A 144,179-nucleotide genomic window follows, 5' to 3' on the forward strand; every position below is an offset into this window, starting at 1 on the left:
GTCTGCATTAAAACTTAGAAAATTTTCTAAGTGTGAAAGTAGCCTGAGCGGATCCGTTCAGACTTTACATTGAAAGTCAATGGGGAACGGATCCGCTTGAAGATTGAGCCATATTGTGTCATCTTCAAGCGGATCCGTCCCCATTGACTTACATTGTAAGTGTGGACGGATCCGCTCGCCTCCGCACGGCCAGGCGGACACCCGAACGCTGCAAGCAGCGTTCAGCTGTCCGCCTGGCCGTGCGGAGGCGAGCGGAGCGGAGGCTGAACGCCGCCAGACTGATGCAGTCTGAGCGGATCCGCATCCATTCAGACTGCATCAGGGCTGGACGGAAGCGTTCTGCTCCGCTCGTGAGCCCCTTCAAACGGAGCTCACGAGCGGACAGCAGAACGCTAGTGTGAAAGTAGCCTTAGGGCTATTACCATTTTTTGGTTATATGGATTTGTATGAGTTTGTAGTTTGCTCTATGCAGAATGTAATGTTCCTGTAAAATGTGTGGCTTTATACTGTATCTAGCAGGCAGGCTCACATTACTCATATGTAGTACAGTTAAGTTTTGTTTCTTTGCTTTCTAATGCCCTTTGCTTACCCACATCCTCCCTATGCCAGGAAGAAGCTATCTTGTTTATAAGCCTTTAGCTACTGACTGTAGCAGTATCACTGTGGTTGAAAAGAAATTCAGACATATAGGGAAAAGAGTCGGGGCTTCCATGCAATGATCCTATAAAAGAAGCATTTAATGCATTTCATTGCAACTTTAACTGTAAAGTGTGTGCTGTCCTTTCACACTCAGATCTGCTTTGTCTGTATGAATTTCCGATAATGCTATGTTTATAAGTCCATGTGTCCATACTTTACAGTCCACAGTTAAAGGAGTTGCCCGAGATGTGTTTTTTTTTCATTTCATCCACCATGACGGCTACGGATGAGATTGACCCCTTGACCTCTGCAGAGGCAGGAATACACAGAGATAGAGACTTTAAAAGCCCCCACCCACTCTCTCCCTTCAGCGTTTCCTGTCTCTAAGGCCCCATGCAGATGAGCGTGAGCGGATTAGGTCTGGATGCGCGTTCAGTTTTTATCGCGTGGGTGCAATGCGATTTAATGCGTTTTGCACGTGCATGATAAAAAATGGAATGTTTACAAACAACATCTCTTAGCAACCATCAGTGAAAAACGCATCGCTTCCGCACTTGCTTGCAGGGGCGTTTTTCACTCAGCCCCATTTACTTCTATGGGGCCAGTGTTGCGTGAAAAATCGCAGAATATAGAACATGCTGCGATTTTCACGCAGTGCAAAAGTGATGCGTGAAAACCAATGCTCATGTACACAGTCCCATTGAAATGAATAGGTCCGGATTCTGTGCGGGCGCAATGCGTTCGCATCACACATTGCACCCGCACAGAATACTCGCTTGTGTGAAAGGGGCCTAAAGGAGGCATTAAACAGAGAGGCCTCCCAAAAAGGGAGGTGAAGAGTTTTATTTTATTTTATCGGGGGCCTGCTCTGACACCTTGTAGCACAGTCTTCCTTCCCTTTGGTGAGGAAGTAGACCTGCGAGAGCGGGATGCCGCACGCCAAATGGGGGCAGAGCCAAGTCTAGCTCTTGGATTCCTGGCGAGGTACGGAGGGGGCGGGGCTTTGAGTCATGCGGGGAGACGCGTCAACTCGCCGAGGTGCGGGCTGATGACGTCAGACGCCGCTCCAGATGAAAAAGAGTAGGGCAGTTCTGAAAATGCCGTCTCCTCTGACTCCAGCAGCATGTCAGCTCTTGAGACTCCTGGGACCCACACGGACAGCGCAGACCCATCTTCGGCTGCTCCTTCAGTGAGTTCCCCTGTGGGGAATTTGCAAATGTTTTCTGTTTTACTTTTATGAAGCTTTCTGATACCTGGTTGCTCTTCTCTTTCTCAGGGTGTGAAATAAATTAAAATTAAAACTAAATATATTAAAGGATAACTGTCATATTTTTTTATTTATTTTTTTGCTAAAGTGTAGGGCACGTGATAGGTAACAATTTTGCAATAGACTTTATTTATCTAAAACGTTTATTTTTGGTAGAAAACTGGGGCTGAAATGGCCCTTAGCAGCACTCTTCAAAAGAGCGTTGCTAAGGGCCATCCGTCCATTAGAAAAGACGGGCTGTGCAGACGCTATGCTTCTGAAGCGTGCTTCCCTGGGAGACAGAAGGCTGGGCACAGGAGTCTTAGGAGTTAAAATGACATTTATATTCCCCCTTTCTATGCAATCTAATGCTCCGTTACATTCACTGACCTGCGATCCCTGTGATAATAATTGATGTAGCAGCCGCAGGAAGTATAAGCACTGTGCGCAGTGAGCCGGCGGTTGCTACATGAATTATTATCACAGGGATCGCAGGTCAGTGAATGTAACGGAGCATTAGATTGCATAGAAAGGGGGAATATAAATGTACTTTTAACTCCTAAGACTCCTATGCCCAGCGTTCTGTCTCCCAGGGAAGCACGGGAGGCTGAAGCACAGCGTCTGCACAGCCCGTCTTTTCTAATGGACTGATGGCCCTTAGCATGCTCTTTTGAAGAGTGCTGCTAAGGGCCATTTCAGCCCCAGTTTTCTACCAAAAATAAATGTTTTGGCTAAATAAAGTCTATTGCAAAATTGTTACCTATCACTTGCCCTACACTTTAGCAAAAAAATAAATAAATATGACAGTTATCCTTTAAGTTTGCCACTTGTACTAAAAAGCTCCATGAAGGATACAAAAAGAAACTATGCAAATCCTGCATTAGTGATCTGTTAAAGGAAGAGCAGCCATCTATCCTTATGGAAGTAAAGTCCATGATTCAGAATGAAATTAAATCCTCCCTGGCCTCTCTTACGCGGGTTCAGCCTATGCCTCCCTCCAAAAAAACAAGGTTATCAGGAAAAGGAAAAACATGGCACTGAAGCTATCAGAAGGGAGGCAAAGGTAGAGGATTCCTCCTTAACCCCCAAAATAAGCAGAACGAAAAACAATGACGCCAGAGTAGGGGAGAGGTTGAGGAATTTTATGACTCAGTGGGAATCTGTAACATCAAACCCTTGGGCATTAGACATCGTTAAGAACGGTTCCAAAATAGAATTTGCCTCAAACCCTCGAGAAGATTTCAGACTAGGGATCGACCGATTATCGGAAGTACCGATATTATCGGCCGATATTAAGGATTTTGCACAATCGGTATATGCCGATAATGCGTATAAATGTTGATATGCCGATAATGCGTATAAAGCGAATACTAGTGAGCGCTTATGGAAGCGCTCACTAGTATGCATCGGGTTCCGGGAGCAGGGAAGAAGCGCAGCAAGCGCTTCCGATACTCACCCTCCCTGGTCTTCTTTGATGGGGCCCTCGCACTATGACCTGGCGCTGCACACTGTCAGGTGACAGTGCAGCGCGCGCCGGAGAACACAGGGGAGCGCGACACCGGATCCAGAGATGAAGAGGAGCCGCGGCGCAGGAGTGGTGAGGAGTTTTTTTATTTTATTCATCTGAGGTCTGATAGGGGTTAAATAAAGTCTGATCTGAGGTTTGATAGGGGTTAATAAAGTCAGTGAGAAGGGCGGATGGTGTGGAAATTGGCATTTGGCACTAGTATATTATAAATGTAAATCATAAATTGACTACCAAGGGCTTTATTAATTTATAATTTACCGTACATTTATAATAAACTAGTGCCAAATGCAAATTTCCACCACCTCAGTGACTACTAACTAATATAATATATATATTATAATATATAAAATATCAGTATAAATTATCGGCTATTGGCCTGAAAGTTCACCGATTTATCGGTATCGGCTCTAAAAAATCAATATCGGTCGATCCCTGTTTCAGACCACTTCCCACAGTTCCATCATTCTATCAAAAATATGGCAGGTAATTCAAGAATTAAAAAATTTTGGTGTAGTAAAAAATGTACCCGAGACAAAAAAAGGGAAAGGGTTCTATTCAAGGCTATTCCTAGTCCAAAAAGCAGACTGATCCTTCCGTACCATCATAAATAACAAATCAATAACATACAAAAAGTTCAAGATGGAATCAATTTCGTCCATTGTCCCCCCAATCAAAAAGGGAGCCTACATGACATCTATCGATCTCAAAGACACCTACTATCATATTCCTATCCATCTAAACTCACAAAAGTATCTCCGATTTGCACTAAAAGGCCCTGGGGGCATATTGCACCATTTTCAATTCTCCGCCCTTCCATTCGGAATTTCCTCAGCACCAGGAATCTTCACAAAGTTGGTAGTAGAAATTATACCTGCCCTCAGACAATAAGGTCTGTTAATCTTTCCATACTTGAACGATTTTCTCATAGTATGAAATTCCAAAGGAGAAACAGTCAGACAAACAGACTATTTTTTGCCAACAATATCGGACTTAGGTTGGTTAATAAATGATAAAAGTCCTATTTAATCCCGTCACCCAAAAGGAAGTTTCTAGGAGTAAGGTTGGACTCGGTATCACAAACATCATCTCTTCCACAAGAGAAGATAGAAGCCATCATAGAAAAAATAAAACATTTCCAATCTCAAAACCGGTGCTCGTTCAGGAAGTCTATGAGCATTCTAGGTCTTATGACATCTTGAATATCAGCGGTAGCCTGGTGTCAGGCCCACACCAGAACTATGCAAACCTGGATCTTAGGGAGTTGGAACAAAAATCAATCGTCCCCAGACAAAAAAATTGTCATTCCATATCCAGTAAAATCGGATCTGAATTGGTGGAAGAAAAATATAAATTTATCAAAGGGCGTCATCTGGCTAAGAGAACCAGAGATACGGATCGTGACGGATGCAAGCAGTGTGGGTTGGGGAGCAAAGGTAGCCTCCTCAACCTGGCAAGGAAGGTGGCCAGAGGAGATAAAAAACAAATCCTCAAATTACAGAGAGTTGCGTGCGTTCTGGGAGACTCTAAAAGTAACTCAAAGTCTGTTAAGCAAAAAACATCGAAAAAAAAATTCGGACAATACAACAGCGGTCGCTTATTTAAAGCATCAGGGTGATACGAGGTCCCTAAGTTTGAAGTTTCTAGTGGATTATTTTTTTTTCCAGGGCAGAAGAAAATTTCCTATCCATTACAGTGGTTCATCTCAGAGGATCAGAGAATTTAGAGGCAGATTTCCTGAGCAGAAAGACCCTAGACCCGGGTAATGGTGTTTAAATCCAGGAATCTTTCAAGAAATATCCGCCAAATGGGGCTTGCCGCAAATAGACCTGTTCGCCTCAAAAAGAAATGCAAAGGTCAAGTGTAGTGTTGATCAAGCACCAAAGTGCTCGGGTGCTCAAGAAGAACACCTCGGGATGCTCGGATGCTCTACCGAACACCCAAGCAAAAGTCAATGGGGGAACCCGAGCATCAAACCAGGCACCCCCTGCTCTGAAGAGGGTGTCTAGTTCACATGAAAAGGTCAGAAATTGATGGAAACACCACTGAAATGGTTCGGGAACAGCATGGAGAGGATGTCTTGGACTCCCAGGTCGCTGCTGGGAACAATGTTATGCGAGTCGTACGCCAATTTTACAGACTGACAATAATACGCACAAAACCGAAGATAAAATCGATTTTAGAGAAAAAATTGTTAGGAAACATTCTTTCCTGTATATTTACTTGTATATAAAGTGCAAGTGCTGCCAAAAATTACAAGGAAAAGGCACTCCGATACAACCTGTATATCACATAAAGGAGGGCCTTATTCACATTGTGGTACAATTGTTCAGGTAGTAGGACTCCTACACTCATAAAGCCTATGCACTAAGTGAAAGGGCTGCCAAAAATTACAAGGAACCGGCACTCTAATACACCCTTTATTACACTCGAAGGAGGGTATCATACACACCCTTGAAAAATTATGATTGATGGCCTGCTGATGACCCTCAAAAACATTAGGAGCAAGGGCCTGCTGGTGACCCTCTAAAACATTAGGGGCGAGGGCCTTCTGCTGATCCTACCATCTAAAACATTAGGGTTGAGTGTCTGCTGCTGAGCTGACCATCTAAAACATTAGAGGTGAGGGCCTGCTGCTGATCTGACCATGGAGAAAATTATGGACGAGGGCCTGCTGCTGAGCTGCCCATCTAAAACATTATGGGCGAGGGCCTGGTTCCGAGCTGACCATCTAAAACATTATGGGCGAGGGCCTGCTGCCAAGATGACCATCTAAAACATTGTGGGTGACGGCCTGCTGCCGAGCTGACCATCTAAAACATTATGGGCGAGGGCCTGCTGCTGAGCTGACAATCTAAAACATTATCGGCGAAGGCCTGCTGCTGAGCTGACCATCTAAAACATTAGGGGTGAGGGTCTGCTGCCGAGCTGACTCTCTAAAACATTAGGGGCGAGTGCCTGTTGCTGAGCTGACCATCGAAAAAATTATGGTTGAGGGTCTGCTGGTGAGCTGACTCTCTAATACATTAGGGGCGAGGGCCTGCTGCTGATCTGACCATGGAAAAAATTATGGGCGAGTGCCTGCTGCTGAGCTGACCATCGAAAAAATTATGGTTTAGGGTCTGCTGGTGAGCTGACTCTCTAATACATTAGGGGCGAGGGCCTGCTGCTGATCTGACCATAGAATAAATTATGGGCAAGGGCCTGCTGCTGAGCTGACCATCGAAAAAATTATGGTTGAGGGCCTGCTGCTGAGCTGACCCTCTAAAACACTAGGAGTGAGGGCAGCCTAATAAGCATGTTGATATGATGGAGGAGGAGGACAAGAAAAGGAAGATTTAACCATATACCCTTTTTTGTGGTGGAAGGGGTGCATGGGAATACAGTGTATTCAATACACCATAAAAGCCACATTTAAAGTGCCTTTATGTTTAGCCGCTTTCCTCTGGTGGAGTAGAGAACTCAGGGGAAATCCAGGCCTTGTTTATTTTGATAAGAGTCTAGCTGTCAGCATTTTCAGTTGACAGGCGGATGCGCTTATCAGTTATTATGCGACCAGCAGCACTAAATACCCGCTCTGACAAAACGCTGGCGACAGGGCAGGCCAGCACCTCCAAGGTGTAGAGCACCAGTTTGTGCCACATGTCGAGCTTGGACACCCAATAGTTGTAAGGCACAGAGGGATCATTGAGGACGCTGACACAGTCTGCTAAGTACTCCTTCATCATCTTCCAAAACTTTTCTCTCCTTGTGACACTAGGCCGCGCATCAGGGTGAAGTTGCTGGCGGGGTGTCATGAAACTGTCCAAGGCCTTGGAGAGTGTTGCCCTGCCTCTGTTGGAACTGCTGTGTGTTCCCCTTGTCTCCCCTCCTCGGTTACCCAAGGAACTACGTACTCTGCTGCCAGCGTTGTCAGCTGAAAATTTTTGGAGCAATATTTCCACAAGGACCTTCTGGTATTGCACCATTTTGCTAGTCCTCTCCACCACAGGAATGAGAGATGAGAAGTTCTATTTGTAGCGGGGGTCGAGAAGGGTGAACAACCAGTAATCGGTGTTGTCCAAAATGCATATAACGAAATGGTCATGGGAAAGGCAGCATAACATAAAGTCAGCCATGTGTGCCAGAGTCCCAACAGACAAGACTTCGCTGTCCTCATCAGGAGGATGACTCTCAATCTCCTCATCTTCTTCCTCCTCCTCGGCCCATCCACGCTGAACAGATGGAATAAACCTGCTGTGGGTACTACCCTCTGTAGCGGAGGCAACCGTCTGCTGCTCCTCCTCCTCCTCATCATCCAAAATGCGCTGAGAAGACGAACGGAGGGTGGTCTGGCTTTCACCCTGTGTACTGTCTTCCCCCATTTCCACCTCTTCCACATGCAAAGCGTCCGCCTTCATTGAGAGCAGCGAGCATTTCAGTAGACACAAAAGTGGGATGGTTACGCTGATAATAGCGGCATCGCCGCTCACCATCTGTGTTGATTCCTCAAAGTTGCGTAAAACCTCACAGAGGTCAGACATACATGCCCACTCGTCGCTTGTGAAGAGCGGAAGCTGACTGGAAAGGCAACAACCATGTTGCAGCTGGTATTCCTCTACTGCCCTCTGCTACTCACAAAGCCTGGCCAACATGTGGAACGTGGAGTTCCAACACATGCTCACGTCGCACAACAGTCGGTGAGCTGGCAATTGCAAGCGCTGCTGCAGCGTTGCCAGACAGGCGGCAGCTGTAGATGACTGGTTGTAGGTTGAGTGGCGAGAGCTACAGCTCAGTCTGGTCCTTTATATCCTGCCACAGCTCTGCAGCTGTTTGTCACCTAAGCAAATTAGTTTCAGCGCGGCCTGTTGCCGCCTCCCCACTGCATTGCTACACTGCTTCCAGCTACTGACTGATGGCTGACTGTTGCTGCAAGATGAGAATTCAGAGGTGGAAGTGGAGAAGGAGGTAGAGAAGGAGGAGGGGGGGAGGTTGCAGCCACTAATGTAGGTGGTGGCATAAATCCTGATGGAAGTAGGGCCCGCAATCCTTGGCGTCGGTAGCACCTGTGCCATCCCAGGGTACGACTCGCTCCCGGCCTCCACAACGTTCACGCAGTGTGCCGTCAGGGAAATGTAGTGTCTCTGGCCAAAAGCACTTGTCCATGTGTTGGTTGTTAAGTGGACCTTCCCAATAACTGCGTTGGTCAGGGCATGTGTAGTGTCCCACTAGGTAGGCGTGGGCACTACACAAGGGTCAATTGGTTCACGTGTTACTTCTGCTCACAAGGGACAGTAATATTATATTTGTCTATGCATTTAATGTATTTTTCTATGTGTTTTTACATGCAATGTTTCCCCTGTGTCACTAGAGGGAGATAGGGAGCCCCTAGAATAAATGTTCAGGCCCAGACAGGGAGGAGTTAGGTCATAGTCAGGAGTCTGTGGAGACAGAAGTGAGAAGGCACCAGCCCAAGATATGCTGAGAGCCTCCTCCTGACATGCAGCTAGATAGTCCTGGTTTCTAGTTGCACTAGGAGGCTAGGAAGAGTACAGCCTGCCTGGAGACCAGTCATCCAGCCAACACAGATGAGATACCCCAGTAGTAGGACAGCACCTCCTGGGAGAAACCTGCAGCCACCTTTCAAATCCAGCAGTGAAGACACCTAGGAAAAGAAGGTATTGTAACCTTAAGCAAGTGCCAATACTGGAGGAAGGATTTTATACCAAGGATTTAAGCCAGCACTTAGGCATCCGGGCCTTGGGATCCAGCCAGCTAGAATATCTGTGGGGATAGAGCAGCATTGCACTGCAAAGCATTAACTGTTTGCCCTCCAAGTATCTTGCAAGATTGAAACCTGCTGTTAAGTAAACCTGCTGTGCATTTAGTATTGTAAAGGACTGCATTATCATCTACTGCAACTGTATGTATAAAGTTGGACTGTAAAGCAACGTTTGGTTTACCAACTGCGTATTCTATTAATCCTCCTATAAATCGGTGTGCCACCGTTACAGGCACTGGCGTCACGAATCTTAAAGGGACCTTACCTAAGGCACACAAAACACCTACAACATCCAGGGTACCTCACATACCATCAGGTCTGGTCCCTATCTACAGAGTGTGCCCCAGAGGAACTAGTGTCTGCCTCTCCTTTCACTGTTGCATGCCTGCCCAGGGTTCTCCTCATAAAAGTGAGTAACCCTCGATTGCCCATACCGTGACCTCACTGTCGCTATACCCTGCAGGTCTGGCGTGCTGCATAAATTGGCGTCACAAACAGGATACGATCATTCCTGCGCCATTGCGGATACAAAAACTGTGTGCCGTTATTTGCCTTAAAGTGACCAAGCCCTAATTGCTTTATTAAAAATTGCTGGGCCAAAGAGAACTGTAATAATTTGCGGTGTGAAGATTATATCGTATGGACTGTTTTTGCTGTTGTAAAGCCACCGCTTGCTGTCAGTGAATAGACAGCGTTTTGCTTAAAGATGGCCGCTTAGCTTGCTTGGATTTACTGCTGCATCATCTTCATACTTTGTTTGGCGGGAAAAGTTGGCGCCTTCTGCTGAAATGTGCGGGAAAGGCTATATGTCAGCGCCACCGCCCTGTCTGGACATTTGCATGTCTGCAATTATGGACTCCGCCTCCCCCATACTGGAGTACCTGGGGGGCGGCCTCCCAGAGCAATGGGAGGATCTGTCTACAATTATTGGTGCCGCCCTGTCGCTCTCCAGAGAAGGATCGAGCGTGTTGGAAAAATGGGCGAGTCCGCAACCCTCACCTGAACTGCCCCACCGGGAGAAGACGATCCAGGAGATTAAGAACCTGGAAAGGTTCCATACAGCCCTGGACAATATTCGCAAAGGAAGGAGTGCGGATGCGGCACCCGAACCTGCAGCGGCCGAGCAAGACAAGCCGGATCCCTTACCTGCACCTGCGGTGACGACAGAGGATCCCTGCAGCAACGCAGTGTCCGAGAGCCTGGAGGACCAGATCGTGCGGCTGGAGCAACAGTTACGTGAACTGCGCGGGATTGCCTCCGCCAGGATCCAGACTCCACCTAAGCAGAAGTGTAGTGTACGGGGACTGTAATACCGTCACTACAAAAGTGTCACTTGGTGTGCTGTCGTCCCCCCTTATTTATGGGGAAGTTGGTATATGTCATCTTTATAAAATGTCATGTAATGTAATGCTATGTGTTTCCCTGTTACTATGACACTTGCATGTACAGGCCTGCTAGGGGTGTCATTCCAGCTTCTAGTCACTAGAGGGAGCTAGAGAGCCCTAGTTTATATAAGGCCCAGTCAGGGAAAGGAAAGTTAGTCTAGTCTAAGTGTCTGTCTAAAGCTGCAGCCTGTAGTCTGAAGCTGGAGCTTAGACTATGTCAGAGACAAGTCCAGGCCTGAAGCCTGCGGACCAGGAGAGGGTATTGCAGTCCCTGTAACCGGGTTCCGAATCCAAGGAGAAGGTTCCCCTCCTGAATATATATATATGCAGAAGCAGGAAGACCACTGTTCAGAAGCTTCTAGAGTCTGAGGAAAGAGGGAGAGAGACAGAGGCAAAACTCAGGAAAGCAAGAGGTACTCAAGATAACAGAGGAGGTACTTTATAAAGCTAAAACCAAGGATATACGCCAGAGTTAAAGTATTGGGCCTTGGAGAAGATTTGCTATGTTCCAGGATCAGTCAGAGATAGAGTGCAAGCTCCTGTACTGCAAGTCCTGTGTGTTTAACACTCTGTAGTCACCTTGCTCAATCTGTATTGCCTGCATCGACCGTATTGAAAAATCAACTGTATGCAAAGGAACTGTGCTTCTGTTAATGTCTCGTTGAAAACTACTAAAGTTGGAGTTCTGTTTTAACATCACGGTGTTCCTCATTTATTCCTGCTATCAGCAAACGGCGTGCCACCGTTTAATTGGCACTGGCGTCACGAACATTTTCCTACCATCACCTGCCTATGCAGAGAGTCAGCCGTCTCAGGTTAGTGTCTATTGCACTACTACACCCAGGAACACATTTCTACACACAACTTGAGTACGCTGCACTTCTCTTTTGGCGTCACGAACCGGATACGCACGCTTTATAGTGCAAGAAGCGTGAACTTTGTGCCTTATACAGTTGCCCTGTGACCAAAGTGACAAATTGCCTGTTTATTTAAAGTGGACTTTGTGAACTGAAAATCCTACCCAAAGTGTCCCTAAAACTTCTAAAAAGCGCTGTGCAGTGTTGCGCTACCAAGAGGAAGAAAATCGCCACATCGGAGTGTGGTTTTGTGGACTTTTTACAATCCTGCTTGCTGTCAGTGAATAGACAGCGTTTATACCCAAAGATGGCCGCTGAGGCTGCTGAAATAGCTGCTGCGTCATCTTCATCCCGAAAAGGCGGGAAAAATTGGCGCCTTTCTGAGGAAAAAGCGGGAAGGAGTTCAAGGTCAGGCGCCACTGCTTATCTGGACATTTGCATGTCTGCCAGCATGGACACCGCCTTCCATATACTGGAATACCTGGGGGGCGGCCTCCCAGTGCAGTGGGAGGAGCTGGCTGATTTAATTGACGCGACCCTATCGCTCTCCAGAGAAGGATCGAGCATGTTGGAAGGTGAACAGAGCGTTGCTGCAGCGTCCGCGCCTGACATACCAGAGATGACTGATATTGGTGTAGAGCCAGAGGAGGCTCCACCGGCCTACTCTCCGGGACCGGAGAAACCCACCTGCCGCCCAAGGGAGAAAGAACCAGAGCCCTGCTATGGCTCGTGGAGAGACTTCTTTCAGCCCTCTTTCAAATGGTCCTCACTAATGGCGGAGATCCGGGAGGCCGCAATAAAGCGGAATACCAAGACCAAGATCTACTATGAAGAGTTGACCAAGACAATTCATGAACGACACACCAACACCCAACCCCGCCTGGAAAGGAGAAAGGGAGTGGTGGTGTCCTTTGACAAGACCCGTGGCTACGGGTTCATCCAAGATTACCTGACTGGTAGAGACCTATATGTGAATAGAAGGTCTGTCAAGAGAGACTACCTCCCTTCCTATCAGCACAGCCTCCGCGAGGAAGAGGAAGTGGAGTTCACCCCTGCCGAGAGCCTGAGAGGCCCTTATGCCACTGCCGTGACCCGTCCCAAGCGAATACCTGAGGACTGGGAGGCAGAAGAAGAAGACTACTCTGGCTGCGAGCGGGAAACGGAACGCTCTCCAGAGCCGGCCCATCACGCCTTCCAGGAGCGGAGCTCCTTCATTGGGCCTAACGTCTTCTGGCAGCCAACCGTGTTGGAAAAATGGGTGAGCCCTTACCCTTCCCCCGAGCTGCCTCGTCGGGAGAAGACCATGCAAGAGATGGAAAATCTAAAGGGACTTCGAAATACCTTTGAGAACATCCGGAGGGGTCGGAGACCCGATGCATCACCAGAACCTGCAGAGGCCGAGTCCGCGCCATCGGTGACTGTACCTGCGCCGGCGGCCCCAGCAGATGACCGCGACTCTGACACGGAGAGCATCGGTGAGCAGATTGTCCGGCTGGAGGAGAAGTTGCGGGAGCTGCGCAAGATCGCGACCGCCAGGATCCAGACGCCGCCGAAGAAGGACGAGGTAAGGGTGCCTGTCACCACCCGTAGACTACCTTCTGCTGCCACCGCTCCACCAGTGCCCCAAAGAAGACCCCCTGTTGCTGTGAATTGCTGCACAGAGCCCACCGGACCGCTTGAGGCGGCGGTATCCACTCCACTTCATCCCACAATTATCATGCCGGGACCGGTACGGTCCACCCAAGGGTTTACCTCTAGGCCCATGGGGCCAATACCTATTAGGGGTCCCTTCACCTTGCAGCTTCCCCCTAACACTGTTATGTGGGCACATCCTCCTGTAGAGGACTACTACAGGCCATACTTGCCAGCAGAGCCGGGTAATGATGACATACCCCTGTGAATCAGCCTGCTAGGCCTTTGATTTATTTCACCAACGAAATATGCTGTTAACCCTTCCAGGACAGGGGTCCTACGTTTCCTGGTCCTTTGTTGCTGCTGCCAGTTCATCCACGGCTCAGTGGTTGGTGTTGACCACTGAAATCACGAAGTCAACAAAGCCACGTTTGTTTCCAGGACCTCCTGCCTGCTTTTGCTATCCCACGCCAAGTTGTGCCTGTTCCTTTGTTGCACCTTTTACCTTAACCCCCTTTTCAGGTTGATCAGGGGTATTACAGCACTTGTTTTATATTCTACAATTTTATTGTGCAACTTCATACTAAGGAACCGTGCCCGGAGACAGACTCAAAAGGACCTGAGCCTCTGAGATTTTTGCTCTTTTAAAAGGAAATGTGCCCAGAGATGGACTCCACCGCATGAGAGCCTCTGTGATTTATAGGAAAATAACCTGGGTACGGACTCATGTTTGTTCTTTGAGCCTCCAAGAACTTGTATACTGTTTTATCTATTGTGCTGTTCTATTATGGACTTATTCATTGTCATGGACTATCCTGGTTATAATGCTACGCTGTGCCAGGTCAGCGCCCCAGTTCCATTCACTATCCTGAGAGAAGAGAACGACGCCCCTTGTCACCATCCTTCATCTTTGCCAATTGGACCTGATATGAACGTAAATGCAGATGAATTACATGTATGTATGCCTGCATGTCTCTTTTTTCTGTTTCAGGTAGAGATTCCAGTTGGGCGAGCCCTGATGGAGTACGAGGTCGTACTCAGCTTAAAGCAGTGGGGTATGTAGTGTACGGGGACTGTAATACCCGTCACTACAAAAGTGTCACTTGGTGTGCTGTCGTCCCCCCTTATTTATGGGGAAGTTGGTATATGTCATCTTTATAAAATGTCATGTAATGTAATGCTATGTGTTTCCCTGTTACTATGACACTTGCATGTACAGGCCTGCTAGGGGTGTCATTCCAGTTTCTAGTCACTAGAGGGAGCTAGAGAGCCCTAGTTTATATAAGGCCCAGTCAGGGAAAGGAAAGTTAGTCTAGTCTAAGTGTCTGTCTAAAGCTGCAGCCTGTAGTCTGAAGCAGGAGCTTAGACTATGTCAGAGACAAGTCCAGGCCTGAAGCCTGCGGACCAGGAGAGGGTATTGCAGTCCCTGTAACCGGGTTCCGAATCCAAGGAGAAGGTTCCCCTCCTGAATATATATATATGCAGAAGCAGGAAGACCACTGTTCAGAAGCTTCTAGAGTCTGAGGAAAGAGGGAGAGAGACAGAGGCAAAACTCAGGAAAGCAAGAGGTACTCAAGATAACAGAGGAGGTACTTTATAAAGCTAAAACCAAGGATATACGCCAGAGTTAAGGTATTGGGCCTTGGAGAAGATTTGCTATGTTCCAGGATCAGTCAGAGATAGAGTGCAAGCTCCTGTACTGCAAGTCCTGTGTGTTTAACACTCTGTAGTCACCTTGCTCAATCTGTATTGCCTGCATCGACCGTATTGAAAAATCAACTGTATGCAAAGGAACTGTGCTTCCGTTAATGTCTCTATGAAAACTACTAAAGTTGGAGTTCTGTTTTAACATCACGGTGTTCCTCATTTATTCCTGCTATCAGCAAACGGCGTGCCACCGTTTAATTGGCACTGGCGTCACGAACATTTTCCTACCATCACCTGCCTATGCAGAGAGTCAGCCGTCTCAGGTTAGTGTCTATTGCACTACTACACCCAGGAACACATTTCTACACACAACTTGAGTACGCTGCAGAAGGAAAGTGGACTTGAGGACTCGGACGTCTCCGGGTCTGAGGTGAGAGTGCCTGTCCCTACCAGCCGGCCACCTACTGCGGCTGCGGCTGCGTTGAGGCCCCCAGGGAGGCCCTCTTACACTGTATCCCGCTGTGCAGAGCCAGTTGTCCCGGAACCCACCGGACCGCTTGCAGCAGCGGTACCCAGGCCAGTGCAGCAGCCCACAATTGTCATGCCTGCACCAGTGCGGTCAGCAACCGTGATCACCCCTAGGCCTATGGGCCCAATACCAATTAGGGGTCCTTTCATGCTGCAGTTGCCCCCCAATACTGTGTTGTGGGCACATCCGCCTGTTGACTCTCACTACAGGCCCAATCTACAAATGGAGCCAGGGAGCACCACTGTGATGCCAAGTGGATATGACATGCCCCTGTGAATTGGCCTGCTAGGCCATTGATTTGTTTTCTTTTGTCAAAGGGACCTTATTGCTGAGGATTTAACCCTTCCAGGACAGGAGTCCTTTGTTTTGGCCCCTTGTTGCTGCTGCCAGTTACCCACGGCTCAGTGGTAGTGTCGCCCACTGAAATACCAAACTTATCAAGGCCATATTGTTTACAGGACCTCCTGCCTGCTTCAAGTATTCTGCAAGCCAAGTTGTGCCTATTTTTGTTTGCACCTTTAACCCTTTTTAACCCCCTTTTCAGGTTGATTAAGGGATCTTGCAGCACTTATTTTTATATGCCATTGTGAATAAGGTGGAGTATTTTTATTGTGCTGTAACTTTTATTGTGCAACCTAAGTCCAAGGAAATGCGCCCAGGGATAGACTCAAATGCACATGAGCCTCTGAAATATTGCTACTTTAAAGAAATGTGCCCAGAGATGGACTCCACTGTATGCGAGCCTCTGTGAGCTTATACATTCGCCTCTGCTGGATTGAAACACTTGCTATGAATAAGAAAGGAAACCTGGGTACGGACTCATGTTTGTTCTTTGAGCCTCCAAGAACTTTTAATTGTTTTGCATTTTTCTACTGTTCTATTATGGACACTTTGCACTTAAAATATTATTATGGACTATCCTGGTATTATTGATACGCTGCACCAGGTCAGCGCCCCTGTTCCCTTATATTATCCTGAGAGAAGAGAACGACGCCCCTTTTCACCGTACTTGCTCCTAAGCCAGTGGAACTGCCTGATGTATACATATAATGTATTTTGCAAATGTAGATGTATTTTCCTGCTTTGCATTATTTTTGTCTTTCAGGTGCAGTATCCAGCTGGGCAGGGCCCCTTCATGTTGCGCTGAGGACGGGCAACGTCATAGCGTGGGGGTTTATAGTGTCCCACTAGGTAGGCGTGGGCACTACACAAGGGTCAATTGGTTCACGTGTTACTTCTGCTCACAAGGGACAGTAATATTATATTTGTCTATGCATTTAATGTATTTTCTATGTGTTTTTACATGCAATGTTTCCCCTGTGTCATGCATAGCAGGCCTTTTTGGGTGTAGTTAGGCATCCTAGACACTAGAGGGAGATAGGGAGCCCCTAGTATAAATGTTCAGGCCCAGACAGGGAGGAGTTAGGTCATAGTCAGGAGTCTGTGGAGACAGAAATGAGAAGGCACCAGCCCGAGATATGCTGAGAGCCTCCGCCTGACATGCAGCTAGATAGTCCTGGTTTCTAGTTGCACTAGGAGGCTAGGAAGAGTACAGCCTGCCTGGAGACCAGTCATCCAGCCAACACAGATGAGATACCCCAGTAGTAGGACAGCACCTCCTGGGAGAAACCTGCAGCCACCTTTCAAATCCAGCAGTGAAGACAGCTAGGAAAAGAAGGTATTGTAACCTTAAGCAAGTGCCAATACTGGAGGAAGGATTTTATACCAAGGATTTAAGCCAGCACTTAGGCATCTGGGCCTTGGGATCCAGCCAGCTAGAATAGCTGTGGGGATAGAGCAGCATTGCACTGCAAAGCATTAACTGTTTGCCCTCCAAGTATCTTGCAAGATTGAAACCTGCTGTGAAGTAAACCTGCTGTGCATTTAGTATTGTAATGGACTGCATTATCATCTACTGCAACTGTATGTATAAAGTTGGACTGTTTCCTGAAGTAAAGCAATGTTTGGTTTACCAACTGCGTATTCTATTAATCCTCCTACAAATCGGTGTGCCACCGTTACAGGCACTGGCGTCACGAATCTTAAAGGGACCTTACCTAAGGCACTCAAAACACCTACAACATCCAGGGCACCTCACATACCATCAGGTCTGGTCCCTATCTACAGAGTGTGCCCCAGAGGAAATAGTGTCTGCCTCTCCTTTCACTGTTGCATGCCTGCCCAGGGTTCTCCTCAGAAAAGTGAGTAACCCTCGATTGCCCATACCGTGACCTCACTGTCGCTATACCCTGCAGGTCTGGCGTGCTGCACATGGGTGATGTTACGGGACACATGCTGGTGTAAGGTGGGGATGGCACACCGGGAAAAATAGTGGCGGCTGCAGAAAGCCTCAGTGTCCACAAGCCTAAATGGCAACATTTCCAGCAATTGCCAGCAATTTGGAAAGATGCGCATTTAGTGCTATAGCCTGTGGGTGGGTGGCTGGCTATTAGGGTGCTTTGATGACATGTGGCGGATCATGCTGGTGGTGGTGAGGTTGGTAGTATTCACGCCCCTGCTCATTTTGGTACGGCACAGGTTGCAAATGACAATTCTTTGATCGTCCGCACTTTCCTCAAAAAAGCGCCAGACTGCGGAATACCTACCCCTTGGCAAGGGAGATTGCTGCAAGGGGGTGCTATGGGGGAACAGTTGCGGGCCTGTTTGGTGTGGCCCGCCTTCTCCCTTTTGCCACCCCACTGCCTCTCCCAGCCTGTTGCGGTGCTGCAGATCCCTCCCCCTCTGTACTGCTGTCCTCGCTCGGCTTGCCACATTCCCAGGTTAGGTCAGTGATTTAATCGTCCACCACCTCCTCTTACACTTCCTCACTCTGGTCATCCTCCTGACTTGTTGACCTAATAACAACCTCACTTATTGACATCTGTGTCTCATTCTCATCATCAACCTCTTGAGACACTAATTGCGGTTGACTTATTGGCAACTGTGTCTCATCATCATCATCCACCTCGTGCAGGGCCGGCGTTAGGGGGGGTAAACTGGGAAATTGCCCAGGGCCCCCATGGTCTAACGGGCCTCCTGCTTCAGTGCTGCTGTTCAGCTGAACGTCCGTGGAAGCAAACGGGCAGACAGCTGAACAGCTGCACTTTACAATGCAGTGTAAGGTCCCCTCCCTGTACATGTAAGAGAAATCATTACCACAGTGCTTCTCTGCAAACTGACAACTCCGGACACCAGCAATACTCTTCTACTGGAGCTGTAGGAGCTGCCATGATGTCACCTGCAGGAGGCGGAGCTAAGCAGAGAAGAGGGGGATGAAGGACCTGCGATGACCTCTCCATCATGTGACCAGAACAGGAGGTGGAGCTATGCAGTAAAGTAATGAAGATAAAGACCAGTAATGCATAGGAAGAAGTGAAGGATTAAATGTAAGTGCCTGGACAGTTCTGGGAGTTGTAGTCCTCTCCTCTTATACCTCCTGTTATGTAATATCAGAGTACATTACAAGATGAGGTATGAGGAGAGGACTAAAACTCCCAGCATGTCCAACTTGTTATGTAATATCAGAGTACATTACAAGAGGAGGTATAACAGGAGAGGACTACAACTCTCAGCATGTCCAGGCCAGTAATATGTAATATCAGGGTACATTACAACACCCGGGATATGTTGGGAGTTGTAGTCCTCTCCTCTTATACCTCCTCTTATAATGTACTCTGATATTACATAATAACGACTTGGATATGCTGGAAGTTGTAGTCCCATCCTCTTATGAGTCCCCCTGTATTGTGCTATGATATTAAATAATAATGGCTTAGACATGCTGGGAGTTATAGTCCTCTCCTGGTATACCTCCTGCGGTAATGTGCTCTGCATTAGGGCCGGGACAATGGATAGGGCAGGGTAGTCATCCGCCTAGGGCACCACTTCGCTACCCATAAAGGGGGGCGCACTCATGGCCGTCCAACTTCACAAGTCTGTGAGGCATTAGAACAGTGCAAGAAGCTGCAATAACATCAACGCAACCTCCTGCTCTGGGTCTTGCATGATGACATCATCACGTGAGACCCGGCACAGGAGTGGTGATGTCATTGGGACCGCATGCATCAGGACGCAGCAACACAAGCCACAGATAAAACTGTGATCTGCATCGCAGACAGGGGCGGGGGGATGGGAGGGAGGTGTTTTTTTGTGTATTTTTTTTTAATACTAAATGTCCGCACTGCTGGGGGCACCAGGAAAGGGGGGAAGGGGATCATTATATATACCTGGCACTACTGGGGAGGAATGGAGGAGCATTATATACTGGCGCTACAGGGGAACATTATATATATATATATACTGGCACTATGGGGGGCAGCATTATATATTGGAACTAGTGGGGGGCACCACAGGGGGACATTATGGTTATATTATTACTACTAGGGTACTGTATGGGCACCCGGAACCCCATGCCGATAAGCTGTTTGAGGAGACGGTGTGCATTGTGCGCATGTGCCGTCTCCCTTCTCTCTTCCTGCTCACCGCTGAATGTCTATAGGACAGCAACAGTGAATAGCACGCTCCGTTTGCTCAAACAGCTGATCGGCGGGGGTGTTTTTAGCACATTATTACAAGATTTGGGGCCCCAATTTTGATTTTGCCCAGGGCCACATTTTGTCTAAAACCGGCCCTGACCTCATGAAACACTAATTGCCATTCCCCACCGTCATCTTTTTGTAACTGTGGATGCTCAAGAGTTTGGGCATCAGTGCACACGATCTCCTCATGTCCCTCTTCAAGCAGGCTTGACGAGAGGCCCAAATCAAGGAATGACGATAAAAAGAGCTCCTCGGAATATCCGAGTGTGGGATCACTTGTTTGACAAGACTCTCCATGGTGGGAGGAAGGAAGATCAGGGTGGGTATTCTGTTGACCAGACTCTTGGCTACTGAGACTGGACTTTGTTAAGACAGGGTGGTGCTTAACCAACTGGAAGCATTATCTGCTGCAATCCAACTGACCACCTGGTCGCACTGGTCTGACTTCGATTGTGGTGTCCTGTGCCGCCCTGCAAACTGGGACATGAAGCTAGGTATCATGGATGAGTCTGTTTCTTGTGCTCTGGCAGCAGATACAATTCCACCGCGCCCAGGGCCACGGCCTCTGCGTGCATCAGCAGCAACACGGTCACTCCCCCGTCCCTTACTGCTCGCCTTCTGCATATTAAATGGTATATACAGTATATCCCTTTCTGTGTGTTCAAAATCTGCAAAGTGCTTTGAGACCGGCAAATCTAGTAGTTTTTTTCTAATAGTGTATCGATGATTATTGAATCGCGTCTTGAAGTCGGTGGTGGTCTCACCGACGTACAGTAAATTACATGGGCATGGTTTGCTATATATACTGAGCACTTTGTGTGCACACATTGCTTGAGGAAGGCTTCAGCATGGAGCCGAAACGTCCTGCATGGGTGAATAAACTTTTTTCCAAATTTATTTTATGGAGTGCTGCCCGTTTTTCGACTTTTATATATTGGGTTTGCTTAATCCCAACTGGGCCAGGTGCAACCCCCTGTTTTCTCAATAGACGGTGCTGCCACTTTTTTTCTTTTTTATATATACAGTACAGACCAAAAGTTTGGACACACCTTCTCATTCAAAGAGTTTTCTTTATTTTCATGACTATGAAAATTGTAGATTCACACTGAAGGCATCAAAACTATGAATTAACACATGTGGAATTATATACATAACAAACACGTGTGAAACAACTGAAAATATGTCATATTCTAGGTTCTTCAAGGTAGCCACCTTTTGCTTTGATTACTGCTTTGCACACTCTTGGCATTCTCTTGATGAGCTTCAAGAGGTAGTCCCCTGAAATGGTTTTCACTTCATAAATGTGCCCTGTCAGGTTAAATAAATGGGATTTCTTGCCTTATAAATGGGGTTGGGACCATCAGTTGCGTTGAGGAGAAGTCAGGTGGATACACAGCTGATAGTCCTACTGAATAGACTGTTAGAATTTGTATTATGGCAAGAAAAAAGCAGCTACAGTAAGTAAAGAAAAACGAGTGGCCATCATTACTTTAAGAAATTAAGGTCAGTCAGTCAGCCGAAAAATTGGGAAAACTTTGAAAGTAAGGACTATTTGACCATGAAGGAGAGTGATGGGGTGCTGCGCCAGATGACTTGGCCTCCACAGTCACCGGACCTGAACCCAATCGAGATGGTTTGGGGTGAGCTGGACCGCAGAGTGAAGGCAAAAGGGCCAACAAGTGCTAAGCATCTCTGGGAACTCCTTCAAGACTGTTGGAAGACCATTTCAGGGGACTACCTCTTGAAGCTCATCAAGAGAATGCGAAGAGTGTGCAAAGCAGTAATCAAAGCAAAAGGTGGCTACTTTGAAGAACCTAGAATAAGACATATTATCAGTTGTTTCACACTTGTTTGTTATGTATATAATTCCACATGTGTTAATTCATAGTTTTGATGCCTTCATAGTCATGAAAATAAAGAAAACTCTTTGAATGAAAAGGTGTGTCCAAACTTTTGGTCTGTACTGTATATATAGCTAAGGCTGACTTGTCAGCCTGTATTTGTGGGAGGGGGCGAAGGGCCTTCAAATACGGCGGAAGGCTCTTCCCAGCTGCACGCACGTCTCGCAGTGCTGGGGGGCGTGTTTCATCCCAGCAAGCACTCGTTAGCAGTAGCCACGCCGGAGGACGCTCGCCAAATCGTAAGTTCGTACAGGCCGCGGCGCCCTTAAGCCGGCCAAAGTTCTATACCAGGTACATCCCGCTCTCATCACTACCGCCCCTCTGCCTCATTCGCCGGCCGAGCTCGCGGTCAGGCAACGTTCCCTCAGCTTGCACACCAGTAGTGGCGTCGCTACAGGGGGGTGAGGGGGGGCAATTGCCCCCCCTATGTTATTCTTTGCCCCCCAAGTTCCCCCCCGCTGATTCCCCCCAAAGCAGGCCAGGGAATACTAATGAGCGCTTCCATTATGGAAGCGCTCATTAGTACCGAAGGACCAGGAAGCGGTAAACGCTCTGTACTTACCACTTCCTGGTCCTCGGCTGTCGGCTGTGCAGGGCTGCGCACAGCGTGAGGGCGCTCTGTGACCTCACGCTGTGCGTGCCAGTTCAGAGCACAGTCGACTGAGGAGAGAGAAAATTGCAGGCGGCGTCCAGGAGCAGGAGAGGTAAGTGTTTTTTTATTTTATAAAAAATGTGGCTGCTGGGGGCATAATAGGGGCTAATCATGAGAGGCATAATGGGGGCTAATTGGAGGCATATGGGGGCTAATTGGAGGCATATGGGGGCTAATTAGAGGCCTATGGGGGCTAATTGAAGGCATATGGGGGCTAATTAGAGGCATATGGGGGCTAATGAGGTATATGGGGGCTAATGAGGCATATGGAGGCTAATGATGCATAATGGGGGCTAATGAGAGGCATCATGGGGGCTAATTAGAGACACAATGGGGGCTAATTAGACTATTTGAGGCATATGGGGGCTAATGAGGCATATGGGCGCTAATAAGAGGCATAATGGGGGCTAATTAGAGACATAATGGGGGCTAATTAGGCATATGGGAGCTAATTAGGCATATGGGAGCTAAAAAGAGGCATAATGTGGGCTAATAAGAGGCATAATGGGGGCTAATGAGGCATATGGGAGCTAATTAGGCATATGGGGGCTAATAAGAGGCATAATGTGGGCTAATGAGGCATAATGGCTTATAATGGGGGGTAATGAGGCATAAGGGCTGATATGGGGGCTAATGAGAGGCATAATGGGTGGTCACTAAGGACCTAGTTAAGTTTTTGGATCAGGTACTGTTTTTTTCTTTTAAAACTTTGCTTTTATTTCTGTATTTAATATACGTTTCACTTATATCTACTAATATTCTATAGACTCTTTTTAAAACTATCAGTGGTGCGGACCTTCTTAATCTTAGTACTTATATTCTTTTCTATTTGCTATATGTATACATATATCACAGTTTCTGCAGCCTTATTTGTGTATGGGAATTGCTACTTTCATCCCTTCTGTTTTTATAAACGGAGGAATAATTTGGGGGGAGGGGGGGGGGATGGGGCGGGGGAAACAGGGGAGGGAGCAATGCGCTCCTCTGTTTTCAATCGTTCCCCTGGTCTCTAAGGTCAGTGGTATACTCCTTCCCTAGTTTCCACTTGTTACTACTACAGCCTCTGTTGCTTGTATACACCTCCTCTTTCTTCCTAACAGTTGCTCTTCGTGGCCTATATTATTCCTATAGCTGCTGCTTACTGTGGCACTTTGTTTGTCTGCTCGTATATATTTGAGCTTTGTCTACAACTCACTGCCTAAAACCTAACCCTCAAGCACCCTGCATCCCGACATGTTTAGCTGTGTAACCAGCGTCTTCAGGGGATAATGTAGGTGCAGGTTCTTAATGGGATGACAAGATCACCTTTTGCTCCCATTTCAGATACCTCACCTTTAAGTTTGCTTTCTTAATAGCCATAACATCTGCTAGACACCTGGGAGAGATTCAGGCCCTCTCATGTAGAGAACCTTATCTTTAGTTTTTTTCCGACAGGAAAGTATTAAAATTGGACCCGGGGTTCCTTCCTAAGGTGGTTTCAAACTTCCATAGGGACCAGAAAATTGTCTAACCATCATTCTGTAGTGACCCAAAAAAACCCACAGAAGAACAATTTCATCTTTAACCTTTCGGGGACACATGACGTACCGGTACGTCATGATGTCCCGCTACTTAAGGACCCATGACGTACCGGTACATCATGTGTAGTTCCGATCACTGCCGAATGGCGGACGGTGATCGGAACTGGGTGCCTGCTGAAAACAATCAGCAGGCACCCTGGTACAATGCACGGGGGAGTCCTGTGAATTCTGTCAATTCAGACCTGCGGTTTGCGGCGTTTACGGGTCGTTCCGGCGGGCGGTCGGCGGTGCCATCAGGTCTCGTGCTGCTGTAATGGGCACCCGATGGCATGGAAGGCAGCGCGATGCCTTCCTTAGGCATCGGCGCTGCCTTCCGGTGAAGAGCCTGTGAGATTCAGCCCCCTGGATCTCACAGGCAGGAAGCTGTATGAGTAATACACACTGTATTACTCATACAGCCAATGCATTCCAATACAGAAGTATTGGAATGTACTGTAAAGGAGATTAGACCCCCAAAAGTTGAATTCCCAAAGTGGGACAAAGAATAAAGTGCAAAGAAAGTTGAAAAAATAAAGTTTCCCCCCCCCAAAAAATTTAAAGTTTCAAGTCAAAACTGTGCTAAATAAACAATTTTTTTGTCACCTTACATCACTAAAAGTACAACAGCAAGCGATCAAAAAGGCATATGCCCACCAACATAGTACCAATATAACCGTCACCTCATCCCACAAAAAATGAGCCCTTACCTAAGACAATCGCCCAAAAAATAAAAAAAATATGTCTCAGAATATGGAGACACTAAAACATCATTTTTATTTGTTTAAAAAAGCTGTTATTGTGTAAAACTTTAGTAAATTAAAGAAAGTATACATATTAGGTATCGCTCTATAAAAATATCACATGACCTAACTCCTTAAGGACACAGCCTTATTTCACCTTAAGGACCAGGCCATTTTTTGCAAATCTGACCAGTGTCACTTTATGTGGTGATAACTTTAAAACGCTTTTACTTATCCAGGCCATTCTTTTTTGTCGAATATTGTACTTCATGACACTGGTAAAATGGAGTAAAAAAAAATTCATTTTTATTTATAAAAAAAATGCTAAATTTGCTCTAAATTTGAAAACATTTTCAAATTTCCAAGTTTCAATTTCTCTACTTCTATAATACATAGTAATACCTACAAAAATGGTTATTACTTTACATTCCCCATATGTCTACTTCATGTTAGGATCATTTTGGGAATGACATTTTATTTTTGGGGGACGTTACAAGGCTTAGAAGTTTAGAAGTAAATCTTGAAATTTTAGAAACTACGGGATAGGGTGGATGTTTTGTTGGTACTAGTTTAGGGTACATATGATTTTTGGTTGCTCTATATTACACTTTTTGTGAGGCAAGGTAACAAGAAATAGCTGTTTTGGCACCGTTTTTTTTTTTTATTTACAAAATTTATCTGACAGGTTAGATCATGTGGTATTTTTATAGAGAAGGTTGTCACGGACGCGGCGATACCTAATATGTATACAATTTTTTTATTTATGTAAGTTTTACACAATGATTTCATTTTTGAAACAAAAAAAATCATGTTTTAGTGTCTCCATAGTCTGAGAGCCGGTTTGATTGGCACTATTTTGGGGTGCGTATGTCTTTTTGATCGCTTGCTATCACACTTTTTGTGATGTAAGATGACAAAAAATTGCTTTTTTTTACACCGTTTTTTTTTACGGTGTTTCCCTGAGGGGTTAGGTCATGTGATATTTTTATAGAGCAGGTTATTACGGACGCGGCGATACCTAATATGTATACTTTTTTTTATTTATGTAAGCTTTACACAATAATATCATTTTTGAAACAAAAAAAATATTATGTTTTAGTGTCTCCATAGTCGGAGAGCCATAGTTTTTTCAGTTTTTGGGAGATTATCTTATGTAGGGTCTAATTTTTTGCGGGATGAGATGACGGTTTGATTGGCACTATTTTGGGGTGCATATGACTTTTTGATCGCTTGCTATTACACTTTTTGTGATGTAAGATGACAAAAAATGGCTTTTTTTACACCTTTTTTTTTTTTCTACGGTGTTCACCTGAGGGGTTAGGTCATGTGATCATTTTTATAGAGCCGGTCGATACGGACGCGGAAATACCTAATATGTATACTTTTTTAAATTAACTTAAGCTTTACACAAAAAAAATTATATTTTAGTGTCTCCATATTCTGAGCCATAGTTTTTTTTTTTTTTGGGCGATTGTCTTAGGTAGGGTCTCATTTTTTGCGGGATTAGGTGACGGTTAGATTGGTACTAATTTGGGGGGCATACGCCTTTTTGATCGCTTACTGTTGTACTTTTTGTGATGTAAGGTGACAAAAAAATGGTTAATTTAGCACAGTTTTTATTTTTTATTTTTACGGTGTTTATTTGAGGGGTTAGTTCATGTGATATGTTTATAGAGCCAGTCGATACGGACGCAGCGATACCTAATATGTCTACTTTTATGCGGCGATACCTAATATGTCCCCCCTATTTTTTACCAATTTTTTTTAACTTTATTTGGGGAAAATGACGTTTTTGTTTATTTTTACTTGAAACTTTAAATTTTTTGGGGGGAAAACTGAATTTTTTCAATTTTTTTTTTACTTTATTTTTTGTACCACTTTGGGACTTCAACTTTTGGGGGTCTAATCCCTGAAAGTGTTTGAGGACAACCCTGGGGACATTGATGGATTCCTCCAGGACTTCGAGAGGCAATGTAAACTACACAACATTGCCGACTCTGAGTGGGTCCCCATCCTGGCCGGCAAACTAACAGTCCGAGCAGCGGAAGCATACCGGGCCATTCCAGATGAGCAAAGCAGAGACTATGCAGAGGTCAAAAAACACCTCCTAGCCCTGTATGCCATTATCGCCAAAACATACCGGCGACGCTTCCGAGAGGCAAGGATGGGACCAAGAGACACTCACACGGAATGGGCGCACAGGATGAATCGTGCCGCCCGCAGCTGGTTACAAGGGTGTAAGGCCAACACCTTTGAAACCGCACTACAGCAAGTACTAATGGAGCAATTTTTTCTCAACATTGCTGGGGACATCAAAGACTGGGTCAGGGACCACAACCCAAAGACACTCGAAGAAGCAGCAGAAATGTTCGACAAGTTTATGGACATCAGGAGGCCCCCCACCAGGATCAGCAACACCTTCGGGACCCACTTTTCCTCATTCCCGAGCACAGCCACTCGCACCCCAGAGACATGTTCCAGTCCCCTCACAACGCCAGTACCCGGCCCCAGCCCGCAACAATACCCCTGCAGATGGGTGCTTCCACTGCAACCAGCCTGGGCACTTAAAGAGGAACTGTCCCCACCTCTGGCCAAGGCCCAATCACAACCCACACCAAGCTTCACCGACACCGAGACAAGCTTATTGCCTCCAGGAATCAACTAGAGACCAGGACACCTACCCTGAGGAAACCTACGACACCTACCCAATGCCTCAATATACATACGACGAATGGGGCTATCCGCATGAAGTCTCCCTTGTCCAACAACCAGCACTAGACAACAGGGGGTACCACTACCAGCCCGTCTGGGTTAATGGGCAACAGAAGGAAGGACTCAGAGACTCTGGGGCTACCCTGACCCTGGTACAACCCAGCACACTGCTGCCAGACCAGACTCTAGGACACAGGGTGGATGTAAAGGTAGCTGGCAGGCAGGTCCACCAAATTGATATGGCCCTGGTCCACCTATACTTGGGTGCAGACAAAGGGTACAGAAAGGTCGGAGTCATGCCAGGGCTCCCCACGGATGTGTTATTGGGCAATGATCTGGGGCGGCTGGAAAGCCCCCGAGGAGGACAACACCAACCCTGAGTGCCTAGCAGTGACCCAGAGCCAAGCCCTTCGCACTAGGACCCAGGTACGCTCTGACCCAGACCCCCCTCCCATGACTGATCCCACACCATGGCCAGACCCCAACCTATTCCAGACCCGTACTGACCCAACCTTAAAGCGGTACAGGGAACGATCAGAATCAGGAGGGGTAGGCACGTATGCTGACCAGATAGTCTGGAATGGAGGCCTACTCTACCGATCCACCCCTGGTGATGCTAAGGGCCACACAGCTGTCCCTAAACTCCAACTAGTAGTCCCAGCCGCCCACCATCTCGCACTTCTAGCCTTAGCGCACGAAGCTCCACTGGCCGGCCACCTAGGGATTGCTAAAACCACTGACCGCCTATCTAAGACATTTTTCTGGCCCGGGCTGTCCCAAGATGTGGCCAAGTATTGCCGCTCGTGCGATCTGTGCCAGCGGGTAGGAAAGCATGACGACTCCTCCAAGGTCCCCCTTCAAACCCAACTCCTCATAGGCGAACCCTTTCAGAGGGTAGCAGTAGACATTGTTGGCCCCCTTAAAAAACGCAGCAAGTTAGGGAAACAATACATCCTTACCGTGGTAGACTTTGCTACCCGATACCCCGAAGCCATTGTGCTCCCAAACATTATGGCCACCACTGTAGCAGATGCACTACTCAAGGTATTCTCCCGAGTAGGGTTCCCCCAAGAGGTCCTCTCCGACTGGGGCATTTAGTTTACGCCCGAAATACTACAGCAGGTATGGGCACTCTGCAGGGTCAAAGCCATTTATACAACCCCCTACCATCCTCAGGCCAACGGACTCTGCGAAAGGTTCAATGGAACCTTGAAACAGATGCTCCGAATGTTTGTAGCCCAGCACGCTGACTGGGAGCAGTTCTTACCCCATTTCCTATTTGCGAACCGAGAGGTCCCCCAGGAATCGACCAGGTTCTCTCCATTTAAATTGTTATATGGCCAGCGGGTCCGAGGACCCCTAAATATATTACGAGAGTTCTGGGAGAAAAAGGGAAACCCTGAGGAAACGCCAGCCATTACTTATGTAGTCGAACTCCGGGCGAAACATGCCCGACTCATGGAACTAGCCCAGGGCAACCTGAAGGCCATCCAAGCCAAACAAAAAGAGCAGTATGATGCCCACACCAGACCCCGGGAATTCATCCCGGGGCAGAGGGTACTGATGCTCAGACCCACGCGCCAAAATAAGCTACAAGCGGCATGGGAGGGACCCTATGAGGTATTAGAAAGGAAGCGAGAGACTACCTACGTTATTGCCAAGGGGGCACAACAACAGGTCAAACGCATCAGCCATGTGAACGCGCTCAAGGCATATATAGATCGCGCTGCGGATGTAGCGGCAATTTGCACCCCTTACCATACCAAAGCAGGTGATAGGGCAATCCCAGATCTGCTAGCTAAAACACGAAATGCTAGCAGCCTAGAGCAGATTAAACTGGGCGACCGTCTGAGCCCAAGCGAGCAGAACCAGTTACATGCAATACTGCACGCCAGGGCCCCCCTCTTCTCAGCCCACCCCGGGGCTACAACCCTGACCAGTCACAAAGTAGAGACCCCAGGCCAAGCTGCCCTACACCAACCTGCCTACCGAGTCCCCGAAGCCGCGCAAAGGCACATTCGAGCTGAACTTGACGAGATAAGAGCCCTAGGAGTAATAGAGCCCTCCAAAAGCCCCTGGGCGTCCCCGGTAGTTTTAGTCCCCAAAAAAGATGGGACTACGAAATTCTGTGTAGACTACAGAAAACTCAATGATAGAACCACGACTGACGCCTACCCCATGCCCCGAGTAGATGAGCTCCTAGACCGATTAGCAGGTGCCACTTGGGTCACCACCCTTTATCTCAGCCGCGGTTACTGGCAGATCCCCTTGTCCCCCGACGCCATCCCCAAATCGGCCTTCATCAACCCGTTCGGCTTATTTCAATTTAAAGTTATGCCGTTCGGGATGAAGAATGCCCCAGCCACATTCCAGCGGCTAGTAGATGAGCTGCTGGAAGGCCAACAGGAATTTTCCTGTGCTTACCTGGATGACATAGCCATCTTTAGTGGCTCTTGGGGAGAGCATCTGCAACACCTAGATGCAGTCCTGGGTAAGATACAGCAGGCAGGGATGACCGTACGCCCCAACAAGTGTCAGAACGGGATGGCAAAGGTCCAGTATCTCAGCCATATAGTGGGAGGGGGAACCCAACCAAGATAGAGGCCAGCCAAGATAGAGGCCATTCTCAATTGGCCGGTCCCCAAAACCAAGAAACAGGTGTTAGCTTTCCTGGGGACAGCTGGATACTATAGAAAATTTGTACCCCATTACAGCACAACGGCCAAGCCCCTGACCGACCAAACCAAAAAGTCCCTTCCCCGAACTTTCCTGTGGTCCCTCGAGTGCAACAAGGCTTTTGAAAAACTGAAGACTGACCTAGATGGCGGCCCTGTACTGGCTGCACCTGATTTTAACCCTTTAAATTTCTGGTCCATACAGACGCCTCCATCTACGGACTCGAGGCGGTGCTGAGCCAAGTCAACGACCAGGGGGAAGAACATCCCATGGCCTACCAAAGTCAGAAGCTGCTGGACCGAGAGGTGGGGTACGCTGCCATAGAGAAAGAGTGCCTAGCCCTCGTATGGGCCCTCAAGCACTTCCAGCCTTACCTCTATGGGCGAGAGTTTACCGTCCTAACAGACCACAACCCCCTGGTCTGGCTCAATCGGGTGGCTGGAGATAATGGACGTTTGCTACGCTGGAGCCTTGCCCTCCAACCTTTTAACTTTTCAGTACAGTACCGGCCTGGGAGAGACAATTAGAAGGCCGATGGCCTGTCCCGGCAATTGGATGTATAAGTAACCCTGCACCCCTGGCACAAGACCACTTAGTGACCAGTCACAAGGTTACCCGTCAAGGCAACCCCGGGCAGGCACTCCAAGAAAGGGGGAGTTATGTCACGGAGCGCCATGACTTTAAGACTTTGTTGGTTGCCCTTTGCCACCCCCCATTGACTTGCCCTGTGTGCTCCTATGTGTCCCCCTGTCCCAGGACCATGTTACTTGTCCACCTAAAGGGAAATGTGTTGTATTTCTGTGTATTCCCCACCCCCAGCGGCCTCACATATCTGAGAGATAGGGAAGCTTCAGATTTCTGACTTCCTTATCTATCAGACTCAGAGGCACCTGGGAGTGGCTACAATGTTCTATCTGTTTGTGCCCTGCTGTGTCCAGGGGTATATAAGATGTGTGGTTTTTAATTAAAAAAAATAGAACATTCTGTCTGATTCAAAGAACAAGGGAAGTCGTGTGCACTTATTTGAATCTTCAGAGCAGGGATCCAGACTGGCTCATCCTAAGAGAGCTAACCAAGAAAGAAGAAATACAGAGAGCCATCCAGGTTGGAGGAGAATTTTTAAAGGCCCAGTGCAAGCACTGTACCCGGACAAGTGAACCCATCACAATGGCCACTAGAGGTTTCAATACACCTAATTTGCAGTCCATCTATACCTACTAACAGCATACTTCCCAACCATCTCGGATCCGGCGGGACAGTCCCAGATTTCAGTGGCTGCCTGTGGTCCCGTTACGGGGAGGTATGTCCCGCCCTCAGGCAGCTGTCCCTACCAGGGCTGGGACAAGGTCCACCAGCAACAGAGGCTGAGCTGCCCAAGTGCGCCCCCCCCCGCCGCCGCCGCCATTTAGATATGTATGTTTGTTATTAATCATCATCCAGATCCCCCTCCTCCAAACAGTGCCATCCACAGATCCCCCTCCCCTAAACAGTGCCATCCACAGATCCCCCTCCCATAAACAGTGCCATCCACAGATCCCCCTCCCCTAAACAGTGCCATCCACAGATCCCCCTCCCCTAAACATTGCCATCCACAGATCCCCTCCCCTAAATAGTGCCATCCACAGATCCTCCTCCCCTAAAAAGTGCCATCCACATATCCCCCTCCCCTAAACAGTGCCATCCACAGATCCCCCTCCCCTAAACAGTGCCATCCACAGATCCCCCTCCCCTAAACAGTGCCACCCACAGATCCCCCTCCCATAAACAGTGCCATCCACAGATCCCCTTCCCCTAAACAGTGCCATCCACAGATCCCCCTCCCCTAAATAGTGCCATCCACAGATCCCCCTCCCCTAAATAGTGCCATCCACAGATCCCCCTCCCCTAAATAGTGCCATCCACAGATCCCCCTCCCCTAAACAGTGCCATCCACATATCCCCCTCCCCTAAACAGTGCCATCCACAGATCCCTCCTCCCCTAAATAGTGCCATCCACAGATCCCCCTCCCCTAAACAGTGCCATCCACAGATCCCCCTCCCCTAAACAGTGCCATCCACAGATCCCCCTCCCCTAAACAGTGCCATCCACAGATCCCCCTCCCCTAAATAGTACCATCCACAGATCCCCCTCCCCTAAACAGTGCCATCCACAGATCCCCCTCCCCTAAACAGTGCCATCCACAGATCCCCCTCCCCTTAGCAGTGCCATTCACAGATCCCCCTCCCCATAGCAGTGCCATACATAGAAACATAGAAACATAGAATGTGTCGGCAGATAAGAACCATTTGGCCCATCCAGTCTGCCCAATATACTAAATACTATGGATAGCCCCTGGCCCTATCTTATATGAAGGATGGCCTTATGCCTATCCCATGCATGCTTAAACTCCTCCACTGTATTTGCAGCTACCACTTCTGCAGGAAGGCTATTCCATGCATCCACTACTCTCTCAGTAAAGTAATACTTCCTGATATTACTTTTAAACCTTTGCCCCTCTAATTTAAAACTATGTCCTCTTGTAGCAGTTTTTCTTCTTTTAAATATTCTCTCCTCTTTTACTTTGTTGATTCCCTTTATGTATTTAAAAGTTTCTATCATATCCCCTCTGTCTCGTCTTTCTTCCAAGCTATACATGTTAAGGTCCTTTAATCTTTCCTGGTAAGTTTTATCCTGCAATCCATGTACCAGTTTAGTAGCTCTTCTCTGAACTCTCTCCAAAGTATCAATATCCTTCTGGAGATATGGTCTCCAGTACTGAGCACAATACTCCAAATGAGGTCTCACTAGTGCTCTGTAGAGCGGCATGAGCACCTCCCTCTTTCTACTAGTAATGCCTCTCCCTATACACCCAAGCATTCTGCTAGCATTTCCTGCTGCTCTATGACATTGTCTGCCTGCCTTTAAGTCTTCTGAAATAATGACCCCTAAATCCCTTTCCTCAGATACTGAGGTTAGGACTGTATCACTGATTTTATATTCTGCTCTTGGGTTTTTACGGCCCAGGTGCATTATCTTGCACTTATCAACATTAAATTTTAGTTGCCATATTTTTGACCATTCCTCTAGTTTTCCTAAGTCCTTTTCCATTTGGTGTATCCCTCCAGGAACATCAACCCTGTTACAAATCTTTGTGTCATCAGCAAAAAGAGATCCCCCTCCCCGACGCCCCCAGGAGTACATTTATAAACGAATCAGTAACTTTAACTTTAATCATTGCTGATCTCTTTACTTGGATATCTTACTCTGTCTTAGCTCCGGTAACAGCAGTAAGTGCGGGCGGGCGGCGCTCACTCACTGACGTCACGCGCCTGCGCCGCCTAGTGGGAGGAGCAGGCGCGTGACGTCAGTGAGTGAGCGCCGCCCGCACGTACTTACTGCTGTTACCGGAGCTAAGACAGAGTAAGATATTCAAGTAAAGAGATCAGCAATGATTAAAGTTAAAGTTACTGATTAGTTTATAAATGTGCTCCTGTGGGCGGCGTGGCCCTGTATATTCTAACCCCCAGGCAAGCGTCCCTGTCACCATGGGAACGCCTGGGGGTTAGAATATACCATCGGATCTTCTGACTCAGTGGCCTGCCTGCCGCCCAGAGGCTGGGGAGCTGGCCTGCTCCCTGAGGCTGGAGCCTCCCCAGCCTCTGTGTCAGCCCGGCCCTAGTCCCTACTTCCATAGCACACAGAGACAGTTGCCTGTATTGATGTAGTAGAAAGCCGTCCGCTCGCTGCTTCATCATTCCTCCTCCTGTTGGCGTCTCCACACTGCTGGTCTGTGCAGGGTGCGGGGCTGGCCAGGAGTCAGCTGTGCTCCTCCTCCTCCTACACAGACCAGCATCTCCGTGTGTATCCTGCTTCTGCAGAAATCAGAGGAACCAGGTGAGTATGTATTTTTAATTTTTTTTTATTGATGTCAAGGGGGCATATACCTGTGCATAATACTGTGTGGGGGCACATAACTCGGCATATTACTGTGAGGGGCATATAACTGGGCATATTACTGTGAGGGGGCATATATATGGGCAAAACTACTGTGGGGGCTCATTTTAGGGCAAAACCACTGTGAGGGGTCACATAACTGGGCATATTACTGTGAGGGGACACATAGCTGGTCATAACTACTGTGAGGGGGCACATATCTTAACATAACTACTGTGAGGGGACAGATATCAGGGCATAACTACTGTGAGGGGCACATATCTTTGCATAACTACTGTGAGGGCACATATCTGGACAAAACTACTGTGAAGGGCACAAATCTGGGCATAACTACTGTTTATTAGGGGGCACATATCTTAACATAACTACTGTTAGGGGGCACATAGCTGGTCATAACTACTGTGAGGGGCACATATCTTTGCCTAACTACTGTGAGGGCACATATCGCGACAAAACTACTGTGAGGGGCACATATCTGGGCAACACTACTGTGAGGGGCACATATGTGGGCATAATGCTGTGAAAGGGGTACATATCCGGACATAACTTCTGTGAGGCAGCACATATCTGTGCATAATACCGTGTGATGGCATAAAGGGGGAATAATTACTGTGGGGTCATTTAGGGCAGTGGTCCCCAACCTTTTTTGCACCAAGGACCAGTTTTGTGCAAGACAATTTTCCAAGGGACCAGGTGGTAAAGGGGGCGGGGATTCTGGGGCGGGGCTTAGGGGTGCTAGTCGGCACTAACTGATTCACGCGCATAACAAAACACAAGGTGCATATTAAAATATATAACACTATATAACAACTATATAAACTGACTAAGGTCTCTGCTGCGATGGTCTCTGCTGCGCTGTACCGTATTTTTCACCCTATAAGATGCACCTAGGTTTTAGAGGAGAACAATAAGAAAACAATTTTTTTTATTACACCTCAGGTCAGACCAGCAATCAGACCTCTGCTGACAGCCCTAATCAGACCCCAAGGTCAATCAGACTCCCAATGCCTCAGATCAATCCCCCAACCTTTAGCCATCTATCAGCCCCCATTTCAGCCATAAGCCCCCATGTCAGCCTCCAGCCCTTATCTCAGCCCCCAGCCCTTATGTCCGCCCCCAGCCCTTATGTCAGCCATAAGCCACCCATGTCAGCCATCAGCCACCCATGTCAGCCATCAGCCCCCCATGTCAGCCCCCAGCCCTTATGTCAGCCATATGTCAGCCAATCAGCCCCCCATGTCAGCCATAAGCCCCCCATGTCAGCCATCAGCCCCCCATGTCAGCCATCAGCCCCCATTTCAGCCATCAGCCCCTTATGTCAGCCATCAGCTATATGTCAGCCCCCAGCCCTTATGTCAGCTCTAAGCCCCCCATGTCAGCCCCCAGCCCTCATGTCGGCCATCAGCCCCTTATATCAGCCATATGTCAGCCACCAGCCATATGTCAGCCCCCAGCCCTTATGTCAGCCATAAGCCCCCCAAGTCAGCCTCCAGCCCTTATGTCAGCCCCCAGCCCTTATGTGAGCCCCCAGCACAAATAAAATAAATTCAAAAAAACACCTCTCCTGCTCCTGGACGCCACCGCTCCTCACCATCACAATCCTCTTCATCCTGCTGTTGGCTGTGTATTGCGGTGCACAGTGTGAGGTCACAGAGCGCCCTCACGCTGTACGCAGCCCTGCACAGCCGATAGCCGAGCCGAGGACCAGGAAGCGGTGAGTACAGATCCTTCACCGCTTCCTGGTCCTCCTGTACTAATGAAGCGCTTCCATAATGGAAGCACTTCATTAGTACCGCGTTAAAGACAGTCCTGATTGCCACGGCCCGGCAAACAATCTTCCAGGGCCCGGTCCTGGGCCGCGGCCCGGCGGTTGGGGACCGCTGATTTAGGGGACTGGGTGGTATTGGATGTGTAAAGTAATGTATAGTAATGTTTTGCGTGGAGTGAGAGGTGTGGCCTAGTGTGGAAAAATTTGCTGTCCCTCTTCCTTCTTTTCAAATGTTGGGAGGTATGGTAACAGAGACACGGAAGACAGCAGGGAGGAAGTGGGTGGGGGTGGGGTCAGAGCTAACTGAGATCCTGAGACACATAAAATAATTGCTTTTAGGCTACATTCACACGTCCGTTGTGTGTTACGGACCCACAAATTGAGGGTCCCCAACATACCAGCCCGTCACCCCCATATAAATGCCTATTCTTGTCCGCAAGCTGCGGACAAGAATAAGACATGCTCTATCTTTTTGCGGAGCTGCGGACCCAAAATCGGGGCCGCGCTCCGCAATTGCGGCTGCAGACAGCATGGTGTCACAATCGACAACTAACAAAGCCCTATAAATAATACCTATAATAATAATAAAAGACTGACAACCAATTGTGGATAAATAAGGCCGCGGTCTTTATTAAATCTGGGGGTTAACCAATAAATATTACCACAATAAATTAATCATACTGATTTTAAATGAAATAAATACCAAAAAATCCCTTAAGTTAATATCCGTCCACCCAAAAGACTGGGCGACTAACCCCCCCCCCCCAAATTTATCAAGACCGCGACAAAGAACAGGGAGGGCGGGCGGGGGATGCTTCCTTCTTGATTGAAGATTCCGACAGCCAAGACCCAGGTGAGTGACCGACCTTAAATACAGGTCCAGTTCCCGCCACAGAACCTCCAGGCCAATCCTTGATTCTGGCTAAAAATAGCCTAAGCCCAGCAACCGGACAGCAACCGTTCTGGACCAATCACCTAAGCCCAGCAACCGGACAGCAACCGTCCCGGACCAATCACCTGCCGTCCAGTTGCCGGCTTAACCTGAGGAGAAAAACCAGGGAGAGAGAACAGGGGGGGGGGGGGGGGGGGAAGAAAACATGGCAAAAAACATATAATGTGTCTCAATGACACCATGAGGGGCAAGCGCCAATTTCGGCCTTGCCCCTATCATGGTGTCACAATCGACAACTAACAAAGCCCTATAAATAATACCTATAATAATAATAAAAGACTGACAACCAATTGTGGATAAATAAGGCCGCGGTCTTTATTAAATCTGGGGGTTAACCAATAAATATTACCACAATAAATTAATCATACTGATTTTAAATGAAATAAATACCAAAAAATCCCTTAAGTTAATATCCGTCCACCCAAAAGACTGGGCGACTAACCCCACCAGCCAAGACCGGCATCAGCCGGACTTGGCCCCCCCCCAACAAAACCGCGGCCCTTTCCATTATTGACTGTAAACCTGTATTAAAAATATCAAGACCAATGTCCGATAAATGTACAAGATCATTTCTATAAAGGCCAACAACAGAACCATCCAGCTCCATATGCCGAAAGGTCCAACCATTCACAGCTGGAAGGAACTTCTCCAAACCCCTGTTTACCCTTTTACGAATTTTATCCAGAAAACGAAGTTGTGGTTTATTCCATAACAAACGGGGAATAATTTCAGAAAAAACCAAAATAGTTCCTGGTAATAACTGACTGATATAAACTAAATCATTTTTAATATCTGCTAATAAATCCAAGGTTCTCACTTTCCCCAAATCATTTCCCCCCACATGAAAAATAATTACCTGAGGAGGGGGGAGAGACTGTAACTCACCTTCAATAAGGGGGACTACCTGCTTCCACTTTAACCCCCTAAAACCCAACCAATAAATATAAACAAAAGGCAGATCAAAAAACAATTGCTGAGCATAGTTACGCAGACAGGCCCTCTTCTCAGCCCAGAAAATAAAGGAATGCCCGCAAATCCACACATTGATCTGCCCAGAACCTGAAAAAGAAAATAATTAAAACAAAACTAAATTAGGTCTGATATAAAGTTTATATCTATCCGAACTCCATCTTCCAATCTCTTTAATCAAAACCTTATCCAATCCCATTCTAGCCGCCTCAGTAGCGGCCCCGATGCGAAAAGAATGAGATGAATAAGGCTCAGACTCCAATCCCAGGCTGTACAAACATTTTTTAAAAACCGCATTGAACTGATATTTAGACAAAACTGAACTATCAGCATGAATTAAAAAGGAATCAAAACCGGGGGGCCTCACCTCAAGAAAATCCCTTACCGCCAGGACCGGACAAATATCAGAACCAGCCAACTGACCCAAACTAATAACAGAACCCCTTCCAAACTGATCCGACTTAGACTTCCGTACTGTGATAAAAATGCCAGCAGGCACTAACTGAATATCTGACAACAACAAAGGAGAGGCTGACCGAATATTCGGGGCGACCAATTCACTAACCCTAAAGGCTCCAAAAAATGCTAAAACAAATGCACACCTAAATAATTTAAACTCGTAACCCGAAGCAGCACACAGCTGCAAGGATGACAACAATCTGCCTAAAAGATCAATAGAAATCGGACGACGAACGTCCGGAAAAACCCTACCTTTCTTGAAACCCTTCAAAAACTGTCTAACCGCAAATGAACTATTCACAGGAGGGAAACCAGACAACTTAAAAAAGAATGATACCCCAGCTAATGTCTTCTGAACTGCGGACCCACCCAACCCTGATTTAACCAAACTACAAATAAAGTTCAATACATGACCAGCCTTACCTTCAAAAACATTCACTCCATTACCTTCACAAAACACTTCCCATTTATTCCATGCTAACGCATAACTATTCCATGTATTGGGAGCCACCGAATGTCGAATCTGTTCACTTATTAGAGCCAAATCAGACTCCAGAGGTAAGGTGGACACGGGATGCCTTCCTTTGCTGCATTGGGGACCAAGGCGAAGAATTTCTCCCACTGTGCACGAGAGAGAGAGTCTGCTATTACATTTGACTTACTGTTAATATATTTAGCTTTAAGCCAAATATTCCTAGACAAACAACAACGAACTAAAAATCGCAACAGCTTCACCACAAGCTCATTATTAGAAGACAAGCAATTTACTGCAAATAAGACTCCCATATTATCGGTATATACCAACACCCTTTTATCTGCTAACTCCTGCCCCCAAATCACTAAAGACACCACTAGTGGGAAAAGTTCTAATAACACTAAATTCTTTAAAACCGTATCAACTTTCCAAGATTCATCCCATTTCTCCGCTGACCACTGACCTCGAAAATAAGCCCCATAACCACAAGACCCGGCTGCATCCGTGACTAGGCCTAAAGCCTCAGACTCGACAAAATCCTGCTGCCATAAGCTACATCCGTTAAAATGCACTAAAAACTCCTCCCAAACCCTCAAATCATCTTTCAAAGACTTTGATAACCTAATATGGGCAGATGGAGATTTAAGACCCCTGGTTGCCATGTACAACCTCCTAGAGAATACCCTACCCACAGGAATTACCTTAGATGCAAAAACAAAAAGACCCAGTAAACTCTGTAACTCACGTAATGTCGTCTTCTTCACCGCTAACATTTTCCTGATTGACTCCAACAATTTAAATACCTTATCCATAGGAAGCCTAAATTCCATAGCTACTGAATCAATTGTTATCCCCAAAAACTCAATTTCACAACAAGGAAGAACCGTTTTTTCCTCCGCTAATGGAATGCCAAAAAACCGACAAACCTCATGAAAACGATTTAATAAAGCTAAACAGACCTCAGAATCAGGGGGACCAACAAACAGAAAATCGTCTAAATAGTGTAAACAACCACCAACACTAACTGAATACATAGTAACCCAATGAACAAAAGATGAAAACGACTCAAAATAAGAACACGATAAAGAAAAACCCATAGGCAGACACATATCAAAATAATAATTCCCCTCAAACTGAAAACCCAGTGAATTGAAACCACTCGGGCAAATTGGCAATAAACGAAAGGCAGACTTTATATCAGCCTTAGCCAATAAACAACCCCTACCAAAAGAACCTAGCAAACTAACAGCCTCATCAAAAGAACTATAAGACACTGAACACGACCCCTTATCTAACTCGTCATTGAGAGACTGTTTTTCCGGAAAAGATAGGTGATGAATTAATCTAAACTCATTGGCAGCTTTTTTAGGGACCAAACCCAGGGGGGATAAACGGAAGTCCTGAAAAGGGGGGTGAACAAAAGGCCCAGCCACTCTCCCTGCATCTATCTCTTTCTGAATTTTCTCCCGTACTATATCCATATTAGAACTAACTGAACTCAAATTATCTAACCAAACACACCCTGGGCCTTTAAACTGTGGAACGAAAAAACCTTCACTAAAACCCTTGTTAATTAGCTCCGCCTTCTCCTGGTTTGGATAAATGTTTAACCAAGGAACCATGTTTTGCCACTTCACTGGTGTCAGAGCTTTTCTGAAATTCTCGACTAACAACGGCATGCTGGGCCCCTGAAACCCTTTTAAAACAGCGAAACATAGGGTGGGGGCCCGAACAAACCGAGCACTCATGCCTATATTTACAGGAATTTAACCATTTACAAGATGACTCGTTGAAGGCAAAACATAGTCCCTTCCTCAATACATTCTGACTGATGCTCTGCTGCCTTGGAGGCCCCACAGATCTCTGCGGAAGCATCAAAGACAGCCATAAACCTACATCTTTACTACCCCACTGTAAACCTGGGTGAACAGCTAATTTTTGACGAAATGTTTCATCATAGTGAAACCATGAGAAACCTCCGAAATTACGGTAGGCCTCTAAAATGATGTCAATATGCTGAAACAATCCACTGCACAATTGGGGATACTTAGATCCTAAAATTGATGAATAAATACAAAAGGCTTGCAGCCAATTGTTAAAGGACTTTGGTGCTGTCCTTTTCCTGTCCTCCTCTGATTTCTCATCCGCCCTTTTTTCCGTTTTAATAATCTCTCTGGAAGAAGGGAGCAATGATAATAAATCAATATACTCCCTCCTCCAAATTTTCTCTTTCACCGTATTAGGCAGATGAAAACCCAGAGGAGACAATTCACATGACATTGCCTCCTTTAAACATGACTCCGTCACACCAGCTGCATTGGCCAGCACTGGTCCACCCGCACCAGAAGCATTCACAGCGACAGATGCAGGACGATCAGTCCAGGCCGCAGCAGGTGACGGACAGGTAGTGCTAGAACTAGCAACAACACCTTGCGCCAGATCCGAAAAAACCCTGGCTAAACCCTGTAAAAAGGAAAAACTTTGGTTATCATTAACAGGAAAACACTCAGGCAGATTAACCTGCCTATCATTGATCTCACCAAAACTTGGATCCATGGTATCTTCAGCAGGCTGCCTAGCTATCTCCTCAGAACCAGGCTGCGAGACCGCCGACCTGGGAGGAGACCGCTGACGCCCAGCCGCTTCTTGACTCCTGGACGGGGAGTAGGAGATCCTGGGCTTCTTCTTCCGGCTTGAAGACCGCACAGGAACACCAACACTCTTGTATCCTCCATGGGTAGAAGCTGCAGCTGTAGTGCAGGGAGAAACCACAGCGCCTTGACGGGAACTGCTTCTTCTACTGTGGGGCTGAACATCACTGCTCCTCTGCCTGGATTTCCTAAAAGGAGGCAGTAATACATCGCTGGAGCCACAAGGTGGCGCTGTCTCCGGCACAGGACGAAAGGAGGGCACACTGCTCAGCTGTCCCCTGCACTCACTGGTTACCGGCACTTCTCCCCCGATCATGTGACCTCCGCTGCCTTCCACTTCCTCCACAAGCACAGCAGGTCCACTCATTGCAGATACCGGCGCTACCTCAGCCAGACACCTGCGCAGCCATTCCTCGCCGCCGCAGGTGAGAGCTCTTTTGTGAATCTGGCTGAGGAGCGCATCGAGCGGGCCGAACTCCATCCTGCAGCGCCGGTCACTTTATTAAAAGAGGGGAGGAAAAATTCAAATGCTGGAGGCTTTCGTTCACCCCGCAGGCAGCCGACTGGAAACGCCGACCGCAGCTTCACACAGCAGATGCCGAACTTGAACCGCCGCTCCGGCCGCTTCTTGAAACACTGCTCCGCCGCTGACACAGGAAATCTCCAGGGACTTTAGCTCTTTTGCCACTGCTGCTGCCGCCGCCGTCACCGCTACGATGTCTTCACACGGGATGCTTCCTTCTTGATTGAAGATTCCGACAGCCAAGACCCAGGTGAGTGACCGACCTTAAATACAGGTCCAGTTCCCGCCACAGAACCTCCAGGCCAATCCTTGATTCTGGCTAAAAATAGCCTAAGCCCAGCAACCGGACAGCAACCGTTCTGGACCAATCACCTAAGCCCAGCAACCGGACAGCAACCGTCCCGGACCAATCACCTGCCGTCCAGTTGCCGGCTTAACCTGAGGAGAAAAACCAGGGAGAGAGAACAGGGGGGGGGGGGGGGGGGGGGGGGAAGAAAACATGGCAAAAAACATATAATGTGTCTCAATGACACCATGAGGGGCAAGCGCCAATTTCGACCTTGCCCCTATCACACTGTGTGCTGTCCGCATCCATTCCGTCCCATAGAGAATAAATGGGTCCGCACCTGCGGAACGGATGCGGACACATTTTGCGGACGTGTGAATGGAGCCTTACCCTACTTCTGAAGATCATCTTGCCTTTCTGTAAGTGTGATTTCCCCCTCCTTATCTGTTCTGTGAGCTCTGGAGCTGAAAACAAACTTAGTGGGAAGTAAGGGAAAAGACGTCACAGCAGTACAATGCTGGCAGATTCCACAGACACGAGAAGCCCCATCCTTGTGAGAGAAATGCATCTAGCTGTGCAGCTGAAGACGGGAATAATTAGGCTGAAAAAGACATTAGGGAATCCCCAAAAAGAACTATTCCTTCACAGATATGACTGTACAAAGAAGCATATCCATAATGCAAACTTTTTTTTGGTTTTTGTCTTTTTAATTCAGTTCTACTTTAAGGGCAACCCCATTTTAGATTACAAATCTCAGTTGTTCTCTGCCACACCATTTGCAACTAAGCAGAAGCCTGCAATGATTTGTGCACTTACAATGTTATGCTAATTTACCAAGTCCACAGGATAATAACTGGATTTCTAGTGAAATAACTAAAATATCATCATTCCATATACTTTAATTTCCTATTAACTTTGGCTAATTTTAGGATGTTCTTTTGCAAGGGTTTATAATGAACTATCTGTTATGAATGTATAAATATAACATCATGGGAAATTATAATTCCTAAATACTCATATGGTAGATAAATTAGGCAAACAATCTGAGACCTTAAAACCCCTTAAAGTATTTTTTTTTAAATCTGACCCATGTTCCATCTTGTGCAATAACTGGTCTCCATCTTGCTAGTTTCTGTCATATCATGGGTAACACAAGTGAGTACACTGCACCCACTGGAAGTCATTGGCAGTTGAAGAAAAGGGCTCCATGCTGCTACTTCCTGGCTGTATCATGAACAATGTGTGTGTATGCGCAGTATGGTGGTCACCACAATTGATTGACTGTATATCAACTCAATTGCTGCTTGTTTAAAGAGCCATCACACTGTCTGATGGATACTTTGTGGGAAATCAAAAATTTTAACTACTATGATTCCTTCCTCATATGTTTTAGATTACCTCAGCAACACATCCCTATTTACAAAGGAATATGTGCGGCCAACCACACGTTTGCATGTTTATCATCTGAATTTTATTTCTATTTATTGCTTTTAGATTATATAATAATTATGCTCATTGGCAAAAAAAAATGTGCGCCATGAAGTAGTGGTTGGAATGAAATGGAACTTTCCATGTGTAAATGTAACGATGATATATGTAAGAAATTACAATATTAGGATAACTTTATTGAGGAAAAACTGTACAATTGAGAGGAGGCTCTAGTACCCTGTTGGGCTGCCTCTAGCCTGAAAACAAGATGCAGTTTAGCATGGAGACATACAGGTTCCATATAATATCCTGCAGCACATTTGCCCGCAGATGTTGCAGCTGGTCCTGTAGATCCTGCACACTTGTAGGTTGCAGAAGCTATAAGACGCAGCTAGGATTTGAAGGAGGAAAATAAAAAAATATATATATTTTCTGTACACCTCCCCAACAGCACTAAACAGGAGGATATCCCGCCTCCCAGGGACAGGAAACAACATGGAGAACAAAGATTTAAAAGCCTCCTCCTCTACCTTCTCCAGTTGTTTCCTGTCCCTAGGGATGAAGTGGAGAACTAACAGGGGTTCCTTCCTGCTTAGATACCACTCAGCCTTTGGGTAAGTTGTCTCTGATGTTTTCAGGAGGGCTGATGAGAGCAGCGGGATCCGGGACAAGATACTGCTCCCTCCGTTTGCTTCAGCATAATCCCTGCGCTGCAGGCAGCCCCGGGCGATTACGCTCCAATGGAGGCTAGGAGAGGAAGACATGCCGGTGGCACGGTTGTCCTAGAGGGCCGGAGTCCCGCGAGATCTAGTCACGTGGGTGCAGTTTGGAGAACGCGCGTCTGCGTGGCGTTTGGCCGCATACCGCGTGTCCCGGATGTTCGGGCTTTTAAGATGCCGGCATGGTATCAGGATGGCGTTCACAGAAACAGACGCATCCTGGATCCAGAAGGAAGCATGTCGCTACCTCTAGAGAAGTCTTCCGACCCTCCTAAGGTCCTCAGCCCGGTAAGCCTCCCGGGAGAAAATATTAAAATGTTATATGCACAAGGGGGTGATATGTCACCTTTTTACCTGGTGGAGGTTCCCCATATAATAAGTTGCTCCTTACTAAGGTGTTCTGTTCCAGTATCTTGCATTGTGTATTGGTATGCTCCTCTCCCCCCCCCCCCCTATTTTCACTTCTAGTTAGTTTAGCCCAGCCACTTCCTGTTTTCCCAGTGATGCCTTGCTCAAAGTTTTCTCAGCTTTCTGAGTAGCAGCATCCATCTTCTGAGTTAGGAGTTATTGTTGGCAGTGGCATACCTACAATAGCGGCAGACCACGCGGCTGCTATGGGGCCCGTGAAGGGGGGGGGGCTAGAGTGGATGGAAGGCCCCGTCCCTAATTACACTAACATAGCTGCTGTGGCTCCACTATCACTTTTCCCTATCTGGGGCTCAGACGGGCCCTGCTTCCCCTGTGCTCAGGCCCCCCCCCCCCCCTTACATATTTTATTAATCTTCCTGCCGGCTCCTGCAGTGACAGACAGTCCCCAGCCAGCCTATGCCAGTGCGCTTTCCTCTGTCTGTCTGCTGGGTGTTGAACCGGCCGATCAGCATTTAGCAGCGTTAATAGCCTGCTGCTGATTGGCTAGCCTAGCTCAGTAGACAGAGACAGGACTGAGCGGGCGGGATGCTAGACTTGTCTTCCACTGCGCTACCTGCCCGGCTCAGTGATTTATAACCACCCAGAGAAGAACTCCAATCCCCAGAGACTGGTGATGTGTCCAGAGAGCGTGCCCTGCACAGCTACGGACAAAGTAAGTAGTGTGCAGCTGTAAACTGTCAAAAGTAAAAAAAAAAAAAAGGTTAATGGGGAAGTGTGTGTGTGGGTGGGGGGGGGGGGTTAGTGTGAGGGGGCAGCAGCAAGCAGAGTCCGAGGGGAGGGGGGCACACTACATAATCTTATCATATACAGAACAATGTGCCTCAAGCAGCCTCCCCCCCCCCATTAACACTGCTTGCTGTTGATGCTTATATAGACAACGATGCCCTAGCAGCTCCCCCCCCCCCACAGTGAACTCTGTCACATTAGCATTAAGAAGAGTTCATGGGGGGGGGGGTGTTGTGCAGAGTGGGCACAAGCGGGAGGAACGATGCTATGCAAGCTCCTGCCTTGCCCTCCTTCAGCTCTACTCGCATATAAATCGCTCTTCCTGCCTGTGCCCACTGTGCCAGGCTTTAGCAGACAGGCAGGAAGAGTGATGTGTGCTGTACATCGCTCGCTGCAGCCCTAGTGAAATCTGTACTTCTGTACACCACTGTCATATCAGCGGTGTATGAAAGTATGGATTATTAAGCACTATAGGCACTTGAATTTCAGGTGCCTGTTTCTCATACAAAAAAAAATAAAAAAATCTTAGAAAAAGTCATCTTATGGCACTTAAAATAGTTTCTAATAAACTTCATTTAGTTTACATGTACTTTAAGTTAGGGATGTCCAACCTGCGTTCCTACAGCTGTTGCATGATGGAAGTTGCAGTTGCTGGACGGCTGCAGGTTGGACATCCCTACTTTAAAGGGTTATTCAGGTTCTTTCAAGTTATCCCCTATCCACGAGAATGGAGGCCCTGTATCCCCTGAAGCCTGAAATGATCAGAGGGGCCAGTCGCACATGTGCACGGCCGTTCTATTAATTTCTATGGATATTCCGGAGATATTTGAGCAGTGTACACATCCTGTGGATAGGGAATAGTTTGAAACGAGAATACCCTTTTAAGGCTTTATATTGTCAGTAGTAGGCTACATACGCATGGAACCATGTCTACTTAAATATGCGTTAATAATTTCCAGAGCAAAACCTTATGGGAACATATAATTTTTTTGTTAGTTTTTTAGTTATTTATCCCTAACGGTTTAACTAGTAGTAGAATGGGCCACGGGTGGGTAGTGGGTGGGGTTAGGGGCCCAATTCAGATTTTTGCTATGGGGCCCAATGATTTCTATGTACGCCACTGATTGTTGGCATAATTCTTTTACTATCTGGATTACCCTGCAACATCTTGTAATACAATCTCCGGATTAAAAGGCTACTCCCGTGCGCATAGAGGTTGCTCTACACAGGTGCGTGATTGTATATAGCTGACTTTTGAAATGCCACAGTTATAGAATTGCCTTAGTACTCTCCTTCTCTTGCTAAGGATACAATATTTCCCTCCTTCAAGTAATAAGACATCATCATTAGTCTCCTGCTTGCTGCAGTGGAGGTTAATTGCATCGCTTGTGTTAGACTTTTTCATCATATCCTGCTCTGCACTGCATTCACTGAGGATCGCAGAAGCTTCTAGCAATTGCAGTTTTCATACAGGCAAGGAACTGCATTCTGCCCTGTTTTCTGAAGCAAATATCATCTGCCTGCTATGAAGTTACTGGGCAGAGCCCATCATATTGATACATTGCAAGGCTTAAAGGGTTTCTATCACTTCATGTCACATATTTAGGTGTCAGACACTAGCGATCCGCTAGTGTCTGCTCTACCGAACCATCCTAATATAATAGGTTTTGGGGCAGCCGTTTTGCTAAAATAACAACTTATATCTATATGCTAATGAGCCTCTAGGTGCTATGGGGGCGTCATTAGCACCTAGAGGCTTCGTCTACCTTCCTAAACTGTCGCCGCCCAGCGCGTCCCTCCAGCCCGCCCATCTCCTGCTGAATGCGATCCTCTCCGTGCGCGTCTCTGTTCTGCGCATGCGCAGTGAATGTCTGACCGCTTCCCTGCTCAGACATCTCCACTGCACCTGCGCCGATGACATCATAGTGCTCCGAGGAACAGGCGCAGTGGAGCTGTCTGAGCAGGGAAGCGGTCAGGCATTCACTGCGCATGCGCAGAACAGAGACGCGCACGGAGAGGATCGCATTCAGCAGGAGATGGGCAGGCTGGAGGGACGCGCTGGGCGGCGGCAGTTTAGGAAGGTAGACGGAGCCTCTAGGTGCTAATGACGCCCCCATAGCACCTAGAGGCTCATTAGCATATAGATATAAGTTGTTATTTTAGCAAAACGGCTGCCCCAAAACCTATCATATTAGGATGGTTTGTTAGAGCAGACACTAGCGGATCGCTAGTGTCTGACACCTAAATATGTGATATGAAGTGATAGAAACCCTTTAACTCAAAACAACACCTGCAGTAGGAGGTCATGTGACTGCCTCTCTGGCACCCGGCCAACATTGTAAGCTACTAAAAGACTGAACTAACCACTAGAGGTAGCTGCTGTGTAACAAATGGAAATGGAAGACACAGCTAAAAGGATTTCCAGGCCCTCATTAAAAATGAAAGAGGCCATCCTAACTAAAATTGAGATATGTAACAACTTATCCAGTGTGTGGGAAAAGACTGAACAATGTATGGATGCAGCATATGGATCAGGCTATAATGAAGATCAATTAAAGGCCATGTGTACAAAATTGAATAAGACCTATGAAAGTTATAAGAGACTGAAAAATATTCTTCTCTGTTATCAAGTCTCGACTCAATTCATCCTAGAATTAACCGCTTAAGGACCGGGCTCATTTTCACCTTAAGGACCAGGCCATTTTTTGCACATCTGACCAGTGTCACTTTATGTGTGAATAACTTTAAAACGCTTTTACTTATCCAGGCCAATCTGAGATCGTTTTTTCGTCACATATTGTACTTCATGACACTGGTAAAATGGAGTAAAAAAAAAAACATTTTTATTTATAAAAAAATACCAAATTTACCCAAAAATTTGAAAAATTAGCAAATTTACAAGTTTCAATTTCTCTACTTCTATAATACATAGTAATACAGCCAAAAATAGTTATTACTTTACATTCCCCATATGTCTACTTCATGTTTGGATCATTTTGGGAATGACATTTTATTTTTTGGGGACGTTACAAGGCTTAGAAGTTTAGAAGCAAATCTTGAAATTTTTCAGAAATTTTCAAAAACTTACTTTTTAAGGACCAGTTCAGGTCTGAAGTCGATTTGTGAGGCTTACATAATAGAACCCCATTCTAGAAACTACACCCCTCAAGGTATTCAAAACTGGTTTTACAAACTTTGTTAACCCTTTAGGTGTTCCACAAGAGTTATTGGCAAATGGAGATGAAATTTGCGAATTTCAATTTTTTTTGCAAATTTTCCATTTTAATCAATTTTTTCCACTAACAAAGCAAGGGTTAACAGCCAAACAAAACTCTATATTTATTGCCCTGATTCTGTAGTTTGCAGAAACACCCCATATGTGGCCGTAAACTACTGTACGGGCACACAGTAGGGCGTAGAGGGAAAGGTGCGCAGTGTGGTTTTTGAAAGGCAGATTTTGCTGGACTGGTTTATTTACACCATGTCCCATTTGAAGCCCCCCTGATGCACCCCTAGAGTAGAAACTCCATAAAAGTAACCCCATCTAAGAAACTACACCCCTTAAGGTATTCAAAACTGGTTTTACAAACTTCGTTAACCCTTTAGGTGTTCCACAAGAATTAATGGAAAATAGAGATAAAATTTCAAAATTTCATTTTTTGGCAGATTTTCCATTTTAAGAATTTTTTTCCAGTTACAAAGCAAGGGTTAACAGCCAAACAAAACTCAATATTTATGGCTCTGATTCAGTAGTTTACAGAAACACCCCATATGTGGTCGTAAACTGCTGTACGGGCACACGGCAGGGCGCAGAAGGAAAGGAATGCCATGTGGTTTTTGGAAGGCAGATTTTGCTGGACTGGTTTTTTGACACCATGTCCCATTTGAAGCCCCCCTGATGCACCCCTAGAGTAGAAACTCCAAAAAAGTGACCCCATTTTAGAAACTACGGGATAGGGAGGCAGTTTTGTTGGTACTATTTTAGGGTACATATGATTTTTGGTTGCTCTATATTACACTTTTTATGAGGAAAGGTAACAAGAAATAGCTGTTTTGGCACCGTTTTTATTTTTTGTTATTTACAACATTTTTCTGACAGGTTAGATCATGTGGTATTTTTATAGAGCAGGTTGTCACGATTTTTTTGGTTGTTTGTTTCAGTTTTAGATAACAAAGCATTAAAAAAATAAAATTTTTTTTAGTGTCTTCACATTCTGAAAGCCATAGTTTTATTTATTTTTTGGGCGACTGTCTTGTGTAGGGGCCCATTTTTTGGGGATGAGATGATGGTTTGATTGGCACTATTTTGGGGTGCGTATTACTTTTTGATCGCTTGCTATTACACTTTTTGTGATCTAAGGTGGCAAAAAATTGCTTTTTTTACACAGTTTTTTTTTTTTTTTTTACGGTGTTCATCTGAGGGGTTAGGTCATGTGATATTTTTATAGAGCAGGTTATTATGGACGCGGCGATACCTAATATATATACCTTTTTTTTATTTATATAAGTTTTTCACAATGATTTCATTTTTGAAACCAAAAAAATCATGTTTTAGTGTCTCCATAGTCTGAGAGCCATAGTTTTTTCAGTTTTTGGGCGATTATCTTGGGTAGGGTACGATTTTTGCGGGATGAGATGACGGTTTGATTGGCACTATTTTGGGGTGCGTATGACTTTTTGATCGCTTGCTATTACACTTTTTCCGAATGCCTCCCACAACGGCACTTCAGCAGGAGGGTACCCCGCCCCCTTGGACAGGAAACGATGTAGAAAGCAGAAGTTTAAATGCCTCCTCCCCATTTCCTTCTCCAGTCGTTTCCTGTCCCTTGGGATGAGTGGAAAGCGGGCAGGCTCCCTCCTGCCGAAGTTCCATGCGCCCAGCCTGCCGTGAGTATTCCCTGCTTTGCAGGAGGGCTGTGGCAGAGCGGCGGATGCTGGGGGCGAGATACGGCTCCCACCGCATGCTTGTGGTGTAAGTCCTGACTTCAGGCAGCCCCCGGACGGTGCACCGGCTCATGAGAAGCCAGTTGCAGGGCCAGAAGGCGCGCGGGATCTCTGGGCCGAGATCTCACGATATCCTGTCACGTGACCTCGGCCGGGCCATGTGACGCGCCGGCAGGTCATGTGACCAGGAAATGATTCAAATTTGGCGGCGGGAAGCTGAAATACGCTGCAGAGTGTCTCCAGCAGGGCAGCAGTTGATTCCTCATCATGTCTCTGCAGCAGGAGAAGCCTTCTGATGCTCCTAAGGCCCCCAGTCCGGTAAGCCTCCTCCTCTGGAGTAGTTTTATTTTATGCTATCACCTGTGGGATTTTGTTTTCTTGTTAATCCTGGTGACGGTTACCCCACTCCTTCCCCTACACTAAAGAAGAGCCCCGGCTCTTTTTTTGTACTTTCTGAATAGAGAAGCTGGAAGGAGTGGGGAATCTGCACAGAAGAAAAAATGTGCTATTTGCAAAAAGCATCTGGCAGCACATAGCAAAAAACCTATCTGCCAAAGGACAAAATAATGGCTGAAGATTCCCCTTCTCTAGTGGAAAATTTACGATTCATTATAAGAGAAGAAGTGAGTTCAGCAGTGGAAGCAAAAATGGCGTCCTTTTACCAAAAACCTTCCACTTCTAAAATGGTCATGGAGCTCCAAATAGAATGGGATATGGAGGACGACGATTTTAATGATTAGTCTGACTCAGGATCCTCCTCTGATGAGGAGGTCAGTGGTCCGTTATGCTCAGTAGAAGACACTGACGGTCTCTTGAAAGCGATAAGATTAACTTTGAATATTGAGGAATGTAGACAGTCACAGTCAGTTCAGGATCAGATCTTCAAAGGGCTGGGTGATAGGAAGAGGAAAGTGTTCCCCATCCATGACAGAATCCGAAAGCTTATACGGCACGAGTGGAAGGACCCAGAAAAAAGGGCCGGTACTTCAAAAATCTTTAAAAGGAAATATCCCTTTAGCGAGGAAGATTCGGCTCTTTGGGATAAAACACCAAAGGTTGACGCCCCTGTTGCGCGAATTTCTAAAAAGGCAGCCTTACCTTTTGAAGATGTCGGCTTATTAAAAGATGCTATGGATAAAAAGTGTGAATCCGTACTTAAAAAAGCTTGGGAATCCAATACCGCTATGTTGAGACCTAGCATAGCTGCCACCTATACGGCTAGATCTCTGTCTCTCTGGCTCTCTCAGCTGGAGGAGCACCTGGTCTCTGACACCCCCAGAGAGGATATCCTGGCCTCCTTGCCGGTTTTGAAACAGGCCTCTAACTTCCTGGCAGACGCGTCTGCCGATCTTGTAAAGTTATCAGCTAGGTCAGCGGCTCTTTCAAATACGGCAAGCAGGTCAGTCTGGTTACGCTCTTGGTCAGGCGATACCGCTTCAAAAAATAAACTCTGCAGTATCCCTTGCGAAGGAGATCGTCTTTTCGGTTCTGTCCTAGACGACATTCTGGAAAAGGCCTCTGATAGAAAAAAGGGGTTTCCGCCAGAGTCCAGGTTCTTCCAACAGCGTTGTTCCTTTCGCCCCCAAATAAAGGGTAGACAGGACCGTAGAAAAAAGGATCCCTCTAATTCTTGGCAGTCCTCAAAGGGGAGAGGTAGGAATTTCCTCTTTAGCCAGGATAAGTCTACAAAACAGTCCTCCCAATGACGCCATGAGCCCGGTGGGGGGGAGATTGAAAGAGTTTGTCCCTTCCTGGGAAAAGATCTCAAACTCAGCCTGGGTCCTAGACGTAATCCATCAGGGATACCAGCTGGAATTTTGCACTCTCCCTCCAGACAGATTTGTATTAAACAAAAGATTGAAGTCAGATCACAATCTCCTAGAGTCTCAGATTTCTCTTTTGTTAGAAAAAAGAGCGGTGGTTCCAGCAGACCAGGAAGGAAGGGGATTCTACTCCCCAATTTTTCTCGTAAAAAAACCCCATTGGCTCCTTCAGAGCAATAATCAATCTAAAGCTCCTCAACAAGTATATAAAATACAACAGGTTCAAAATGGAGACGGTAAGATCTACAGTGAACCTTTTAACACAGGACTGCTCCATGGTAACACTCGACCTGGCGGACACATATTACCATGTTCCGATCCATCAGAAACATCAAAAATATCTACGTTTCACCATTTTCAGGGGAGAGCGTCTTCTCCGTCTCCAGTTTCAGGTGTTACCTTTTGGCCTGGCCTCAGCACCCAGAGTGTTCACAAAGTTTATTGCAGAAATCTCAGCCTTTTTCCACCAGAAGGGGATAAACTTCATACCCTATTTGGAAGATTTTCTCATTACAGCAGCCTCCCAGACTCAGCTGCAGTTACAAGTGAAGTTCATGCTGGAGACCTTTAGATCCCTAGGTTGGAAACTAAATCAAGAAAAATCTAATCTATCCCCCAGCCGAAAGATGATCTTTCTAGGTATTCTTCTGGATTCCAGCCAAATGACCTCTTTTCTTCCAGAACAAAAGATCCGGGACATCTAGTCAAAGATTTCTGTCTTTTCACGCCAGAGAAAGGTCACGTTCCGAAGGATTATGAAAATTCTGGGACTCATGACTTGCGGTGAGATGGGACCAGGCTCACGGGAGACCACTATAAGAATTCCTGCTACAACAGTGGAACAAAAGCATCTTCTCCCTGGAAAAGGCAGTTACCTTACCTCCAGGGGTCAAGCTCTCCTTGCAGTGGTGGCTGAACAAAAGAAACTTAGTCAAGGGGGTCCCTTGGAGGCTCTCCAATCAGATAGTGTAACAACAGACGCAAGCGGGGCAGGCTGGGGAGCCCTTTGTCAGGGTCAGCTGTTACAGGGGTCATGGGATGCAGAGACCCTTCCCCTTTCTTCAAACACCAAAGAGCTTCTGACCGTGTTTTTGGCCCTAAAAGCCCTGGCTCCAGTCATCCGAGGACAAAAAGTAAAAATCCTCTCCGACAACTCCACCACGGTGGTATATCTCAACAAGCAAGGGGGCACAAGAAGCAGCTCCCTTTGTCAGATAGCATCTCGGATCTTTTCTTGGGCAGAGTCAAACATCCAGTCCATAACCGCGGTCCATCTAAAGGGGGGCGAGAACACACTGGCAGACTTCCTGAGCAGGAAGAGAATTTGGCCAGGGGAGTGTAGCCTCAAAAAAGCGGTGCTCCAGAACATCTACAGCAAATGGGGAGTCCCAAGAATAGACCTCTTTGCTTCCCAAAAGAACAAACAGGTGGACCTTTTCTATTCTCTCTCGGCGAAGGAACATCCGGTGAGAGTGGATGCCTTGGCGGGTCCATGGCCATTGGGTCTGCTCTATGCTTTTCCTCCTTTCCAGCTCATACCAAAGGTTCTGGCAAAGATAATAGAGGAACGAGCCCATGTCATCCTAGTGGCTCCATACTGGCCCAAAAGGCCTTGGTTCTCCCTCCTTCTGAACCTCTCCAAGGGGGACTTCTGGACCCTTCCTCAGTCTCCGGACCTCCTCCATCAGGGCCCAGCCTGGCATCCGGCAATCAGCCAACTAAAATTGACAGCATGGAATTTAAGCGCTCCATTTTGAAGTCCAAGGGCTTCTCGGATGCAGTTATCTCCACCCTGCTCTCTAGCAGAAAGCAAGTAACTTCCAATATCTACTGGAGAACTTGGAAAACCTTCCTTTCGTTTGCCAAGGAATCCTGGAATCCCACTCTTCCCCCAGATATGAGGGTAATTCTAGACTTCCTTCAGAAGGGGCTAGATAGAGGTCTTCGTGTCAGTACAATTAAGGTCCAGATTTCAGCCCTTAGTGCCTTCTTGGATATGAGATTGGCGGATTTGGATGTGGTCAAGAGGTTCATAAAGGGAGCCAGCAGACTTCACCCAGTTATTAGATCTACGGTTCCGCCTTGGGACCTTAATTTGGTCCTTTCCGTCCTTATGGACCATCCCTTTGAACCTCTTGAGTCAACCCCCCTCAGGTTGCTGCCCTCTAAATTAGCTTTTCTCATAGCTATCACCTCAGCCAGGAGAGTGGGGGAGATCCACGCTCTTTCATGCAGACCTCCATACCTAACCATCCTTGACGACAGGATTATATTGAGACATGAACCCTCCTTCTTACCAAAGGTTTTCTCAAAATTCCACTGCCAACAGGAGATTTCCTTACCCACCTTCTGCGCACGGGTAAAATCTTCTAAAGAAAGACGTTTCCACCATCTGGATGTACGCAGATGTATACTTGGCTATCTGGAAGCCACAAAAGGACTGCGAAAATCAGACCGTCTTCTGGTCCAGTATGCAGGCCAAAATAGGGGGCAGGCAGCATCAAAAATTACTATAGCCCGCTGGATAAGAATGACCATTGCAATGGCCTATACAGTTAAGGGTCTTACTCCTCCAGAGGGTTTAAAAGCCCATTCAACCAGAGCGATTTCCACCTCCTGGGCAGAATCTGCCTCCGCCTACTTGTCTCAGATCTGCCAGGCCGCTACATGGTCAAATCCTTCCACCTTTTTCAACCACTATAGGTTGGACGTTCAGTCCAATTCGGATTTGCGTTCGGACGTAAAGTCCTGTCAGCGGCAGTTCCCCCCTAATGGATTCCTTTGTTATTCCTCCTGCTGAAGTGCCGTTGTGGGAGGCATACGGAAAAGATGATAATTACTCTTACCGGTAATTTGTATTTTCCATATAGCCTCCACAACGGCACTGGGTTTTTCCCACCCATTAATTGCTTGTATTCTTTTGTCTATTATAACTTGAGTCATATCTCCCTACAAATAAAAAGGTTACTTCTTCAGCATCATCCTGGTTCCTTTGGTACTTACTGGAGAAGGTAATGGGGAGGAGGCATTTAAACTTCTGCTTTCTACGTCGTTTCCTGTCCCTGGGGGCGGGGTACCCTCCTGCTGAAGTGCCGTTGTGGAGGCTATATGGAAAATCCAATTACCGGTAAGAGTAATTATCATCTTTTGTGATGTAAGGTCACAAAATATGGCTTTTTTTTACACATTTATTTTTATTTTTTTACGGTGTTCATCTGAGGGGTTAGGTCATGTGATATTTTTATAGAGCAGGTTATTACGAACGTGGCGATACCTAATATGTATACTTTTTATTAATGGTACATACTCAGATTGGGTCACTGTCACTAGTGGAGTACCTCAGGGGTCAGTATTGGGCCCTATTCTCTTCAATATATTTATTAATGATCTTGTAGAAGGCTTGCATAGTAAAATATCAATTTTCGCAGATGACACTAAACTGTGTAAAGTAATTAACACTGAAGCGGACAGTATACTGCTACAGAGGGATCTGGATAGATTGCAGGCTTGGGCAGATAAGTGGCAGATGAGGTTTAACACTGACAAATGTAAAGTTATGCACATGGGAAGGAATAATGCAAGTCACCCGTACATACTAAATGGTAAAACACTCGGTAACACTGACATGGAAAAGGATCTAGGAATTTTAATAAACAGCAAACTAAGCTGCAAAAAACAGGGTCAGGCAGCTGCTGCCAAGGCCAATAAGATAATGGGTTGCATCAAAAGGGGCATAGATGCCCGTGATGAGAACATATTCCTACTACTTTACAAATCATTAGTCAGACCACACATGGAGTACTGTGTACAGTTCTGGGCTCCAGTGAACAAGGCAGACATAGCAGAGCTGGAGAGGGTCCAGAGGAGGGCAACTAAAGTAATAACTGGAATGGGGCAACTACAGTACCCTGAAAGATTATCAAAATTAGGGTTATTCACGTTAGAAAAAAGACGACTGAGGAAAGATCTAATTACGATGTATAAATATATCAGGGGTCAGTACAGAGATCTCTCCCATCATCTATTTATCCCCAGGACTGTAACTGTGATGAGGGGACATCCTCTGCGTCTGGAGGAAAGAAGGTTTGTACACAAACATAGAAGAGGATTCTTTACGGTAAGAGCAGTGAGACTATGGAACTCTCTGCCTGAGGAGGTGGTGATGGTGAGTACAATAAAGGAATTCAAGAGGGGCCTGGATGTATTTCTGTAGTGTAATAATATTACAGGATATAGCTACTAGAGAGGGGTCGTTGATCCATGGAGATATTCTGATTGCCTGTTTGGAGTCGGGAAGGAATTTTTTATTCCCCTAAAGTGAGGAAAATTGGCTTCTACCTCACAGGGTTTTTTTTTGCCTTCCTCTGGATCAACTTGCAGGATAACAGGCAGAACTGGATGGACAAATGTCTTTTTTCGGCCTTATGTACTATGTTACTATGTTACAAAGATTTCATTTTTGAAACCAAAAAAATCATGTTTTAGTGTCTCCATAGTCTGAGAGCCATAGTTTTTTCAGTTTTTGGGCGATTATCTTGGGTAATGTACGATTTTTGCGGGATGAGATGACGGTTTGATTGGCACTAATTTGGGGTGCGTATGACTTTTTGATCGCTTGCTATTACACTTTTTGTGATCTAAGGTGACAAAAAATGGTTTTTTTTACACCGTTTTTATTTTTTATTTTTTACCGTGTTCACCTGAGGGGTTAGGTCATATGATATTTTTATAGAGCAGGTTATTACGGACGCGGCGATACCTAATATATATAAAAAAAAAATATTTATGTAAGTTTTACACAATGATTTCATTTTTTAAACCAAAAAAAATCATGTTTTAGTGTCTCCATAGTCTGAGAGCCACAGTTTTTTCAGTTTTTGGGCGATTATCTTGGGTAGGGTACGATTTTTGCGAGATGAGATGACGGTTTGATTGGCACTATTTTGGGGTGCGTATGACTTTTTGATCGCTTGCTATTACACTTTTTGTGATGTAAGGGGACAAAAAAAAATAATTTTTTACACTTTTTTTTTTTTTTTACAGTATTCACCTGAGGGGTTAGGTCATGTGTGACTTTTTGATCGCTTGCTATTACACTTTTTCCGTACGCCTCCCACAACGGCACTTCAGCAGGAGGGTACCCCGCCCCCAGGGACAGGAAACGACGTAGAAAGCAGAAGTTTAAATGCCTCCTCCCGATCTCCTTCTCCAGTCGTTTCCTGTCCCTTGGGATGAGTGGAAAGCGGGCAGGCTCCCTCCTGCCGAAGTTCCATGCGCCCAGCCTGCGGTGAGTATTCCCTGCTTTGCAGGAGGGCTGTGGCAGAGTGGCGGACGCTGGGGGTGAGATACGGCTCCCACCGCATGCTTGTGGTGTAAGTCCTGACTTCAGGCAGCCCCCGGACGGTGCACCGGCTCAGGAGAAGCCAGTTGCAGGGCCAGAAGGCGCGCGGGATCTCTGGGCCGAGATCTCGCGATATCCGGTCACGTGACCTCGGCCGGGCCATGTGACGCGCCGGCAGGTCATGTGACCAGGAAATGATTCAAATTTGGCGGCGGGAAGCTGAAAAACGCCGCAGAGTGTCTCCAGCAGGGCAGCAGTTGATTCCTCATCATGTCTCTGCAGCAGGAGAAGCCTTCTGATGCCCCTAAGGCCCCCAGTCCGGTAAGCCTCCTCCTCTGGAGTAGTTTTATTTTATGCTATCACCTGTGGGATTTTGTTTTCTTGTTAATCCTGGTGACGGTTACCCCACTCCTTCCCCTACACTAAAGAAGAGCCCCGGCTCTTTTTTTGTACTTTCAGAATAGAGAAGCTGGAAGGAGTGGGGAATCTGCACAGAAGAAAAAATGTGCTATTTGCAAAAAGCATCTGGCAGCACATAGCAAAAAACCTATCTGCCAAAAATGTACGGACAAAATAATGGCTGAAGATTCCCCTTCTCTAGTGGAAAATTTACGATCCATTATAAGAGAAGAAGTGAGTTCAGCAGTGGAAGCAAAAATGGCGTCCTTTTACCAAAAACCTTCCACTTCTAAAATGGTCATGGAGCCCCAGATAGAATGGGATATGGAGGACGACGATTTTAATGATTCGTCTGACTCAGGATCCTCCTCTGATGAGGAGGTCAGTGGTCAGTTATGCTCAGTAGAAGACACTGACGGTCTCTTTAAAGCGATAAGATTAACTTTGAATATTGAGGAATCTAGACAGTCACAGTCAGTTCAGGATCAGATCTTCAAAGGGCTGGGTGATAGGAAGAGGAGAGTGTTCCCCATCCATAATAGAATCCAAAAGCTTATACGGAACGAGTGGAAGGACCCAGAAAAAAGGGCCATTACTTCAAAAATCTTTAAAAAAAGGAAATATCCCTTTAGCGAGGAAGATTCGGCTCTTTGGGATAAAACACCAAAGGTTGACGCCCCTGTTGCGCGAATTTCTAAAAAGGCAGTCTTACCTTTTGAAGATGTCGACTTATTAAAAGATGCTATGGATAAAAAGTGTGAATCCGTACTTAAAAAAGCTTGGGGGGGGGGGGGTCGTGGTTTGCCGGCCGAGCAAGATGGCTGCGTGAGTTGAATGCACCAGTGCTACTTCAGCAACAGCGGAATTGTATACCCCACAACTAAGCTCTCCACCACAGCCGAGAGAACGCAGACAGCCCGGATGATGACTAGAGGCAAGTGGTCCATGAAAAACCAGGGGAAGCTGGACTTTTACCTGGGGAAAGGCGGCCCTCCAGGGGATACTTCTCCACCTCCGCCATCCCGCCAGCAAGGCTTTGATGATCCATTTACTACTGCTCTACGGCGTAATACTATCCCATACAGATGGGGATTCCCGACCAAAGTCTTGATCCACCACCAGGGAGCTGTTCATGTTATCACCTCCTTAGAATCCGGGAAGAAGCTTCTGGACTCTTGGAACATCACGATGGAGGTCCCGGACCAAGGCCATAGCCCATTTGCTCCCCTGGACTCTGGTTGGCAACTAGTGTCCCAGAAGAGGTAAACCCACCGTTGATAGGAGATTGTGGGATCCACAGGTGCACTGTTGGTCATAGTAGTGCTGTGCAGTCCTTCCCGGCCAAGAGCCGTGATTTTTGCCCTAACGAATGATTTGCGGCACCTCATGCCGATTTACTGTTCGTCCTTTGTTAGTTTCTTTATCTGAGTTATGCAGATTTGTTTTCTTTGTATGTTCTGTTACTCAGTACACTTACAGGATAGGCCGTCGGCAGGCTTTATTGTTAAGAAGTCCCCCTACTCGCAATGCTTTATGTCTTAATGGTACGTTATTCCTCCACAGCGTAGATCTTTCTTCCTATGGTCTTTAAAGTCGTCGCTCTAAATACTAAGGGCTTGAACAGCCCATTCAAGAGGTCTATGCTGTGGAAGGAGACAAGGGCTCTGAGAGGGGATATCATCTGCGCAACTGAGACACACCTGTTGAAAGAAGATGCCCATAGACTCAAAAATGCTCACTTCCCCCATATTTTCCACTCCCATTATACAAAAAAACAGAGGGGTGTAATGGTCGCAATCAAAGATTCAGTAGTGTTTCAGTTGTCCAGATCTATAGAAGACCAAAATGGTCGATATATTATCCTGATAGCGTCCATAAATAATGTGACCTACACGATGGTATTTGTATATGTTCCAAATAAGCACCAATTGCACTTTTTACGTAAGTTAATGAACAAGGTGAACGCAGTTAAGAAGGGCTTGGTCCTCTGGGGGGAAATTTTAACTCTGTATCAGATCCTTATATGGACTCGACATCTAAAACCAGAGCTCACCCTCAGAGTCTCAACCCCCTTTTACTGAAAGAAGACCTCTATGATGTCTGGAGGCTCCATCATGATAGAGAGAAGGACTATTCATTCTTTTCAAATGCCCACCAAACCTACTCCAGAATAGATATTTTTCTGGTTAACCGACACCTCCTGCGGAATGCCACATATTCTTTCATAGAACTAATCACATAGTCTGACCATGCGCCCATCACTTTGACCATTAGTGAAACTATCTATAACTTGAAGCCACAGACAGACCAACCTTCTCAAACAGCGGCAGCTATAGACCAATTTTTAGGCTCCCTTGAGCTCCCTAATCTCACCAAGGCCCAATTAGAGAATCTAAACTCCCCTGTGACGGAACAAGAAATCCTTGGAGTCATTACAAAACTACCTAATAACAAAGCCCCCGGCCCAGATGGGTTCTCGAATGCATACTACAAAACATTCCAAAAGGAACTTTCCCAATATTTATGCCAAATTTTCCGTCAAATAGTGAACACAATCTGTCCCCCGAAAGAGATGTTAGAAGCGACAATAGTCACTATACCTAAAACTGACCCCCCTTCGGACGATACAAAGAAATATCGCCGATATCGCTCCTAAACACCGATACAAAAATATACGCGAAAATCCTGGCGAATCGTCTGGCCCCCTATATCTCAACCCTCACCCATGCAGACCAGGTGGGATTTGTAAGAGGCAGACAATTACAGGACAATTCCAGGCGTACTTTAAATATACTGGACTACGTGCAGAGATCGAAAATCCCTGATCTGCTGGTCACCTTAGACGCCGAGAAGGCGTTCGACTGCATTAATTGGTCATTTGCCTTCGCGGTCCTATCGAAGATGGGATTCTCTGGGGCCATCCTGGCGGCTATCAAAGAGTTATATACCCAACCCAGTGCGAGGGTATGGGTTAATGGGGCGCTCTCAGACCCATTTGACATTTCCAATGGTACCCGCCAGGGTTGCCCTCTGTCCCCTTTGATATTCATTTTGACAATTGAGCCACTAGCTCAAGCCTTGCGACAGTGCTCGGAGATAACAGGCATTAGTATAGGAGATAAAGAACACACGGTTAGCTTATATGCCGACGACATTATTTTGACGTTGACGAACCCCCAGACATCTCTTACAGCCGCTATCAACATTATATCTCGATTTGGAGATCTCTCCTTCTATAAACTTAATGCTGCTAAATCCCAGGCCCTTCCAATAAATATCCCTCCTGATCGGGTAAAAACACTTAAAGATGTCTTTGACCTAGACTGGCAGGATAGCCAAATTGATTATTTAGGGATAAAGTTGACAGCATCATTCACGAACCTATATGCCATGAATTATGTCCCATTCCTAGGAACATTAGAGAAAGACCTCTCCAACTTAGCCAAATATGAGACGTCTTGGGTGGGTCGCATTGCATCGTTCCAGATGTTTATACTTCCCAAACTTTTGTACTTATTTAAGACGTTGCCTATTACCCCACCAACCACTTTCTTTAAGAAATGCACTATGCTGATCAATAAGCTAGTCTGGAAGGAACACAGACCTAGGATAGCAACTACGATAATACAGAGGGACAGGCGTAGAGGAGGGCTAGGCCTCCCGCATATTTATGAGTACTTTCTGGCCTCGCAGATCTCTCAGCTGAGAGAATGGTGGATGGACAACCACTCCAAACAATGGTTACATATGGAAGCAACACTATCCTCGGTAAGCAGCCTCAAGTCTCTTTTGTTGGCGGCTCTCCATCCAACATTCCACCGACCCTCCTCCCCGACACTGGTATCCATGGCATTAGAAAATTGGTCCCAATTTCACAAATTGTGCCCTCAGGTGTCCAGACCCTTCCCACCCTCTACTCCTATAACGGTATTTAACCACCTAATCCCCAACATTACAGTTTCGCCTGGGTGACAAACGGATTAGACCTCCTCTCCAAGCTATTTACATCAAACACCCTTTGTTCCTTTGATTTCCTGCACAAGAAATTCCAGATACCAAACACAGATTTCTATAAATACTTGTGTATTAGACACTTCCTCATAGCTAACTCTCCCTTCAAACTATTGTGCAACCAAGAAGTGTTCAAGTTCTGGTCACTTGCCCCGCCATATTGCACACGCCTTCGTCCCTTGTACATGATGCTCAGAGACAAAGGATCCTTTACTAAAACGACACCTCTGCACACCTGGGAAAAAGACCTGGGACTAACGTTTTCAGATGAGCAGTGGTCCTCAGCTTTTACCTTTATCTCCAAAAACCTTAGATGTGCTTTGCATTATGAATCACTGATGAAAACTACATTGAGATGGTATCATACTCCTGACCGCTTATGCCACATTTTCCCAGGATCCTCGCACCTTTGTTGGAGGGGCTGTGGTCAGAGAGGCACACTATACCATATTCTGTGGTCTTGTCCACTGTTACAGGGTATATGGGGCACCACTTTCTCTCTCGCTTCGGACCTACTGGGTAGCCAGCTCTCGCCTTCTCCCTCACAGGCCCTTCTTTACATTGATCTGGATAAAATACCTTGCGATGTTAGGGTGGTGTTGGGGCATCTTTTCCTTTCAACCAAACTGGCTATCACTCAAAACTGGAAATCCCAGAATGTCCCCAGCTTAACAGATATTACCCGCAAGCTTAATTCCACTTATATACATAAAAAAATGTTAGCGAGAGCTGGACACTCATCCGCAGTGTTTGAGAGGGAATGGAGTTCCTGGAGTTTCTCCCCGCTTGCATTGCAATCCCCTGACTGATCTTGCTATATTTGTTTAATAAATGCCTGACGCACAAGGCAATCTCTATATATGTACCTATCCCATGTATGTACTGAATGTTATTTGTTTATTATTTGTCTGTTTTCTGACTATTCATTGATATACCTGTGACACGGTTGAGTGGGCGCTGCCAATGTGGCTATGTAAAGCACTGACTATGTAACTGTTCATTGATGATCATTCGTATGTATAAAAGTCAATAAAAACACATTGATTGAAAAAAAAAAAGCTTGGGAATTCAATACCGCTATGTTGAGACCTAGCATAGCTGCCACCTATACGGCTAGATCTCTGTCTTTCTGGCTCTCTCAGCTGGAGGAGCACCTGGTCTCTGACACCCCCAGAGAGGATATCCTGGCCTCCTTGCCGGTTTTGAAACAGGCCTCTAACTTCCTGGCAGACGCGTCTGCCGATTTTGTAAAGTTATCAGCTAGGTCAGCGGCTCTTTCAAATACGGCAAGGAGGTCAGTCTGGTTACGCTCTTGGTCAGGCGATACCGCTTCAAAAAATAAACTCTGCAGTATCCCTTGCGAAGGAGATCGTCTTTTCGTTTCTGTCCTAGACGACATTCTGGAAAAGGCCTCTGATAGAAAAAAGGGGTTTCCGCCAGAGTCCAGGTTCTTCCAACAGCGTTGTTCCTTTCGCCTCCAAATAAAGGGTAGACAGGACCGTAGAAAAAAGGATCCCTCTAGTTCTTGGCAGTCCTCAAAGGGGAGAGGTAGGAATTTCCTCTTTAGCCAGGATAAGTCTACAAAACAGTCCTCCCAATGACGACATGAGCCCGGTGGGGGGGGGAGATTGAAAGAGTTTGTCCCTTCCTGGGAAAAGATCTCAAACTCAGCCTGGGTCCTAGACGTAATCCGTCAGGGATACCAGCTGGAATTTTGCACTCTCCCTCCAGACAGATTTGTATTAAACAAAAGATTGAAGTCAGATCACAATCTCCTAGAGTCTCAGATTTCTCTTTTGTTAGAAAAAAGAGCGGTGGTTCCAGCAGACCAGGAAGGAAGGGGATTCTACTCCCCAATTTTTCTCGTAACAAAAACCATTGGCTCCTTCAGAGCAATAATCAATCTAAAGCTCCTCAACAAGTATATAAAATACAAAAGGTTCAAAATGGAGACGGTAAGATCTACAGTGAACCTTTTAACACAGGACTGCTCCATGGTAACACTCGACCTGGCGGATGCATATTACCATGTTCCGATCCATCAGAAACATCAAAAATATCTACGTTTCACCATTTTCAGGGGAGAGCGTCTTCTCTATCTCCAGTTTCAGGTGTTACCTTTTGGCCTGGCCTCAGCACCCAGAGTGTTCAAAAAGATTATTGCAGAAATCTCAGACTTTTTCCACCAGAAGGGGATAAACTTCATACCCTATTTGGATGATTTTCTCATTACAGCAGCCTCCCAGACTCAGCTGCAGTTACAGGTGAAGTTCGTCCTGGAGACCTTAAGATCCCTAGGTTGGAAACTAAATCTAGAAAAATCTAATCTATCACCCAGCCGAAAGATGATCTTTCTAGGTATTCTTCTGGATTCCAGCAAAATGAAAATTCTGGGACTCATGACTTTGACGATTCCTGCGGTGAGATGGGCCCAGGCTCACGGGAGACCACTTCAAGAATTCCTGCTAAAACAGTGGAACAAAAGCATCTTCTCCCTGGAAAAGGCAGTTACCTTACCTCCAGGGGTCAAGCTCTCCTTGCGGTGGTGGCTGAATGAAAGAAACTTAGTCAAGGGGGTCCCTTGAAGGCTCTCCAATCAGATAGTGGTAACAACAGACGCAAGCGGGGCAGGCTGGGAAGCCCTTTGTCAGGCTCAGCTGTTACAGGGGTCCTGGGATGCAGAGACCCTTCCCCTTTCTTCAAACGTCAAAGAGCTTCTGACCGTGTTTTTGGCCCTAAAAGCCCTGGCTCCAGTCATCCGAGGACAAAAAGTAAAAATCCTCTCCGACAACTCCACCACGGTGGTATATCTCAACAAGCAAGGGGGCACAAGAAGCAGCTCCCTTTGTCAGATAGCATCTCGGATCTTTTCTTGGGCAGAGTAAAAAATCCAGTCCATAACCGCGGTCCATCTAAAGGGGGCGAGAACACACTGGCAGACTTCCTGAGCAGGAAGAGAATTTGGCCAGGGGAGTGGAGCCTCAAAAAAGCGGTGTTCCAGAACATCTTCAGCAAATGGGGAGTCCCAAGAATAGACCTCTTTGCTTCCCAAAAGAACAAACAGGTGGACCTTTTCTATTCCCTCTCGGCGAAGGAACATCCGGTGAGAGTGGATGCCTTAGCGGGTCCATGGCCATTGGGTCTGCTCTATGCATTTCCTCCTTTCCAGCTTATACCAAAGGTTCTGGCAAAGATAATAGAGGAACGAGCCCATGTCATCCTAGTGGCTCCATACTGGCCCAAAAGGACTTGGTTCTCCCTCCTTCTGAACCTCTCCAAGGGGGACTTCTGGACCCTTCCTCAGTCTCCGGACCTCCTCCATCAGGGCCCAGCCTGGCATCCAGCAATCAGCCAACTAAAATTGACAGCATGGAATTTGAGCGCTCCATTTTGAAGTCCAAGGGCTTCTCGGATGCAATTATCTCCACCCTGCTCTCTAGCAGAAAGCAAGCAACTTCCAATATCTACTGGAGAACTTGGAAAACCTTCCTTTCATTTGCCAAGGAATCCTGGAATCCCACTCTTCCCCCAGATATGAGGGTAATTCTAGACTTCCTTCAGAAGGGGCTAGATAGAGGTCTTCGTGTCAGTACAATTAAGGTCCAGATTTCAGCCCTTAGTGCCTTCTTGGATATGAGATTGGCGGATTTGGATGTGGTCAAGAGGTTCATAAAGGGAGCCAGCAGACTTCACCCAGTTATTAGATCTACGGTACCGCCTTGGGACCTTAATTTGGTCCTTTCCGTCCTTATGGACCATCCCTTTGAACCTCTTGAGCCAATCCCCCTCAGGTTGCTGTCCTTTAAATACGCTTTTCTCATAGCTATCACCTCAGCCAGGAGAGTGGGGGAGATCCACGCTCTTTCATGCAGACCTCCATACCTAACCATCCTTGACAACAGGATTATATTGAGACATGAACCCTCCTTATTACCCCTGAGGGGTTAGGTCATGTGATATTTTTATACAGCAGGTTATTACGGACGCGGCGATACCTAATATATATACTTTTTTTTATTTATGTAAGTTTTACACAATGATTTCATTTTTGAAACCAAAAAAATCATGTTTTAGTGTCTCCATAGTCTGAGAGCCATAGTTTTTTCAGTTTTTGGGGCGATTATCTTGGGTAGGGTACGATTTTTGCGGGATGAGATGACGGTTATATTTGCACTATTTTGGGGTGCGTATGACTTTTTGACCGCTTGCTATTACACTTTTTGTGATCTAAGGTGACAAAAAATGGCTTTTTTTACACTGTTTTTATTTTTTATTTTTTACCGTGTTCACCTGAGGGGTTAGGTCATGTGATATTTTTATAGAGCAGGTTATTACGGACGCGGCGATACCTAATATACAGTCAGGTCCATAAATATTGGGACATCGACACAATTCTAACATTTTTGGCTCTATACACCACCACATTGGATTTGAAATGAAACGAACAAGATGTGCTTTAACTGCAGACTGTCAGCTTTAATTTGAGGGTATTTACATCCAAATCAGGTGAATGGTGCAGGAATTACAACAGTTTGCATATGTGCCTCCCACTTGTTAAGGGACCAAAAGTAATGGGACAAAATAATAATAAATCAAACTTTCACTTTTTAATATCTTTTGCAGTAAATTACAGCCTGAAGTCTGGAACGCATAGACATCACCAGGTCAGGGGATTGACTTGGCCATTGCATAACATTCCACTTCTTTCCCTTAAAAAACTCTTTGGTTGCTTTTTGCAGTATGCTTTGAGTCATTGTCCATCTGCACTGTAAAGCACCGTCCAATGAGTTCTGAAGCATTTGGCTGAATATGAGCAGATAATATTGCCCGAAACACTTCAGAATTCAGATAACCAGTTCCATTGGTAGCAATTCATGCCCACGCCATGACACTACCACCACCATGCTTCACTGATGAGTTGGTATGCTTAGGATCATGAGCAGTTCCTTTCCTTTTCCATACTCTTCTCTTCCCATCACTCTGGTACAAGTTGATCTTGGTCTCATCTGTCCATAGGATGTTGTTCCAGAACTGTGAAGGCTTTTTTAGATATCGTATGGCAAACTCTAATCTGGCCTTCCTGTTTTTGAGGCTCACCAATGGTTTACATCTTGTGGTGAACCCTCTCTATTCACTCTGGTGAAGTCTTCTCTTGATTGTTGACTTTGACACACATACACCTACCTCCTGGAGAGTGTTCTTGATCTGGCCAACTGTTGTGAAGGGTGTTTTCTTTACCAGGGAAAGAATTCTTCGGTCATCCACCACAGTTGTTTTCCGTTGTCTTCCGGGTCTTTTGGTATTGCTGAGCTCACCGGTGCGTTCCTTCTTTTTAAGAATGTTCCAAACAGTTGTTTTGGCCATGCCTAATGTTTTTGATATCTCTCTGATGGGTTTGTTTTGTTTTTTCAGCCTAATGATGGCTTGCTTCACTGATAGTGACAGCTCTTTGGATCTCATCTTGAGAGTTGACAGAAACAGATTCCAAATGCAAATAGCACACTTGAAATGAAATCTGGACATTTTATCTGCTCATTGTAATTGGAATAATGAGGGAATGACACACACTTGGCCATGAAACAGCTGAGAAGCCAATTGTCCCATTACTTTTGGTCCCTTAACAAATGGGAGGCACATATGCAAACTGTTGTAATTCCTACAACGTTCACCTGATTTGGATGTAAATACCATCAACTTGAAGCTGACAGTCTGCAGTTAAAGCACATATTGTTAGTTTCATTTGAAATCCATTGTGGTGGTGCATAGAGACAAAAATGTTACAACTGTGTCGATGTCCCAATATTTATGGACCTGACTGTATATACTTTTTTTTTATTTATGTAAGTTTTACACAATAAGTTCATTTTTTAAACCAAAAAAATCATGTTTTAGTGTCTCCATAGTCTGAGAGCCATAGTTTTTTCAGTTTTTGGGCGGGTATCTTGGGTAGGGTACGATTTTTGCAGGATGAGATGACGGTTTGATTGGCACTATTTTGGGGTGCGTATGACTTTTTGATCGCTTGCTATTGCACTTTTTGTGATGTAAGGGGACAAAAAATAGCTTTTTTTACACTTTTTTTTTATTTTTTACAGTATTCACCTCAGGGGTTAGGTCATGTGATATTTTTATAGAGCAGGTTAATACGGACGCGGCCATACCTAATATATATACTTTCTTTTATTTATGTAAGTTTTACACAATAATATCATTTTTGAAACAAAAAAAAAATCATGTTTTAGTGTCTCCATATTCTGAGAGCTATCGTTTTTACAGTTTTTGGGCGATTGTCCTATGTAGGGGCTCATTTTTTGCGGGATGAGGTGACGGTTAGATCGGTACTATTTTTGGGGGCATATGCCTTTTTGATCGCTTGGTGTTGCACTTTTAGTGATGTAAGTTGACAAAAATTGCTTTTTTTTTACACAGTTTTTATTTTTTATTTTTTGTGCTGTCTATCGGATGGGGTCGATCATGTGATATATTTATAGAGCCGTTCGTTACAGACGCGGTGATACCTAATATGTGCGGTTTTTCTTTTTTTTTCAATTTTTTATTAGAAAATCAGGGGAATGGGGCGTGTTTTTTTTTTTTTTAACTTGAAACTTTATTTTTTTATTCAAAACACTTTTTTTTTTACTTAACTTTATTTCTGTCCCACTCTTTTGGGGGTCTGATCCCCTCTGCAATGCATTACAATACATCTGTATTGTAATGCATTGCCTGCTATTGTATGACACTGAGTCATACACTAACAGGTTGCCTAGGAGACCCAGGGCATTGGGCAGCCTCTGCACGGCATCTGGCTGCCTTGTCACGCATCGGGTCCCCACCACAGCAGTGCGGGGACTCGATGTGATCACTCACCTGCCACAAACCACTTTTATGTCACGGTCAGCGCGGACCGCGGCATAGAAGGGGCTAATCCGCCGGCATCGCTGTAAACAGCGATGCCGGCGGATACAGCAGGGGCCTGGCTACCAAGGACTGCCAGACCCCTGCAGGGATCAGGCGCGCACCGCTCCAGTGCCCGCCCGATCATCCCGCCGTGCATGTACTGCGGAATGCATTCTGGCAATGCATCCCCCGCCGTACATGTACGGCTTTCTGCGCTAACGCGTTGAAGACACACACTGCACTTAATGATGAAAGATATAGCAGATTTGTGGCAGTCAAGTCAATGCTAGAGGACAAGATATCACAACAATATGAAACTGCATCCCGCCATTCTAACTTTTCAAGGCACTCCAAGGCTTCATCCCGTTCCTCGAAATCTATTGCTCAGTCCTTATCACTAAGGTTTCACTCACAGCACTCTTTGCTGAGTAACTCACTGGTGTTAGCACGCACAAAAGTGGAAGCAGCGAAGGTATAAGCTCACTGCATTAGAAAGAAAGCAGCCATTAAGGGACAAGTCGCAGAGACACAAGACCAATCTCAAGCTAATCAGGCAGTTATACAGGCTCAAGCGCAAGCGACCAAAGCCAAGGCCGAAGCTGAGTTGGAGGTCCTTCAGAAGGAAAGGGAAGAAGCAGTAGCCATGGCTGAACTCAGAGTTCTAGAAGAAGCTGCTGAAGAAGCTTATCATCCTATGTCCAACATATCTAATGACTCAGAAAGGCGTAGCTTGCAATTCGTTCTAAACCAAAGCAAAGTCAATGCATGTGCACCAGAAGATTCGGCCTCTGCACGCCAGCCTACTGAACTCATGCGAGTAGAAAAAGAGGCAGCCGATAACTATACAGTTGACTCCAGTCGGTTGACCTCAGATGGTGCCAATAACACCAGCGAGAGAGAAGTTCCCGTCGCCATGATGCAGGAAAGAAATGACGCATCAGAAATCGCTAAGTACCTCACCCTCAGGGACCTCATCAGTACTAGCCTTACGAACTTTGATGTTCGCCCAGAGAATTATAGAAGTTGGAAGGCCACCGGTGTTCCGCCTATGAACTTGACTTACTAATTAGATGGCTAGGTCCCTGGTCGTCAAACTGTTAAGAGACTCAAAACCGTTCATATCTACGAACCAGTCAAAGGCCTTCGTCTCGCATGGGAAATATTAGAGCAGAATAGGGCGGCTCGGAAGTATTTGAACATGCCTTATTTAAACGACTATGCGACTTTCCTGAATTATTCAATACAGACCGCCGAGGGTTCCAGGAAATAAGCGACCTTCTTCTTGAGTTTGAAATTGTCAAGGGAGACCCGCAGCTACCAGGTCTCAGCTTTCTTGATACCTCCCATGGTGTGGGCCTGATCGTGGAGAAATTACCCCTCAATGTTCAAGATCAATGGGAAACAGCAGGTTCAAAATACAATGAGCAACATCGCGTTCCCTTTCCACCACTTTCATTCTTCTGTAAGTTCATCAAGGACTTAGCTAGAGCCAAAAATGATCTGAGCTTTAACACCTTGGGGACCAACATCTTTGGCTATACTAAACAGAGACACGAGTCTTTCAGTCCCAGACAGAGAAACCCTAAAGGTTTAATTTCCGTAAAAAAGACAGGGGTTGTGCCCACTATTAATACAGCCGCTTTCATTGGAAACGAAAGCCCTAAGGAACCCGATTATCATTGCCCTATCCATGATAAACCACATCCTTTAAGGAAGTGCCGTGTCTTCATAGGAAAACCCTTTGAGGAACGTAAGGAGTTCCTAAGGAGTCGTAATATTTGCTTCAGATGCTGTGCATCCACTGAGCATTTCGCCAGAGACTGTGAGGTTCCATTCAAGTGTTCTGAATGTAATAGTGATCTACATGTGTCCGCCGTTCACCTGGGACCATTTAGGCGGAACCTAGAACCAGTTAGCGGGCGCAAGCCCCATTCCGGTCAAGGCAGGGAGAGTCATGGCGGGGAGAGTGCCGACCAACCAACCACTACCGTCACGCCCAGATGCACAGAGGTATGCGGAGAAGGACTTGTGTGTGGTAAGTCTTGTTCCAAGATTTGCCTGGTGGATGTGTTTCCTACTGCACAACCAGAGAAGACCATAAGAACGTATGCTATTCTAGATGACCAAAATAATCATTCCCGGGGGCGGAGCCAGCAAGCCATGGTGTAGGACGTGTCTGCCGGAGCTCCTCACCGCTATCCCAGCTTCATTAGCTTGTAAATCGAGTGGACACAGATCCAACATGGGAAAAACCTCTAGAGACAAAGATGGTGCATCAGGGAACACCCTGAAGGCTAAAAAGACGCAGGGTGACCTGACAAAGTACCTCAATAGAAGATCATCCTCGCACCCGGACGGAGGCAAGATGGCGCGGGAAGCGCGAATCAACTCCGAGAGAGAAGGAGCCGACTCAGAGGCCGACAGCTCAGACGCTGAAACCTACGTTGGAGGTGAGGTTGATTCCCTCCCTCTCACCCGCGGCTTTTTGCAACAATCCCTGGCCCAGGCCCTCTCACCGGTCATGAAAGAACTCTCAGACATTAAGACGGAGTTCTTGCAGTTAGGGCACCGGGTTGAGCGCCTGGAAGACAGCCAGGATCTTCTTCTCCAACATGAGAGAGGGGTTCACGGCCACTTATCAGCCATGTCAAAAATGATAAACACGGCCTTCTTTAACCTGGAAGACCAGGAAAATAGGGGCCGGAGGAAAAATGTTCGGCTAAGGGGCATACCCGAATCAATACAGGCTGAAGACCTGATGGACACAGTCCGCCGCTTATTTGCTACCCTAGTAGGCGAGGAACAGGCTGCCGCCATTACCATTGAAAGGGCTCACAGAGCTCTTAGGCCCAAACCTGCCGCAGGAGAACCCCCTAGAGACGTGGTATGCGCCCTGATGAACTTTTTGGATACAGCGGCCGTCCTGAAAGCGGCTAGAGAAAAAGGGGACGCCACTCTGGATGGGAATAAGGTTCTTCTATTTCAAGATCTGGCGGCTAGTACATTAGCCAAGCGAAGAAACCTGCGCCCGCTAACCTCACTATTAAGAGAAAAGAAGCTGCCGGTCAGATGGCTCTTTCCGTTCGGCCTATTTACTACGATCGGTGGGAAACAATTCACGGTCAGAACACCGGAGGACTTACCGTCTGTGTGGGAGGCTTTAGGAATCGAGGCCCTGGACATTCCGTCTTGGCTCCCCTGCAACCCATCCCTGGACCTGCCGGGCCTTCCACAGCCAGAGGAATGGCGTCTGGCACAGAAGAAAAAGTCGCCGAAAAAGAGGGCCTTTTGATCTTCCTTTATCCGAAGTTGAGAAAACAGTCTTCGATATGAATAGAAATTCTGAGATCCAGAGTCATTGAGATCGTACGACCGCATCGCCACCTGGCAGGACTCAGGTTCTATGCAAACCATGCAACCCGGCGCCTTATTCCGGGGGTTACCTTCCTTAGCTCTTCTGTTATCCACATTAGCAGCCTGCTTGTGGTTCTCCTTTTTCTTTACTACTTTGACCCTCACCTACCTCTCCTATATAGCTTATTTACCTTTCGTTTTGTATCTCTCCTTTTCTCATTTTCATAAGGGCAGCAGCTCAGTAGACTGCCCCATCCAGATGGGGTTGGTTTTAAAAAAAAAAAAAAAAAAAAAAAAATAAGGCTGTGGGATAGGTAGTATGCTCTTCTAAGGGCCTCATGTTTAAGCATATGGTTGCTCCATACATCTCCACTCTATGCACTCTTTCTTTACATGTTGGGTTTAGTGTGTGAGGCCTGGGTATCCTGATACGTCCACACTACTTCCCCCCCCTACTGGGGTTTCTTCTTAACCTCATAGATAGACACCGCAAGATGTCTCTCTACAATGTACAATGTTTATATTTCTTTTTATGTATTTTTGTTTGTGTTTTTATGTGTCACCTCCTAGCTAGTCCTACAGATCAGATCCACAAACTATCACCATGACTGATATAAAAATTGTGTCATTTAATGTAAACGGCATGAACACACCGCAAAAAAGGAGTCAAGTCTATCACTTGCTCCGCAAAGAAAGGGCTGACTTGGTTCTTCTACAAGAAACCCATTTCAGACACCTGCACGTCCCTAATGTTATTAGCAAAAATTTTCCTGTATGGTATCATGCTGCATATTCCTCGGCAGCTAGAGGAGTCTCAATAGGCATAGGACGAAACTTCCCATTCACTTTGGTATCCAGGCTAGTAGACCCTGAGGGCCGTTATCTGTTCTTAAAAGGCAAGGTAGCGAACTCTATGTTTACTTTAGTCAACCTCTACGCCCCAAACAAAGGCCAGTTCACATGGCTGCTCCACACTCTTAAAGCTCTAAAGACCTTTGGAGAGGGTCACCTTATCATAGGTGGAGACCTTAATCTTACCCTTGACCCCTCTAAGGACTCGACCTCTGTGGGCCGCCCTCCCTCTAAAAAGCAAATGAGAAGACTTCTTCTCGCATTCTCAGACCTCGGGATCTCGGATGTTTGGCGCATTCTACATCCAGAAGACAAGGATTACACCTTCCACTCGCGGACGCATGATACCTATCAGCGCCTCGATTATCTTTTTATAACTAACCAATTATTGCCCTCAGTTACTGAGGCCAGTATTGGAAATATAGTTGTCTCCGACCATGCGCTGGTGAGTGTGAGGGTGAGATTGCAAGACGTTCCTCCGAGATCCTGGGTCTGGAGATTAAATGAGACGCTCCTGGAGGACGAGTCACATAAGAAAGAGATAGAACAACGTCTCAAAAATTACTTTTTGGAAAATGCTAGAGGTTTAACTAATGGGACGACCTTATGGGAAGCCCACAAGGTAGTAATTAGAGGGGAGCTCATTAGCTTGGGTTCTAGAGTTAAAAGAAATAGGCAGAGACAACTAGACTCACTCCTCCAGCAGATTTCCACTCTGGAAATCTTACACAAGAAAGGGAGATCAGTTGAGGTTCTAGACTCTCTTAAACGGCTGAGATACGAGGTCACTGACCTGCTGAATGTGAGAGCAGCTAGAGCACTGAAAACATTGCGCTTCAAGCAATATCTGCATGGAAATAGGGGCTCCAAACTAGTCTCTAACCTTTTAAAAGGCCAAAGGAACAGATCCTTTATCTCAGCGATTAAATCAGCCACAGGCTCCCGACTCATCAACACCCCCGCGATAGCACGAGAGTTTTGCTCTTTTTATTCATCTCTGTATAACCTCCCGGCACCCCTCAGAAGCCAGCAGTTAGCTGGTCATATTGCAGAATTCCTAAGCTCTATTGACATACCTAAAATTTCCGCAAGTGACATAAGTGGCCTACTCCAGCCTTTTACAATGGAAGAAGTAGACCAAGTCTTATCCTCTATTCCCTCGGGCAAAAGTCCCGGACCCGATGGGTTCCCCATCTACTACTACAAAAGGTTTAGAGAAACACTCACACCCCACTTTGTAGATGTTTGCAACTCCCTTCTGAAGGGGGGCTCTCTGACCCCACAGGCCCAGGAGGCACATATAACAATTATCCATAAAGAAGGAAAGGATAGAGAAGCGTGTGGTAACTATAGGCCAATTTCACTGCTTAACACCGATTTGAAATGGTGGGCCAAACTACTTAACAACAGAATATCGAAGTTGCTTCCTGGGCTTGTGGGGGAAGAACAGGTGGGATTTGTGGCGGGTAGGGAGGGCAGACACAATATAAGTAGAGTGATACATGTGATCACGCACGCTATCAAAACCAAGTCCCCTTTGGTCCTTCTGGGCACGGATGCTGAGAAGGCGTTCGATAGGGTCAGTTGGAGCTATATGGATAGAGCCTTGGATGCATTCGGCTTTCCAGAAGATTTTATTAAAACCATATTCACTCTATATTCGGCACCTTCTGCAAGAGTAATGGTGAATGGGACCCTATCGGACGCCTTCCAAATTAAAAATGGCACCCGACAAGGTTGCCCGCTATCTCCCACCCTGTTTATCCTCGTCCTAGAGACCTTGTTATTAAAGTTCCGCCAATCCCCGGTGATTAAAGGTGTGAGGTTGGGGAAGTACAGTCACAAGATGGCAGCTTTTGCGGACGATCTTTTGCTCTTTATGTCTAACCCTGAGGAGGCTTTGCCGGAGGTTATGCAGATATTTGAATCTTTCAGTCAACTCTCGAACTTTAAGATAAACTTTGATAAGTCGGAAGCCTTAGGTATTTCTTTATCACCTGCCCTACGTAGTAGAGTTAAAACCCTTACCCCATTTAAGTGGCCTCCGCAGGCAATCAAATATCTAGGTGTCATGATCCCAATAGACCCCAAACTCTTATTTAAGCTTAATTTTCCTCCTTTACTCTCAAAAGTGACGTCCATCCTCTCAAAAAGCTCCTCGCCGTTTCTCACCTGGCTAGGAAGGAAAAATGTCCTGACCACCTATATTCTTCCATTGCTTATGTATACCCTCAGAGCCCTTCCTATATTTATCCCTAATAGCTATATAAATAAAGTTCAATCAATCATGAGTAAATACCTCTGGAATGGAGGCCACCCTAGAATGTCCTTCCGCTTGCTCTCACGTAGGAAAAAGCAGGGAGGCATTTCCCTTCCGGATCTTCCAACCTATGTACAAGCTATTAATCTAGAAAGATGGCTTTCACTGGCTAGGTGTGAATCTCAATATTTGCACATAGATATAGAGTTGGCCCTCTTAGGCAAAGGCTCGTTCCATGGAATATGGCTACCTAAGAGACCCGGGAGAGAGACCAAAATTGACAGTGTGCTCACCAGAGGTATGCTACACACCTGCCATAGGTCAAAGGAACTTAACTCAGGGCAAAACAGGACCTCCCCTATAGCCCCCATCTCAGTTCTACCCACCCTTTTGTGCCCCCAAATTGAACATCCCTCTGACATATGGCTTTCACTGTCAAACCATAGATTAGGAGAGTTAGGGAAATTGGATGACTCTATTGATTATTTCAGCACCCTTTCAGGCGATATAGACCTGGGGAAAAACTTTGTACAGAGAAATGATTTTGAATCTATGTGTAGACAGTTCAAGTCTTCCGAGCTAGTCCCCTTAGCAGACCCAACGTGGCTGGAAAACTTTGTCTTACTTCCACGTATGCCCCATAAATGCACTACTCTCATTTACAGACAAATCCTTAATGCCAGAGACTCCAAGGCCCCGCCATGGTTAGCTGACTGGGAGAAGGAACTGCAACTTACTTTAAATGAAGCGGATAGGAAATGGATCCTAAAATGTTCGCATGGCTTCTCTAAATGTATAAAAATACAAGAAAACTCAGTTAAAGTAGCATTCAGATGGTATAGGACACCTGAATTTTTGTATAAAATCCAGTTGCTTCCCACAGATTTGTGCTGGCGATGTAATACTGCCACTGGTTCCATTTCTCATATCTGGTGGACGTGTAAGGGCATCCGTAAGTTTTGGAGGGAGGTCGAGAGTACTATGAATTCAATTTGTAGCACGTCTTTGAAGCTTACAGCCCAATTGGTTCTGCTCTGGCTGCCTACCCCAACTTTTCGCCCTGGAAAACACAGCCTGATCACACACTTGTTGATGGCTGCTAAACTCCTGATTCCTATGAAATGGAGATCAGTGGATTCCCCTACCCTAGATATGTGGAGAGATAGAGTCCACCAGATATGTCAAATGGAGGAACTGATTGGTTGGACGTACCACAACAGGGCCCGCTTTCTACAGGTCTGGCAGCCTTGGCTGCACTATAGAGCAGAATACCTAAACTCATTACAACTTGGCACTACTTAACTTATAAGAGGCAAGATATACATGCTGACCCCTTTTCGCTTTTACGTTAAGCTAAAAAATTTTAATCCCAAATATTATACGGACTATAGCTTGATATGTGAGGTGACACAGTGTTAGAGCCGTTGCTCTGTTCACTTGTTTTGTACACATTATGATATTATACCTGTTAGATCACTTGTCTAATGAGATTGGTGGTCTCAGATGAGTGGTTACCTCGTACTTACGTGTATTGTATGGCTTTGCCCTTGATGATGTCCATCTGCCTTCATAATGAGGTGACTCACTCAACTTTGAATTGAGTTATTGTACTATGATCTTTGTTTATTAATAAAAAGAGATTTCAAACAAAATAATCATTCCCTAGCTAGCCCTGTTCTTTGATCTGTTCAGGATAGAGGGAGAAACTACACCGTACACCCTAGGAACATGCTCTGGTCTTGTGACAACCTCAGGAAGAAGAGCTTATGGTTTCACCTTGAAGACCATCAAAGGAGATAAGAAACTCTCTCTTCCAACCCTTATTGAGTGTGACGAATTGCCGGATGCAAGGGATGAGATTCCCACACCTGAAGCCGCACAGCATCACCCTCATCTCAGGAACATAGCCAGAGAGATTCCTCCCCTTGATAACCATGCCGAGATCTTACTCCTGCTAGGTAGAGACATTCTCAAGGCTCAAAAGGTCCTTGAACTTCGCAATGGCCCTTTTAACGCTCCATATGCCCAGAAACTTACAGTGGGTTGGGTCATCGTGGGGGATCTATGTCTGGACAGAACCCGCAGACCCTGCCAAGTACACTCCTTCAGAACCTACGTATTAAGAGGGGGACAAACTTCTTACTTCAGGCAGTGTCCCAACCACTACTATGTGCAAGAGGGCCCCAGTGTGTGTGAATATGACCCGGGGTGTTTGTGTAGCAGAGCCTCATATTACAGCATGACCCCCCTGGAGAAACCAGCAAAGCCCTGCAAATATACCTTAGACCATGCAAGACATGATGGACGGAAGAGACGGCATCTGGAGTATATTCCCACAGTCCCGGCTCCTGGACACAGGTCCCACAAATACGCCATTGATCATTCCAAACCTTCCACAGACATGGAGTATGACCCCATTGTAATCTACTCCGCCAGGCTCCTCAGCAAGGAGAAACCTGACAAGGCGACCAAAAGAAGCCGGGCCCATAGTCAAGGTGAAGGCCAAACAGCTTCTACTGAAATAAGTAGGACCTATAGTACGGGTGAAGGCCATACAGCCTCTTCTAAAAGGAGTAGAACATCTAAGATAATGGTGCAAGCTAAATGTTCTTCTGACTCGGATTCTCCATCTCCAGATGTAAATGAAGGAGGAGACATTGTTGCACAGTACAATGTTGACAATGCTGGAAACTCCTTGAAGTCCTTTAAAAAACTAGACAAAGATCTAAAGCCAAAATTCGGGAAGAGCAAGCGTATAAAAGAGCACAACCTTTACAAGTTTCAGTAGAAGCAGGTACAACATCTCGCCAGTCAGTTCTGGAAAAGGTGGAGAAGAGAGTACCTCTGCCTCTTGTAAGAATGCAGAAGGTGGCAAGAACCAAGGCCTAATTTAAAGGAAGGAGATTTGTTCTGTTAAGAGACAAACAAGTTGATCGTCTCGACTGGCCTACTGGACTTATTACTAAAGTCGTTTCCAGTTCGGATGAGAAGGTTCGTAAGGTGGAAGTAAGAACTGCGAGAGGTGGAGTAATCAAGACCTTCTTCCGCCCTGTTACAGAAGTTGTGTTACTCATGCCTGCAGAACTTCCATGTTGAGATCCCTTCTACCAAAGATGCTCAACATCTTCTAAGACTGTTTCCAGTATGGCCCGAACTGAACACTTATCCTTTTTTGATTTGAATAATGTTCATTGCATGTTTCCTTTTCAGGTAGATGGACATTATTTGCATCTGCAAGCTATTGGTATTTTATACAATTCCATTGTATGCATATATCTATAGTGGTATCTACCGATACCAGACGGGGAGTGTTCCGTTCCAGTATCTTGCATTGTGTATTGGTATGCTCCCTTCCCCCCCGTTTTCAGGCTTATAGTTAGTTTATCCTAGCCACTCCCTGTTTTCCCAGTGATGCATTTCTCATAGTGTTCTTAGCTTTCTGAGTAGCAGCATCCATCTTCTGAGTTAGGAGTTATTGTTGGCATAATTATTTTACCATCTGGATTACCCTGCAACATCTTGTAATACAATATCCGGATAAAAAGGCTACTTCATTAACGCCTGGGTGTCAGATGTGTAAGCTGTAAGTGGAGAAAGTCAAATTCAACAAGTCACTCCCGTGCGCATAGAGGTTGCTCTACACAGGTGCGTGATTGTATATAGCTGGCTTTTGAAATGCCACATAAGGAGTTATTTTTAAATTTCGGGAAAGAGATGCCAGTAAAAGTGGGGAAGCTGCACTAAAGAATAAGTGCGTTATCTGCAAGAAACAGTTAGCGGGTCACAGTAAAAAAAACACTCTGTCAGCAGTGCACAGAAAAAATCATGTCAGAAGAGGCCCCTTTGCTGGTGGAAAGCTTGAAAAATCTGATTAAAGAGGAGGTTAGCTCGGCCATAGAAGATAAAATGGCCACTATATAACAGAAAGCCTCTACAGCCAGACCAAATCCGGAATTACATATGGATTTTGATTAGGAAAGAAATTCTTTAGGTTCTGACTCCGCCTCTTCTGAAGATGAGTCAGGAAGGCCCCTATGTTCCATTGAGGAGACGGAATCTCTTCTCAAGACTATTAGGGCTACTATTAATCTTGAAGAATCTAAGGAAACTCATACAATTCAAGATCAGATGTTTAGGGGACTAGGGGATAAGAAAAAGCTCCCGGTCCATGATAACATAAAAAAAAACTCATTTTGGAAGAATGGAAAGACCTGGAAAAAAGATCGGGAATCTAAAATTTAAAAAAAAAAAGGAAATATCTTTTTAATGAAGCCGACTCATCCCACTGGGACAAAACCCGAGAGTACAGTCGTGGCCAAAAGTTTTGAGAATGACACAAATATTAGTTTTCACAAAGTTTGCTGCTAAACTGCTTTTAGATCTTTGTTTCAGTTGTTTCTGTGATGTAGTGAAATATAATTACACGCACTTCATACGTTTCAAAGGCTTTTATCGACAATTACATGACATTTATGCAAAGAGTCAGTATTTGCAGCGTTGGCCCTTCTTTTTCAGGACCTCTGCAATTCGACTGGGCATGCTCTCAATCAACTTCTGGGCCAATTCCTGACTGATAGCAACCCATTCTTTCATAATCACTTCTTGGAGTTTGTCAGAATTAGTGGGTTTTTGTTTGTCCACCCGCCTCTTGAGGATTGACCACAAGTTCTCAATGGGATTAAGATCTGGGGAGTTTCCAGGCCATGGACCCAAAATGTCAAAGTTTTGGTCCCCGAGCCACTTAGTTATCACTTTTGCCTTATGGCACGGTGCTCCATCGTGCTGGAAAATGCATTGTTCTTCACCAAACTGTTGTTGGATTTTTGGAAGAAGTTGCTGTTGGAGGGTGTTTTGGTACCATTCTTTATTCATGGCTGTGTTTTTGGGCAAAATTGTGAGTGAGCCCACTCCCTTGGATGAGAAGCAACCCCACACATGAATGGTCTCAGGATGCTTTACTGTTGGCATGACACAGGACTGATGGTAGTGCTCACCTTTTCTTCTCCGGACAAGCCTTTTTCCAGATGCCCCAAACATTTGGAAAGAGGCTTCATCGGAGAATATGACTTTGCCCCAGTCCTCAGCAGTCCATTCACCAAACTTTCTGCAAAAGATCAATCTGTCCCTGATGTTTTTTTTGGAGAGAAGTGGCTTCTTTGCTGCCCTTCTTGACACCAGGCCATCTTCCAAAAGTCTTCGCCTCACTGTGCGTGCAGATGCGCTCACACCTGCCTGCTGCCATTCCTGAGCAAGCTCTGCACTGGTGGAACTCCGATCCTGCAGCTGAATCCTCTTTAGGAGACGATCCTGGCGCTTGCTGGACTTTCTTGGAGGCCCTGAAGCCTTCTTAACAAAAATTGAACCTCTTTCCTTGAAGTTCTTGATGATCCTATAAATTGTTGATTGAGGTGCAATCTTAGTAGCCACAATATCCTTGCCTGTGAAGCCATTTTTATGCAACGCAATGATGGCTGCACGCGTTTCTTTGCAGGTCACCATGGTTAACAATGGAAGAACAATGATTTCAAGCATCACCCTCTTTTTAACATGTCAAGTCTGCCATTTTAACCCAATCAGCCTGACATAATGATCTCCAGCCTTGTGCTCGTCAACATTCTCACCTGAGTTAGCAAGACGATTACTGAAATGATCTCAGCAGGTCCTTTAATGACAGCAATGAAATGCAGTGGAAAGGTCTTTTGGGGATTAAGTTAATTTTCATGGCAAAGAAGGACTATGCAATTCATCTGATCACTCTTCATAACATTCTGGAGTATATGCAAATTGCTATTATAAAAACTTAAGCAGCAACTTTTCCAATTTCCAATATTTATCTAATTCTCAAAAATTTTGGCCACGACTGTAGACGCCCCTATAGCCAGGATTTCAAAAAATCCTCTTTACGATTCAAAGACGTGGGATTATTGAGAGATGCCATGGATAAAAAATGTGAATCCGTTCTCAAGAGATCTTGGGAGACGAATACATCTATGTTGAGATCCAGTATAGCAGTCACATACACGGCTAGTACCCTGTCCTTATGGTTGTCCCAGCTGGAAGAACATTTGGTTTCTGGCACCTCTAGGGAAGATATTTTATCTTCCCTGCCGGTATTGAAACAGGCCTAAAATTTTCTAGCCGACGCCTCTGCGAAGTTAAAATGTCCGCTAAGTCTGCGGCTCTTTCCAATATTGCTAGAAGGTATGTATGGTTAAGATCCTGGTCAGGGGATGTCACTTCTAAGAGTAAACTATGTGGCATTCCCTGTGAAGAAGACAGACTCTTCGGCTCAGTATTGGATGATATTTTAGAAAAAGCATCCGATAGAAAAAAGTTGTTCCCTACTGAATCCAATTTTTTTTAATCAGCGACCTTCCTTTCGGAGTCAAAAAAGGAGCAGACCAGAACAAAAGAAAAGGATAATTCAGGTCCTTGGCAGCCCTCAAGAGGTAGAGGTAGGGGTTTACTCTTTAACCCAGATAAATCTGCAAAGCAGTCCAATTTATGACGGCAGAGAATCGGTAGGAGGAAGATTAAAAAGATCCATCAGAGCCTGGGAAAATATCACAAAGTCCCCCTGGATTCTGTATATAATTTGTCAGGGTACAGCCTAGAGTTCTCCTCTACCCCTCCAGAAATTATCCTAATAAACAAGAAGCTAAAAGTAAAAGATCATCTTCTAGAAACCCAGATCCTGCTATTGTTGGAAAAGGAAGTCGTTATCCCAGTTCCACAGGACCAAGTAGTACTTGGTTTGGTCCCCTTTTGCATTAATTACTGCCTCAATGCGGCGTGGCATGGATGAGGTGTTATGGAAGAACAGGATGCTTCAATAGCAGCCTTCAGCTCTTCTGCAGTGTTCGATCTCATGTCTCTCATCTTTCTCTTGGCAATGCCCCATAGATTCTCTATAGGGTTCAGGTCAGGCAAGTTTGCTGGTCAATCAAGCACAATAATTCCATGGTCATTGAACCAGATTTTGGTACTTTTGGCAGTGTGGGCAGGTGCCAAATCCTGCTGGAAAATGAAGTCACCATCTCCATAAAGCTTGTCTGCGGAAAGAAGCATGAAGTGCTCCAAAATCTCCTGGTAGACGGCTGCGTTGACTCTGGACTTAATGAAGCACAGTGGACCAACACCAGCTGATGACATGGCTCCCCAAATCAACACAGACTGTGGAAACTTCACACTGGACTTCAAGCATGTTGCATTGTGTGCCTCTCCATTCTTCCTCCAGACTCTGGGTCCTTGGTTTCCAAATGAGATGCAAAAGTTGCTCTTATCAGAAAAGAGGACTTTGGACCACTGAGGAACAGACCAGTTCTTTTTTTCTTTAACCCAGGTAAGACGCTTCTGACGCTGTTTGTTGTTCAGGAGAGGCTTGATCCTGTAATCCTTTTTAAATATCGCAAACACTGTATGCGGGTAGTGGTGGGTAGTTGCGATCTCTGATTATGCCAAACACGTTTTGAGGTCTTCAAACACGTTCCACCACATCCCAAAGATGCTCTATTGGGTTGAGATCTGGTGACTGTGGGGCCATTTTAGTACAGTAAACTCATTGTCATGTTCAAGAAACCAATTTGAAATGATTCGAGCTTTGTGATATGGTGCATTATCCTGCTGGAAGTAGCCATCAGAGGATGGATACATGTTCTCATTCTGTTTATGCCAAATTCGGACTCTACCATTTGAATGTCTCAACAGAAATCGAGACTCATCAGACCAGGCAACATTTTTCCAGTCTTCAACAGTCCAATTTTGGTGAGCTCGTGCAAATTGTAGCCTCTTTTTCCTATTTGTAGTGAAGATGAGTGGTACCCGGTGGGGTCTTCTGCTGTTGTAGCCCACCCGCCTCAAGGTTGTGCGTGTTGTGGCTTTACAAATGCTTTGCTGCATACCTCGGTTGTAACGAGTAGTTATTTCAGTCAACGTTGCTCTTCTATCAGCTTGAATCAGTCGGCCCATTCTCCTCTGACCTCTAGCATCCACAAGGCATTTTCGCCCACAGGACTGCCGCATACTGGATGTTTTTCCCTTTTCACACCATTATTTGTAAACCCTAGAAATGGTTGTACGTGAAAATCCCAGTAACTGAGTAGATTGTGAAATACTCAGACCGGCCTGTCTGGCACGAACAACCATGCCACGCTCAAAATTGCTTAAATCACCTTTCTTTCCCATTCTGACATTCAGTTTGGAGTTCAGGAGATTGTCTTGCCCAGGACCACACCCCTAAATGCATTGAAGCAACTGCCATGTGATTGGTTGACTAGATAATTGCATTAATGAGAAATAGAACAGGTGTTCCTAATAATTCTTTAGGTGCGTGTATATTCCTAATGATGAACTAAGTGACATTATCTATCCGATACTAGAGCATTCGCACTGGTTTCAATTTATGAACTATTATACCATATGGATCGGCTTTGAACCTCTTGTTTATATATGCACGAATGTCATCACTTATTTAATAGCTCGAATTTCTGGACGTTTTATGCATTATAGCAAGATCAAGTTTTAAGTGGCTGTTGATTGGACATTTTTTCATTATATCATTCATTACATTTATTTTTTCGATTTTAATTATCCTTATATATGGTGAACTTATTCGATTTGATATGGTCAACTTATCGATTTTAGCATTTATTCGAATTAAACAATCTTTATTTACCTACCATATATCTTTTGTTTTAGATGTGTTTTGGATGGTGAGTGCTTGTTTATATTTATTGAATTCTCTCAGTAAATATTAACCCTTTCCACAGTGCTGTGCAAATACAGTGCAAATGAACAAGATATATATCACAACAAACATATAAAATGCAGTTACACAATATTAAACAGTATAAGTAAGTGATAGTTATCCCTTTAATGTTAAATAAAATAAGGAGTTGATGACTTTGCATAAAAGGAAAAAGGAGCAAATGTTCAGACTTCAAAGTACCCCTGCTCCAGGGCACTACATAGACTGTACTAAAAAAAGGAATAATAGAGCAGATGTAAAATGTCCAGAAAATATTTTTGTTACCTTAATGTGAAGCTTCACAATTTGATATACATTTTTATGTAAAATGTAAATCTTACACATATTGTAATTTGAAATAGATTCATATTGCATGTTTTATTTCTATCAGCTCATGCTTATCTCTTCACATGAACTAGGGACTGTTCACAAAAAAGCTATGATCTGAAGGATTTCCAATTCTGTTTCCATACTCTTGTTAACAATGGCCACAATAGTTTTATTTTTTAACCTTTTTCACCCCAAAAAATGTGTAGCAATAACAACATTACAAAACCCAAACAATGAATGGTAAAACATGTAGTTTTGGTGTACAGTAATTGACCACTTGCCACTCTACCACAATGTTTGAACCCAGTCTCAATGGATTTTACAGTATTGGAAAATAGAACTATATTTTTTTTTTAAAGAAGTAGCAACATACTTGGCCATGGTCCTTATAGCACCTCATTCCCATTCACTTCAATGCTACTTAAAGAGGACCTTTCACTAGTGTACAAACTAAAAACTAACTATGTCTGTGGGCAGAGCGGCACCCAGGGGTCCCCCTGCACTTACTAGTATGTCTGGGTGCCGCTCCGTTCGCCCGGTATAGGCTCCGGTGTCTGCACTCCGTCTGTTGTACTGGACTGATTTTTTGTAGTAAGTGCAGGGGGACCCCTGGGTGCCGCTCTGCCCACAGATATAGTTAGTTTTTAGTTTTTACACTAGTGAAAGGTCCTCTTTAACTGCAATACCAGACTTTGCCAAGAATGACACTGTTGCTGCATAGTTTCTTTAACCTGTTTGGGACACATAACGTACCAGTTTGGCATGATGTCCCGGTACTTAAGCACACATGACGTACTGGTACGTCATGTGTAGTTCCGATCACCGCCGTGCGGCGGGCGGTGATCGGAACTGGATGCCTGCTCAAATCATTGAGCAGGCACCCTGGGATAATGCGCAGGGAGGTCCTGTGAAGCCCCCCCCCCCCCCCATTTCGGCGATTGCAGCAAACTGCAGGTCAATTCAGACCTGCGGTTTGCTGCGTTTCCGGGTTATTCGGGTCTCTGGGGACCCGATAACCCGGAACAGGATGGTGATCGGTGGTGTGATAATACACCACCAATCACCATCCTGCGATTCTGAGAGGTGATGGTGACCTCACCTCTCAGGATCGGCTCTCATTGGCTGAAGGGGCGGGCGGGCCATTCAAATTATTGAAGCGCTCCTCTCCTCCTCCTTTTGTGTCCAGGAGCCGAGGAGAGAGGAGCGCTGCATCGGATCTCCAGAGCCAGCACCCCAGCACCCCCATCTGTGCCCAGCACCCCCTTCACCTTCACCAAGGTATTTAGGGAAAGGTTAGGGACAGGTTAGGATAGGCAGGGATATTCAGGGAAAGTTTAGTTAAAAAAAAAAAAAAAGTTTTTGTTTGCATCACCCTAAATAGGGTGTCTGGGGTCCACAGCACAGCTGTGTGACCCTAGACCCCCCCAGGGGTGCTGCAGCTTGCCCCCCTGCCCTCCCCCCCCCACAATTTTCTTGGGGCGCAAGCAGTTTTTTTTTTTTCTGCGTACGCTGACTGTGGCCGTCACTCTTAGCGTCCGGCCACTGTTAGCGCATCGCACACCCCACCGCTAATCAACTTCGGACAGTTGATCAGCGAGTTTGATTTATTTTTTTTTATTTCAATTTTTTTGGCCTTTTTTTATTGAGTTTTTTTTTTTTTTGTCTGTTAAGTTTAGGGTAAGTCCGCAAACACCCATGTCCCCACACACACGCACACCAAATAAAGATTTCCACGCACGCACACACACACTCCCCTATGGCCCGCCGGATGTTCTCGGCCGAGGAGGCATGCGCCCAGCTTGCCTCCGAGTCCGAGAGCCCCAGTGAGGACGAGGATGACCCCACTTTCCTTTTGTCATCCGCGTCCTCCTCATCATCTAGCAATGATGATGAGCCCCCAAGGCGGCGGAGACGCTGCCAGGCGAAGCAAGGGGACCGCCATGCTAGGGACCCTGTGGCCCACACTAGTACGAGCAGCTCTGGGGCTCGTACTAGTTTTCTGGACCACCAGTTAAGTCCACCGGAGCCCCCTACCGGTGAACTTGCATGGTGTACCCCAGAGCATTTTGAGCCCGCGATTCCTGATTTTGTTGGCCAACCAGGAATCCAGATTTCCACAGTGGGCTTCACTGAATACGACTACTTTAGTATTTTTTTCAGTGACCACTTTGCAAATCTGATGGTGGAGCAAACAAGCCTGTACGCCCAACAGTTCGTTGCTTAACACCTGGGGTCCTTTTTGGCTAGGGCTGGTGGCTGGACTCCGGTCAGTGCAGCCGAGATGAGGACGTTTTGGGGGCTCTAGCTCTCGTATTCAACCCCCAGAATGTCCCCTCACTCTGGGTGTTAGCAGTTAACTTGTGTGGGACCTTATGCACCCACTGCTAGATAAGGTTTACCACCTGTACGTGGATAACTTTTATACTAGTATCCCCTTGTTCCAGTCCCTCGCTGCCAGATCCATGTTGATCAAGTCCTCAAGCCATATAATGCCATGCGCAAAACCTGGGCATGGTACAAAAAAGTTGCGGTCTACTTGGTACAGGTTGCCTAGTACAACTCTTTTGTGCTGTCCCGGAGCGCTGGCAACACAGGGAAATTCCTTCAGTTCTATGAGGCAGTCCTCAAGGACCTGATCTTTTCTGACCGGAAAAGAGCAGACCGGAGTACCTCGGGAACTGGAGCCGCCCGGATCGTCCCTGGCCAACACTTTCCAGGTGTGGTCCCCCATACTGGAAAGAAGGGACGGACCCAAAAAAGGTGCAGAGTGTGTCACGGGAGGGGGATACGGAAGGACACCCCCACTCAGTGTGACACGTGCCCCGATCATCCAGGCCTCTGCATTATTGGTTGCTTCAGGGAGTACCACACTTCCATGGAGTACTAAATTTAAATTCCCCTTCCCCAATTTAGCCACTGACAATCGGAAAAAAAAAACTCAGACTTGAGACACTAAAACCCAAAAAAAATATTTTTTTCAAAAATATTATTTTGTAAAACTAAAATAAATAACAAAAGTAGACATATTAGGTATCGCTGTGTCCGTAAGAATCTGCTCTATAAAAATACCCCATAACCTAACCCCTCAGATGAACACGGTAAAAAAATAAAACGGTGCAAAAAAAGTTTTTTTTTGTCACCTTACTTCACAAATAGTGTAATAGCAAGTGATCAAAAAGCGATCAAAAAGTCATATGCCCCCCAAAATAGTGCCAAGATTGCATTCCATTGTTCAGTTTTTATTGCGCGTGTGCAATGTGTTTTGCACGCGCGTGATAAAAAACTGACTGTGGTACCCAGACCCGAACTTCTTCACAGAAGTTCAGGTTTGGGTTCAAGGTTGTGTAGATTGTATTATTTTCCCTTATAACATGGTTATAAGGGAAAATAATAGCATTCTGAATACAGAATGCATAGTAAAATAGGGCTGGAGGGGTTAAAAAATAAATAAAAATAATTTAACTCACCTTAACCCACTTGTTTGCGCAGCCGGCATCTCTTCTGTCTTCATCTGTGAGGAAAAGGACCTTTGATGATGTCACTACGCTCATCACATGGTCAGTCACATGATCCATCACCATGGTAATGGATCATGTGACGGACCATGTGATGAACGTAGTGACGTCATCAAAAGTCCCATTCCTCACAGAACAAGACAGAAGAGATGCCGACTGCGCGAACAAGTGGATTAAGGTGAGTTAAAAAAAAATGTACATTTTTTTTAACCCCTCCAGCCCTATTGTACTATGCATTCTGTATTCAGAATGATATTATTTTCCCTTATAACCATGTTATAAGGGAAAATAATAATGATCGGGTCCCCATCCCGATCGTCACCTAGCAACCGTGCGTGAAAATCGCACCGCATCCGCACTTGCTTGCTGATGCTTGCGATTTTCACGCAACCCCATTCATTTCTATGGGGCCTGCGTTACGTGAAAAACGCACAAAGAGGAGCATGCTACGATTTTCACGCAACGCACAAGTGTTGCGTGAAAATCACCGCTCATGTGCACAGCCCCATAGAAATGAATGGGTCTGGATTCAGTGCGGGTGCAATCCGTTCACCTCACGCATTGCACCCGCGTGGAAATCTCGCCCGTGTGAAAAGGGGCTTAGACTATGGAGATACTAAAATGTTTTTTTTTTGTTGTTTTTTTTATAAAAGGATAATATAGTGTAAAACCTAAATAAATAAATAAAAAAGTAGACATATAAGGTAATGCGGCGTCCGTAAGAATCTTCTATATAAAAATACCCCATGAGCTAACCCCTCAGATGAACACGGTCAAAAAAAGAAAATAAAAATGGTGCCAAAACAGCTATTTTTTGGCAAATTTTCCATTTTAAACCGTTTCTTCCAGTAACAAAGCAAGAGTTAACAGCCAAACAAAACTTAATATTTATTACCCTGATTCTGCAGTTTACAGAAACACCCCATATGTGGTGGTAAACTGCTGTATGACCAAACGGCAGGGGGCAGAAGGAAAGGAACGCTGTATGGTTTCTGGAAGGCAGATTTTGATGGCCTTTTTTTTTGGGCACCATGTCCCATTTGAAGCACCCCTGATGCACCCCTAGAGTAGAAACTCCATAATAGTGACCTCATCTAAGAAACTACACCCCTTAAGGTGTTCAAAACTGATTTTACAAACTTTATTAACCCTTTAGGTGTTCCTCAACAGTTTATGGCAAATGGAATTGCTATTTTTGGTAACCTTGCCTCACAAAAATGTAATATAGAGAAACCAAAAATCATATGTACCCTAAAAATATAGTCCCAACAAAACTGCCACCTTATCCCGTAGTTTCCAAAATGGGGTCACTTTTATGGAATTTCTACTCTTGGGGTGCATCAGGGGGACTTCAAATGGGACATGGTGTAAATAAACCAGTCCAGCAAAATCTGCCTTCCAAAAACCACACAGTGCACCTTTCCCTCTACGCCCTACCGTGTGCCGTACAATACTTTACAGGCACATATGGGGTGTTTCTGCAAACTACAGAATCGGGGCAATAAATATTGAGTTTTGCTTGGCTGTTAACCCTTGCTTTGCTACTGGAAAAAAGGGATTAAAATGGAAAATTAGCCAAAAAATTTAAATTCCTAAATTTCATCTCCATTTGCCAATAACTCTTGTGGAACACCTAAAGGGTTAATGAAGTTTGTAAAATCAGTTTTGAATACCTTGAGGGGTGTAGTTTCTTAGATGGTGTCACTTTTTTGGAGTTTCTACTCTAGGGGTGTATCAGGGGGGCTTCAAATGGGACATGGTGTAATTAAACCAGTCCAGCAAAATCTGCCTTCCAAAAACCACACGGCGCACCTTTCCCTCTACGCTCTACCGTGTGCCCGTACAGTAGTTTACGGACACGTAAGGGGTGTTTCTGCAATTTACAGAATCAGGGCAATATATATTGAGTTTTGTTTGGCTGTTAACTCTTGCTTTGTTACTGGAAAAAATGGATTAAAATGGAAAATTAACCCAAAAATTTAATTTCTTAAATTTCATCTCCATTTGCCAATAACTCTTGTAGAACACCTAAAGGGTTAACGACACTTGTAAAATCAGTAATTTTGGGGTGGTTTCTATTATGTAAGCCTCACAAAGTGACTTCAGACCTGAACTGGTCCTTAAAAAGTGGGTTTTTGAAAATTTCTGAAAAATTTCAAGATTTGCTTCTAAACTTCTAAGCCTTGTAACATCCCAAAAAATGTAATGTCATTCCCAAAATGATCCAAACATGAAGTAGACATATGGAGAATGTAAAATAATAACTATTTTTGGAGGTATTACTATCTATTATAAAAGTAGAGAAATTGAAATTTGCAAATTTACTCCATTTTACCAGTGTCATGAAGTACAATATGTGACGGAAAAAAAATCTCTGAATGGCCTGGATAAGTCAAAGCATTTTAAAGTTATCACCACTTAAAGTGCCACTGGTCAGATTTGCAAAAAATGGCCTGGTCCTTAAGGTGAAAATGAGCACGGTCCCTAAGGTGTTAAAGGGACACTTCCATCAGAAAGGGGTATTTTTTAACTCAATAATCATAGATACAGTACAGACCAAAAGTTTGGACACACCTTCTCATTCAAAGAGTTTTCTTTATTTTCATGACTATGAAAATTGTAGATTCACACTGAAGGCATCAAAATTATAAATTAACACATGTGGAATTATATACATAACAAACAAGTGTGAAACAACTGAAAATATGTCATATTCTAGGTTCTTCAAAGTAGCCACCTTTTGCTTTGATTACTGCTTTGCACACTCTTGGCATTCTCTTGATGAGCTTCAAGAGGTAGTCCCCTGAAATGGTTTTCACTTCACAGGTGTGCCCAGTCAGGTTTAATAAGTGGGATTTCTTGTCTTATAAATGGGGTTGGGACCATCAGTTGCGTTGAGGAGAAGTCAGGTGGATACACAGCTGATAGTCCTACTGAATAGACTGTTAGAATTTGTATTATGGCAACAAAAAAGCAGCTAAGTAAAGAAAAACGAGTGGCCATCATTACTTTTAGAAATGAAGGTCAGTCATTCAGCCGAAAAATTGGGAAAACGTTGAAAGTAAGGGCTATTTGACCATGAAGGAGAGTGATGGGGTGCAGCGCCAGATGACCTGGCCTCCACAGTCACCGGACCTGAACCCAATCGAGATGGTTTGGGGTGAGCTAGACCTCAGAGTGAAGGCAAAAGGGCCAACAAGTGCTAAGCATCTCTGGGAACTCATTCAAGACTGTTGGAATACCATTTCAGGGGACTACCTCTTGAAGCTCATCAAGATAATGCCAAGAGTGTGTAAAGCAGTAATCAAAGCAAAAGGTGGCTACTTTGAAGAACCTAGAATATGACATATTTTCAGTTGTTTCACACTTGTTTGTTATGTATATAATTCCACGTGTTAATTCATAGTTTTGATGTCTTCATAGTCATGAAAATAAAGAAAACTCTTTGAATGAGAAGGTGTGTCCAAACTTTTGGTCTGTACTGTACCTACAAGTTTTTTTTTTAAGTTCAGCTATATCAAGCAACCTCCGGGTGTGTCTACCTTAGAACAACTCAAAAGGTGAGAACCCTGTAGAAGCCTGAGGAACTTCCCAGACTGAGAACAACAAATATGGCAGCAAACAATCCCAATTCTTACCATTTTATTTCAATGGCCTTTTGCTTTCAGGGTTTTATTGAACCTTTCTACAAGGCCATCAGTTTGTGGATGATATACTGAAGTTTTTAACTGTTTAATCTTCAGTATTTTACACAGCTCATTCATAACCCTGGACATAAATGGGGTCCCCTGGTCAGTCAAGATTTCTTTGGGGAGTCCCACTCTAGTGCATATATGAAACAGCTCCTGGGCAATAGACTTAGCGGAGGAGTTTCTTAAAGGCACTGCCTCTGGGTATTGGGTAGCATAATCGAGTACTACTAAAATATACTGGTGTCCCCGAGCCAATTTGTCTATCGGTCCCACTAAGTCCATGGCGATCCGTTCAAATGGTACCTCAAGGAAGGGGCACCAAAGGACTTTTAAAATGAGACACCAGGGCCTTTAACTGGAATGTAGGGCAGGATTTACAGTACTCATCTATTTCCTTATAACACCCCGGCCAATAGAACCTCTGGAATATCCGCTCCCGGGCTTTGTCTGTACCTAAGTGACCCCCCAATACATGAGAATGAGCCATGTCTAGCACCATTTCGTATAGGGCCCTGGAAACACCAACTGTTCTATCACCTCACTGTGAGCTTTGGCAACCTGATATAAGAGATTGTTGTGCGCTTCAAAATGCGGATACCTGTTATCAGCACCCGGCTCTTGGGGAACACCATTTAGAGCAGTTACATTCAGGGCCGGACTGGGGATAAAAACCAGCCCTGGAAAAAGTTGCATACCAGCCCCACAACATTGCGTCATTATTTACTTGTTTATAATAGGAGAAAGAAAAAGGAAAGTTCACCTGCCCCTCCTTCAGCTGTGAGCACGGATTACACGTAGTCAGGTACCAGGCGGCAGTATGCAAAAAAGGGTTTCAAGGAATCCAGCTCCATTTAATAATTTTCTTCTGTGGTCTCCTCCATGTTTGCCATGGTGGGGACACATCAGATATGGTGGTACAAGGCATAGAAAAAGTTTTTTTGCCTAAACGTGGAGGAGACCACAGAAGAAAATTATTAAATAGAGAGTCTTTCTGGATTTTTGCATTGAACACGCGCCAACCAGAGAGTCTAAATAAACGTTTGGATATGATCCTGCAGCAATAACCTGCACTCTATAATCCAAGTTTCAATATATATTTTTTGGAGAACACATGTAGGGGATTTTTCTCCTTTTTTCCCTTTAAATTTATTTTTACTTTATTTTACCTGACTATATCCCAGCAAAATAATAATTTTTGTACATCCAGCATATACCTTATGCGTATCTTTTTCCTTCAGCATAGTTAGTGTCTACTATGTATACCGTATTTTTCGCCCTATAAGATGCACCGGCCCATAAGACGCACCTAGGTTTTTGGGGAGGAAAATAAGAAGAATTTTTTTTTTAACCAAAAGGTGTGCTTTTGGTGGGTTTGGAACTAATGGTGGTCTGTGGATGACGGACACTGTTATGGGGGGGATCTGTGGATGACGGACACTGTTATGGGGGGGATCTGTGGATGACGGACACTATTATGGGAGGATCTGTGGATGACGGACACTGTTATAGTGGGGATCTGTGGATGACGGACACTGTTTTGGGGGGGATCTGTGGATGACGGACACTATTATGGGAGGATCTGTGGATGACGGACACTGTTATAGGGGGGATCTGTGGATGACGGACACTGTTATGGGGGGGATCTGTGGATGACGGACACTGTTATGGGGGGATCTGTGGATGACGGACACTGTTATGGGGGGATCTGTGTATGACGGACACTTATAGGGTGATCTGTGGATGACGGACACTGTTATGGGGGGATCTGCGGATGACGGACACTTATTGGGGGATCTGTGGATGACGGACACTTATGGGGGGATCTGCGGATGACGGACACTTATTGGGGGATCTGTGGATGACGGACACTTATGGGGGGATCTGTGGATGACGGACACTTATGGGGGGATCTGTGGATGACGGACACTTATGGGGGATCTGTGGATGACGGACACTTATGGGGGGATCTGTGGATGACGGACACTTATGGGGGGATCTGTGCATGACGGACACTGTTACAGGGGGGGGGATCTGTGGCTGGCACTGTTACGGGGGGGGGGGGGATCTGTGGATGGCACTGTTATATATGTGCCATCCACAGACCCCCCCCCAGCCCATAACAGTGCCATCCACAGACCCCCACCCCTTAACTGTGCCATTCACAGATTCCGTGTGCCCCCCCCCGACGCCGCCCCCCCCCCCAGTATACAAATATAAAATGTATTATTGAATTAAAAGTTATTAAACATGCCCCCCTCACTCCTAATAGTACCGTATATCCTAATTGCTTCTGTATAATGCCGGCAGGCGGGCCGGGCGGCCGGCGCGTCACTCACTGACGTCACTTGCCTGCGCCGCCTGCTTCATTCATAAAGGAGGCACGTGACATCAGGGAGTTACGCTGCCGCCCGCCCGGCCTGCCTGCATTATACAGAAGCAATTAGGATATACGGTACTATTAGGAGTGAGGGGGGCATGTTTAATAACTTTTAATTCAATAATACATTTTATATTAGAATACCGGAGCGGTGGGGCGGGGCTATAGTACAGTGACCGCACCGCCCCGCCGCTATTGCCGGCCCCCAGCTCCTCCTCCCAGTCCCTCCCCGGCCCCCGCTTCGTACATCGCATCCAGCGATGTTAAACTGTCAGCATTTGCCCCATAAGACGCAGGGGCATTTTCCTCCCATTTTTGGGGAGGAAAAAGTGCGTCTTATGGGGCGAAAAATACGGTATGTATGGTTAAATGGTCTCTTGTGTGTTTTTTTCTTTTATTTTCATGAGAAGAGCTATTTGAAGGTGTGGCACCTTTTTCTGGGGGCGGTTGCAGGCCTGTGAACACAATCAGTGAAAACAGGTGCACCATTCCCTTTAAAAGGTCTCATTTTAATGTCTTACTGTGTCTTACTGGAATTGTCTCTGGTAGCCCGAAACGCGTAGACAAGACTGCTATTTTTGTAACTTATGGATGAGATTTTACCGCACGCAAAATAAATAATATTCCTTTATCAAAGTGGAGCTGGATTCCTTGAAACCCTTTTTTGCATAATAGGAGAAAGCATTCATTTTTAAACACGTGTGGCCACCTATTTAATGATTGTCGCATGCAACATTTTACTTGACCAGCTATTTTAGATATTCTATGGCAGTCCTGTTACAATCCCCCTCCCCCAATGAGCCTTTTGACCAAATAATAAAAACATTTATAAAATCTCACCCATATGCTGCAAAAAAAATAAAAAATCTGCAATGTAAAATCGATAATAAAGATCAACTACAAACAAACATATTTCACATGAAAACTTACAATTACTTGGCTTGGCCCTTGGGGATCTCGGACACCACTTTAACACTTTGGCTGGGGGGCTCGGTGGAGCTGATGTGTTTTATCCTAATGAGAAAGATTTCATAATAAGGATTTGGAGAATGGGCAGAGGGATAGCAGAGCAGGGAGAGGCTGGTGCTGCTACTAGGGGGTCATACCATGGGGGAGTAATAAAGCCCACCATAATTCCCCCCCCCCCAGTAGTAATAATTCTCCTTATAATGTGCAAAACATACCCCCTTGTAATGCCCCCAGTTGAGCTAATGTTCCCATAATGTGCCAATATAAAATACCCCTTCTCAGTGCCCCGTAGATGACCCCATAGTGCTCCCCCCTTCCCCATAGTACCCACCATAATGTGTCCCAGTATAAATGCCCCTATACAGAGCCCTCTATATAAAATACCCCTTCTTTTTAGCCTCAGTAGATGCCCCTATAGTGCCACCCAATAATCTGCCAGTAATAAGTGCCCCAATAGATGCCCCCAATCATGTGCCAGTAAGATGTGCCCCCATAGATGCCCCCAATCATGTGCCAGTAAGATGTGCCCCCATAGATGCCCCCCAATCATGTGCCAGTAATAAGAGCCCCCCCACCATCATGTGCCAGCAGCCAGAGCCCCTCCATATCAAATGCCAGTAGCCAGAGTGCCCCCCCTATCATGTGCCAGTAGCCCCCCCTTATTATGTGCCAGTAGCCCCCTTATGTGCCAGTAGCCGCCCCTTATCATGTGCCAGTAGCCCCCCTTATGTGCCAGTAGCCCCCCTTATGTGCCAGTAGCCCCCTTATCATGTGCCAATAGCCCCCCATGTGCCAGCAGCCCCCCTTATGTGCCAGTAGCCCTCCTTATGTGCCAATAGCCCCCATATCATGTGCCAATAGCCCCCTTATCATGTGTCAATATCCCCCATGTGACAGTTAGCCCCCCCATGTGCCAGTAGCCCCCCTTATGTGCCAGTAGTCATTCTTATGTGCCAGTAGCCCCCGCTTATCATGTTCCAGTAGCCCCCATCATGTGCCAGTAGCCCCCCTTATGTGCCAGTAGTTGTCCTTATGTGCCAGTAGCCCCCCTTATCATGTTCCAGTAGCCCCCTTATGTGCCAGTAGCCCCCCTTATCATGTTCCAGTAGCCGCCCCTTATCATGTGCCAGTAGCCGCCGCCTTATCATGTGCAAATAGCCCCCCATGTGCCAGCAGCCCCCCTTATGTGCCAGTAGCCCCCCTTATCATGTGCCAGTAGCCCCCCCATCATGTGCCAGTAGCCCCCCTTATCATGTTCCAGTAGCCCCCCCTTATCATGTTCCAGTAGCCCCCCCATCATGATCCAGTATTGTACCTATATAAAAAAAAAAAAAGAACAAACACATACTTACCTCCAGCCATGCGATGCGATTCAGGCCTCTTCCGGCCTGTGTCCCTTGCTATACAACTCAGGCAGCGCGATGACGTCATCGCGCCGCCTGCAGCCAGCCGCCCCCACTTGTCACCAGGGCCGCGGCCTTGCGGCACTCAGGCCTGCCGGCCTAACGGAAAATTTCCCGGTATCCCGGCAGGCCAGGCCGGCCCTGGTTACATTTGCCAGAGCACATTTTAGAGTGGGGTCTTGTAACTGGGTCGTCCCAAAATTACCTTGTGGGATTATCCAGAACGGGTATGGTCTGCTCAGACTCTTCTGTCTCACACTCATCTCCTACCAACACAGATAGCGGAAACCACCAAACTACCTCTGTGGGTTCACTGGGCATAGCCTTGTTTCCAGATGCATCAACAGGAGACACATCATAAGCAGGTGTAGCATTTCCCTGTTTAAGCGACACTTTACCCCACAGTTCCAAAAACAATGGTAGATCGCGGCCTATATCATTGCATGCACTAAGTCCTTCACCACGCCAACCTTATGTGACACTGTCCCACATTCCGTGGTTATGGTGACTTGAGCAATGGGATAGTCTTTCACATACCCATGTACACATATCACCCCCATGACCTGTCGAGGGGTCGGCAACACAGGGGAAAGATCCTATCTGAGAAGCGTTACCAGGCTTCCAGAGTCTAATAGTGCAGTCAGGGGCAGGGGCGTACATAGAAATCACTGAGCCCCATAGCAAGAATCTGAATTGGGCCCCCTAACCCCACCCACTACCCACCCCTTTCCCATCCCACCTTCTGTCCTGGCTCCTCCCCTGCCACACCCCCATTTGCCAATAAAGAAATGTATACATACGTCTGTACGTATTCGTACTGACCCAGAGAATGAAGGGCACAGGTCAGTTTTGCGGCAAAGGGAATGGCGTAGGAACAAAACCCTGTGGTATCTGAATCTATGGGACTCCTGTGGATATTCCATAAAAGTTTTATCTGCAGTCCTATATAACACTACAAATAACAGTGATAACTCTCTGAGTACAGATAATGTAGTAGATGTCTCCTGTAGTCCTATGTAACACCACAAATAACACAGTGATGGCTCTCTGATTATCGAAAATGTAGTAGTGTTACCTGCAGTCCGATGTAAAACTACAGATAACACTAGTGCTGATAATGTGGTAGTGTTACCTGCAGTCCTATGTAAAACCACAGCTAACACTAGTGTAGATCATGTGGTAGTGTTACATGTGTCCTTAGTGTGCTTCCTTGTGCCTCTCCCACGGACTCCATGCTGGCGTCTCTGCCTCTTCTTCCTTCTTCTTTCTCTTGCCCTGCACAGAACGTCCTGATGCAGCTGCGTCAAGACATAGGAACACTGTGGGCATGGTCATTGTGACACAAACACGGACACAGGGACAGACACACACACACATACATACAATAAATATGATCACATCACACGTCACTGCTCCGGCCTGACTGATTTGGTAAAGCCGGGCATAGATGGGCTATGTCAGGCTTTAGCAGAGTGGGCACAGGATAGTGGACACAGGGCACGATGTGTATGTGAGCACAGCTGAACGAGTGCAGGGCAGGGGCCCACCAGGCATAGATGGGCTATGTCAGGCTTTAGCAGAGTGGGCACAGGATAGTGGACACAGGGCACGATGTGTATGTGAGCACAGCTGAACGAGTGCAGGGCAGGGGCCCACCGGGCATAGACGGGCTATGTCAGGCTTTAGCAGAGTGGGCACAGGATAGTGGACACAGGGCACGATATGTATGTATGTATGTAAGCACAGCTGAACGAGTGCAGGGCAGGGGCCCACATACACATCGTTCCTCCTGCCTGTGTCATACTCCCCCGGGCATTTTAGGGGGCATTAGGAGTTGGATAACCCCTTTAACTCCTTGCTGCTGATGCTGAGTGTGCACATAGACACCAATCATATTCCCCCCCTAAAGGTGACTGATGTGCTGGGGGGGGAGGGGGGAATATGTTTGGTGGCTATGTGCACACTCAGCATCAGCAGCAAGGAGTTTAAGGGGTTATCCAACCCATAATGCCCCCCAAAATGCCGGGGGAGGGGGATGTAGGAGGAAAGAACACTGTCCCCCTGAGTCCTCTATGAGCCACCTTGAGGCCTTTATGAGCCCCCCCCCCCCCCAGTCCTCTCTGAGCCTCTATGAGCCCCCCCCCAAACCCCACTGCTTGCTGCTGCCCTCAAGAATACCCATATCCAACCAACCCTATAGACCGGTTCCGGAGCGTTCCTTCAGTCTGGGCTGGGGGGGGGGGGGGCTGCACTCACTGCCACTGGCTGATGCCTTTAGGGCGGCAGACGTGAGCACAGGGACCGAGAGGATGCTAGTAGGCAGGGTGTTTGTGAACTTGCGCGGCGCCGGCTCCTGCTGCCTGCCAGCTACACACTGGCCAATCAGCAGCAGAATCTTTGCACTGCGAAAAGCTGATTGGCCAGTGCAGCCCGGATCATCAGATCAGACAGAGAGCGGGGGGGGGGGGGGGATACCCGAGGGAGAACACCACAAGTGCCACTGCCGCATATTAACTAATAACTGTCTGTGCAGAGTAGACAGAGGGGGCGGGCCTTCTGTGTGCTCCGGGCCCTCCTGTGCCATGGGCCCCATAGCAACGGTCTACCTATATTGGCGGTACGCCACTGGTAAGGGGGCTACCATTGACAGTCACCTGTTACATCGGAGGCCCTGTTGCCTGGTATGGTATGGCACTGCAGGCGAGATGTGCAAACAAGGAGCACCGTCGTGCCATATCACATTCCATAGGGTCAGTCGTGGGACAGTGCGCGGCAATGTGCCCCGGGTTCTGGCACCTCCAACAAATCAGCTGGCGGGTTGGGCTCTAGAACCAGTTTCAAGGTGTTCTCTTTTCTTGCCCCCGCTCTCCCCCAGGTTTAAACCACCTCTTACTGGGCTCTGCAGAGACCCTGGGGTTACCGGGCGCCGCCTTTACTTTTTCTGCACCCGCAAGGAGGTTCTCCGCTGTGGTATACCTCTCCACAAGGTTTACCAGCTGGTCCGCATTGTGGGGATCTCCTTGGGCAACCCAGCGCTGTACTGGCACCAGAAGAGAGTGAAGATATCGATCCATCACCACTTTATCCACCATCTGCTCTGGGGAGGACGACTCTGGTTGCAACCACTCCCATACCAAGTGGAATAGGTCAAACATCTGTGACCTTGGCGGCTTGTCCTTGCAATAAGTCCATTGTTGTACCTGCTGGGCCTGGAGTGCGGGACTGACCCCAAGGCGAGCAAGTATTTCTGCTTTTAGTTTGCAGTAATCCCTGGAATCCTGCCAGGTGAGGTCATAGTAAGACTTTTGTGGCTCTCCAGTCAAATATGGAGCCAGCACCTCAGCCCACTGATCTACAGGCAGCTTTTCTCTGTCCGTATCCTCCACCATATGTGAAAACGGGACCATTCAGTCTCTTTTCCCAGGGTTTATTGGGACACACACAGCAAAATGGTACAGGCTTGCTTCCGTAATCAAAATAACAGTTCATGGAAATAATAAAGAAACAGTGATACAGACTTCTTACCAGCTTGTAGGTTTTCAGCTAGAGATTCCACTCTGCAAAGTGGTCTTCTCCAGGGGTCTTTCTCTCAGACCAACACACGCCAACTGCTCTCTGGCAGCGTGTCTTTTAATTCAGTGGTCCCCAACCTTTTTTGCACCAAGGACCAGTTTCATGCAAGACAATTTTCCCAGGGAGCGGGTGGGGGTTCTGGGAGGGGCTTAGGGGGTGGGCGGGGCTGACTGATTCACGCACATAACAAAACACAAGGTGCATATTAAAATATATAACACTATATAACGACTATATAAACTTATATAAACTGACTATGGTCTCTGCTGCACTGGTCTCTGCTGCACTGGTCTCTGCTGCACTCATGCACTGTACTGTGTTTTTCGCCCTATAAGATGCACCTAGGTTTTAGAGGAGAACAATAAGAAAAACATATTTTTCATTACACCTCAGGTCAGACCAGCAATCAGACCCCCAATGTTAATCAGACCTCAGATCAGACCCCCCAATGGCTCAGATCAACCACCAAACCTTTAGGCATCTATCAGCCCCCAATGTCAGCCATAAACCCCCCTAATGTCAGCCATAAGCCCCCCTATGTCAGCCATATGTCTTCTCCTCATGCCTGCCCCTCATGTCAGCCATATGTCAGCCCCTCATGCCTCCCCTCATGTCTGCCCCTCATGCCTGCCCCTCATGCCTTCCCCTCATGTCTGCCCCTCATGTCAGCCATATGTCTGCCCCTCATGTCAGCCATATGTCTGCCCCTCATGCCTGCCCCTCATGTCTGCCCCTCATGTCAGCCATATGCCTGCCCCTCATGCCTGCCCCTCATGTCTGCCCCTCATGTCTGCCCCTCATGTCTGCCCCATGTCCCCCAGGTCAGCCATCAGCCCCTAGTGCAAATAAAATAAAATAAAAAAAACACTTACCTCTCCTGCTCCTGGTCACCATCGCGATCCTCTTCATTCTGCTGTCGGCTGGCTGTGTATAGCGGCGCAGCCCTGCACAGCCGATAGCCGAGCCGTGGACCAGGAAGTGGTGAGTACAGATGTAGTGTCCCACTAGATAGGCGTGGGCACTGCACAAGGGTCAATTGGTGTGTGCGTTACTCATCCTCACTAGGGACAGAAATGTCATATTTAATTGTGCATCTTTTGTATTTTCTAATGTAATTGTTGTATGCAATGTTCCCCTGTAATATGCAATAGCAGGCTAGTTGGATGCAGTTAGTCATCCCAGACGTTAGAGGGAGTTAGAGAACCCCTAGTATAAAGGTCCAGGCCCAGACAGGGAGTGGGAGTGCAGGGTCAGGAGTCTGCAGAGACAAGTTAGAAGGACAAGCCAGAGCCTTCTCCTGACATGCAACTAGACAGCCCAGGCTTCTAGTTGTTATCAGGAGGCTAGTAGAGGGATCCTAGCCTACCTGCTGATCAAGAGAGCCATGGTTAGCTCAGAAGATTCACCCCAGGGGAAGAGTTTGCCTCCTGGGAGAAAACCTGCAGTTCCCACCAAGTCAAGCAGAGTCAGCATGTCCAGCTAGTACAAGTAAGCTGAAGGGCAGAAAGGGTAGTGATGTAAAGCAAGGATGAGTACCTGAGGAAGATTGTTACCAAGGATAAAAGCCAGCATTGAGGCATCCGGGCCTTGGGATTGAAACCAGACAGGAGTTCTAAGGAACAGTGTACACTATCTCCGAGGAGACGGTACAGCCTGATTCTGAGTGTGTTGTTGTTTACCCTCTGAGTATCTTGCAAGGAAACAGTATACCTGCCATAATTGTGAAAGCCTGCTTGCGAAGTGTACTTGATATGTGGAACCGAGTTGACATCCAACTGTATAAAGTTGAATTGATCACAGTAAAGCAAAGTTTGGTTCACCATACCATCTGTGTACCTCACTTATTAATACTACCAAACGGTGTGCCACCGTTACAGGCACTGGCGTCACGAACCTTAAAGGGACCTTGCCCCAGGCACATAAAACACCTGCAACATCCAGGGCACCTCATCCACCACCAGGCCTGGTCCCTAAATACCGAGTGTGCCCCAGAGGACTCTTGTGCCAACCTCTCCTTCACTGCCGCATGCCTGCCCAGGGTTTCCCTACAGAACTGTGAGTAACCCTCACTTGCCGTTAACCGTGACCTCACAATCGCAATACCCTGCAGGTCTGGCGTGCTGCATAAATTGGCGTCACGAACAGGATACGGAACATTCCTGAGCCATTGCGGATATAAAACTGTGTGCTAAAGACTGCCTTAAAGTGACAAGCCCTAATTGTTTTATTGAAAATTGCTGGGCCCAAAGGACTGTCCTAAGTAGCGGTGTGAAAATAGTGTTTTCTGGACTGTTTGCTGCTTGTTTAAGCCACCACTTGCTGTTAGTGAATAGACAGCGTTTTTGCTAAAGATGGCCGCTAAGCTTGCTTGAATTTACTGCTGCGTCATCTTCATCCTGAATTGGCGGTAAAAGTTGGCGCCTTTTTGCTGAGAAGAGCGGGAAAAGGCTCAATGTCGGCGCCACCGCCCTGTCTGGACATTTGCATGTCTGCAGAAATGGACTCCGCCTCCCCCATACTGGAGTACCTGGGGGGCGGCCTCCCAGTGCAATGGGAGGATCTGTGTGAACTTATTGGCGCCACCCTGTCGCTCTCCAGAGAAGGATCGAGCATGTTGCAGAGTGAAGACTGCTCTGCTGGGATGTCTGCGCCTGATTTGCTGGAAATGGATGATATTGGTGTAGAGCCAGAGGACGCTCCACCGGCCTACTCTCCGGGACCGGAGAAGCCCACCTGCCCGCCACTGGGGACGCAACCGGAGAACTACTATGGCTCCTGGAGGGACTTCTTTCAGCCCTCGTTCAAGTGGTCAGCGCTAATGGCAGAGATCCGGAAGGCCGCCATAAAGAAGAATACCAAGACTAAGATATACTACGAAGAACTGGCAAAGACCGTTCACGAGTGCCACACTAACGCCCAACCCCACCTGGAAAGGAGAAAGGGGTTGGTTGTGACCTTCGATAAGAACCGTGGCTAGGGGTTCATACAAGACTATACTACCGGCAGAGACTTATACGTAAACCGGAGATCCGTCAAGCGGGGTTACCTCCCCGAACATATGCATAACCTCTGCGAGGGAGAGGAAGTGGAATTCACCCCTGCCGAGAGCCTGCGAGGCCCATATGCTACTGCCGTGACCCGTCCCAAGAAAGAACCGGAGGACTGGGAGGCAGATGAGGACTACTCTGGCTGCGAGCGCAAACCAGGGCGCTCTCCAGAACCGGCCCATCACGCATTCCAAGAGCGGGGCTCTTTCATTGGCCCTAACGTATTTTGGCAGCCAACCGTGTTAGAGAAATGGGTGAGTCCCTATCCATCCCCCGAGCTGCCTCGCCGGGAGAAAACAATCCAAGAAATGGAGAAGCTGAAAGGACTCCGCGTTACCCTGGATAATATCCGGAAGGGTAAGAGACCTGATGCGCCACCGGAGCCTGCAGCGGCTGCGTCCGATGCATCATCTACTGTACCTGTGCCGGCGGCGACAGCGGAGGACAGCGATCCTGAGACCGAGAGCCTCGACGACCAGATCGTCCGTCTGGAGGAGAAATTGCGGGAGTTACGCAAGATTGCCACCGCCCGGATCCAGACGCCGCCTAAGAAGGAAGAGGCAAGGGTACCTGTCCCTACCAGCCGGCCACCTTCTGCTACCACAGCTGCGTCAAGGCTCCCAAGAAGGCCCTCTCACCCTGTGACTTGCTGCGCAGAGCCCACCGGACCGCTTGCGGCGGCGGTATCTAGGCAAGCACAACCTGCAATGGTTATCCCTGCACCGGTGCGGTCAGCAACTGTCATCACCCCTAGGCCTATGGGGCCAATACCTATTAGGGGTCCCTTCATGCTGCAGCTGCCCCCTAACACCGTGTTGTGGGCACATCCACCTGTGGAGGATTATTACCGGCCTCATTTGCCAGCAGAGCCAGGTGATTATGATATGCCCCTGTGAATTAGCCTGCTAGGCTGTTGATTTATTGCTTTCATCAAGGGACCTCATTACTGAGAATTTAACCCTTCCAGGACAGGAGTCCTTTGTTTTGGTCCTTTGTTGCTGCTGCCAGTTACCCACGGCTCAGTGGTAGTGGTCACCCACTGAAATAAAAATGTCAGCAAAACCATCTTGTTTCCAGGACCTCCTGCCTGCTTCTACTCTACTACACACCAAGTTGTGCCTGTTTTTGTTGCACCTTTAACCCTTTAACCCCCTTTTCAGGTTGATTAAGGGTATTACAGCACTTGTTTTTATATTGCGCCATTTGAAAGGATGAGCTATCTTTTATGTGCTGTCATTTTGTTGTGCAACCTAATTCTAAGTACATCAAGGGTCTAGCAAGACCTTAAATCCCTGTAGGGGTCCCTAACTAATGTTAAAATTTTTTACTTTATTATTTATTTGAAAAACACACACAACAGAAAGAAAAATTATTAAAATTGTCAGTGTCGCAGTATAATCTGGGGTATTGTCGGAATGGTGTGGTTGCTTTCACAGGGTGTGATTGTTGCACAGTAATTTTGTACAGTTCCCTTTAAAGGTAAACCTCATTCCACCACTTAATGCCAGATAGTGTTCACACTGGCAATTGTTGGACAAATTTGTGACAGTGGGTCAAGGATGCACTGGTGACAATCTCTCTGCCACCAATTGTATCTATAGCTGGTCACTATATACAGGGTTGCCTGCAGCTAACCTTGTTACTATTTGCTACTTGTAGCTGTTTGTATATCTATGAGAGCTGCATTAATTCACCAGTCACCTTGTCCTCTGTCTGCCCTCGTTTCTGAACTCTATCAGCACTAGGCTGCATCCTCTTTAGCTGTTCTCATGGGCGGTATGTGTGACCACTACAATCAACACTCCTGTAAGCTCACAATCTATCCTGGTATACTCGGCTGCTCATCCGCAGCATATCACAATGTTTGCCCTGTACCTGCTCACTGTTTAAAAATCTCGCTCTATACCACCCCTCCCGACATGTTTCGCCACACACTGTGGCTTCGTCAGGGGATGCGGGGTATATGAGCGCGCGCGCTTCATAGGACCTTCTCTTGTACTTCTCCAGATCCCGCCCAGGTATCGGAGCCAACCCCCGACGACCAATCACAGTCGCTTCCACCACCACACCCCCCGCTTTCCGGCCAAGTCGATACACTGACGCCACATCCTGTACGCCTCCCTATGCCGCCTCGTCATCTCCACCTCAGGTAAACATAACGTGGGGCATGAATGGAGGGACGCCTCCGTTCTATCTCAGATGGTTAGATCGTCACTAGTCTCCTCCCCCCTATTTTGAAACAATCCCCCTGCCCTCAAGGTCAGATATTAACCTATTCCTTGCCTCCCATACATGTGATCAATACACTCTGTGTATGGTTGTACACCGTTTGTCTGCATATACCTTCCCCTCCTACCTTCCCCGTTTTCCCTTCATATATGTGTAATATTATGGAGAAGCAATCCACTACATGTTCCATTATCAGTGACGAATAACAAAGCGTAGTAAAAGAACAAAAGGATTGTACTGATCAGGACATCTCTGTTGAATAATCAATAATCAACAGTGATTAAACAAGCTGCCTGTCTGAGTTACAATTCCCCAGCGATAAATACCACGTTGTGGTGTAGTGGTTTAGTATAGAGTATGGTGGAATCACCTATTGGTAACTTTGGTACTTGAATAAATTCCTGTCATTGGTGATGTAAAGCATGGTGGACGCATTGTGTATGTGTTGTATACTGTTATAATTAATTTTATAGTATTATGCTATCCACTAATGGTTTGGAGTGACAATGATGTGCAGATAAACAAAATTATAACTGCCGTTCCATATGCAGACAAACGGTGTACAACCATACACAGAGTGTATTGATCACATGTATGGGAGGCAAGGAATAGGTTAATATCTGACCTTGAGGGCAGGGGGATTGTTTCAAAATAGGGGGGAGGAGACTAGTGACGATCTAACCATCTGAGATAGAACGGAGGCGTCCCTCCATTCATGCCCCACGTTATGTTTACCTGAGGTGGAGATGACGAGGCGGCATAGGGAGGCGTACAGGATGTGGCGTCAGTGTATCGACTTGGCCGGAAAGCGGGGGGTGTGGTGGTGGAAGCGACTGTGATTGGTCGTCGGGGGTTGGCTCCGATACCTGGGCGGGATCTGGAGAAGTACAAGAGAAGGTCCTATGAAGCGCGCGCGCTCATATACCCCGCATCCCCTGACGAAGCCACAGTGTGTGGCGAAACATGTCGGGAGGGGTGGTATAGAGCGAGATTTTTAAACAGTGAGCAGGTACAGGGCAAACATTGTGATATGCTGCGGATGAGCAGCCGAGTATACCAGGATAGATTGTGAGCTTACAGGAGTGTTGATTGTAGTGGTCACACATACCGCCCATGAGAACAGCTAAAGAGGATGCAGCCTAGTGCTGATAGAGTTCAGAAACGAGGGCAGACAGAGGACAAGGTGACTGGTGAATTAATGCAGCTCTCATAGATATACAAACAGCTACAAGTAGCAAATAGTAACAAGGTTAGCTGCAGGCAACCCTGTATATAGTGACCAGCTATAGATACAATTGGTGGCAGAGAGATTGTCACCAGTGCATCCTTGACCCACTGTCACAAATTTGTCCAACAATTGCCAGTGTGAACACTATCTGGCATTAAGTGGTGGAATGAGGTTTACCTTTAAAGGGAACCGTACAAAATTACTGTGCAACAATCACACCCTGTGAAAGCAACCACACCATTCCGACAATACCCCAGATTATACTGCGACACTGACAATTTTAATAATTTTTCTTTCTGTTGTGTGTGTTTTTCAAATAAATAATAAAGTAAAAAAATTTAACATTAGTTAGGGACCCCTACAGGGATTTAAGGTCTTGCTAGACCCTTGATGTATTTATATAAATTATCCCGAGGGTCTCTAAAAGGGACTTTGAACAAATACCTAATTCTAAGGAAACGTGCCCAGTGATAGACTCAAAAGTACCTGAGCCTCTGAGATTTTTGCTCTTTTAAAGAAATGTGCCCAGTGATAGACTCAAAAGTACCTGAGCCTCTGAGATTTTTGCTCTTTTAAAGAAATGTGCCCAGAGATGGACTCCACTGTAAGCGAGCCTCTGTGATTTGCTACCTTACCTTGCTGGTGACAGACACTCACACTAAATAAGAAAGGAACCTGGGTACGGACTCATATTTGTTCCTTGAGCCTCCAAGAACTTTTAAATTGTTTACATTTTTCTGCTGTTCTATTAAGGACAATTTGCACTTATGGACTATCCTGGTAATAATGCTACGCTGTGCCAGGTCAGCGCCCCTGTTCCCTCACACTATCCTGAGAGAAGAGAACGACGCCCCTTATCACCGTCACTTGTTCCTAAGCCAGTGGAACTGCCTGATTTATGCATATAATGTGCTTCTGCAAATGTAGATGAAATTTTCCTGCTTTGCGTTGTTTCTCTTTTTCAGATGCAGTATCCAGCTGGGCAGGGCCCCTCCATGTTGCGCCGAGGTCGGGCAACGTTATAGCGTGGTGTTATGTAGTGTCCCACTAGATAGGCGTGGGCACTACACAAGGGTCAATTGGTGTGTGCATTACTCATCCTCACTAGGGACAGAAATGTCATATTTAATTGTGCATCTTTTGTATTTTCTAATGTAATTGTTGTATGCAATGTTCCCCTGTAATATGCAATAGCAGGCTAGTTGGATGCAGTTAGTCATCCCAGACGTTAGAGGGAGTTAGAGAACCCCTAGTATAAAGGTCCAGGCCCAGACAGGGAGTGGGAGTGCAGGGTCAGGAGTCTGCAGAGACAAGTTAGAAGGACAAGCCAGAGCCTTCTCCTGACATGCAACTAGACAGCCCAGGCTTCTAGTTGTTATCAGGAGGCTAGTAGAGGGATCCTAGCCTACCTGCTGATCAAGAGAGCCATGGTTAGCTCAGAAGATTCACCCCAGGGGAAGAGTTTGCCTCCTGGGAGAAAACCTGCAGTTCCCACCAAGTCAAGCAGAGTCATCATGTCCAGCTAGTACAAGTAAGCTGAAGGGCAGAAAGGGTAGTGATGTAAAGCAAGGATGAGTACCTGAGGAAGATTGTTACCAAGGATAAAAGCCAGCATTGAGGCATCCGGGCCTTGGGATTGAAACCAGACAGGAGTTCTAAGAAACAGTGTACACTATCTCCGAGGAGACGGTACAGCCTGATTCTGAGTGTGTTGTTGTTTACCCTCTGAGTATTTTGCAAGGAAACAGTATACCTGCCATAATTGTGAAAGCCTGCTTGCGAAGTGTACTTGATATGTGGAACCGAGTTGACATCCAACTGTATAAAGTTGAATTGATCACAGTAAAGCAAAGTTTGGTTCACCATACCATCTGTGTACCTCACTTATTAATACTACCAACCGGTGTGCCACCGTTACAGGCACTGGCGTCACGAACCTTAAAGGGACCTTGCCCCAGGCACATAAAACACCTGCAACATCCAGGGCACCTCATCCACCACCAGGCCTGGTCCCTAAATACCGAGTGTGCCCCAGAGGACTCTTGTACCAACCTCTCCTTCACTGCCGCATGCCTGCCCAGGGTTTCCCTACAGAACTGTGAGTAACCCTCGCTTGCCGTTAACCGTGACCTCACAATCGCAATACCCTGCAGGTCTGGCGTGCTGCATAAATTGGCGTCACGAACAGGATACGGAACATTCCTGCGCCATTGCGGATATAAAACTGTGTGCTAAAGACTGCCTTAAAGTGACAAGCCCTAATTGTTTTATTGAAAATTGCTGGGCCCAAAGGACTGTCCTAAGTAGCGGTGTGAAAATAGTGTTTTCTGGACTGTTTGCTGCTTGTTTAAGCCACCGCTTGCTGTCAGTGAATAGACAGCGTTTTTGCTAAAGATGGCCGCTGAGCTTGCTTGAATTTACTGCTGCATCAATCTTCATCCTGAATTGGCGGTAAAAGTTGGCGCCTTTTTGCTGAGAAGAGCGGGAAAAGGCTCAATGTCGGCGCCACCGCCCTGTCTGGACATTTGCATGTCTGCAGAAATGGACTCCGCCTCCCCCATACTGGAGTACCTAGGGGCGGCCTCCCAGTGCAATGGGAGGATCTGTGTGAACTTATTGGCGCCACCCTGTCGCTCTCCAGAGAAGGATCGAGCATGTTGCAGAGTGAAGACTGCTCTGCTGGGATGTCTGCGCCTGATTTGCTTGAAATGGATGATATTGGTGTAGAGCCAGAGGACGCTCCACCGGCCTACTCTCCGGGACCGGAGAAGCCCACCTGCCCGCCACTGGGGACGCAACCGGAGAACTACTATGGCTCCTGGAGGGACTTCTTTCAGCCCTCGTTCAAGTGGTCAGCGCTAATGGCAGAGATCCGGGAGGCCGCCATAAAGAAAAATACCAAGACTAAGATATACTACGAAGAACTGGCAAAGACCGTTCACGAGCGCCACACTAACGCCCAACCCCGCCTGGAAAGGAGAAAGGGGTTGGTTGTGACCTTCGATAAGAACCGTGGCTACGGGTTCATACAAGACTATACTACCGGCAGAGACTTATACGTAAACAGGAGATCCGTCAAGCGGGGTTACCTCCCCGAACATATGCATAACCTCTGCGAGGGAGAGGAAGTGGAATTCACCCCTGCCGAGAGCCTGCGAGGCCCATATGCTACTGCCGTGACCCGTCCCAAGAAAGAACCGGAGGACTGGGAGGCAGATGAGGACTACTCTGGCTGCGAGCGCAAACCAGGGCGCTCTCCAGAACCGGCCCATCACGCATTCCAAGAGCGGGGCTCTTTCATTGGCCCTAACGTATTTTGGCAGCCAACCGTGTTAGAGAAATGGGTGAGTCCCTATCCATCCCCCGAGCTGCCTCGCCGGGAGAAAACAATCCAAGAAATGGAGAAGCTGAAAGGACTCCGCGTTACCCTGGATAATATCCGGAAGGGTAAGAGACCTGATGCGCCACCGGAGCCTGCAGCGGCTGCGTCCGATGCATCATCTACTGTACCTGTGCCGGCGGCGACAGCGGAGGACAGCGATCCTGAGACCGAGAGCCTCGACGACCAGATCGTCCGTCTGGAGGAGAAGTTGCGGGAGTTACGCAAGATTGCCACCGCCCGGATCCAGACGCCGCCTAAGAAGGAAGAGGTAAGGGTACCTGTCCCTACCAGCCAGCCACCTTCTGCTACCACAGCTGCGTCAAGGCTCCCAAGAAGGCCCTCTCACCCTGTGACTTGCTGCGCAGAGCCCACCGGACCGCTTGCGGCGGCGGTATCTAGGCAAGCACAACCTGCAATGGTTATCCCTGCACCGGTGCGGTCAGCAACTGTCATCACCCCTAGGCCTATGGGGCCAATACCTATTAGGGGTCCCTTCATGCTGCAGCTGCCCCCTAACACCGTGTTGTGGGCACATCCACCTGTGGAGGATTATTACCGGCCTCATTTGCCAGCAGAGCCAGGTGATTATGATATACCCCTGTGAATTAGCCTGCTAGGCTGTTGATTTATTGCTTTCATCAAGGGACCTCATTACTGCGAATTTAACCCTTCTAGGACAGGAGTCCTTTGTTTTGGTCCTTTGTTGCTGCTGCCAGTTACCCACGGCTCAGTGGTAGTGGTCACCCACTGAAATAAAAATGTCAGCAAAACCATCTTGTTTCCAGGACCCCCTGCCTGCTTCTACTCTACTACACACCAAGTTGTGCATGTTTTTGTTGCACCTTTAACCCTTTAACCCCCTTTTCAGGTTGATTAAGGGTATTACAGCACTTGTTTTTATATTGCGCCATTTGAAAGGATGAGCTATCTTTTATGTGCTGTCATTTTGTTGTGCAACCTAATTCTAAGGAAACGTGCCCAGTGATAGACTCAAAAGTACCTGAGCCTCTGAGATTTTTGCTCTTTTAAAGAAATGTGCCCAGTGATAGACTCAAAAGTACCTGAGCCTCTGAGATTTTTGCTCTTTTAAAGAAATGTGCCCAGAGATGGACTCCACTGTAAGCGAGCCTCTGTGATTTGCTACCTTACCTTGCTGGTGACAGACACTCACACTAAATAAGAAAGGAACCTGGGTACGGACTCATATTTGTTCCTTGAGCCTCCAAGAACTTTTAAATTGTTTACATTTTTCTGCTGTTCTATTAAGGACAATTTGCACTTATGGACTATCCTGGTAATAATGCTACGCTGTGCCAGGTCAGCGCCCCTGTTCCCTTACACTATCCTGAGAGAAGAGAACGACGCCCCTTTTCACCGTCACTTGTTCCTAAGCCAGTGGAACTGCCTGATTTATGCATATAATGTGCTTCTGCAAATGTAGATGAAATTTTCCTGCTTTGCGTTGTTTCTCTTTTTCAGATGCAGTATCCAGCTGGGCAGGGCCCCTCCATGTTGCGCCGAGGTCGGGCAACGTTATAGCGTGGTGGTATGTAGTGTCCCACTAGATAGGCGTGGGCACTACACAAGGGTCAATTGGTGTGTGCGTTACTCATCCTCACTAGGGACAGAAATGTCATATTTAATTGTGCATCTTTTGTATTTTCTAATGTAATTGTTGTATGCAATGTTCCCCTGTAATATGCAATAGCAGGCTAGTTGGATGCAGTTAGTCATCCCAGACATTAGAGGGAGTTAGAGAACCCCTAGTATAAAGGTCCAGGCCCAGACAGGGAGTGGGAGTGCAGGGTCAGGAGTCTGCAGAGACAAGTTAGAAGGACAAGCCAGAGCCTTCTCCTGACATGCAACTAGACAGCCCAGGCTTCTAGTTGTTATCAGGAGGCTAGTAGAGGGATCCTAGCCTACCTGCTGATCAAGAGAGCCATGGTTAGCTCAGAAGATTCACCCCAGGGGAAGAGTTTGCCTCCTGGGAGAAAACCTGCAGTTCCCACCAAGTCAAGCAGAGTCAGCATGTCCAGCTAGTACAAGTAAGCTGAAGGGCAGAAAGGGTAGTGATGTAAAGCAAGGATGAGTACCTGAGGAAGATTGTTACCAAGGATAAAAGCCAGCATTGAGGCATCCGGGCCTTGGGATTGAAACCAGACAGGAGTTTTAAGGAACAGTGTACACTATCTCCGAGGAGACGGTACAGCCTGATTCTGAGTGTGTTGTTGTTTACCCTTCTGAGTATCTTGCAAGGAAACAGTATACCTGCCATAATTGTGAAAGCCTGCTTGCGAAGTGTACTTGATATGTGGAACCGAGTTGACATCCAACTGTATAAAGTTGAATTGATCACAGTAAAGCAAAGTTTGGTTCACCATACCATCTGTGTACCTCACTTATTAATACTACCAAACGGTGTGCCACCGTTACAGGCACTGGCGTCACGAACCTTAAAGGGACCTTGCCCCAGGCACATAAAACACCTGCAACATCCAGGGCACCTCATCCACCACCAGGCCTGGTCCCTAAATACCGAGTGTGCCCCAGAGGACTCTTGTGCCAACCTCTCCTTCACTGCCGCATGCCTGCCCAGGGTTTCCCTACAGAACTGTGAGTAACCCTCGCTTGCCGTTAACCGTGACCTCACAATCGCAATACCCTGCAGGTCTGGCGTGCTGCACAGATCCTTTACCGCTTCCTGGTCCTTCTGTACTAATGAAGCGCTTCCATAATGGAAGCGCTTCATTAGTACAGCGTTAAAGACGGCCCTGGACGCCGCGGCCCGGCAAACCATCTTCCAGGGCCCGGTCCTGGGCCGTGGCCCGGCGGTTGGGGACCGCTGTTTTAATTAGTTTCTTTTCCACCTGCTTGAGGTAGGAACATCCAGGATGGAGTATGGGAGTGACCTTCCCACCCAAACTCTTCAGTCACTCCTAAATCCCGGACCCAAATTCCAGCTACCACAAACTCAGTGATCTAACATCACTGGTCACAACTTATCTCCAGGATTTATATCACTGAGAGTAGCAGCCTCAGTGATACATACCTGCCATCTATGACTTCACCCATTGAATGTCTACACCACATTGTGCCTCCTTCACACAAGTAATGCCCACATTGTGCTCCCTCACATAAGTAATATCATCATTGTGCCTCCTCACAGTAGTTATGCCCACATTATGCATCCTTCACAGTAGTAATGCCCATACTGTGCCCATCTCACAGTGGAAATGCCCACATAGTGCCAGTCACTGTAGAAATGCCCACACTGTGCCCATCTCACAGTAGAAATGCCCACAGTGTGCCCTTCACTGTAGTTAGCCCACACTGTGCCGCCTCAGTGTAGTTAGCCTGCATTATGCACCCCGACAGTAGTTATGTCCTCCTCTCCTTGTGCCTCCCTCACAGCAGTAATGCCACATTTTGCCCCTAGTGCCCCCTCCAGCGCCATTAATAAAGTAAAAAAATCCACACAAATACTCACCTGTTTCCCTGACGATTGGCACTTCCGGCGTTCCCAGCAGCACCACAATGCCGTCACTTACATATTGCACTGCTGGGCTGTTTATAAAGAGGCTGATTCCTGCACCACTCCTCCAACACACCCAGCATCGCGATGTGTGACCTGCTGGGGAGCGTCGGAGCTCAGCGGAATGGTGACCCAGGGAGTCGACAGCTCCCTGATTCACCATATAAATGAACTGCCCAGGCACACCCTCAACCCTCTGCATCCAGTGCACATGCCGCGCTTGCCCTCCCTCTCGCTACACCCCTGGTATTAATGATTGCTCAGAGTGCCTGCGCTGCACCAAGTCCTGGCAGTGCACAGCAGGACATAGTATGTGTGCGACGTCAGGTCACAGTGTAGCGTATGCCTGAGCAAAGAGCCAAGGAGCCCTCAGACGGAGAAGAGAAGTGAGGAGGCTTCATTAAGGGGAACAGGGGGGGTTCTGTTCAAAAATTTGCTGTGGGGCCCATTCAGTACCAATTGCGCGACTGATATGAGTGTTTATATTTTGTATAACAATGGTCCAGAGTCCTTTCCCCAGTGACATTACACATGATGTGCTGATAAAAATCCCTTTATTAATCAAAGAAGCGTCAGGGTTAGCTGACTGGAATGTACAAGTGCAAATACAAAATTGCAAGCATGGGGGAAGGGATCGCCATAGCAGCCATAGCAATGGATATGGGGCCCGGGCCGCCGACTGAGGATTTAAAAAAAAAAGGGTCGCAGGCCCCTCCAGGACAGACAGAGAAAGCGCTATCTGCAGGGCCTGCAGGCTGTGGGCGGTGCGATAGTGGGCGGCCGGAGGCAGAGAGGCGTACCTGCAGTGAGGAGAGGGAGTGGTCCCGCTCCCAGTCTAGGCGGCAGTCCTACTGGCCGGAAGTGGAGGAGGCGGAGCGTACAGCGAAGCTGCGTACTGCTGGGCCTGGCAGTGCTGCTGGAGTGTGGGCGCGCAGACGCTCAAGTGGCTGTGAGGTAAGGTCTGGCTAACTCTGGGACTGGTAAAACTTACTCTGGAGTCCTGGACCATTATATCTAGGGAAGAGGGGGAAGCAGGACCCTGGAGGTCTGGACCAGTACATTTAAGGAGAAGGGGGGAGCAGGACCCTGGAGGTCTGGTCTGAACCATTATATAGGGGGGAACAGGACACTGGAGGATCTGGACCATTATATCTGCGGAGGAGGGGGAGCAGGACTCTGGAGGTCTGGACCATTATATTTAGGTGGGAGCAGGACCCTTGAGGTCTGGACCAATTTATTGAGGGGGGAGCCGTAGGATCTTCAAGGTCTGGACAATTATATTGAGGGGGGAGCAGGACTCTGGAGGTCTGGACCATTATATCTGGGGAGGAGGGGGGAGCAGGACCCTGAATGTCTGGAGCATTATATTTAAGGAGAAGGGCGGAGCAGGACCCTGGAGGTCTGGACCATTATATAGGGGGAACAGGACACTGGAGGTCTGGACCATTCTATTTAGGGGGAAGCAGGACCCTGGAGGTCTGGACAATTATATTTAGGGAGGATGGGGAAGCAGGATCCTGGAGGTCTGGATCATTATATAGGGAGGAGGGGGGAGCAGGACACTGGAAGTCTGAACCATTCTATTTAGGGGGGAGCAGGACTCTGGAGGTCTGGACCATTATATTTAGGGAGGAGGGTGGAGTAGGACCCTGGAGGTCTGGACCATTATATATGGGGAGTAGGGGGTAGCAGGATCCTGGAGGTCTGGACCATTCTATATGGGGAGTATGTGAAAGCAGGAGCCTGGAGGTCTGGACCATTATATAGGCAGGAGGGGGGAGCAGGACACTTGATGTCTGGACCATTATATCTGGGGACTGGCGGTGGTAGATTTAGGATGGGTGTGGGGGTGGGAGGTCTAGGAGGGGTGTTGGGATGGGAGGTCCTGGAGGGGTGTTTGGGTGGAAGCTCTGGAAGGGGTGGGAGGTCTGAGAGGTATGTGGGGGTGGGAGATCCGGGAGGGGGGCCCATCAATTTTTTTTGCTATGGGGCCCAGTCATTTCTAGCTACGCCCCTGATTGCAAGTGCTTCATCAATATCAAGAAGTGAATGGACCTGATTTGCAATACCAAGCACAGCCGCTATTCAATGAACATGGCCGTGCTTGGTAAGCTATGAGGAGGCTGTGGTGCTCACCGGAGCTCCACAGCCGATCGGCAGGGGTGCCAGGTGTTAAACCCTCTCCGATCTGGTATTAATGACCTATCCTGGAGATAGGTCATTAATATTAAACACCTAGAAAAACCCTTTAAAGTTACTTACTGCACACTAGGATCCTTTTGTTGAAGGCGGTAAATGAACGTTGTCTCATCACAGACAATGGGGGCATATCACTAGGATATGCACCTATTGTCTTATAGGTGCAGGTCCCACCGCTGGGACCCGCACCTATATCAGGAATGGAGCCCCGCAAAGTGGTGGCGCTTTCCCCATAGAAGTGAATGGGAGCGCACCGCCCATGACGGCCACCTCTCCCGTTTACCTCTATGGGCCCGACGGAAATAGCCGAGCCAGCGCTTGGCTATTTTCGGTGGCCCCATAGAAATGAATTTAGGGCGGTTGCGCATGTGCACCACTTTCGGGCTCTGTTCTCGATAAAGGTGCTTATCCTAGCAATGTGCCCCCACTCTCTGAGATGAGACAACCCCTTTAACCTCTCTATAAGATCGGTGCCTGGTGATAGGCAGTATCCCAGGAGTTTCCTTTGTTTCTAAGCTTTATCAGGCCGTGAGAGGGAATGTTCTACATCTAGGTTAATTTGGCTTCTTACAAATCTGGCCCTACCATGTTGGTACATACACATGCCTCAAATAGGGAAATTCTGCTGTGAGCCCCATGGGGACTGTTTTGTATGTTTTTTGTATGTTTCCCTTGAACAAAGCCTATGGTATGCTGGTATTAAATATACAGCTTCCCTAAAATAACACTCATTTGAGAAGACCACCACTTTCTCTAGACCAGATTTTCAGTACTATGCATACTTGCCGTCTTGTTTGAGAAGGCTAGCTCTCTAGAACACCACTTTTTAATGCAATTTGGGGTGATCCTGTCCAAGTGGTTTCATTACATCCTATGGAGAGTAAATAATAATACCGTAAATGAAATATTAAAAGGCTCTCAAAAAGCAAAACTATTCATGAAGTGCATGCGACATAAAGCCCACAACGGGTCAGACCATTGTGCATGCAACATTTTACTTATTTTGCAATATTTGCACAACATTTCAGGTTTCAGTTGCAAGCTCCTATAAGAAAGAGCCGGACTGGGGGGCGTAGCCTTGGGGGGAGGCGAGCATGACGGGGGGCTGGTTTGAGGGAGCCCCCTGGGAAGCTGATTGGCTAGTTTAAGCGATGGGGGGGCGTGGAGCGAGGGGTTAAATGGGCGAGGGTCTGGGGAAGAAGGAGGCCATTTTATGGTGAAACGGAGCTGCGCACACCGGTACTCACCATGGACGTGGATTCTCTTATTGCAGATCTCGGCAGCTGCTCGGGTACTCGGCTGGCTTCAAGAACAGGTCCAGCAGCTCCGCCTCAGCCAACTGCATCCCGGCTGCAGCGGTCCAGGCCGCCGGCGCACCTTAGCCCAGAACTTGCCTCCCCTCTGGCTCAGCGCCAAAGACGGAGCCCTGCTTCCCAGGACCCTTCACGCCTGCAGGCGCCGGGTGCCGTTCCTGCCCGTGCGCCCAGGCGTGGAAGGAATCCGGCCAGTAGGCGGAGCCCTCGTGCAGGCCACAGGAGGCCTCTTCAGCAGCCCAGCAGCGCCACCTCTCCAGGATCTGGATGTGGATGAGGCCCCTCAGCTGGATCAGTATCCCAGAGCGCACAGGGCTGCTGCGGACCACGGCAGCAGGCCCTCGTCGGCCAGGCAAGTTGATGATGAAGGTTTCGCCGCGCAAGAGGTATCCAGGGAAGATCCAGAAGATTACGTCCCTGGTCCCAGCCCGGCCAGGGGACATTCGTGGGAACTCGCTGTGCCAGGACCGTCGCAGAGGACCGGGCGTCAGGATCCAGGACATTCGGCTGATGGGGTCACAGCACCCAGGCAGCCAGGTGAGACACCATGGGGACCTTTATGTCAGTTATTATCTGGGGGGCCCCAGTCAGACTTAAGTAAGGGGCTGGGTCAATTTTTGGGGGGTTTGGTGGGGTTGCTAGCGAATTTGGGGGCGGCGGGGAATCCCGCATTGCCGTTGGAGGGCCTGGGGGGGGGGGGCATCGGCGGGTTGGTAGCGTCAGGGCCATTGCCGTGGGGGAGGCCGCCAGCTTCGGGTACACCCACGGTGGTTTCAAGTGGTACTTCGGCGTCGGTGCAGACGCAGGCAGGCAGGTCCGCACAGGAGGATATAATGAGGTTAGACGATAGGGCAAAGGGTGAAGTCTATGTTTGTTTTGAGGGCCCGTTGGGGGCACATTTGAAGCAGGAGGTTAGAGAGTGCATCTGGAAAGGGGAGTATGTGGACATATTTTCCCTTCTCCCTTTGGACAAATTCAATTTGGATAGGGCGCGAAAGGATGAGGGCAAGAGGGAGGACGAAGAGAAGCGTAGGTACCGACTGATACCGCGGACGTTCCCTAACTGGTTGCAGGCGTTCGCGATATTGGCCAGTGTGATAGGGGAAAAAGCGCCGGAGTTACCTGGACGCCATCGGGGAAGCTTACCGTGTATATGGGGGTATGGCCTGGCTGCTTTACGACGAGCTGTTTAGGCAGCGGAAGGCGGTACGCCCTAATATAAAATGGGACCACAAAGATATCGCTTTGTGGCTAAAAGTGACGGCGCCGATTAGGTCAGGCCAGCCCTTTCGGAGCGAATCAGGGGCGGGGGGACAAACCGGATTCACGGCAGCATCCGCGAAAGGATTGTGCTTTCTATTCAATGAAGGGGGGTGTAAATTTGGAGCCAAGTGCAAATTCAAGCACGAATGTTCCAACTGTGGCGGGTCCCACGGAGCCGCGCAGTGTTTTAGAGGGGCCAAGCAGAAGGGGAGTGAGGGTTCTGGAAAAGGGAGAGACACCGGTGCGTCTGCAAGAGATGGACCGGTTTCTCGCTAGATATCCGTATAGGGATGCTGCGCAATTGTTGCAGGAAAGTTTTTCGGGGGGATTTAAAATTCTGTTTATTCCATCTGGGCCTGTATTGCTTAGAAAGAACTTGCAGTCGGCGAGGGAGCACCCAGAGGTAGTTACAAAAAAGTTAGAAAAGGAAGTTGGACTGGGAAGGATGGCTGGCCCGTTTTTGGAACCACCTTTGCAGAACTTGCGTTTGTCGCCACTGGGGGTGGTCCCAAAGAAGGAGGCGAATACGTTTCGCCTGATTCAACATCTATCCTTTCCAAAGGGATCGTCGGTCAACGACGGTATTGACCCGACACTGTGCTCGGTAGTCTATACCTCGTTTGATGCGGCAGTGAAGTGGGTTAAGAAGTTCGGGAGGGGGGCATTGATGGCGAAAACGGATATCGAGTCAGCATTTAGACTGTTGCCGGTGCATCCGGATAGCCTGCATTTGTTGGGATGTTTTTGGGAGGGTAAATTTTTTGTTGATCGTTGTTTACCAATGGGGTGTTCTTTATCATGCGCGTATTTTGAGAAGTTCAGCCTTTTTTCTAGAATGGGCGGTAGTGGATTCCTCCGGATGTGAATCAATTATTCACTATCTGGACGATTTCTTATGTGTTGGCCCCCCGGGATCCAGGGTGTGCTCTTTACTGTTGCACACGATGGAGGCGTTGTTTAATTCCTTCGGGGTTCCCCTAGCGGCAGAAAAAACGGTGGGACCGACCACGGAATTGAGCTTCCTGGGCATAGTGATTGACTCAGTGAAGATGGAATGTAGGCTGCCCATGGACAAGGTTGAGGACCTAAAAAAAGGAAGTGGACAGGGCGCGGCGACTGCACAAAATTCAACTGCGAAGCCTACAGTCACTCCTGGGGAAGCTAAATTTCGTTTTTTGGATCATTCCCATGGGTAGAGTATTTAGTAGGCGTTTGGCGGCGGCGGCAACAGCGGGGGTGGCAGCACCGCACCACTTCATTAGGCTGGGAAAAGAGCTGAGGGCGGATCTGCAAGTTTGGGCATCGTTTCTGGAACGTTATAATGGCAGGGGACTGTTTATGGGTGACGTGGTGAACACCTTTGATTTCGACCTTTTCTCTGATGCTGCGGGGGGAGGCGGTTATGGGGTCTACTGTGGGGGTCAATGGTGTGCGCGGGGTTGGCCCGATACCTGGGTGGAGAGAGGCTGGGTCAAGAATTTAGCGTTGCTGGAGCTGTTCCCCATTGTGGCGGTAATGCTATGGGGGAGGGATTTTAGGAACAAGAAGGTCCGTTTCCACTGTGACAACATGGGGGTAGTGCAGGCGATTAACGGGTTGTCGGCTTCTTCACCGTTAGTGGTGCGTCTATTACAGAGGCTAGTCTTGGAGTGTTTGTCACTCAATGCTTGGGTGGTAGCAGTGCACGTTCCAGGGGTTGATAACTGTATTGCTGATGCTCTCTCTCGTTCACAGTGGGAGCGTTTCCGCCAGCTGGCCCCAGGGGCAGAGGAACGCGGGCTGGACTGCCCGAGTTGCCTGTGGGAGCTCCTGGAGACACCGTAGCGGGTCTCATACAGGCTTCACTCGCAGCGGGAGACATACAATAGGGCAGGCATGGCCAACCTGTGGCTCTCCAGCTGTTGTAAAACTACAATTCCCACCATGCCCTGCTGTAGGCTGATAGCTGTTAGCAGTCTGGGCATGCTGGGAGTTGTAGTTTTGCAACATCTGGAGAGCCTCAGGTTGGCCATCCCTGCAATAGGGCATGGCAATGCTGGGAGGAATGGAAGACCAGGTTGGGTGTTGAGACAGATGACTTCGAAATTCCCATGCTGTTGTTCATTGGGCATTGTAGAGAGGAGGGGTGGTCTATCTCTAGAATTAATAGTTGCGTTTCGGGTTTGGCTTTCGGTTTTCGTCTCAGGAATTTGCCGGACGTCACCAAGTCTTTTCTGGTGGCGAGGGCTTTAAAGGGTTGGCGGCGTTCTCAGTCGGGGGAGGATGATCGTAGGCCGGTGTCTTTTGCTTTGCTGTTAAGGTTGGGAGAGCAATTAGTCGACGTCTGTGCCTCGTCGTGGGAGTTGCGTTTGTTTCGATTGGCTTTTTCGTGAGTTGGTTTGTCCGTCGGTTAAGAAACAGGGAGGCCTGTTCAGGGATGACGTGGACCTCTTTCCGGATAGGGTGGAATTTCGTATATTAGAAGATCAAAAACTGATGGGGAGGGAAGAGGTTGCAAAGTTGTTCTTTTCGCGGTCCCGGGTTGCGCAATGTGTCCGGTATACTGCTTGAGGGAGTACGGGGTGGAGGTGAAGGGGACAACTTCCCCTCTTTTGGTGCATGCGGACGGGTCGTTCCTTTCCCGTTTCCAATTCACAGCGGTCTTCAAACGGTGTCTAGGGCGGTTGGGCATGGAGCTAGGGGGTTACTCTAGCCACTCTTTTAGAATCGGGGCAGCGACGGAGGCGGCTAGACGGGGGCTGGGGCAGGACGTGAAATAAAATGTATAGGGAGGTGGGAATCAATTCGTTTTAGATCATATATACGCCCAGATCGTTTGTGATACTGCGTTGTACTTTGTTTCATCCCGTATGGTATGCTTCTTTGATCTTATTATTTCGTTACAGATTCGGACCCAGCGCTAATCTGGATAATGGGTCACTCGAACGTTTTCTGGTCAGCCATCCAGGCAGCGGTTTGGCCGGATGGGCAACAGTTGGGGTTTGATCGGTCGGTAGCGCTGGTAAGATGGTTGGGGCGTAGGGGAATGGTGTGGGGGGCGGGGGTGTTGCCTGAGGTCCACAAGTTTGTTAGGTTGGAAAGGGCGTCGAATGTGTTGGTGTTGCACGTGGTGGGCAACGATTTGGGAGTGCGGCCGTTGAGGGAATTAGTGAAGGATGTTAAGTTTGACTTACTCCGGTTGTGGGCGTTGTTCCCGGGTTTAATTTCCGTTTGGTCGGACATTGTTCCCCGCAAAGTGTGGAGGGGAGTACGATCTGTGGAAGGGATAAATAAGGCTAGGATAAAAGCTACCCGGGCCATAGGGCGGTTCATGGCAAGGAATGGGGCAGTGGTAGTGGCAGTGGTAGTAAGGCATACCGAACTGGGGAAAGGGGGCGGGGCTTTTTGGCGGTCTGACGGCGTTCACTTGAACGCAGTGGGGATAGACATGTGGTGCCTGGCGATACAGGAGGGCATTGAGACAGCTCTATAGATGTGGAGGGGCGCACAGGCTTAAGGTGTCAAGCATGTGCGTTCGTGGCGGTGGGAGCTGATTAAAGAGGACCTGTCCCCTCTCCTGACATGTCTGTTTTAGTGACTACTTGCATTCCCAATGTAATAATAATTCTGGAGCATCTAGTCTTATGACTTCTGACTGTGTTGTGCTATTCCTTTATTATTCCTGCTAGAATTTATGAATGAATTACTAGCAGTTTGAAATTAAGGTCCAGATGGGTGTTACCAGTTGGGGATGTGTCCCTGAACAGTCTCACACTAGCAGCACTGATTGGTTAGTGTCATACTGTGCAGGGACACGCCCTCAACTGGTAACACCCATCTGGACCTTCATTGCAAACTGCTAGTAATTCATTCATAAAACTAGCACATCATTGAGTCATAAGAATAGATGCTACAGTATTGTTATTACATGGGGAATGCAAGTAGTTAGTAAAATAGACATGTCAGGAGAAGTGACAGGTCTACTTTAAGATCACATTAGTGTGGTACTGTCAAGGTATACACTACTGGGAAGATCTCCTGACGTATACTCCAGCATGCCAATAGACTTTCATAGGCAATCATATGGCAAAAGGGTGTCTTTATTGCATACCTTACAATAGGTAGGGATACCTCAGTCCCACATGCATTTTTAACACAAGAGTATGTCGCACAGTATATGCTTGCTTGGTATTTAGCAGCATGAACACAACTAGACAGGCATACAGTTGCATCTGTCTGACCATATGTTATGCCAGACCATTTTAAGTTGTCCTGTTTAATGTAAGCACTGAACGCAGTGTGAATTTAGCCTTACATCTAATTGCTTTCATAGTTTGTGCCTGGTTGTCTATATGCAGTAAGTATCACTGCCTTAGCCTAGCTGAACTACCCTGTCTATTATTCTCCAGCAAATCAAACCGTTGGTGAGATTAATGATGGGAGACCCAGAACATTGTGTGTTTGTGTCTGTGGAAGGCAACGAGGCAGAACGATCACATGTATATACAAGGACTACACAGAGGTCGTCTATGCACACACCTATTGAGCACAGAGACAAATGCTTCATGACTGCAGTTAAAAGAACTGGAACTCCCTGCAGACCTTGTCTTATGAAATGGAAATGATGAGAAGCATGATGTTTAATTGTACATTTGTACAATTTGTTTTAGAATATTAGACAAATAAGCTACCATGATAATTGTATCTTATTGAGCCGCCCGGCCATGTTAAAAGGGGTTATCCAACCCCTATAATGACTCGGGCCCCTCGTAGACATTATACTTACCTGCTCCCCGGCCCCTGCGATCCCTGCACAGCCGCTGCTGCATCTCCCACTTCAACGAGCCTCACTAGAGTCACCCGCGATGGGGAGATGCAGCGGCGGCCATGCAGGAATCCGGACTGACACAGGTGCCGGGGGGAGAGCAGGTAAGTATAATGTATATGAGAGGCCAGGTCATTGGGGGGAAGGTCATTATAGGGGTTGGATGACCCATTTAATTATGTTAAATACATCAGAAGTAGCCTGGTATGATCTATCCAACTCCACATGTACAGCAGTATTCTCCCATGAAATATGCTTCTAGAGGAGATTATCTCGGTATATATGACTCCTAATAGAGCCTGTATGGCATTGCATAGAGGCTAGGCAGGCTCTATGTCAGTGATGGCTAACCTCCAGCACTCCAGCTGTGGTGAAACTACGACACCCAGCATGCTCCATTCATTTCTGTGGAGTTCTGAGAACAGCCAAGCAAGTGTGCATTTTGGGAGTTGTAGTTTTACCACAGCTGGAGTGCCGAAGGATAGCCATCACGGCCCAATGTAATGTTGTATAGGCTCCCTGCTAGTATGAATGAGCCCTCAAAGAGGTTGTCCGGGATTTTTTACATTGATGGCCCAGGTGGGGATCCAACACCCTACACCAGTGGTGGCGAACCTATGGCACGGGTGCCAGAGGCGGCACTCAGAGCCCTTTCTGTGGGCACCCACACCCTGGAAATAGTCTATGGTGTACCAATATGCCCTAGACTTTTCCTGCCATTCATCAGCGCCGGGCGCACTATGAACAGCACAGGCAGCACATTGAATATAGGCAGGCTATTATTGCTGAATGATAAAGTACATGGAATATATACTATATTGGACTGTAGTATTCAGGTTAAATTGCCGTGTTGGCACTTTGCAATAAATATGAGGGTTTTGGGTAACAGTTTGGGCACTTGGTCTGTAACAGGTTAGCCATCACTGCCCTACACCAATTAACTGTCTTGTTGTAGCTTTGGCACCAGAAGTTGATGCTGAAACTACACCGATTTGTCAATTGTGCAGTGGACGGAGCTGCAATGCATTTACCATTAAAGCAGTGCTGCAGTAACCAGCTAAATGCACTGCACAATGTACAAAGGTGTGTAGTTCAGGCACCAACTTCTTGCGCCTGATCAACAAGGTGTCCGCTTGTCCACTTATACCATCCTGCTCAAACTACGGTATTTCCAGTTTGTTTTTTTTATATCCATGTTATAATAAAGGTTATGTTTTATTGGAGGTCTGTATGTGATGGTTTATTGGACTTGTAGAACCCCAGAACAGGGTACTTGCAAACTGTTCTTCTTATGTAATGTTATGTGATGTTATTTAATGCCTTGTAATGTACCAGTATATTTCTGTGTGGATCAGTTGGGGTTAATAATCCTGATTCTGCCCCTGCAGGAAGTTAGAAGTGCGATTTAGCTCTGCCCCTAGTTCACTCTAGTGTTTAGCTGGAGGAAGTGTGAAAAGCCTCTTGTGCTCTACTCCTCAGAGGACTAGGCTAAAAGGGGTTATCCGAGACTAACAATTGCTCCCCCATATGCCAGGCCCCTCACATTGAATCAACTTACCTGGCTCCCCGCTCCCTGCGCCACTCCTGGTCCTCCCCATGCCAGGAGGAAAACATCTAGTATTGTAGGGGGAGGGTGGCAGCCAATGGCACGCGGTGATGGGGACGAGCCTCTCTAGCGTCACCCGCGATGCTAGGGAGGCTCACCCCCGTCACCGCCTGCCATTGGCTTCCCCCCCTCGACACTGGATGTTTTCATCCGCGCACAGGGAGAAGCAGCTGGGGCGGTGCAGGGACCAGGAGCAGCGCAGGTAGTAAGTTGATTCAGTGTGAGGGGCCCGGCATATGGGGGAGCAATTGTTAGTCTCGGATAACCCCTTTAAGCTTCAGAGACACTATCTCTGACAGATCAACTGAGAGAAAGCCATCTCTACTTCTCAGTACCCTAGGAAGAAAGAGAAAGAAAGAACTAGAAGATCCATAATCTGCATGGCTGATCATTGGAGTCAGTAAGTAAGGTATTTGCTGTTTAAAGGAGTTGTCCGGGTTCAGAGCTGAACCCGGACATACCTCCATTTTCACCCCGGCAGCCCCCCTGACTTGAGCATCGGAGCAGTTCATGCTCCGATGCTCTCCTTTGCCCTGTGCTAAATCGCGCAGGGCAAAAGCATTTTTTGGAGATCCAGTGACGAACCAGGCTCTCCATGGGGCTGCCAGGAACCCCGGTGACGTCACCGACACTAATGGGCAGGATTTAGCGCTGCCCTAGCCAGTAAAACGGCTAGGGCAGCGCTAAAGCCCGCCCATCAGATCCGGTGATGTCACTGAACACACTGCCGGGCAGAAGCTTCCGCCCGGCAGTGTGTTATTGAAAAAAAAATAACTAGTGCCCTGCAGCGATTTAGCGCAGGGCAAGGGAGCGCATGAGATGCTCCGATGCTAGCCTCAGGGGGGCTGCCTGGGTGAAAATAAGGGTATGTCCGGGTTCAGCTCTGAACCCGGACAACCCCTTTAAGGCTGACTTTACTGCAGTGAGAGGGACATTGCTAATACACTCTTCACACTTGGACACAGTCCTGGCCAACCATATGTAGTGTCCCACAAGGTAATTGTGGGCACTACACAAGGGTCAATATGGTCATTGTATTTTATATGATGTTTTATGTGATTTTCCTGTGTATTTCCTGTATCAGGCCTGTTAGGGTGTAGTTTCAACTCCAAGACAGTAGAGGAAGCTAGGGAACCCCTAATATATATAGTTAGGCCCAGACAGGAAGGAGGGAGTCCAGGAGGCTAGTGAGTGCAGTCTAGCCTGCCTGAGGTTCCTGAGTAAAGCAAGCTCAGAAGTTGCCACCAGGAGAAGAGTCTGCCTCCTGAGAGAAACCAAGTTCCCATAGCAGAGCAGAGCAGAGCCAGTATTCCAGCCAGACAAGAGAGCTGAAGGGCTGAAGGATATATATCAAGCAAGGAGTCATATACAAGAGGAAGTTTCCCTAACCAAGGATAAAGCCAACAATAGGGCATACGGGCCTTGGGATAAAGACAGACAGGATTTCTGAGGAAAAGTGCACCTACCACCTGGCCTGGTCCCTATACATTGAGAGTGCCCTAGAGGACTTCTGTGCCAGTCTCTCCATCACTGCTGGACGCCTGCCCAGGGTCTCCTATGAACTGTGAGTACCAAGAGCAACCCTCGTTTTGCCTATTAACCGTGACCTCACCATCGCAATACCCTGCAGGGCTGCGTACTGCATATTTTGGCGTCACGAACAGGATGCGATCATTCCTACGCCATTGTGGAATATAAACTGTATACCGTTTTTGCCATAAAGTGATAAAGCCCTATATGTTTATTCGCAAAATTTCTGGGCCAAGAACTGTAAAAATCGTTGTGTGAAAATTGTATTGCTGTGGACTGTTTTGCCGCTTCTAAGTCACGCTTGCTGTCAGTGAATGGACAGCGTTATACTTAAAGATGGCCGCTTAAGCTGACTGAACTATCGGTGCGCCTCGTTGTGTCTGTTTGGTGTGAAAAAGAGAAGAGAAGGTACCGCCCAGCCTGTGAAAGAAAAGTACCACCCTGTCTGTAAAGAAGATACCGCCTACCTTGAATCCCGGAGCTCAGAGAGGCCACGCCTATCTCCTGACGCTGCGCGTGGGACCTCCGCACGATGTAATCCCGTGCCTCGCGAGACATGGACTGCGCATCACCGGAGTAAGTAAACTTTTGGTACGAACCGATTCCTTTATATTTAAGCACCGAGTGACTTCCGACCTTGCTGGAAAGCTGGGGGGAGGTCCCTCTTTAGCCATAAGAGACTTTATCCAGGGGGAACGCATCCGATTCGGATCTTGGCTTGCTCCGCTGTTCTCTAAAGGGCCATACTCCATAGCCCCCTTAGCAACGCTTGAGCCAGCGAAACCCAGCGTGTGTCTGCCTAAAGAAGCTACCTCCAGAGACCACGCCATGTCCGCACCTGAAGAAGCGGGGCAGGTGGCCCCCGATATGCCTTCTGAAGTGCACGCAGCTGATAATAGGGAGCCTGCCGCTGCGGCAGCATCAAGCCTGATGCCACTGACCATGCCATATTATTTTGGGGCCCCCTGGTTTCCGCGATATTCCGGGGAAGCCCATAAATTGAAGGACTTTAGAGACCAGATCCTGGCCTTATTCCGGCTCTACCCTATCTCTGCTGAGCAACAAATGGAGATCCTCTTAGCACAATTAGAAGGGGCCGCCCGCAGGGAGATCATGTCATGGCCCCGTTCCGAAAAGAATAGCCTGGAACAGATCTTTGATCGCCTCGGCACCACGTTTGAGGCCAGAACGGTGTCCGAAGTTAAGATGCAATTTTTCAGCAGGAAGCAACAGCCTGGTGAGTCACTCTGTGATTTTGCTTTGTCCCTGCAAGAGACCCTGAGGGCTGTGGTCCAGGTGGACCCCCGGGAGGCTGAGGACCAGGACCGGACTCTGAGAGAGCAGTTTATAGCGGGTGTAAACACTGAGCACTTAAAGCGCCATCTGAGGATGCTGTCGGCCCAACACCCCAATTGTGTGTTTTTGGACTTTAAAGAGCTCGCCATCAGTATCCTAGGCCAAAACCCGCCCATGGGGCCAGCAGCCTCCCTCGAACCTCAGGCCTGCCAGTCAAAGACTATTAATGTGAGGCCGTCCGGAGCCAGTCAAGCCACCCAGGCTCCAGTGACAGATGTGGTCTGGCGGCATTAATGGAGCAAGTTAACCATCTCACTAAGAGCCTAGAAAAGGTGTGCAGGAAAATAGAGGAATGGGAAAGACCATTGTTACTGGAGGACGAGAGCCCGCTACCTCAAAGGCTCCTCCCACCTGCATATAAAGAGGTATACCCCAAAGAACCGGATGGACGACCGAGTTACTGGTCTAAGAATCGCAAGCAGCCTGTCTGCCACTATTGTAAAAAATATGGACATACTGAATCAACGTGTTGGCAGTTAAACGGGCCACCCCCGAGGCCGAGGATCGCCCCTCGGGAGGTAGAACAGTAGGTCCAAAGGATCCAAGTTGGATGCCCCGATACGTGGGATCCCGTCCAAAAATTAACATATGCATCAACGGGATACCTTTTGAAGCCCTACTGGATACTGGGTCTCAGGTCTCAGGCCTTTGGCAAATTCTGGGATTCAAGTCTCCTCACCCAGCCACCAGAATCCTGGCTGGATATCATTGCTAGCAACGGCAAGCCGCTGAAAGTCCATGGGTACTGGGAACCTACCCTTCAGGTGGGAGAAGCCACCTTACCACGGGTGTGATTGTGGTGCAAGCCGTAGATAAAGGGGGACACCCCGTGATCCTAGGGACTAATGTCTAAAAAAATGTTACTCCGAGGTGCTTGAAGCATTGAACCAATCCATACCTTCAGCTTCACCTGCTTCTAAAAGAGTCATTCAAAAGACTATCAGTGTGCTGTGTGCTCAGCAAAGATTTGCAAATGGAAAAGGATAGATCTGTACTGCCCGGATCCGTGATAACCGACCGGTAATCCTACCACCGAATTCCCAGATCATCTTATGGTGCCGCGCTGTGCTAGGGATCCAGGGCCTGGACTATCAAGCCCTAGTGGAGCCTATCCAAATTGAGAATCATCCCTTCGTGTGAGCAGCCAAGAGCCTGGTGACCGTATCCCAAGGTAAAGTGCCTGTCCGTTTGATTCATTTTGGTGATCACCCTGTTACTCTCTCTAAGCACTGCCCCGTTGCTCAGCTTTTCCAGGTATCCTTCCAGGATGTTATCCGTCTGTCTGCCACGGAGACGTTCCAGACCGCACAGAGCAGCAGCACACCTGCCAGCGCCTCTTCAGTAACCTGGTGGGAGGAACTTCATGTGGGGAACGAATCCACCCCGAAGGAGCAAATAGAGGGAGTCCTGAATCTGGTGAAAGAGCACCACAAGGCCTTCAGCAAGCACTCCACGGACTACGGAGAGGTCAGTGTAAACAAACACACCATACCCACTGGCTCTCATCCTCCTATTAAGGAGAGATACAGACCCATACCGCCTACTACCTATCAGTCCGTGAAAGAGATGATACAGGAAATGAAAGACTCTAATATAATCCGAGACAGTCATAGTCCCTGGGCTGCACCCCTAGTTCTTGTTTGAAAAAAGATGGCAGCATTAGGTTCTGCGTGGACTATAGAAAAATCTATCAAATCACCCATAAAGATGCTTATCCGCTGCCACGCATTGAAGAGTCCTTAACTGCCCTGGGGTCATCAGCCTACTTCTCCACTCTGGACTTAACCAGTGGGTACTGGCAGGTACCTATGGCCCCAGAAGATCGGGAGAAGACCGCTTTCACTACGCCTATGGGTCTGTTTGAATTTAATTATATGCCTTTCGGACTGTGCAACGCTCCAGGGACGTTCCAACGATTGATGGAGCGTTGTTTAGGTCATAAGAACTTTGAGACTGTACTGCTATATTTGGATGACGTCATTATCTACTCCAAGACGTATGAGGATCATTTAAAACACCTGGCTGAAGTGTTTCAAGTCCTTGTTAAATATTGCCTTAAAATCAAGCCGTCCAAGTGCCATCTGCTGAAACCAGCAGTAAAGTACCTAGGGCACGTTGTTAGTGCCGAAGGAGTCCAGCCTGATCCTGATAAACTTGCTGCTGTCCGTAATTGGCCTACTCCCACCACCGTGAAAGAGGTGAGAAGTTTCCTCAGCTTTGCAGGATATTATAGACGCTTCATCCCGCATTTTGCACAAATTGCGGATCCGATCCAGGAACTCCTAAGGGGGCATCCCAAGAAGAGTCCGAAGACTCCTATCCCTGTTGAATGGAATGAAGAACGGGAGATTGCCTTCCAGCTCCTAAAGAAGAAGCTGACTGAACCTCCTGTCCTGGGTTACCCGGATTATCAGAAGCCGTTTCACCTCTATACGGATGCCAGTAAAAGAGGCCTGGGAGCCGTGTTGGCTCAGGTGCAAGACAACAAAGAGAGGGTGATTGCCTATGCCAGCAGATCCCTGAGGGGAGCTGAGAAAAACGATCAGAATTATAGTTCCTTCAAGCTGGAGTTCCTTGCCTTAGTGTGGGCTGTGACTGAAAAGTTCAAGGACTACCTTGCTGCCACTCCGTTTGTCGCCTTCACGGTCAACAATCCCCTGGCATATCTGAATACAATTGCCAATTATGACTTCACTGTGAAATACCGGGCAGGCCGCTCCAATGATAATGCTGATGCCCTGTCTCGGCTCCCCACTACAGAAGCACCAGATGAACCTAAGGATGCCTGGGAAGAGGAGGAGATGCCGGCGTTTTACAACAAATTTGCTCAGCAGGATAATGTTCGCACCGAAAATCACTCAGCTGCTGATCCCTCTTCATCAAATATTCCTGAGTCCAGGGGCAAACAAGAAAGGCGGATTAAGCTCCAGTCAGAAAGTAGAGTCCTCGGTGAACTGCTCGACTTCCTTACTAGTGGGAGAACTCCTGAGAGAGTCCGCAGGAAGAGTGCAGACCCAGAACTATTGAGACTGTGGAGACATCGCCACCAACTCTTCCTTCAAAAAGGCCTGTTGCTTAGAAGGAGCCTGGATCCAGTGTCCTGCGATAGAGTGTACCAAACCCTCATACCACGTCGAGACGCCAGTCTGGTGTTAGAGATGTATCATAACCAGTCCGGACACTTCGGCGTACAGAAAACTGAGGCCACCATTCGCAGGAGGTTCTATTGGATTGGGATGAGAGAAGACATTGAAAAATGGTGCCAGTAATGTACTGCCTGTGCCGTCGGGAGAAGTGAACGCCATGACCAGAGGGCGCCTCTCCATCCTATCGTGAGTAAAGCTCCCTTAGAACTTGTTGCCATTGATCATGTGAAGTTGGAGCCAAGTCGCTCAGGGTATACTTATGCCATGACCATTATTGATCACTTCACTAAGTTTGTCGTAGCAGTGCCTGTGAAAGACCTGACAGCCAAGACTGCGGCGGAGGCGTTCTGGAAGCATTTCCTCCTGCCCTACGGCTGCCCAGAGAGGATCCTCACCGACCAGGGGTCTGCGTTTGAATCACAGTTGTTCCAAGAGATGTGCCTGCTACATAATTGCCAGAAGGTCCGGACCACGGCTTATCATCCGCAAGGTAACGGACTCTGCGAAAAGATGAATCAAACTCTCATTGAAATGTTGAGAGCAGTGCCCCCTGAGACAAGGGGCAATTGGCCTACTCTGCTGCCACAGCTCATGTATACATATAACAATACAATTCACTGCTCCACCGGATACACGCCCTTCTATCTTATGTTCAGCCGTCAAGGGAGGCTACCTGCTGACCACTCCCTGGATGTACAGGTGCCTGATGTCATCAATCCACAACCAAGGACTGATTGGGTGGTGGAGCATCAAAGACGTCTCCTTAATGCTAAGGAGATTGTTCAGGAGCGCATGGAAAGTGCCCGAGAGCGACAGCAGAGAGACTATGACCTGGCTGCTCATGCGGAACCTCTAGCTTTAGGGGACATGGTGTGGCTGAAAAATAACCACCGAACTAGTAAACTGGACAGTAAGTGGGAAAGGACTCCCTACGTCATTTCTGCTATCCCTAATGCTGAGGCCCACATTTATCAAATTTCCAGAGAAGATAAAGGATCCCAAATTGTACACAGGAATCGTTTAAAACCCTGCATAGAAGGAGAAATTGCAGCAGGGGATATTGAGCCAGAGTCTCCTGAGCCCGAGTTGCCAGCCCAACCTGCTGATCCTATGCAGGCTGTTGAGAACATGATACATGGCAAAGAGCCACTTCATTGGTTCCTCACACCCTGGTTGAACTTGGTGGTACCAGCTCCAGTTCCTGTTAGTCCTCAACCCCAGGATGACCTGTCCCAGAGTGTACCTGAAAGAGCTCCAGAGCCTGTGGACTCCTCTGGCCCTCCTGAACCAAGGCAGCACGAACCTCTGCCAGTAAGAAGGTCCACGCGGTCTACTAAGGGGCACCCACCTGTGAGATTCGGAGACTACATTGTGGGCCAGAGTAGCCCCTCCCGGGAAACCCCTGTTTAACTATTTACAAGACCCGGGTGCGGACTCATTTTGTTCTTTTGAGCCTCCAGGAACTTATGTTATTGTCATCATTTTTATTATTATGGACTATCCTGGTTATCTCTGATACGCTGTACCAGGTCAGCGCCCCTGTTCCCTATTCTATCCTGTATGAAGAGAACGACGCCCCTTTTCATCGCACTTGTTCTTTTGCCAGCGGAGCTGCCTGATATATTTATACTGCAAAAGTTGTGTTCGTAGTATATGCCTGTTTCCATTTTTGTCTTTCAGGTTGCAGTTTCCAGCTGGGCGGGCCCCTTGTGATGCGCCGAGGACGGGCAACGTCAAAGCAACGGGGTATGTAGTGTCCCACTAGGTAATTGTGGGCACTACACAAGGGTCAATATGGTCATTGTATTTTATATGATGTTTTATGTGATTTTCCTGTGTATTTCCTGTATCAGGCCTGTTAGGGTGTAGTTCCACCTCCAAGACAGTAGAGGGAGCTAGGGAACCCCTAATATATATAGTTAGACCCAGACAGGAAGGAGGGAGGGCAGTGTAGTCCAGGAGGCTAGTGAGTGCAGTCTAGCCTGCCTGAGGTTCCTGAGTAAAGCAAGCTCAGAAGTTGCCACCAGGAAAAGAGTCTGCCTCCTGAGAGAAACCAAGTTCCCACAACAGAGCAGAGCCAGTATTCCAGCCAGACAATAGAGCTGAAGGGCAGAAGGATATATATCAAGCAAGGAGTCATATACAAGAGGAAGTTTCCCTAACCAAGGATAAAGCCAACAATAGGGCATACGGGCCTTGAATAAAGACAGACAGGATTTCTGAGGAAAAGTGCAGCCTGATCTGTAAGTGTGTTAACCCTCTGAGTATCTTGCAAGAACATTGTGCCTGCCATTTGTATAAGCCTGCTTGTGACTGCTGCTGACATATGTAACTGAACAAAAGACTGTAAATAGTTGATTGTTTCCAGTAAAAGGAAGTTTTGGTTCACCACAACAACGTGTTCCTCAATTATTCCCATCATAAATCGGTGTGCCACCATTACCGGCACTGGCGTCACAAACTTTAAGGGATCTTGCCACAGGCACATTAAACCTACAACACCTAGGCCACCTCACCTACCACCTGGCCTGGTCCCTATACATTGAGAGTGCCCCAGAGGACTTCTGTGCCAGCCTCTCCATCACTGCTGTACGCCTGCCCAGGGTCTCCTATGAACTGTGAGTACCAAGAGCAACCCTCGTTTTGCCTATTAACTGTGACCTCACCATCGCAATACCCTGCAGGGCTGCGTATTGCACATATATTAATCCGGTTGGCCTCTGTTGGGTATTTTAGCCACCATTACAGAAAAATATTGCCAGTTCGAGAAGTTGCAGAGAAGGACTTTGAATATATAGAGGCAGGCAAGGAGTACTACGAGCCCCATCCTGGACTATATCCATACATCGCTACCTGAGAAGATTTGCACTAAGAATTGTTTGGAACTGTGTTTTAGATTTACTGCAACTCCCATTCTGCTTTTTAGTAAAGAGAGACTTATTTATTTTCTACAACTGGCCTGGTTACTGACTCCAGCACCATTCGCGGGCCACTGCACCTAAGTCTCTTGCTTTGCACCCATACAACACTCATAACGCCAAGGGCACCCCCAACTATCATCAGACAGGAGCCCCAACATCTGGATGTGCTCCAGGGGAAGAAATGGTGCATCCTTCTATCACTGGCCAGCCCTAGAAAGCATCAGTGAAGATTGCAACTGTGAATAGTTATTGCAGACAGAGCCACTAGAGTTGCCATCGTCCACTCCTGCTCCTTCGGGGCTTGCGGCAGACTTACCATTACGTATCTCACTTCCTGACAGTTGACTAGTCAGAACTGTGAGTGAGTCCTTCTCCACATGGACATGTGACCATTGTCTTGCTCACTGTTTATTGTATTATTTCACAATATATGGCATTTCAAAAGGGGGGCATCACCTGAAAGTACTTTACTTCCTTGAAGTACTACTCCTTCCTTGTACAATGACCTCTGAAAAGGTCACAAAGCATGCCTAGAAAACTCTCCCATAAAACTCAATAAGTCCCCTTTAGGCCCCTTGCAGACGAGCGTGAGCGGATTAGGTCCGCATGCATTGCGAATGCGTTCAGTGAAAAATGCGTGATTTTGCAAGCAAGTTCATTCAGTTTTGTATGCGATCGCGTTCAGTTGTTCAGTTTTTATCGCGGGGGTGCAATGCGATTGAATGATTTTTGCACGTGTGTGATAAAAAAATGAAAGTATACAAACAACATCTTTTAGCAACCATCCGTGAAAAATGCATCGCATCCGCACTTGCTTGCGGATGTGATGCAATTTTCACGCAGCCCCATTCACTTCTTTGGGGCCAGCGTTGCATGAAAAACGCAGAATATAAAACATGCTGCGATTTTTTTCACACAACGCACAAGTGATGCGTGAAAACCAACGCTCATATACACAGACCCATTGAAATGAATGGGTCCGGATTCAGTGCTGGCGCAATGCAATCGTATCACGTATTGCACCCGCGTGGAATACTCGCTCGTGAATGCCTTAGGCCTCTTTGACACGAGCGAGTTTTCAGCGCGGGTGCAATGCATGAAGTGAACGCATAGCACCTGCACTGAATCCTGACCCATTCATTTCAATGGGTCTGTGTACATGAGCATTTTTTTTTTCACGCATCAGTTCTGCGTTGTGTGAGAATCGCAGCATGTTCTATATTCTACATTTTTTACGCAGCCCTGGCCCCATTGAAGTGAATGGGCTTCAGTGAAAAACGCATTGCATCTGGATGTAATCCGGATGCAGTCCAGGTGCAATGCGGTTTTCACTGAAGATTGCTAGGAGATGTAATTTGTAAACCTTTATTTTTTTTCACGCGCATGAAAAACGTATCAAAAGTGAATGTACCACCGCGGAAATAACTGAAACACTGAATGCAAATGCAGACAAAACTGACTGAACTTGTTTGCGAAATGGTGCGAGTTTCACTGAACGCATCCTGACACAATCCGTATCGTTCGTGTGAAAGAGGCCTTAGTCCATTGTCCTGCTGTAAGGGCTCATGCACACGACCGTATGCCCTCCGAGACATACGGTCCGTGAGCGGGCCATATGTCCCGGAGCGCCATACATTGTGCGCACAGGAGCGCACAGCATCATAGGTTACTATGATGCTGTGTACATCAGGCCGCCCGCCGGGCTATTGTCCTGCAATCATAAGATCATATGAGTACGGTACAATAGTCCCGCGGGCAGCCCGATGCGCACAGCATCATAGTAACCTATGATGCTGTGCGCTCCCGTGCACACGATGTATGCCGCTCCGGGACATATGACCCGCTCACGGACCGTATGTCTCGGAGGGCATACGGTTGTGTGCATGAGCCCTAAAGCATATTTCTAAATGTTGTTAAGAACAGCTCAGGCAAGGTGGGCCCCCATATTCAGAAAATAGAATAAAAAAATCTACAATCAGAAAATAAAAACTGATTAGAAAAAAAGGATGTGTCACAATTTGGTCTAAACTAGCAAATGAAAATTATAGGTGACACATTCACTTTAAAAGCCTATATCCACTTAAAACCTGAAAATGTAGGTATGTCTGCAATTAATTCCACTCCCCAAAATTCATATTGATAGGAGTCCAGAAAGTGAATATCTGGTGTACTGATATTGTAGTTCCTTTAGCTATCTCTTTGTCTACTTGTGACATTAATTAAAAAAATAATAATGCATCCTTGACTAACAGAAGAGTGGCTGCATAGTATAATAAATGAGCTAATGTATTAATTAACCCTTTTAAAGGTTTTTCACTTAAATATTGTAGTCACAGAAATTTCAGACAGACGTGTCTAATCTCAGACATGTACATTTCCCATCTGTATACAATAGGGGACCCCCTTTCCCACCAGCTGCTTCCTAAACTTCCTTCCCAATGCTTAGAGCAAGAGTAGAGGAGAAGGGACTGGGTATGCTTTCCCAGCCCCCACCGCATTCAAGAGGATATACTGACATACACGCACGTACACAAACTTGAACAATGGCTGATACTTATAATTACTGACCATTTAAACCAGCCCTGAGATTTTGACACCTGCATAATGAGGCTAGTCTTAGTGATGTACATTGCTAGTTATGCGCAAAAGCAAGGCTGTCAAAATAACAAAAAAACCTATGCACTATGCATTGTGTATGAATACAGCTGTCTTTTCAATAGGTTGAACACTCATCACAAGTTTATTAACCTTCAGTACACTTCACATGGACAACATCTTCTCTTGCTTCATGTCATCAGGACAGCAATTTGCAGAGAAAACAATAATGCTCAGGAATTGAATATTCTCATCAGTTTCTATGTGCATACACTTCATCCACAGTCCTCATATACACTGTAGACCATATTGTTCAAGTGGTCCCTTTGGTACAACCAACCTGATCCATTCGTTATAACAAAAAAAACAGGCCTGTAATCTCATGATTAGCTCATTACACTGAAAAGCATCAACCTAGCTCCTGTTTCCAACCAGGTTCTACCTTTTGAAATCCAGCTCTAGCTTGCCTAAGACGGGTAATGCAAGATCAAAGAGCAAGCAGGACACACATACACAATGTGAATGCACACACCTCTGTACTTGGAGAGCTGAATATCTGCAAGAGGCAGATGCTCTACTTTACTCAGAACATGATCTGTTTCTTCTATATAATCACATTTCAAGGGACATGTGCTTCCTGTAGAGACACTGCCAGATATGTCACCTGGAGGCCACTGTCTGTTCTTCTAGTGCTACCTCAATAAATACCTGTCAGGCCACATCAGCTTACAGAAGACTATTCTTGTTCATCATACCCAGAATAAAGTAACTAGATTTATTCATTACATCTCTATCAAAAATATATACTGTATCTACAGTGGAACCATCTCCATAAGTCTATCTCTTTGAGAAGACCTCTTTATGCAGACCAGATACCTGTGACATATCATGCATACTGGCTATCTTCTGGAGACCACCCGACAGTACTAGGGAGGGTGATGAGGGACTGATGGTGCCCCTTACCCTTCTCAGGTTATAAGCAGGCCCATACTTGGTTATATGGCCCGGTGGGCAATATATGGCAAATGAGTGGAGATGGGATGGAAAGGGTTAAAAGCGGATAGTGGTGTAGCTATGGAGAAGGAAGGGGAGGTGGCAATTGCAAGGGATATATACCACCGCAGGAGGAGCTTAAGCTGGAAGTATGGAGGTTGGTGTGGCAGGGGCAGAGGAGGCAGTTATAGCAGAGGAGGAGGGGGCAATATTCCCCCAGAGTGCAGAGCCAACACTGAAAGATGTTTTCCGGGCAGTAACCCAGTGTGGAGTGGCCCTGACAGTGCTTCAGCAACAAATTGGGTCCGTGAAGCAAGAGTTCTTCTTTATTCGACATGACCTTCAGAAAGTTAATGAAATAATTGTGGAGCTGGAGGGCCGTGTCAGTGAGGTGGAAGATAAGCTTCCCCCCTAACCAGATCATCCCGCACTCATGAGCAGCAGATCTCAGCATTGATAGCCAAGACTGACGATCTAGAGAACCGCTTTAGACGTAACAATGTGCGACTTCTAGGGATCCCTGAAAAAGTCGAGAGACAGGATCCTACATCCTACTTTGAGAATTGACTTAAAGAAGTTTTTGGCACAGAGGTGCTTTCCCCATTATATGCGGTGGAACGGGCGCACTGAGTCCTCACCAGACCGTTGCTGCCGGGAGCGACTCCACGTCCTGTTCTGATTAAGTTATTTCACTACCAGGATGCTATTCTGCGGGCAGCCAGAAACCACCCTGACATCATCATTAATGGGCAAAAAATTGCGTTCTTTCAAGACTTTTCCTCAGAAGTCCAAAAGAAGCAGAGCCAGTTCATGGAGGTCAAGCGGCGACTTCGTTCTTTGCAAGTGCCCTATTCTATGATGGACCTGGCACGTCTGCGGGTAGCTGCTCTGGGATCTGTCCATTTCTTCACTGTACCGAAAAATGCGGCTACATAGATTGACCAACACGAACAACAGCTGCGACATGACTAGTGTATTGTCAATTCGTTCTCCCTGCCCATACCACATTTTCCCAATAAGACACAATAAATATTAAATAACAACGTACCCAAGACCTTCCCACCTGAAGGCCTGCCCCCCGAACCTGACCAACCTAGAACCTGCAGAAATCATGGGGGGAGTCCTTGGAGCCCCGCAAACCTGACGGGTAACTGCCCCGACCCTCCTTCAAAATTACCTCTAGCCGTTAAACACCAGCTCAGAGGCAGAAACGGTAACCATGGGCAACAACGAGGGCAGATACCCGCCATACGCCACTCCATAAACCAATCCCTGGGGAGTCCAGAGCCTCCTTTGGCTCCCTCCCCACCACGCCAGAGCCACCATAACCACTAACTCCAAGGCGCCCACAACCCAAGGGGGGGGGATACCTCACCCCCTTGCGTCCCGTGACACCCGCAAAGCCACCTCAATCCCATCCTGCAATCCTACGCACTACAAATCAATACCCACCGCATTGAGGTGCACTCCATCACTTCTCCAAAACGCCCCTTCCCCCGCCTCAAACTCCCTGTGCCTCACGACAACACCGCCATTCCTTGCTACAAAACGTCCCACCGCGCTATTGACCTTAATCCGTGCCTTGTTTAATCTTTCCACCGACCTGGCCTCCCTCCAATGCTTCCTTGGCAAAATGTCAGACCAAACCATCACTACGTCTGGAAACTGTAGCCGCCCGAAATGAATGACTTCCAAATAGCGAGGGGTCCCTACCCAACTTTTTTAAACACCCTCTTAAAACAGCTATGAACTCAAAACGCGACAAGAATGATCCATCCTAATGAACCAACAACGGCCCTTCTACCCCAACACTCCGCACCCCAAACTCCCTAAGACACCGTACAGGGCACGCAACCGATCCCTCCACTGGAAACAAAACCACTCTACATCCCCTAGCCAACTAGTCAGTTTTCAACCTCCTGATACAAAACTCAATCCTATCATGAAACAAAACCACGTCTTCCTTTCGCAAACCCCCAGCGCGGCACCAGCTTGGGCTAACCAATTCCCCAATACGCAATGCCCAAAAAAATGCTAGAGAAAAAGCCAACCTAAACAACTTCTCTTCTCCTACCAATCCACAAACCTGCCCGTACTGTACAAACAGATCCCCTAACAACTCAAAGGAGACCGGCCGGCGCTGATCCCCACCGGATGACGACCTCCTCTAACCCTTTAGCGCCTGTACCACCCAAAATGATTTTGTAACATCTTGCACATCCCGGCTTCTGCAACCAAAAGCCACCCCTGCCATAAACTTGTTCATCCTGGATACTGAACATCCCTCCTCCCTGCAATGCCCCACAAACATCAGCAACAAAACCCCCTCCTCTAGCCCACACCCCTGAAAAATCTGCTCCCATGTACCCCACAGATCCCATGCCTTCTCGTATGCCGCCCGGGTACCTGACGCCAACTACCCCCTCACCAACTCGTTTACCGACCGAATGGCAGATTCCACAATTCCTGAGGGAAGCCTGTTCCTCCCACGTCTGCCTCCAAAACCGGTCCCACTGGAAACGAGACAAAGCATCCACAATTGAATTATCCACCCCAGGAACATGGGCCGCGACTATCCAAGCATTTAAAGACAAGCAAACCAAAACCAGGCGCTGCAGCAAGCGCACAACCGGCGGAGACGCGGCCGAAAGGTGATTAATGGACTATATCAACCCCAAATTGTTGCAATGGAAGCGCACTTTTTTATTCTGGAAAAAATCCCGCCAAATAGCCACCGCCACCACAATGGGGAAGAGCTCTAACAACACCAGATTCTTCACCCAACCCTCATTTCTCCATTGCTCTGGCCACTCCCCCACGCGCTACCGACCTTGCAAATAAGCCCTGAAACCATACAAAAGTGAGTCATCCAGCCGATGCTCACTTTTATCCTTAGCTCCCTCCTTCTCCCCTTCCTTATCAGCCGAACTTTGCAACACTGCCCCCGACGATCCGCTAGCCGCGCTTCCGGCCGCCTCCCCCCCCAACACCCCTGACCCACTATTACCCGCTAGTCCAAGCACTGGTAAACCCCAGGCAGGCAACTGAGCCCCAGACGCCGGTCCAGTCCCTACCCACCCCTTAACCAAATCCTGCAAACCCAAAAACAACTCTCACAGACCCCCCGCGACCGCCGCCCAGGGACCCCCCCCCCCCCGACTACCGGAGCCCCCCCCCCCAATACAAGAAACCCTTAAAGGGAAATCCCCATGTGCCTCACCTAGCTGCATGGACTCTGTGATTCCACCAGCCACAACGTAATGCAGTGGAGCTTGACTGGCGCAGACCTCTCCTCTGGACGTCCCTGGCTCTTCAGCACCGCCTGTGCTTCCCCCTTCATTGCAGTCTTCCAAGCCTGCAGTACCGAGGTGCGGCCCGGAGGGTCCCTGGACAGGTTCCTGATCCGTCTGGACTAAGGCAAGCCGGAGGCCTAGTCATCCGCGGCCGGCAACGGGGGAAAGCTGTGGCACCTGCATCCCTCGACCCCTGCAGGAATCCCTGGATGGACTCCTCCAAGCAATCCGCCCCTCTGCTCACCGCCGCAGCCCGAAGCTGCGCCAACAGCGCTCCCACATCAGACATCGGGACAGGCATCCACGACCACAGGTGGGCTGTTACCTTTTCTGTCCCCTCAAAATGGCACCCTTTCCTGCCCCAACACCCCCTATATGATACCTAAACCCCCTCCCCTAAAACGCCGCCCCCTCCTGCCCACATTTTAACCCTTTATTGGCCTTCCTTCCTTATCACTCCCTCCAAACCTAGTCATGCCTGGCCTTCCCCCAGGCTTTCAGCCCCAGGTCTGGCCAGCACTGGAGGAGAGATGATAGCCGTCCGTTTATTTCAAGCTTGCACCCTTGGTTTTCACTGAATGACCTGTTGTTCTACAACTGAACTGCCCACGGAGCAATTGTAACCTTTTGCAGAGGGAGAAAGTCTCGCTCAACAGAAGTAAAGAGCTTGGAGCTGTTTTTTATATCCGGTTTTATGGAGGACTTGTGCCTCGGCCTGTTAGATTATGCTATGAAGGCACGATTTTTCAGTTCTGTTTTTTGTTTTTGTTGTTTTCTTTTTCAGGGGAATTTTTTATACCTTGTCTGTATTAATGCTCTGTATCGGTGCTGTCATGCTTACATATTGGTACTGTGCCTCCATTGTATTGCTTTTATCTGCAATGCTCCTAATACGTTATGTTATCAGCTGGGTCATATTTTTGATGTTTAAGTATGGCTAGTGTATTTAATATTGTGAGCTGGAATGTGCGTGGCCTGGGTGATCCATCAAAGCGATTTGCCGTGAAGGATTATCTACGCCCGTATTTCCCCGCTATTGTATGCTTGCAGGAAACCCACTTCACGAAGGAAGGGGCGCAAGCTTTCCATAGGTCATGGATGAGTCATACTTTCCATTCGGCGTTATCTAGCTATTCCCGAGGGGTTAGTGTCTTGGTCCATAAATCCATCCCCTTTCAGGTGCAGTCGTCCAGCGTTGACCTGGAAGGCTGCTTTATTTGCTTACACTGTACTATCTTTACACAGGAGTATCTGTTAATATCACTAAATATACCTCCACCTTATAGCAGTGCAGCGTTAAGAGGTGCCCTGGCATTTATTAATGATAACCCAGATATACCCGTTATTATGGTGCGGGACTTTAACAATACTATTCACCCCTCCTGGGATAGATATAGGGGATGCAGGCAGACGCTGATGGTCCTGTATCAGCCTTTGGTAGAATATTGGAGGAGGTATCTTTGGTGGATTTGTGGCGCACCTGACATCCCAATGTACGCCAGTTCTCTTGTTATACCAGGTTGTACGAGGCTTTGTCACGCATTGATTTGGCACTGGGATCTGAGTTGGTAAGTAGACAGGTGGTCGAGGTGAAATACTTGGCTAGGGCTCTGTCTGACCATTCCCCCTTGTTCCTGAATCTGTCCACCTTACCCGTGGTTCCCATTTCTCAGCGGCTATGGACATTTACATCTTTCTGGCTACAGGTAATTGACTGTCCATATTAGTTCTACTATGTAGGAGTATTTTGATTTGAATGCAGGCTCAGCTGCGGACGGGGTGGTGTGAGACGCCATGAAGGCTTGTCTAAGGGGAATGCTTATTCAGGGAATTAGCAGAGCCAAACTTAAAAGTCGACAGTTTGGGTAATTTTTGACGGACCGGGTAGAGGTGACAGAGGTGAACTTTGTAGGAAAGGGTGATCAGATGTCTTTATCTATCTGGAAGGAGGCACAGGATGCATATAACTCGCATGTTGGGGAACTTGCTTGCACAAAGCAATCTTTTCAGTGGCAAAATTATTATGACGAGGGGGAGAAGGCGGGCCTACTACTAGCCCTTGTGGCTGGGGCTCAGTCCACTTCGGCGTATGTCACTGCTTTACGGGGGGTCGATGGGAGGAAAATTTTTGATAGCCAGGCAATAGTGTCTGTCTTTAGCTCCTTTTATGCTGATTTGAATCAGTCACACCTCATTTGCAATGGGGAAGATGTATCATCATGTCTACATGGGGTATCCTTGCCTAGGTTGTCGGAGGCAGATAGAGAATGCCTTAACAGTCCGCTACAACTGATAGAAATTGAGGAAGCAGTTTCTCCCATGGCAAATAATAAATCGCCAGTAACTGATGGGTTACCGGTGGATATTTATAAGAAGTTTGGAGATATTTTACTACCTCAGTTGTTGAAGGTTTACCAGGAGGCCTCAGGGATGGGGTCGCTTCCGGCATCCCTGCAGGAAGCTATTATAGTTGTTTTCCCTAAACCGGGAAAAGACCCTCTCCTCCCCGATTCATACCGGCCTATATCATTGTTGCCCACAGACATAAAGATATTGGCTAAGGTGCTGGCTATGCGCCTTTCTAGGGTTATCCCCTCCCTTATACATATGGATCAGTCTGGATTTCTGCCGGCTAGATCCACGGCGGTTAATATCAGACGCCTATATCTTAATATGCAGATTCCGGTGGACAACCAGGGATAGGGTTATCTGCTCCCTAGATGCCGCCAAGGCATTTGATAGTATTCAGTGGGAGAATCTCTGGGAGGTACTGGAGAGGTTTGGTTTGGGGGATCGATTCATAGCATGGGTGCCGCTGCTTTATGGTAGGCCTACAGCGCGGGTATGGGTAAACGGATGTCTATCTGAGGGATTCCGGTTATAAAGGGGAACCAGGCAGGGCTGCCCTTTATCTCCGTTGTTGTTTGCTCTAGCCATTGAGCCATTGGCGGCTATTATTAGGAGTCATGAGGGGATCACAGGGTTTATTCGAGATGGGTCCCAAGAGAAAATTGCATTATATGCGGATGATGCTTTGTTGTTTCTGTCTGGGGCTAGGCATTCCCTACCAGTGGTTATGGATATGATTGGTGCCTTTGGGCGCTACCCCGGCTTGGTTATAAATTGGAGCAAATCGTCCCTTCTCCCTGTGTATAATGTGGATGACTCTGTGATTTATGCTCAGACTGGACTTCAGGTGGTGAGTTAGTTTAAGCATTTGGTGGTAGTAGTGTCTAGGAAATTCACAGAATATGAGAAGCTGAATTTGTCCCCCCTCATAGGCAGATTTAAACAGAAGATGCATGTTTGGTCTAATCTGCCGCTGTCGGTAGTGGGCCGGATTAATCTTTTTTAGATGATCTGGATGCATAGTTGCTTTATTTGCTACATAATTCCCCTATATGGTTGCCTCTCCGATTTTTTCATTCAATTAATAAGCTGTTTAGGGAGCTCATATGGAGGGGGCTCGGCACGGTTGAGGCTGGAGACACTGCAAAGGAGTAAAACTGACGGGGGATTGGCTCTTCCGAATCCCTGGGTGTATTTCTTATCTGCTCAACTACAGCATATGCGGGGTTGGGGAGGGGGTGGGGGGAGATATCCAAAGTAGGTTGCTGAGAAGCTTTCTGGCGGTATCTAATTTATACGAAGCGTTAGAGGCAGATAAGCTGAAGATGTCAGGTCTGGTGTTCCCTACGATACTTCTTCTGCATAAGAAGTGGTGGAAAGTGAGAGATACACAAGGTATGAAGGGCGTCACGCAGTATACTTCTATATGGGATACTCCATGGTAGTGATGAGCGGCATAGGCAATATTCTAATTCATGATATTTGGCAAATTTTTGGCTGAATATTCGCCATAAATTAGCAAATTCGAGAATTCGTGATCTCCAGTCATTATTTACTTGATTGCAAAAATCGGCAATGTAATATATTCG

The sequence above is a fragment of the Bufo bufo genome, chromosome 2 (genome assembly GCF_905171765.1).
Source record: "Bufo bufo chromosome 2, aBufBuf1.1, whole genome shotgun sequence".
NCBI lineage: Eukaryota > Metazoa > Chordata > Amphibia > Anura > Bufonidae > Bufo > Bufo bufo.